Raw genomic sequence first — 108,754 nt, 5'->3', positions numbered from 1 at the left:
GTTCTGTCTGAGCTCCACTGACACCAGTGTCTGTCTGGCAGGGACCCGAAGGCCTGTGGCAGCTCGGAGCAGCGGTCCCAGCTGTGCCAGGACGGGACCAGGCCGTCCTCACAGGGGACCGGTTTCAAGTCGCTGTGCCCCGAGCAGCAGCACAGGCAGTCAACTTTCCTCTGGTTTCCCAGGATACACTCAACTTTCTAGGACAATACTGAATCCAATTTGAACATTTTGAGCCAACGCCACTATTTACTGTCAAGAGCACAGTGTATTAATATCTCGTGATCACAAAAGCTCAAGAAAAATAATCAAAGGCCATTTTCCTGAGGATTCTTTAAAAATAAGTTATGAGTGTTAATTGAGCTGCCAACCACAGGCTGAAAGTGCCAACTTGGGTGTGAAGTAATTTCCTGAACTGGACATGTCCATGAGGAAGAAACATTTAGAAAATGTTTTGGAATGAGTAGTAGTAAAGTCACTTATGTTTCTCTGAAACCAATTAGTCATCAAAGTCCCTGTGCTCAAATTATCTGCAGAAAAAGTCAGACCTCCTAAAACAAGCTGACATGTCTCTGAACAGTAAAAATTACATTAAAAATCATAAAAATATATAAAAGTATAAAATTATATACAATAAATTACTGAAGCAGAAATAAACGAAGTGAATGAAACTATCCCAAATGCTCTTCACAGAAGAATCCCAGAGTAGGCTGTGCATTGATTCAACCCTAATGCCAAGTATCCCACACACACCCCATTTAAATTAGTCTCTTTAAAATGTTTCTTTAAAAATTTAAAACTCAGGCCGGGCGCTGTGGCTCACGCCTGTAATCCTAGCTCTTAGGAGGCCGAGGCGGGCGGATTGCTCAAGGTCAGGAGTTCAAAACCAGCCTGAGCAAGAGCGAGACCCCGTCTCTACTATAAATAGAAAGAAATCAATTGGCCAACTGATATATATATATAAAAAAATTAGCCGGGCATGGTGGCGCATGCCTGTAGTCCCAGCTACTCGGGAGGCTGAGGCAGAAGGATCACTCGAGCCCAGGAGTTTGAGGTTGCTGTGAGCTAGGCTGATGCCACGGCACTTACTCTAGCCTGGACAACAAAGCGAGACTCTGTCTCAAAAAAAAAAAATAAAAAAAAAAAAATTTAAAACTCAATATTTTTACAGCTCCTCAGATCTACCAAATGCATAGCCTAATTTGAAAACTCAAAAATTCCTTCTATTTAAAGGAATACTAGCAATTCAATTTCAGGCAACTATTTAGGGTTTATATTTTAAAAATTAATAATGGACATATTTTGTTTGTGTTGAGGAGGAAGAAAACCCCCACACTGTGGCCATGGAGCCCTCTCCTACAACCTGAGCATCCCCCTCACTGGGCTCTGGGAGCCCCATTGTGGACTTAGTGGTTCTCGAAGTGTGGACCCTGGGACCCCGAAGCCCCACTCTAGCCCTCCTAAAGCAGACAGTCAGGGGTGGGCCCCAATGAAGGAGTTAAAAGTGTACTATGCTGACATATTGACTATTTAAGTTAAAGGCACTGGAAAAACAGCAGGCATCAGAATATCACTCTGACTTTCATTCTGTTTCTTAAAAAGCAGAAGATGAAATTCCCACATAAAAGATGTCTACCCTATACCAGAAAAAAAGAAAAGCAACATTCTTTACCATCAAGGATGGGAAGTTGAGGCCAGGAGAATTCTATACAAACCAACCTTGTTAAACTGATCCTTAGCTCCTAGTCACTTCTCCATCCTATTAACTGCCCTGTCCCAAGCCTCTGTCCCTTGTCACATTTTCACAGTTTGCTGTTCTTTGTCCGATCCAATGTCTAAGTAACAGACTCTAACTGCCTCCCCAGGCCTCCGTTTCCTCACCAGGGCTCCTGCGCCATGTAAAACATAGGTTAAACAAACGTGTATCCCTTTCCTCTGTTAATCTATCTATGTCATTTAATTTTCAGCCCTGCTGAACCCTAAGAGGGTGGAGGTGGAGTTTTGCTGCCCTGTGCCAGCAACCTGTGTTTGGTAAACCCTCCGGGTCAGAAGGAAGCCCAGGGGAAGAAGGGTTCAGAAGGGCTCCAAATCCCAAGTGCCACCTGCCAGGGGTGCTCTGTGCAAGCTGCTATTCCGTCATCTAGAAACCTGAGCGGTGACTGGCCTCCTTATCCATGTGGTGGGATGAGGGCCACCTGTGGGGTGCCCAGGAATGGGCTCTGGTGGCTGCACTCCCTTTCCCAGGCCTTACCGACCCCCGCTCCACCGCGGGGAGGGCTGTGGCTGCAGCAACACGGGTGGAGACCCCCACGCTCCTCAGCGCTCTCGGGCGCCTGGCCAGGCAAGCAGAGGGAGCAGGCGGCTGGGAGACTCCTAAGGGAGAGAGTAAACGGAGGAAGATTGAATGACGCACAGTCGTTTGATCACAGCCACCCTGTCACTGACTCTTCCGTCCGCATCCATGTTTCTGCCACGTTTGCTGAACACACCACTGGCTGCTTTATGAATGGACAGTTCCTTCTATGGCTTTTTCACCTTGTGTTTTCCAAATTCGGAGAGTGTTTGGGAAGGCTGCTGAAACATGGTTCCCACCCGACTGTTAGAAAGGCCTCCTCACAGCCATCCCTGCTGCCCCTCCAGGCCCCTCAGGGCTCAGGGCCCCCCAGGGCTCCTCCCCTTCCCCTCCCCCTGCCACCCCAGCCCTGTCCCTGCCCCCGGAGCAGCTCTCTGGCCCTGCGTGGATTGGGCACGACAACAGAAAGCAACAGCAGACCCCAGGGCTGACACCGCAGGCGCTGCTCACGCCCTTCCCATTAATCTCCACAACAAACCTGAGGGGTTAAGTGCGGCTACTGCTCTGAGATGGCATGGTGGAGGCCCAGGGACACGAGTTAGCTTGGCAAAACTCACGCTGTCAGGAAGCGGCAGAGCCAACATTTAAACCTGCTTCTCAGGCGCCCAAAGCCCATCTCCACGGCACCATCCCTCAAGGCCTCCCACAGGGGCGCCTGCGGAGCTCAAGCTGCAGCTAGAAGTCCGCCCAGCTCTGCCCGCACAGACGCTGCCCCTGGGCTCCCTAGGCCTGGACAGCCATCTGCTGCCCTCCTGCAGGGGTCATTGTGGGGGTCCTAGTCACTCCCCTCCAGGATGTGGCTCCTCCTTGGGGCACGGCACTGAGGGGAAACACAGGCCCTGCATGGCCTCTTCCTACACAGTCAGTCACTTTGCCCCTATAAGCACCATCTCTTCATTCTCCGTCTTAGGAATGACAGGGACTCACTTTGCAGGGCCGCTGCCAGGACTGTCACTCCAGAAAGGGTTGTCTCACTAGGCGCTCAGTACCCAAGGCTGGGTTCCACCTCTCCCATGAAAGTACATTCTGCTCAGTGGTATTTTTTTTTAACCTGTCTTGGGTGTCTATGAAATCTAGAGGATATACATTTTAACTTAAATAAGGCTTCTGCTAAGATAAAACTGTTGGGTAGTTCACTCAATTTTTACAAGCCTGCTTCCTGAAGCAATAACCAAGAAGCCACCACCAGAGGGCAGACGAGAACACTGTGTAAAGAGTTGGTGGGGAAAGTTAGGGGAGAGATTCAAGGCTGTATTTTGAAAATGAAAGGCATTCACTACATTGAACGGCTCTGTGAAACTATTGAATCATTTTCTTGTCTACCCTTAACTATGCTTGTCTGCCAAAGGCAAGGGAAATGAGAAAATGAAAACAGAAAAAGGGACAACTTTGGAATCATACAGGTCATACTACAAAATGTAGAGGATATCTGCAATGATCTGGAGGACAAATAAAATTGGGAACGGACCGACCTAACCTCTGTCCATTGCACGCACCCACAGCCCACAGCTGGAGAATGCCCGCCTCTCGGGGCCAGCACGAGGTGAGGTAACCCTGGCACCAACCAAGCCCCCACACCCTCCCGTACCTCCACAAAGGGATGACATCAAGTGCCACGGACAGAAAACACCTCCTGGTGGCTCCTGGCACAAAGTCAGCCCTTGAGGAATACTTCCAGCCCCTGAAGGAAAGAAGTGAGAATCGCACCCCCAATAAACACAGATGTGTACGCAGGTACTCACAGGGGTGCAAAAGTTAGCACGCAAAGCTAGTTTTCCCTGAGATTTCAAAAATCTTTTCAAATAACACAATGGGGGAGGGGTGGAAGGACGATCTAAACATAAGGCAGGTTCTTTCTCCATCTGCTGTGAGGAGGGTTTAGGCCCCAGGCTCTGGCGACAGAATCAGCACTGTCTCCACAGAGGCCGTCTTCCTCTGTCTTCCTCTACATAACCGTAAATGTTCAGGAGAGCTTACAATGCTGGGGGCGTTCAGACACTGGCTCGGAGGCATCTTGCACCTGAGCATTGAGCCAAGTGTTTGGATTGCATTACAGATCTTTGAGAATTCCGTGAGAGTGAGTGTTTTTGAGCAGTGGGAAGAAGAGGGCACTGAAGCTGAACCCTTATCTTGAACAAGTCCTGGTTCCCAGCAGCCGATCCCTGAGCCCCTGCCGGGTGCTCCCTCCAGTTGTAAAGGCAGGGGACAGGGGCCCAGGGAGCTCTGGGTGGCGGCCCTAGGGTTGGTCTGCCTCAGCACACATGCCACACACCCCACACACGTGCCACACACATGTGCCACACACCATACAAACACCACACACACCACACACTCCTCATATACCACAGATACTCGATACCCCACACACACCACACACACACACACCCACACACATGCCCCCCCACACCATACTCACCACACCCACCACACACACACTACCCACATACCACACATCCACACCACACACACGACATTGCCACACACATACACACACCATACCACATACTCACAGACTCACACCATATACACCACATCTCACACACACACACACACACACAAACACACACACACACACACACACACACACACACGGAGACAGTTTGGGCCCAACTCCAAGAGATGGTGGGCATGGTAGAGCCAGGGAACCACTTCTATTTCTGCAAAGGAGACAGCCACTGTCTGCGTTAGCTTACCCAGGAGATCCCAAACGGCCACAACTTTGGAAATGGAGACTTGATACCAGTTAAAATGGCTAATTCATGCACAAGCTGTTCGGTCTACAAATACAAAATGTAGAAATATATAGTGAAGAAAGATTAAACCAGCAACTGCCCCTGCTTAATTTTTTCTTTTCCCTTCTTTTCTAAGGACAAAAGGATAATTCCTTGCAATTCCCTAATAACAGTGAATTTCAAATAGCACCAACATCAAGGCTTTGGAAGTCTGCAGGAACAAGGGAATTTGAAATAAAAGAAAAATTAGCTAATTAAAGAGAAACAAGGGGAAAAAAATCTGTAGTCAAAATCAGTCAACCTTGTTAGCAATGACACAAGGCAAAGAAATTTCTAAGCATTAATTTGGCCTAACCTGTCAACAAGTGCAGCCTAACTTTCCTCACTATGGTTTGCTTTGGGTTTCTTTGGTAAAATGGCGGTGATGACACAGAAACAGTAAGCCACGCAGGCAGAAATGCTGATAGCAAGCACTTGTTAAGACTATTACAGATATGACAAGTGGGCTACTCAGATTTTCAGGATGAGAGACATGGGGGGTGAGGAGGTAAAGTGAGCTGCAAGGTCCCCGGCTAGGACGTGGGGGCACATTCGCACCTAGCAGTTTAACTCAAAGCATGTGGCAGCTGGGCACCCAACTAGGTGAGGTCTGCAGGCACGAGCACCCCTTGTGCCAGGCCAGGGGACAGCCAGGACCCCACCTAAGTTCTAACCACGTCCCAGAGGCAGGCCACCTCACTGGCCCTGTGCTCGGGGAAGGGGACATGGAGGAGGTTTGCATCATGTCATGCCACCAGCAGACAGCAGAGCTCACTGGTCACCTGGCCTCAACAGGTGGGTGCTGGTGTGCAGAGTGTGGGGAAGGAGGTGTAGAAATAAGACCCATGGGTCAAGCCCCTGTGAGTGCTCCCTTGTGTTAGGTTTGTCCTGAGCTCCACACAAGGGCCCGACAAAGAAGCAGACAGCTTAACTTTGTCCATGGCCAGGCAGCTGGTGGTCCTGGGAACTCAGAGGGAATCCTTGCTTTGCAGGAAGAGCAATGGACACTTCTCAGGGATGAAGGCAGCTGTTCAGAAGAATCCTCTTAAAGCCTTCAGGAATAGATCCATTCTCAGTACTATTCTAGTCTTCAGGCTGACCCTGCCAGGGCAACTGCATCCTGCCAGAGCCAGCCTGTGTCTTCTAAGAATGACCTAATATAGCTCACGCTGTCTTATGGCAGAGAGGAGGGAAAGATGGAAAAGATTCAGGATTTGCCTAAATTAACATAAAAGTATAAGTTTTTGGAGTTAGTTATGCACATCACTGTCCATGAGTATTCTAGCCACACTGAGGAGAGCAGATTAAAACTCAATTCTGGTTGGGCCAAGATGGCAGCTAGAAGCAGCCTGCACTATGCTGCTCATGGAGAGGATCGAAAAGGATGACTAGGTATCCACCTTTGGATCCACTGTCTGCGCACGAGCACATGGAGAGGAGGCAGGAGTGAAAGGAAGAAGACAGAAGTGGGACAATCTGCTCAGCAGGACTGGAGGTAATGAGGGAAGGTACCCCCATGTGGGAAAGAGACAAGAGGAGAGAATCCCGGGCTCCGTGGTTTCCCGAGGATACCACGACCAGGCGGCGGGAGGGTTCCTCCAGCACAGCCAGCCTCTGGACGGATACAGAGACATGGCTGGAGGCTGTGCAGCTGCACTGCTCTGGAGAGGAGGCATGGCTGGCTCAGGAGCCCTGAGTGCTGCAGGTGGTGCCACTGTAACACCCAACCCCAGAACACTGGGTCTGCCCAGGGGTCAGATCTGTGACTGCTGCCTCTCCCAGCCCCTCACTGGACAGGGACATAGTGAGGAATCCCAGTGCTCACATGAACCCTGTGGGCAAGTGATGGGCACCCGCAACTACCGCCACCACCACTGTTTGGGGCCCTGGGCAGAGCAGGAGACCACAAGCCAGGCACCCACTGTTGTTGTCTGGGCACTCCCACTCAACTGCAGTTCCCATGGGACCTGGGCATATCACATACCCTTAGCTCTTGGCACCCACTGCCCAGTGTTGGAGCAGCTGGACCACCACTGTCACAGCTGCCTGGGTGGCCCTGAGTGGTGCAAAAGCCAGCACAACCACCACCTTTGTATCTGGGTGGGTGGACTGCATACCATAGACCTACACCAGGCTGCACAGGCACCCTGGGTACCACACTAGTGCCCTGCCCCACAGCCACCCCAGCCCACACACGTGAGTATGGCACTCCATGGACCTGCTCCATCCTGCACGGGCACCCTGCCCCATGAGCCTGCTCTGTCCCAGGATCCCACTCTGCCCAGCTCATGAGCTGTTACCCACTGGCCTGCTCTGCCACGTAGACTTGCTCTCACCTGCAGGCCCACTGCACCCTGAGCACCCACTACATCCTGTGTGTGTGCTGCACCCTGCACACGCCTCGTCCTGGCCACATACCCAACACCTCAGCCACTCAGGCCTGTGTGTGTGTGTACCATGCTAAGCAGAACTCCTCCATTCCATGTGCATGCCTGTCCTGCCAGCCTGGGGCCAGCCCTGCCAAGGCAGCCCAGTGACAAACACAGAACAGGGGAGACACAGCAGAACAGCAGTGTTAAAGGCTCACTGTGCATCCACCCCTCTCCTACCTGGTCAAGCTTCTGGAGTAGGACTCAAGCATGCCATCCAGAGACCCAGCCCTATCTTCAATGATCAAAAGAGGGCCCAGCAAAGAACAACAGGTGTACTATATCTACTATTTTGTGCTGAGAGAAAAGGCTCCAGATAAGAAGGAACCAACATAAAAATGCTGACAACATAAAAAAACAAGCTGTTTCAACAACTCCAAATACTCTCAATGAACTCCAACTAAAAGGAAATTGTTGAAATGACAGAAATGGCATTCAGATTATGGATGACAAGTAAGATGAATGGAATTGAGGAGATGGTAAAGAAAACCATTTCAAAGAAACAAACAAAAAATCAGGACATTGCGAACAATTCACTAAAGAGATAGATAATATTAGAAAAGAGATAACAGAGGAGGATTGTTTGAGGTCAGGAGTTCAAGACCAGCCTGACCAAGCGCTAGATCTTGTCTCTACAAAAAATAGAAAAATTAGCTAGGCACAGTGGTGTGCGCTTGTAGTCCCAGCTACTCAGGAGGCTGAGGCAGGAGGATCACTTGAGCCCAGAAGCTGAAGCTTGCAGTAAGCTATAATGATGCCACAGCATTCTAGCCTGGGTGACAGAGTGAGACCCTATCTAGAAAAGAAAAGGAAAGAGAAGAGAAAAGAAAAGAAAAGAAATAATAGAACTTAAACAAATGAAAAAGTCACTTAGGGAATTTGAGAATATAGCAGAAAGCTTTAACAACAGACTAGACCAAGCAGAAGAAAAAATTTCAGAGCTTGAAGACAAGGAGTTGGAAGTAAGCTTGTCAGTAAAAATATATAGAAAAAAAGAATAAAGAAGAATGAACAATTACTACAAGAAAAATGGGATTGTGCAAAATAAACAAATATAATAATTATAGGTATCTCTGAAGGAGAAGAAGAAAATAAGCATGGAAAACCTATTTGAGAGAATAATAGAGGGAAAACTTGTAGTACCACTAGAAGTTTAGGTATCCAGATACAAGGTGGTCAGCAAACGCCTGGAAGATTCATAGGAAATAGGACATCACCAAGACACCTAGTCATCAGCATAACCAAAGTCAAAGTGAAGGAGAAAATCCTACAAGTTGCAAGACAAAAGCAACAAGTTACTTACAAAGGAAAACCCAGACTAACAGCAAACCTCTCAGCAGAGACCTTTCAAGCCGGAAAGGATTGGGACTCCCATTTTTATTTAGTCTTCTTAAACAGAATGACTGCCAGGCAAGAATTTTGCATTCTGCAAAACTAAGTTTCATAAATGAAGGAGAAATAAAGTTTTTCCCAGACAAGCAAACATTCAGAGAATTTGTCACCACTGGACCTGCCCTACAGGAAATGTTAAAAGTGCTCTACACATGGAAGAAACAATCAATACCTACCAATGTAAAAATACCCAAAAGTTAAAGCTCACAACCCTTACAAAACAGTAACACAAGAGAGAAAACAAAGCAACTAGGTATTTCAACATGAAGAACAAAACAATCTCTCACCTATAAATACTAACATTGAAAGAAATGGTCTTAATCCTCCTTTTAAAAGATTTAGACTGGCTGAATAGATGAAAAAACACATCGTAAGATTCTGCTTGGTTAGATGGGTTTCTTGAATTAGATGGGTTTCTTCAAGAAACCCATCTAACTCACAAGGATACTCACGGGCCCAAGGTAAAGGGATAGAAAAAAATATTTCATGCAAATGGAAACCAAAAGTGAGCAGGAATACCTATTCTCATATCAGATAAAATAGATGTTAAATTAACAATAGTTAAAAAAAAGATAAAGACAGTCATTATATAATGATAAAGAGAGCCAATTCAGCAAGAAGATATGACAATCCTAAATATACATCCACTGAATACAGGAGCTCCCAGATTCATAAATAAAATACTACTACATCTAAGCAAAGAAATAAACAGCAACAACATAATTGCTGGGACTTGAACATTCCATGACAGAACTGGACAGATCATAGAGGCAGAAGATCAACAAAGAAACACTGAAGTGTTTAAGTGTTAGGAGTCTAGAACAAATGGACCTAACAGACATCTACTGAACATTCTATTCCAAAACTGCAGAATATACATTCTTCTTACCAGCACATGGGACATTCTCCAAGATAGATCATTATGTAAGGCCATGAAATAAGTCTCAGCAAATTCAGGAAAAAACTGAAATCATTTCAAGTGTCTTCTCAGATCACAGTGGAACAAAACTAGAAATCAACTCCAAGAGGAACTCTCAAATCTACATAAAGTCACGGAAATTAAACAACCTGCTGCTGAACGATCCTTGGGTGAATGACAAAATTAAGATGGAAATCAAAAGACTTTTCAAACTGTTCAAACTAAATGACAAACATGACATAAGTATCCAAAAACCTATGGGATATAGCAAAAGCAGTGTTAAGAGGGAAGTTCATAGCCTTAAATGCTTATATCAAAAAGACAGAGAGATCACAAATTAACAACCTCACATCACACCTCAAGGAACTAGAGAAAGAAGAAGACATAAAACCCAAAGGTACTAGAAGAAATAACAAAGCTCAGAGCAGAACTAACAGAAATGGAAACCAAAACAATACAAAGTATCAACCAAACAAAAAGTTGATTCTTTGAAGAGATAAACAAAATCAATAGACCACTAGCTAGATTAACCAGAAATAGAGGAGAAAAGACTCAAATAATTTCAATCAGAAATGAAGGAAACATTAAAACTGATGCCACAGAAATACAAAATATCCATCCGTGACTACTATGAAAACCTCTGTGCACATAAACTAGAGAATCTAGAGGAAATAATTAAATTTTTAGAAACACACAAAATATCAAGCTTGAATCAGGAAGAAATAGCAATCCCGAGCAGACCAATAACAAGTAATGAGACTTAAACCGTAATAACAAATCTCCCTCCCCCAAAAGCCTCAGACCAGACAGACTCACAGCTGAATTATATAATATCAGACTACAAAGAATTGGTCCCCTATTCAATTGAAACTGTTCCATAATATTGAGAAGGAGGGAATCCTCCCTAACTCATTCTACAAAGCCAATATCACCCTGATACTCAAGCCAGGAAAGGATACAACATATAGAAAAAATTACAGACCAATATCCCTTATGAACATAGATGCAAAAATTCTCAACAAAATATTAGCAAACCGAATTCAATAGCACATCAAAAAAATAATCCACCATGATCAAATGGGATTCTTCCAAGGGATGCAAGGATAGTTTAACATACACAAATCAATAAATGTGATTCACCACATAAACAGAATTAAACAAAGACCACATGATCATCTCAATAGAGGTAGAAGAAGCATTTGATAAAACCTAGCACTCCTTCATGATAAAAACCCTCAACAAACTAGGCACAGAATGAACATACCTCAAAACAATAAAAGCCATATATGACAACCCCATGGCCAATATCATACTGAATGGGGAAAGTTGAAAGCATTCCCAAGAACCAGAATAAGAAAAGGATGCCCACTGTCACCACTTCTATTCAACATAGTACTGGAAGTCCTAGCCAGAGCAATTAGGCAAGAGAAAGAAACAAAAGGGTATTCAAAGTAGGAAAGAGGAGGTCAAACTATTTCTGTTTGCCTGTTTCTATATATAAGATATATGTGACCTTATTTTTAAAAAATCCTGAAGATCCTACCACAAGACTGCTAAAATTGATAAATAAATTCAGTAAAGTCTCAGGTTACAAAATCAATGTACAAAAATAAGTAGCATTTCTATACATTAGTAACAGCCAAGTTGAGAGTCAACTCAAAAGCTCAATGCCATCTATAATAGTTGCAAAGAAAATAAAATACCTACAAATACACTTAACCAAGGAGATAAAAGATCTTTACAAAAAGCACTACAAAATACTAATGAAAGAAATCATAGGTGACAAAAACAAATGGAAAAACATCACATGCTCATAGATTGGAAAAATCACCATTGATAAAACGTCCATACTGCCCAAAGTGATTTATAGATTCAACACAATCCCCATCAAAATTCCAACATCACTTATCAAGTATCTAGAAAAAATAATCCTAAAACATTTGTACCCCTGTAATATTCTGAAATAAAAACAAATAAATAAAATAAGATTCATCCACACACAAAAAGAAAATCCTAAACTTCATATGGAACCAAAAAAGACCACGAACAGCCAAAGCAATTCTATGCAATAAGAACAAATATGGAGGCCTCACCATTATCTGACTTCAAATTATACTACAAGGTATAGTAACCAAAACAGCATGGTACTGGTACAAAGGTAGACACATAGACCAATGCAACAGTTAGAGAACTCAGAAATAAAATGATATAGCTATGATCAACTGATTTTTGACACCGCAGACAAAAATATACACCGGGGAAAGGAAGATCTATTCAATAAATGGTGCTAGGAAAATGGGATAGCCACATGCAGAATAGAACTGGATCCCTGTCTCCACCATATACAAAATTTAACTCTAGGTGAATTAAAGACTTAAATGTAAGACCTGAAATCATAAAAGTTATAGAAAAAGATGTAGGAAAAACTCTTCTAGACATTGAATTTATGAGTAAAGCAAAGAATTTATGAGTAAGATCCCGAAAGCAAATGCAGCTACAAGAAAAGTAAATAAATAGGACTTAATTAAAAAATTTCTGCACAGCAAAGGAAATAATCAGCAGAGTAAAGAGACAACCTACAGAATGGGAGAAAATATTCAAATATTCACAAACTATACATCCGACAAAGGGCTAATATCCAGAGACTACAAAGAACTCAAATCAGCAAGAAAAAAAAAATGAATAACCTCATCAAAAAGTGGGCAAAACACATGAACAGATTCTTCTCAGAAGAAGACAAATAGCCAATAAACATATGAAGAAATGCTCAACATCACTAATTATCAGGGAAATATAAGTTAAAACTACAGTGAGATATCCCTTTACCCCATCAGAATCGCTTTTTTTTTTTTTTTTTGAGACAAGATCTCACTCTGTCACCTTGGTGGAGTGCAGTGGTGTCATCATAGCTCACTGCAGGCTCAAACTCCTGGGCTCAAGGGAGACTCAGTCTCCCAAGTAGCTGGAACTATAGGCGGATGCCACCACTCACCATGTCTGGATAATTTTTCTTTTTCTTTTTTTTGTAGAGAAGGGCTCTCACTCTTGCTCAGGCTGGTCTTGAACTCCTGGCATCAAGCAATCCTCCTGCCTCAGCCTTCCAAAGTGCTAGGATTATAGGTGTGAGCTACTGCGCCCAGCCCAGAATTGCCATTATTAAAAAATCAAGAAGCAATAGATGTTGGTGTGGTTGTGGTGAAAAGGGAATGCTTATACATTGCTGGTGTGAATGTAAACTTATACAACTGCTATGGGAAGCATTACAGAGACTCCTCAAAGAACTAAAAGTAGACCTACCATTACATCCAGCAATCCCACTACTGGGTATCTACTCAAAGGAAAATAAGTCATTTTATTAAAAAAACAAACAAAAACAACAAAAAAATGCCTGCACTGGAATGTTTATCACAGCAAACTGTGCTGGAATGCTTATCACAATAGCAAACATATGGGATCATCCCAAGTGCCCATCAACAGATGAGAGGATAAAGAAAATGTGGTATATATATATACCATGGAGTACTACTCAGCCATAAAATGAAATGAAATAATGTCTTTTGCAGCAACTTAGATGGAACCGGAGACCATTATCCTAAGTGAAGTATCTCAGGAATGAAAGTCAGACACCATATTCTCGCTTGTAAGTGGGAGCTAAGTGAAGGATATATACAGTCATAAAGAGCAGTCATGCACATTGGAAACAAATAAGTGGGGAGAGCAGAAGGGAGGTGAGTGATAAAAATCTACCTCTTGAGTACAATATACACTTTTCTGGTGATGTATACACTGAATCCCGACTTCAGCATGGCACAATTTATCTATGTAACAAAAAACATTTATATTCTCTAAATTCTTTGAAATTAAAAATAAATAAATAAAAAGCTAAAAAAAAAAACCCATAACATAAAACTTAATTTTGCATATTTGTAGTTCTTCAATCCACATTAACTCCTTGAAAATCACCCATTTTCTTCCCCACCAAAATAAAAGAATATTTCTTTTGAATGAAAAATTTCTGAATGCATACTTTAAAATCCAGCTTACCAAATCCCCTGAGAACAGCACTAACTCACCTTTCCTGGTCACTGGAAATGCCTTTGGCCCCCTCCTTGGCCATGCCCTGTGCCGGCCGGTCACAGCTACTGGGATCAACAGCCCAGCTTCCTCCTACACGCCCTGGAAGACAATGAAATGGAAGAGCTTGATGCTTCCAACTTCCATACTTGCTTCCCAGGTAACACATGGAGAAAAAAAACAAACTCCTAATATTTTATTTCCTAATCAGAAACAGCTTTTGTAACACTGTCAGACAAACTCCTTCTCAGGAAGTGTGCTTTAGGTATGGATCTTTGTGGCTGCCTGAAATAGATCATTACCCAAGGGAGAGACTGTAAATGGAAGCTGAGACCTCTGATAATCAAAAGCTGTAACTGTCCACACCTGCACCTGGGAATGGGATACCTTCCAGAAGAGTATTCAGAGAACACACTAGGTTCCCTGCCTTCTCTCTACACCCGCCTAACCTCTTCTGGGGGACCTTTGGAGGGAGCTGGTGGCTGCCCCTCTCCTTGTTTGCATTCTGGGCGACTGAGTCCTCTCCATTAAATATTTTCTCATTTCTTTTTAAAGCATTTGTTAGTTCTCTTAGTTCTTTACATCAACCAACATTTAACCTTCATAGAAATTTTACAAAATTTAGTTTTGTGTTCCACTTAGAAAAGTAGGTAATTTTTCTCTCTGCTCTAGAATGGTTTATGAATTCATATTTAACTGGAGAAGAGAGTGATACCGAGAAGAGTGGGAAAGTTTTAGGGGCACATTCTCCCTCTCAGATGGGAACAGGGAAGGCCCCCCAGAAGGAGGATGAAAGAGCCGCAGGGGTCTGACCTCGGTAAATTTGCCTGGATCCTGTGTTTTCTAGAACTTGACTGCAGCTCTACAGACAGATCAGAAGCCCTGTGGGGGTTTAAGGGTCTGCTGTGGATTTCACACGCCTGCTCCACTCTCCTCACACTGCCTTGTCAGTGCCTCTGGCTTTCTCCCCACTGTGTGTGTTGGTGACAGATTTGTGGAAAAATCTGTTCTTTCCAGTTTTATTAGTGACATGTTTTCAAATCCCTTTGTGCCCAAGGAAAGGATCAATTGCAAATTGCCATGTGTTTGTAAGTAATCAAACCCCACTCTCTCTAAAGCCCCTGTGGTTTGCTCTGACACCTTCCTGTCAAATCTAAAGCCTCAGCTCCAAAGCCGGGTAAAGACACCTGCCCACTGGGCTCACATCCACACCTGGACTCAACCTTGCTCCATTGCCTTTTCCTTCCCTGTGGGGCTAGACATACTGAGAACATCAGCATAAATTTAAAGTTTGTGAAGTCTGTGAAGCTAGTGGTGCTAACTGAAAACATCAGGGAATGACGAGGAGCAAAGGAAGTAGCACGACTGAAGTGCCTGCACTGTCCAACATGGGAGCCATAGCCACTCTCGGCTACTGGAGCTTAAGTGAATTAAGAATTGGCTTCTAGATCATTAGCCACATTTCAAGGGCTCAATAGCCAAGGTACAGAACCAAAAACGTTTGCACTGGTGCAGAATTCCCTGGTGGCCAGTGCTGGGCTGGGCAGCCTCACCTCTCTTTCCAGGCAGTGTTGCCAGCATCGAGTCCTCAGCACAGCTGTGACCAGCAGAGGGATGGCATTCCCGGTTCATCTGCACCCTCAGCCTGACTCCCCACTACCTGGTCTGCATGCACCGCACTAGTTACTACAGGGAGCACCACACAGGGCCAAGCTAACTGCTCCTCTCTGGAGAACAGGACGTGCCACTTAAGTGAGACTTGGACATGACTGAGCAAACTGGAAAATGTCATTTTGAGTTTTAAAAACTACTTTAAGTAAAAATATTCTGAATGAAATTAGCTAAATGTCTTCTAGAAATGTCCCCTTTTAAGAACACCATCTAAGCTCCTCATTTAGAAACCATCAAAGCCTCAGCCAGGATCCTAGCCCATCCTTCTGACCTTGATAAAAGGAGGAAAAGGGACAAAAAAAGAAATCATTTCTTTGCATGAAATCAATGTGCAAAGAGAGAATCTACAACCCTCCCCCGCACACACACACCTGGAGGAAGCCCCAAGAGGTCCTTCCAGAAGGCACCTTTTGTCTTCATTAAGTTTTAAACAAAAGCCACCTCCTTAAAAAATTTTTTTTAAGCCACAAATTCTGTATTTCAGATTTAATACTCAGTTTTTGATACTTCTCCTTAGGCAACAGTTTACTTAAGCCTGCCTCATTCCACAAAAGATTTAAGGTGCTTAAGATGTACTTAGTTCACAACAAAAAATAGATACCTGAAGGTAGGTAACATCTCCTGAAGAGTTTCAACAGTCAAAGCAAAAAGGCAAACACAGTTGTTTACACAATTCAGTGTGAAAAAAACTGCAGAAACAGTTGCTGTTTCCAACAGCACAGAGTTCTTCCTGGGATGGAAACCTGAGCAGTTGTTCTCCCACATGTCCTCATATTTTACAATATTATGGATGGCATTTATTGATATTAAGTTTTGGATTTGGGGTATTACTTTGCAACTCAGACAAATGTATATCAAAATATATGGGGAAAATAACTCTAAAATGATGTTCATCATGCATAATCAACTTTGTTTCTCAGGTCTCCATGCAAGCCCAGGTTCCAATCGTTATCTCACAATCAGCCTGTCTCAGTTTTTAACCTCCAAATGGAGCTTCCTAGGGAGGAATCTGGGCGGCCAACATCACCCGACTTTATTGTGTGCGCAGTTGCACATGCTGATATGTCCTTCCTTGGATAGCTCAATTGCCAGTCACTCTCAGTTCCAGTCCACTTGGTGAGGCCTCCTGTGGATGTCTACTCACTGTCTGCCTTCGGATACTCTATGTCTTTTATAGTACGCCACCCCCACCCCTAGCCCACACTCCAGGTCCCATCACACACATACATCAAGCACAGAATGCTTGGGCAAATGTTGGTAATTAATGGCAGCAAAAATAAAGGAAAATTGCTAAGATCTTGGCAGAACGTCAAACTTACCATCCTTTGAACTGATCCCCAGAGTGAGCAGCATCCAGAACAGGGGCAAGGCTCCGATTAGCCCCCTCCATCTCAGTCTCAAATAAACTGCTCCCATGGGGCCTCCTGCTCAGCATCCAAACCAGAGATGGCTTTGGGCAAATGGGTCCTGAAGTAACAGGGACTGGCCTTCCCCCTCCCATGGGCAGGAGCATGAGCATTCCCCACCCCCACCCCATTAGCCTCTGAGACAATCAGCCAATCTTCAGTGCCTCTGAGAAACAAACCTCCTCCCCAGGGATCTGGGGTCTTATCCCCACCCCACAACATGCTTATGGCCTGTTTCGCTAAAAGGAATATGTCCTAAGTGGTGTTAATTTACAGGGGCAAATGTGTAAATCATCTGTGAGGCTCAACAGTAGCTCCACTAAATTAAACAGTTATTCAAGTATTATGACTTTGTGAAAAATAGCCAGTGCCCTGGAATCTGTAACAGAGGGACATCAGGGGACACTTAAACCCTCTGTCAAGTTAAAGACACATTTGTTACACCTGGGACTAAAAGTAGGTACTTTGTTTTATACAAATCATAAGTAAGTGTAGAATTATAAATAATTCCTCTCTCTTCTATAATCTTCCATTGGCTTCAAAATAAAATTAAATATCCATTGCTTGATATTTAAACACTTTGATAGGCTGCCTTCCAATGCCTTTGGTCCTTTGGCCACTTGGAGTGTAGGGGAAGATATCCATTCCCTAACTATTCTCTCTCTCTCCTCTCTCTCTCTCTCTCTCTCTCTCTCTCTCTCTCTGCAAAATCACATCTCATGCAATTCCACTGAAGGGATATAATGATCACAGTAAAAATCGTCTTTCAGCCCTACAGGGTTTTGTGAACACTGATTTTTTTCCTTCTCAAAAACACATTATGAACAGGGAATTAACATAACCACCTTTGCATTTATCGTGTTTCAATGCACTTGTTAAGCTAACACACATATTCTATGGGGGGAATTTATTAGGTTCCAAAGCACACATTTCTTTTTCTTTGTTGTTTTTGTTTTTGAGACAGTCTTGCTCTTTTTGCCTGGGCTAGAGTGCCGTGGCATTAGCCTAGCTCACAGCACGCTCAAACTCCTGGGCTCAAGCAATCCTTCTGCCTCAGCCTCCCGAGTAGCTGGGACTATAGGCATGCGCCACCATGCCCAGCAAATTTTTTCTATATTTTTAGTTGGCCAATTAATTTCTTTCTATTTTTAGTAGAGACAGGGTCTTGCTCTTGCTCAGGCTGGTTTCAAACTCCTGACCTTGAGCAATCCTCCCACCTCAGCCTCCTAGAGGGCTAGGATTACAGGCGTGAGCCACCATGCCCAGCCCAAAAGCACACATTTTTAAGTTTTAGTAGTATACGATTATCTGTATCATCTCAGCTTCCCCAACCCCACTTGTCAGACTTGCTTTCATTCTTTGTCCTTTTATCTGGAACAAATGAAATTATAGACAACTGATATAAAGTATAAATAGAATCCTGTTAAGAAACTTTTGCTACTTATGTTAATCTAGATTATTCATATAAGTATATGCAAAAGCAGACTCAGGACAAGTCCCTATGGTCCCTGGACATGCTCCCTTTAAGCTCCCCCCCCCCACTGTTTATCCTGGTTATTTCAGACTTGCACAATGTGAAGAGAGGCTCATCAATGTCATTTAAGACAGACAAGCCTCTAAAACATTCAAGAATCACACTGGGCACTACATTCTTGATTTGATAAGACTGGATGCTCCAGGAATTGGTGAACCTCCAATTAAGGGCTGCTTTGGGAAGCCTGTATATGAACCAGGTGAAACATATTTAATAGGGAAGCACTGGAATCCATCTGGCATTTCTCTCCTATGAGGGCTCCTTATGTCCTCTGCCTCCTCTGCAGGGTTTGTTTGCAAACAGTGAAAGAAGTAAACAGAGAAAAGTAAAAAACACAAGTAGAAGCCCTAGACTCAGTTCTGGTTCTCACTTCTGTCTGTTCGTCTGCTTTTCTTCCCCTGTAATAGGAGGAACCTCACCCAAAAGACTAGGATTTCTCTCTGTAAGGATGTAAGGAAGACAATTATATAGACAGATTATTTTAAATTGGAATTAGTATGGAAAAAAGCGGTTATAATGTACATACATATAGATGCTTTTTAAGAACCTAAATTTTTAAGTAACTCTAGGCTAGGGATGCAGAGCTGTCTAGTCACAGGGTTTCAGCCCCAAGTCATTGGATGACATCAGTGTGCTAGGATGTGCTGACCAAACTTCCACGAGCCTTGGGAGAGCAATGGTAGCGCCCAGCCTAAGCTGTGTGCTGTGTGAACTGGCAGCCACTGGTTAGCAGCATAGATCCACTGGGAATACGGCCAATTTCTTCAGGTTTCTTTTTTTTTTGGGGGGGGGGGTAAAGTATATGTTATGGTTTGAATGTATCCCCCAAATTCATGTGTTAGAAGCTTGGTCCTCAGTGCAGCAGTGTTGGGAGGCAGGGATAGCGGGAGCTGATGAGTCATGAAGGCTCTACCCTTATGAATGGGTCAATGTCGCTATTTCAGGAGTGGATTACTTATCGTGTGTGTTGTTATAAAAGGGAGTGAGTCCACCCTGCCTGCCTCCTCTTTGTCTCGTGCACCAGCTCTGCCTTCTCTCCTTCCATCAGGTGACAACAACATCAAGAAGGCCTTCACCAACTCGGAACTTTCCAGCCTCCAGAACTATAAGAAATCTCTTTTCTTTATAAGTGACCCCATCTGTGGTAATCAGTTATAGTAACAAAAAACAGACCAAGACAGTTTACAAATGCTTACATTTTTGTATTATATTCTCAATTTAGAAACTTGCCGGTGAGTACCGTATCTCCTTTAATTCCAACCACCACAGGCAGGGAGCATTATCAGTCACTGTCACCTTCGAGAAGCTGTCTCCTTAAGAGGCTTGCCCAAGATTAGGATGCTAGAATGAGCCAGAATCTATCCCCAGGTTTTAAGGTATGGAATTCAGCATACTGCTGAGCTCCCTGCCCTACATATGGTTATGAGATTAGTTTAGTGACGAAGTGCTACAAGCAAAGAAGATCTAGATTCCAGGAAGGCAGCTTGGGCTCCTCATGCTACCCCTAGCATCATCGTCCTTCCCTCTGGTGATCTGTGAAGTCCTCTGGCTTGGCTGGTCTCTCTCAAGACCCTCTAGCTTAGTACTCAATAACTGGTCTCGCTGCCCTCACTACAAAGACTTGTTACAGACACTGATTGAGCCTCATTAACGTCAGGCCCATGAGAAGAAGAGATTATTCTGCAATGTGGTGCCACCTTGTTGATTGGAGGGAGCTCCAGTATTCTGAACCTGGTATAATTTCAACATGACAAATAAAAGTTTAACTTTCTATGCATAAAAATAAGGATGTGCTGTGAAAATTAAGAGTCTAAAATCCAATGTTCAGGAGACTGTAATTGCCAACTGAATATGTATAGCACTCAAATAACGAATATTTATTAGTCCCTTAAAAATAATCTTCTTCTGTTACAAAGCCGGTTATAAAATTTTGAGAAAATACATACTATGTTAATACAAAGATTGAAATAAAAACCACCCCAAAATAACCAGTTTAAATGTGGTATCTTCCCAATCATTTTCTATCATATACATACCAATGTTTATCAGTAGTTTTTTCTGTAACAATATTTCTAGAATATGAAGTATTGCATCAAACCATAAATTATTTACCAATTCCCTATTACTTAATATTTAGGATGTCTCATTTTTTTAGTATAAAAATACTAGGACATCTTTAATTATAACATTTGTGTAAATTCCTGTAAGCAGAAGTACTGAGTCAAAGGGGGCACACATTTTTAAGGCTTTCTATATATAACAAATACCAAACTGGACCCCAGCAAAGTCCCAGTCAATTCACATTCCCACCAGCAGTGTCTAAGTGGGGCTAACTTACTCCCCTGATAGTCTTATGGTATTACCAGTTATAACATACGATTTTTACCTCCCAACTCAATAACTATACTTAGAAGCTCTAAAAATCAAGAAACTCAAACTTCCTATTAGACTCTTCCCATTAGAATCCATATAAAAGTACAGAATTGCAGAGTGATGTCAGCAAAATGGTGAGTAGGAGTTTTCTAGCTTCTTTCTTCCCAACAGAATTTCAACTATCAACTACTATCCGGTGGCAAGATTATCACCCTGAATATCCCAGAAATTGGGAGTGAAGATGGACCACAGAGCCCAGAAAAACTGTGATCAGAGGGAAAGGGAAACATGGTTCTCTTTGATCGTGATGCTATTCCCCCAAACCCACACAGTGCCACACTTGAGAATTTCCCTGAATGTATAGTTTCTACAGTAGAAAAAGTGAGTGGAAGGAGCCCATTCGGTTTCCGCACCATTCTGAAACTCTTCAAAGGAGGTGTACTCTTTTCCACAGGAAGCACTGCCAGTGCTACAGAGTTAGCCCACCAAGAGTAAACTGGAAACAAAGATCAGCTAAGGCTCACGGAAACCAATGTGCAAACTTTAGAGCTGGAAGCAATGGACCTGAGCTTAGGGTGCCATATAACACTAGAAGGGCTGCAGCATTCATGGGCTTAGAGACCAAAACAGTCTGCTCAGAATTCCTCTACAGATCTACTGCACAAGGACAATAACAGACAAAGCCAGACTGCAAAGACAAGAATAAATGCCTATTCAATGCACAGACATCAACATAAGACAACAAGGATCAAGAACAATCAGGGAAACATGATATCACCAAATGGACAAAATAAGGTGACAGTGACTGACTCTAAAGAGATAGAGATGTATGATATTCCTGATGGAGAATTCAAAATAGCTGTCTGAAGGTATAAAACTCACTGGCAAAAATAACTTGAGAACTGTTAACCAAATGATCATGATGATGTACAACCCAGAGGACTGGCTGAATTTGTTGTTTAAACTACAGAAAAGGAATGTTCCCTAAACAACACCCATTTCCATTAATTGATTGGGCATTACTATCAAGCAAATGAACTACTTCCTCCAGATATATGGTCAAGATGAAAGTTTTGCTGAAATCCAAGAGAGATTTGCTAAATGAACAGCTATTCAAGATCCACATGGTGCACATGACTACATTTAAATGGCTAGAGCAAACTGCAAGAAATGTGCTTTTGTGCATGTATCCTTTACACAATTTGGATTGTTGTAAAGTAATTTCCAAAAAAGCAAACAACTTCTTCATAAAGCTGTAAAATGTAGAGCAGTACCACTAGAAATTGCCATGCAGAATTTAAACCTCAAGAAAAGCAGCTGTTTTTAGAGAAAGACAAGAACCTAGTTCATTAATATCTATAATATTAACTGCCCCCAAATCATTCTCCAATTCACTTGAACATTTATAGAATAGGAACATCAGTTGTGATTCTAGAAGACAGGCTACTAAAGCCAGGTTTTTGTATGGAGATAACTTGTCACCCTAAGATGTAGAAACAGAGCATCAAAATCCCTTAAAACAAACTAACAAAACTAAATGGTCATGCCCATTTGGAGGAGGAACACTTCCAAACTCACTTTATGAGTCCAGCATTATATTCATACAAAAGCCAAATAAGGACACAATGACAACAAAAAAAACCCTACAGGCCAGTATCACCAATGAATAGATGAAAAATATTCAACAAAATAGTAGGAAGCCAAATCAACACTACATTAAAAGGATCATTTGCCATAACCAAAGGGAGTCATACCAGGGATGCAAGCATAGTTCAACATACACAAATAAATAAACATGATATACTGTATTAACAGAATCAAGGACAAAAACGTATGATCATTTTAATAGACACAGAAAAAGCATTTGACAAAGTTCAACATTCCTTCATGATAAAAACTCTCAACCAATTAGGGATAGAAGAAATGTACCACAACACAATACAGGCCATTAAGAAACCTACAGCTAAGATCGCATTAAGTGTGAAAAGCTGAAAGCTTATCCCTTAAAATCTGCAATAAGACCAAGGTGCCCACTTTTACCACCTCTATTCAACATAGCAATGAAGTCCTAGCTAGAGCAATTAGGCAAATGAAACAAATGAACTGCATTCAACTTTGAAAAGAGGAAGTTAAATTATCCCTGCTTGCAGACAACACGATCTCAAATAGAGAAAATCCTAAAGACTCTACCAAAAGACTATGAAAACTGATAAACTAATTTTATAAAGTTGCAGGATGCAAAAATCAATATAGAAAAACTAGTAGCATTTCTAAATGTAAATAGTGAACTATCTGAAAAAGAAATTAAGAAAATCCCATTTACAACAGCTACAAAATTTTTTTTAAATACCTAGAAATAAATTTACTGAAGGAGGTAAAAGATCTCTACAATGAAAACTATAAAACCCTGGTGAAAGAAACTGAAGATGACATGAATAAATGGAAAGATATCCCATGTTCATGGGTTGAAAGAATTAATATTTTTTAAATGTCCATACTACCCAAAGTCATCTACAGATTCAATGCAATCCTTATCAAAATACCAATGGAATTCTTCATAGTAATAGAAGAACCAATTCTAATATTCATAAGAAACTACAAAAGACCCTGAATAGTCAAAGCAATCTTGAGCAAAAAGAACAAAGCTGTAGGCTGGGCGCCTGTAATCCTAGCTCTCTGGGAGGCCGAGGTGGGTGGATTGCTTGAGGTCAGGAGTTCGAAACCAGCCTGAGCAAGAGTGAGACCCCGTCTCTACTATAAATAGAAGAAATTAATTGGCCAACTAATATATATAGAAAATATTAGCCGGACATGGTGGTGCATGCCTGTAGTCCCAGTCACTCGGGAGGCTGAGGCAGTAGGATTGCTTGAGCCCAGGAGTTTGAGGTTGCTGTGAGCTAGGCTGACGTCACGGCACTCTAGCCTGAGCAACAAAGCGAGAGTCTGTCTCAAAAAAAAAAAAAAGAAAAGGAAAAAAAATCGAAACAAACCCCAGCTTCTTGAATCACAACTAAGGTTTCTTTAGCCACACTCCACATACAGAAAATCTTGAGCCATCCAAAAAAATCATCAAAATCAGGTATATTTGATAATAAACACAGAGTGAATGGTTAAGTCACTAAACATATTTTAACAGAAATACAAGTTTTATGAAACTCTTTTCAGGTATCATTTCATTTTGCATCATGATATTTAACTTTTATCACTGTAGCCAGAATTTTGTTACAAGTCAAAGAGGGAAGAGAGACTTTAAAAATTACAAAAGTATGTTTTACATTTAAAATTGGTTTAACAAAATATTCCATTCTACTTAAACTAACATTATTAAACATCATGAGAGTCATTCAAATACATTGGTTTTACCAAATAATGTGAAAAAGCTGAAAAGGAAATTTTCATTTTTTTCTGGTTTTCCATTTCTTCGTCTTATCCTAAACAACTTAGGTCTCGACTTTGTAATGTGACATAAGATAACGTTTATGATGTGCACCTCCACAGGGCAAAGGAGATGTGATTGTAATAGGAGATATGATGGAATAAACTTCATAGAGAATGAGAAAGCACATCCATCAGTACTAAACCACCTTTGATATATAAACAGAAATATGGTCTCATCACTTAACACAGATGCTACTTAGAAACTTCATTTGCTTCTATTCTAAATAGAAAGGTATTCTCTCCAGAATGACAGATTCAATGCACAGAGAAAGAAAGAAATATACAGAATTATAGCCTAAGACCAAAACTGGCCCCAGGGAGAAACTGAGTGGAGCAGGAGGGCTACCAGAGGGGAACTGTTGGCTGGTCCAGCTCTCCAGGCATCAAGTGGACTTGAGTCTTCAACAAGTCAGAAAAAGGCTCCAAATGCTACAGCTGTGACACCCCACAATGCTCTGAGTAACCAAGGTGGATGGTGAGGTGACAAGGGGCCATCTTTTCTGTCACTGGACTCCAAGGGACAGGAGCAAAGGGAGGCGAGGATGCTGAATGCAAGAGCCACCAACTGTGCACTACACACCGTCTGAGACTGCTGGGATGGGTGGGGGTGGGGCGGGAAGCACCGAGCTCCACAGGACACTTGTGAGTTCTGGCTACTATACCAACTCTAAATACATGAAGAATTTTTACAACTTAAATGAGAAACTGTTATTGAAAGTCTGAATAAATACATTCTAGCTTTTCTTTTCAATGTCTTAAAAACAGAACAATCATGAGTAACATGAAATAATATGTTTATCCAACTGCTGTTCATTAATTCAATTTTTAGTTAAAATATTTTAGAGGAAGAAATAAGTACAGTGCGTCGATTTGTGGTGCTCTGAAGACAGACAAATCAGTCAGACACATCACCTATGGCCTCTCCCCATTAGGACAGTCTCTGTGCACCCCAATCTTGCAAGGGGGTGCTAGGATAGTGCTGGGATGAAATACTGAAGGGAGACATCTTCATGAAGCAGATCAAAATGCACCATCTTGTTACTCACAATATCTGGGGAGAGAAAAAGCTCATTATTTTAAAGACCTGGTGCAGTATACACATTTTTACCCCCACTCTTCAGAACAGCTTTTCTACCTGTGCCTCCTGTTTTAGGTGTCTGTTTTCTCTGAGGCAGCTACAGAGGCTCTAGCGAAGGTGGCTTCCCAGTGCTGACGAGAGGAAGAGTAAAGGAGCCCAGGCCTTTGGTGAAACACTTGGCAGGCTAGCTTCCTGGCAAACCACATTTATCCAAATCAGTGTCCTTTGGGGAAAGGCAGCTTCCCACCACTAAGTGGTGGAACTGTGCTGAGAAGACCTAAACCCCATGATCCCCCAACACCTAGTACCGCCTGCATCACAATCTAGAGTGCAGAGGGGGAGCCTGCGTTCCAACAGTCCTGCAAACCCCATGAAGGCCACAGCCGGGCACTATACTGGGTGACGGGTAAAGTCCAAGGCATCAGGCACAAGACCAAGCAGGAAAGTACAGTGCATGTGAGAGTGGGGGAGCAGCACAGGGTGAGAGCACTGAGAGCACGGAGAGGAGCAGGAGCTGCCACGCCCAGCAGCCGAGGAGGACAGGTCTCCAGGAAATGTGACTGAGCAATGAGAAACCACAGGCCAACAGGCTGCAGAGAGACCAATCCCAGGAGAATTGGAGGTTGGGAAAGGGACCATAAAGGACAAGTAGGAAGACACGTGCTATTCAGGAGAGGTGGTGCAAAGGCACGGGGGGGGGGGGGGGGGGGAGGGGGCAGCAGTGGAAACTGTGGGTGTCAGAGACCTATCCTAGAGAGGACAGCTGAGCCAAGACTGGAAGAGGCTAACACAGACAGATGTTTGGGAGTGATAAGGAAAAGATATGAGAAGTTCAACATGCGATATTTTTTTTTTTCAGTTTTTGCTACATCACTATTTGCTGGTCCACCTTTCTTTGCTACACTCAAGTACAGCAAAATAACGTTCAGAGAGTACATGGCCCAGTCAGCTGCCTTTGTGGATAAGAACTCTTCCATATTCTTCATCAGCCTTGGGTGATTATTCAGATTACCTCAAAAATACCAAGTTCAAGGGCTGATGAGGGGCAGCTCAAGGCCCCCCACGCCCTGAGTTTCTACACTCTGCAGAGAGAAAGGGTGTTTCACACTCTCAGCACTCACCCCATGCTTGTCAGGACCAGGCATCATCCGGGAGCTTGTTAGAAATGCAGCTACAAGGCCTGACCCAGAACTATAAACAAGTCTCCTTTACAGGACACCCAGGTGATCTCCACACCTGCCAAGTTTTGAAAAGTGCCGTCTTCCACTTTTATGAACCGTGCACTGCAGTGTAGCTCTCACCATGCTCAGCCCTAGAAGCATGACACTGTTCATGGCAAAGTTTCTCAAAATGCAGCACAGGCAGACACCAGTACCTCACCCCAGGATTCTCCCAAGATCCACACTATTTTCTAGCCTTTCCTTCTCCACCCCCAGCTGCTGCTCCTCTGGCAAAATCTCCTTCTGTGCCCATCACTCCATCTTTTGCCTTCCCTAATTCCCTAATACCCAGCACTCCTGACATGGTCTCTCCTCTCTGGTCTCCTCTATTTCTCTTTGTGTCTCTCCTCTAAAATGGCAGGTCATTGACATAGCCACCTAGAATTTTCTGTTCCTTCTCTACAGCATGCTGAAGATTTCAAAAGTCACGAAGTATAGTCCTGGGCCATCATCCTTCTCATCTCTGATCACTTGTGCCTGAAAGCTCAGCCTGGGAGCTATTCCACAAAAGGTGGAACTTCAAATCCAGGCCACAGTTTCTTTTAGGTTGCTGTGAATTTAGTAGCAAGGACAGAAAAAAAGCCTTTAAAAGCTCTTGGCAAGTAATGCCTTTCTCATGTGTAGTCAGTGGATGAAGAGGGCCAGGGCAGGTGTGTAACCTTAAAAGACAGAGCCAAGACAGGAGCAAGAGGCAACTGTCAACAATCAGCAGCCCAAAGGGAGATACAGGGCAGTGAGAACAGGTTGGGGTAGACACAGAAAGGAAATAAGACAGCAAGAGCAAAACTTAAATTCAAGCAAAACTATGTCTGGGACTCTAAGGACATAAAATTAGATGAACATGGAGAACAAAGGATGATCCATACCCATTTTCCTGACGTCACCTCTCCAGGCATGATGGCCCAGGGAGGCAGCCCATAACCCACCTGCCAAGCCAGCGTGGCTACAGGTTTTCAGGAGCTAATGGAGTCCCAGGGGTTATCTGTCTGCTGCCACCGCTGGGCAAATTCAGAAAACCCAACTCTCCTAAAAAGCTAGAATCCATATAAAACTGAGGTTTTTGTGGCATTTATGCGAATACACGCAATCTGTTAGACTAGAATTGACTAAAGTTTTTTTTTTTTTTTTTTTTGAGACAGAGTCTCGCTTTGTTGCCAGGCTAGAGTGAGTGCCCTGGCGTCAGCCTAGCTCACAGCAACCTCAAACTCCTGGCTCAAGCAATCCTCCTGCCTCAGACTCCCAAGTAGCTGGGACTACAGGCATTCACCACCATGCCTGGCTAATTTTTTGTATATATATTAGTTGGCCAATTAATTTCTTTCTATTTATAGTAGAGACGGGGTCTCGCTCTTGCTCAGGCTGGTTTCGGACTCCTGACCTCAAGCAATCCACCCGCCTTGGCCTCCCAGAGAGCTAGGATTACAGGCGTGAGCCACCTCGCCCGGCTGACTAAAGTATTTAAAATAAGAAAAAACAGAGAAGGAAACTCACTGCATAAAGCCTTCGTAGGGTTTACTTGTTGTCCAACAAGAAACTGTAGGAGCTTCCTGATATCTAAGTGCACTTCAGCCATTTGTTCTGGGTTTCTGTCTTGAGAGGCGTTTTCAGAGGCTAAAATGACACGAATCTTTTTAAATACAATATCTTTGGATGGAACAGGAAACGCAGAGATGTGTAATGCATTTTACTTAAACAAATAATTCACCTTACCACTGATTTAGAATCAGGGAGAAATACTGCAACTTGTAAGTGTCATCATTCATAATGCATACATTTATTAGGTCCTAACTATTTAAAATACAATAATTTCCAGGGATCTTCATTTACAGGGATTGAAAGTATAACTCAATCTCCCCCTTTAGGTCAAAGAAAATCGTATTTATTGGTACTCACTATGTATTTAAGGGCAGAGATGTATATGTATATAAAACTAATAGAAGGCTTATTATTCTAAAGTGTAATAGAAAAAAAGAAAATATTCTTTCAACTTCTGAGGAAGTACCCAAGATAAGTCTCATCTTGTGTGTGGAAACAAAATGAGTGACACCAAAATAAGTCATTTCACACAATATTACCAAAGCCTTAACCATATGGATTTCACTCTGCTCGTATAGCATGCCCATCACTAGAAAGTGAAAATCCTTTGGAACACTATGCAAAAATCTATGTTTATATTCATGCAAGCTTGTAGTAATAAATCTTTTTTTTTTTTTTTGAGACAGAGTCTTGCTCTGCCATCACCTGGGACATCACCTGCCATGGTGTCATCATAGCTCACAGCAACCTCAAATTCCTGGGCCCAAGCATTCTCCTGCCTCAGCCTCCTGGGTATATGGGATTACAGGTGCATGCCATCACACCCAGCTAAATAAATCTTAATTCTAAAAGTGGCCAAGGCCCTATTTTATTTGTTTTGGAACATGTGCATCATAAAATGATTTTCACATTGTCAACAGGTACCTTTTCCCAGTCCCCTGCCTGCTCCCCTGCACACGCAGCAGTACCCCCACAACGGCACTGCCACCCACTGCAAGCTCCAGGTCACAATTCTAATTCCCTCCTCGCTTGATTCAGCAAACTGTCCAGTCGCCCCCCTTTCACTGCTTAATGAACTGACTCCATTGTCCCCTATTACATCGTATAATATGAAAAATGTGACAAAGTGAGAACAGTTTTTTATCTACTAGTCTAATTCTGTAAGTATTGAAGTGACTAGAGGAGGAGAAAATAAGAAGAAATATATCTACCTTTCTGACTCCATTCTAGGCGAGAAACTGCAATCTTTAGGAGTAGAATGGGAGTTGAAGAGCTGGAAGGGATCTTGGAGGTTATTTAGCATGACCTGAGTTCAGAGGGGAAGGTGACCCTGCACAAATCCCTGAGCTGCTTGGTGGCACAGCCCCTCACTCCCATGGTAACGGCCCCACTATGCTGCAGGGACAGGTAGTCCAATCTCAATTTCTTTGTTCTCTTTCCAAGAGTGAAACAACTCAACCAAAGTTCAACCTTTATACATTAAGAGACCTCAATAGGTATATTATATCAAACAATTTATCAAAACCAAAATATAACCTACCAAAAAACTTACCTAATGGAGGATTTCCAAGATCTTTAAAATGAGTTGTAACACACACTAATTCAGTTTCTATTTTCAAGTTCAAGTCTCCATTTAGGTTTGCTTCAATAACCTACAAATTGAGTATTTTATACAGTCTTAGAAAAGGGGACAGATCTCAGAAAGTCCTGGGAAGGTGGCTACATTTTACTATACATTTTAAGCTATACATTTTACTATTTTATGGTTACAAAGAATAGAGAACCCTAGAGTTATGAAGTTAGAAAATTATCCTGGTCCACTTCTACAATGGTGATGAAACATCCTCCTAAAAGAACCAGAACAACCATCTGTAACAACAACAACAACAGGATTGTGGTTGAAAGCCATACAAACATATTCTGAAAAAAGAAAAACAGAAGCAACAGTGCTCAACAGCATACTTAGAAGCCTACAGGAATTCCCCAAAGCAAATGCAGAGGGAGACCTATTATTTGAAAATGAACTCAAAGAAATTAGCAATAATATAAGCTACTAAATAACAGCATGAATCAGAATTAAGGGAGCTCAGAATTGAGACCAGACAGCATGCAAACACAAAAACAGAGATGGCAGAGCTCAGGAAATAATTAAAAACATAATGAAAAACTTCAGAAATGGAATCTAAACTAAAAGGAAGAAGACAAGAGCAAATAGATACCACAGAGAACACAGTAAGAGAAACTGAGAAGGAAATGTGAAAAATAAAAATTATCAAACAGAAACAAAGAGATAAGAAGGATCTGAAAGAAAATAATAGAGAAGATGGTGAAGAAGATCCAAGTTCAGTACAAGCCCCAGAAGAAGAAAACCAAAGCACTGAAAAAAAAGAAATGCAAACAGCCACAGCTCAAAACCTTCCTGAACAGAAGCAATACTTGGGCCCACATCCTGAAACAACACACCACACACCAGAGAAAACCCACCAGGGATGGTCAAGACAACTGGACTTCAAGAAAACGAAAATAAAATCCTCAGGGTATTCAGTTTTCCCCTCAAATTAATAAATCCAAACTATGAAACAAAATTAGAATGAAATCATTCTTTCTGACAGTAACATTATATACCAGAAGACAATGCGGTACAATGAGCCAAACTGACATTATGAACATGTGAAAACTAAGGAAACTCTATTCCTGTAAGTCCTTCCTGAGTGATATGCTAGAGAATAAGCTTCAGATAACAAAAAATAATTAGAGAAATTACAGCATAAAAGATGTGAGCAATATTTTTACCCATAGAGCCAAAACTAAACACTGGAAGTGAAGGGGACAGAATAATATGTAATAATTTTATGTCTGACAATGTAGACATGATGAAATTATTACAAAACAAGAGAGGGCAAAATGGGAAGAGAATGTGGAAATTAGTACCTTATTTGTATACACAGGCCAAATCATCTGTCACGACTGTACATTTAGTATGACCATAAAGCCTTTAGAATTTTATGAGAACATAACCAACATTTAAAAATAAACTCAGATGTTGAAAAATGAGATTTCTAAATTCAGAAAGGTCTGGGGCTGCTGTAGGTTACCAGGCCTGAGGCTGGCTATGCCCTACTCCACATGCCTGGGCTACCAGGCATCTGCCTCACCTCATTTCTTCTCCCCTCTCCTACTCCTGCTTTTCCCACCCTGGGAGCACAAGGGGCTCCTTTCCTTTCAAGCTCCTCCCTCCCCCAACAACAACCAATCAGTTCGTCTAACTGGACACAACTTAGAACATATGCCACAATGGTTTGAGATTTTACTAACCTGCCCACAGAACACAGTATTTCTCTTTTTGATGTTGGTACCTGCCCACTGTTAAAGCCCAACAGGTCTTTGAAAAGCCCATGAAGGTTTGCTAGTCAGCATTCTGCCCAACCAGCAATACAAGAGTGCCACCTGGCAACTGGAAAGGTAAGTGCAGTGGTCTTACTTTGCAGGGGCCATCCTCAAAGTGCTGCAGTGAGAGGAAAGGAGAGGGTGCCCAGTCTGCATACCTCTGCTTTACTGTCCATGTTAGTGAATACAACTTAGTGTGCTCCTACTCCTACTCCTTAAAATTGGAGAACTCTGAATATTTCTCATTCCAAAAACAAAACGAAAGTTTTTTTTTGTTTTTTTTTTTGTTTTTTTTTGAGACAGAGTCTCGCTTTGTTGTCCAGGCTAGAGTGAGTGCCGTGGTGTCAGCCTAGCTCACAGCAACCTCAAACTCCTGGGCTCGAGTGATCCTTCTGCCTCAGCCTCCCGAGTAGCTGGGACTACAGGCATGTGCCACCATGCCTGGCTAATTTTTTATATATATGTATCAGTTGGCCAATTAATTTCTTTCTATTTATAGTAGAGGTGGGGTCTCGCTCTTGCTCAGGCTGGTTTTAAACTCCTGACCTTGAGCAATCCGCCCGCCTCGGCCTCCCAGAGAGCTAGGATTACAGGCGTGAGCAACCGCACCCGGCCCGAAAGTTTTTTTAACTTGAGTGAGCTCTTATTCCTGAGCTTTTGACATTAAATAAAAAAATAGCCCCCTAAACTTACTTGTTACATAATCTAATAAACTTACTTTGAATGAAAAATACTCATTTTCAATCTTTTTGTTAACCCCAAAATATAGTGTTGTATTTCTTAACCCACTCTCTTATAATCTGGAAAAATACTTGACTAAAATAAAATATATATAACAATCCTTGTGAATATTATGCACTGCTTACTGGGGCTCTGCAAAGCTAATATATGATGTATGCTCGTTTGTTTCCAACAATCATACCTAAGATCCATAAATTCCCACTGTTTGTGAAAAACAATGACTTTAGACACAAATAAATACTTATTCAAGAAAGCAACTTGCAATAGTCTTAGTCACTTCAGGCTTAAATGCTCTCTTATGCTTTCTTTAAATTCCTAAAATCTGTGTCATAGAACATTTGATTCCAACTCTCTCCTGACCACACTCAGTGTCTGACACATAACAATGTTCAATCAATAATGATCGAAGGAATTAACACACAATCAATTCTCTGAACATTGGTCATCTGTGTTTATTTTATGATTCAGTTATCTGAAATATTAAGCACACCAACACAGTTGATTTCTTAAGTATCAGGATGAGATCTTACTTTTTTTGATGATTTCCTTAATAATAGTTACCTATGGTTTGTTGAATGCCAACGAATTATGCTGGGCACCTACTATAAATTATCATCTCTAGACTGGGTGCAGTGGCTCACACCACCAGTGATCCCAGCACTTTGGGAGGCCAAGGCAGGAGGATTGCTTGAAATAGCAGTTTAAGACCAGCCCCAGCAACATAGCAAGACCCGTCTCCACAAAAAAAATAAGAAAATTAGGCATGCCTGTAGTCCCACTACTCAGGAGGCTGAGGCAGAAGGATCATTTAAGCCCAGGAATTTGAGCTATGATGATGCCACTGCACTCTAATACAGGCTACAGAATGAGACCCTGTCTCAGAAAAAAAAAAAAAAAAAAGACTTTAAATTTACAAAAAGTGGCAAAAAGCCTGTGATAAGTGCACTATGATCCTTACTGGGGGTAATACCCAGCACTAGGGTGCACACTGAGTGGTACAGCTGGGAGCTGAACCCAGATATGTAGCTCTAATGCCCCTTTTACATCACGACACCCTACTTCACATGACCCAGCTACTAGGCCTCTGCCTCTCTCATCTCACTTCTCCTCCATCTGGCTCCTCTCTTCTACTCCTGCTCTCCTGCCCTGGGACTCCTTTCCTGGTTTAATAGTTAGGGCCGATCCCACAAAGCTCCATTACTCAGATAACATTTCAAGTACAATAGAGTAAGAGCTATATCACAAAGAGCTGCTACTCAATGTGGTCCGAATCGGCAGCATCAGTACCCACTGCGAGCTGGTCAGAAACACAAAGCCTTGGGCCCCAGCCCGGACCTCTCCTGTCAGATCCTAGGGGATTCATAAGCACAGCAGAGCTTAGAAGCAATGTCTCAGGACATGATATAGATTCTAGGTAGTTAGTCGTCCTTCTTCCTTTTTCCACTCTTCATGAATCACATAGACAACATACCCCATCCATCATATTTCCCATGAAATGAAGGAAGGGAGGAGTTGAGCATCTCTGATGATAAGGTGGACATTTGTAGTATGTTAAATCCCACTAATTTTCCTTAATTCTATTACCTATAATATTCCAACACAGAATTCTAGTTACCCAAGTAGACTTCACTATACACTTGGCTACTCTAACTTGATACTTTCCATTCAGTAATTTCAGATTGCAGCAGCCACTCCACAAAACTTCTATGTTTTTTAAACACTCCAGGAAAAACAAAACACCTCTTGATTTTATCAAAGCTACCCTTCCACCTCTCTACTCTGCTGACTCATTTCTATTGAACAGAAAGAACAAACAAATGGATTCTTCAATTAATTGCCCTGCCTTTTCCCTCCCGGGCCTCTCTGAATCTCCCTGGAAGTCCCCAGGGTATCCTAGAGGAAGCCAGCCTGACAACTGGATCAACATCACGGTAGTCACAGGGGACACCAATGTCAGCACAGTGACACTGCTTCATGGGAAGCAGGTTTTAAATTAAAATGAACTTCATAAAAGTTAGGTTATAAATGAAAAGCTTTAAGCAGGCAGGCCCAATGGTGTACTGTTTTTAAGTGAACAGGAGAAAAAACTGCTCATGAACATTTTCTAGGCTTCAAAAAACTTTTGTGATTTCAAAGATCCCTTGGAGCTAAAGTTCATTCCAGATCCATACAACACTACTTATTATTGCCTAGTGAATGACAATCCAATGCTGAGTGGCTGGGATGCAAAGATGATTGAGACAGGTTGCCCTTTTCAAGGAGCTGGCAGTTCAGGAGGCATTATGAGATGCTACCATGTACACTGCGGACAGAGCAGCTCAGAACAGGGGCTTCCAGCCAAGGCGGTGGGGGAAGGTCTACCATGAACCATGAGAATGGCTAGATGCCTTCTGGGGAGATGGAGAGAAGAAACCCCACGTGAAACAGAATGGGAGAAGCAGCAGCACTGCAAGGGAATGCCAGCGCCCCACCTGGTTGTGCAGGGTGGGTGTGGCAGTAAAACAGAGATGGGACTACAGAAGTGGCCTGGCAGATTGCAATATTCAAGAGTTTATGCTTCATCAGGCAGATGGCAGTTTTTAAAAGATTCAGGGACACAATCAAATGTATTTTTCTGGTGGTAGGTGAAGGAAGAACTCAGGATAAACCCAGGTGTGAATGAGGATAATCCACACAATTCCTCAACACTGTCACATGCTGCAGCATTTTGCGACAAGTGACAGTAGGAAACATTTACAAAATAAACAGAAAATAAACCGAAATATACAAAGGGCCCTCCAGCTTGGTGTGACAGCTGCTTGGAATAAAGGCGCCAATGGTGTGGTGGGTCTTTGGCCTTGGCTCACTGAAAGACACCTGGCAAGTGGATAGGACGCTCCCAACTCACTGCCGGTCATATCAGTGATTCCGTAAAAAATATACACACATTATCAAGTAAAAGATGTAATATTCCATCCAAAATATAAGGAAAAAAGGCAGAACTGTTGACCATATTCTTAATATACTATAAACATGAGGAATTAAGGGCAAATATAAAAGCTTTCCTCAGTGAATGAGAGTTGAAAAGCACCAGATATGTTTCTAAAGGCAACTGTCAATCTGCAGATTCCAACACCAGGCCGGGTCCTCATGAGTCGAAGCTCAGCGAGGAGGTGCCTGCCTGCCTGCCTGCTGGGACGCCATGGAGAGCACCAGAGCACCCATGCCTTGGGCCCTGGTGAAGCTGCCCCTAGGACGAGCAGCCCATGCAGGCTACTTCAGAGTTCTTTTCTAAAGAAGTTACAACTTACAAGGTGATTGCTGATGTTTCTCATTTTTTCCACAACACTCTTCATAGTCTTCAAGACTGGCAAATAAATACTAACCTACAAAAGCAATAAGAAAAATCACAAATATTAATAATATGAATATACTCTAGTAATGACAGGTGCTCCATAACTAATTTTGGAAGGCATGTATGCTCGAAAACTCTGGAATCCTGTTTTTAAATTTTCTGAATAAAGTTATTTAAAAATGTAAAAAGAAAACCAATTTTATAATTTCACTAACTTGTGGATGTTCAAGCAAATGAAAGAATAGAATGCCTGCCTCTGGTTACCTCAGCAACCACGTCCCTGAGGACATTCTTCTGGTTCAAGATGGATTATAGCACTTCAGCTGAGAAGCCTGTACATAAGTCCACAGGGAATAAAACTCAGGCACTCAGCAGGACACCTTCCTCTAAGGGATGTTTACACCAGGCTCTGTGCAAAAACACAGCAAGCAGTCAACTGCATCACAGATGAGACCCTGCCACACATACTGCTTTATAAAATGCTATCTGTTTCCAAATCAGTGTAGATATCTTCTGGTAAAAGTTAAATAAATATTTTACCCAGTATATTCTTGTAATTTCTTCTTAAATAAATTGTGAGCAGGAGGCAAAGGATCTTTTGGCATCACCTTTATTTTCAGTGACTCTAGGGTTCCTATCAGCAGGACTGTTAACCCAAATCTAAGTCATGAGAGTCCTCTCTTCTTGGGTTTCTTATACATACCCGGACAGCACTCCTGACAGGCCTAGGAAAAGACCAAGTCCTGTTAAATCCAAATTGGTGCCTAAGGCCAAACAATATTAATAAATACTAACTGTCTTCCAAATTATTATTTCAGTTTTGTTTAAGTGGTGTTATTGAGCAAGAAGACATTCTCCTATATGTAAAGAGTATGACATTTTTATCATATGCAACACATTTTAAGATCTTTTACATAAATAACAAAAGGCAAACATTCCAACTTTTTCTTTGAATATCCTTTAAAAATGAATATCAACTTTCTTTTCAAGCACTACACAACTTTCAAATCAAATATACCGTAAGACTACAACTAAAATTAGAGAATTCAAATCACAACATTTAATGTGTGACAAGCAACAGGGCATCACTTACATCAGGGTGAGGGACCACAGGTTCTTGCAAGTCCTTCCACAATTTTCTAGGAATAACTTTTATGGGGATGTCATGTGTCACAATGCGGCTACTGCTTGACACAGATAACTGCCAAGAAAAGAATTAAAACATATTTTTATGTCATCAATATTAAACAACAAAAAAATCCAAAGAGGACAAAAAAGTTGAAATACCAAATCTAAGTGGAATGTTCTCAATTCATTCACTCAAAATCCATTTAACCAACATTGATGACGTGCCTGTTCCACTCTGGGAAGAGCTCTGAGGAGAGCTGGGAAGAGGGAGAATAAGACAAAAAGGTACCCAATGTTTCAGTGGAATAAGTGGATCAATACAAAAACGAACAAATGAAATCCCATGAGATACTCATTAGAGCCTTTGGAAAGCACAACAGAGTTACCAGGGTGAGTGGGGGGAACATTCTTTAGACTGGAAAATCAAGGGGTGGCCTCTCTAAGGTGATATTTCAGATGCCACAAAAACAAGGAGAAACAGCAGCCATGGAAGACTGGGTCAAGGGGACAGTGTTTTAGGCAGGGGAAACAGCATACGTAAAGCAATGAGGCAGAAAGCAGCAAGCTTGCTTTGTTGAAGCAACCAAGAGAAGACCATTCTTTGCACACGGGACACTCAGCATGCAGCAGTTTCTACACAGCTAACAAGATAAACCATATTTATCTATTTCTAGGAGCTTCTATGAGACTCATAGACCAAAGTATGTTGTACCTTTAGGCAGAAAAGTATAATATGTTACTATCTTGCTTTTCTTTAAACAACTGAAGAAACATACCAAACTTATATCGTGACATAACTGCCTGACTGCAAAGAGTTGAGAAAAAGTTATGAAGAAAAGTTGAGGGGTCCTCTTCCATAAAGAGCTTGAAACTGAATATAATACTCACTCATTGATGGATACAGTACATATAACATATAAGGAAGGAGAGCTGTAAGGATAATGGAAGGCCAGGGTGGGGGCAGCATCAGTAGTGAGCACTAAAGGAAGATAAGGTTTCAGAGAGTGAGAAGGAGAGAGACTGCAAGTGGAAGCCCCAATGTCACGAAAGCCTGACAGTTGGGAAAGAATGGGACACATCCAGGGAACCACTCAGAGGGCAAAAGTTTGCAACTTGGGTTAGGCCATTTGTGAAGGACTTTGGTCATGTTAAGAAATGTCAACTTTATTCTATGAGTAGTGAAAGCCACTCTGAGGAGTGTGTGTGGCTGTGTATTTGGAGGACAGCTGTGCCCTAAATTCATCTGGCAGCAGCATGTATGACAGATGTGTTACTGAAGAATAAGTGGTCATTTAAAGGTATTATAGCAGATAGAGGGCATCAAAGGGGAAAATGGAAAGAAACCATGATTTCAAGACTAGATGACAATACCACTAAAAGAAAGAGATGCTGGAAGTTTTATTGATTGGAAAAGGCAACATTCTCTAATGGGGGGAGGGGGAAAAAGCCAGATCTTTAATTTCAAATAAAATCAAATGGTTTTTAACAGTATTGTTAAAAAGCCTAAACTAATAACTACTTCTAATCCTTCAAGGCCCAGACCCTTGTGGAAAATTTCAGAAACCCTGTCCCTCCTACTCACCAGCTCTACAGATACTGTGAGGCAGGGAAAGTGTTTATTAGTCAGCTTAATTTTCAAGGCTCTGGCATTCTGGGCAGTTTTCAAGGCTCTAGATAAGTTTTCCGATGTTAGCTCTAAATAAATCTCATTGTTTTCTGCGGAGACACCCTCCATTTGAAATTCGCTGAAGAAGTTCTCCTAAGGGAAGAAAATAAAGGGAAGGGGTGGAGGAGGGCATTTGTGGCCATTCCAGTGAATTCAGTGGAGTGTGCAGGCCTCTTAGGAGCTTCTGCTCACCTGTTCCAGCTCACACCACATGCTCACCCCTCCATTGGCCAGCTTGTCTGAAAGGATGAAGTTCAGCTTATCGGGGCTGATGCGGAGGGTGCAGGTTTTAGCAAGTTTTGCTATCATGTTACTGACTCCTAAAGCGGAGGTTAAAATAAGAAATTACTAAAATGCACATCATGTATCCTAGAGGCCAAATTATCTTGCAGAACTTCTAGTTCATCATGGTGCAACTTCTGGATGGAAAAATAGCTTATTATGTTGGTATCACACTGGAAAGTACTTTTAATACCACTGATGCCATGCCAATTTCCAACGACCCTGGGAGGTGTACAGCACACACCACCAGTGTTCAAATAAGGAAACAGACACCTACCAGCCATTTTATTCATTCTACACAAACGTATTAACTATTGGATAGTGCAGCACAGAGCTGAAGGTAGGGTTGGGCACAGTCAGGACGGGAAAACCAATGGGGCCTAACTGAAGGAATGTCAATGCCAGATAATGCAGTGGCCGGTTTAAAAAAAAAAAAAAGCCACGCGATCTGAATGAAGTTTCAGAAACATCCCACGGAAGCAGAACCCACGCTCATCCTCACAAGTACCCTCGGGCCCCAGCCCCACCCACCCTGCCCCGCGGCCCCCACTTGCACCCTGTACCCGTCCTCGTCCTCCCGCGGGGCCACAGCGGTGCGTGCTCTGCCTCCTTCCCCTCCTCCCTCGCTCCCCTCCCGCCTCCTCGCTCACGCGTAAAATGGTTCAGACAGGCCGCGTCCACGATCTTGGCCCTAAACTTCATGGCCGCCCTCTGGCCCCGCACGGCGGCTTCGGTCGGCGGCGCAGTGTCCCGCCCAGAGTGTCCCCGCCCGGAAACGCGGCAGCGCGCACAGTAGTTCCGCCCCGCTCCGAGTCAGCAGCTTTTACCAGGGGTCAACCAGGTCACGCCCTGGGGGAAGGAGGGTCCGTCGGGCCACCCCCCAGAGGATGATGGGTTTCCTGGTCACGCCCGGGGGAAGTGGCGTCCCTCTAGTTAGGGGCTTGGAGTCTTCAACGCCTGAGTGTGAGGACGTGGTTCTGAGAATTCTTATTTTGAAAGAACTTTGTGGCACCCATTTCAAGTTCTGTTTTAAAACATCCAGATGAAACCAATTGTTTATAAAGGATTAAACAAAATTATCTCTTAAATATACCTCTAAGAGCAGCTTTAAACCCCCTTCAATCTCAAAAGGGGGTACCGTTACCTCGACGGCGTAGCATCTTGTTTAACGTTTTAGATTGTTTTAGATGTTTTTTAAATTTGAACATTTGCTAGCTGGTAAAGACGGGATGCTTAAAGAACACTGACACTAAGTGGTAATTCTGCATCTCTATCTCAAAATGGACTTCACGTGATCTAATAAAATTCTTATTAGCATAAATAATATCTTTAGAATTTTAAAAAAGAAATTTTAAAGGGGGAAATAGAACAGCAATTGTATCTAATACAATTGTTTTTCAAAGGCTAAAATTATGTTAAAAATTGTTATTTTTAATGAGCCTGAAACCTATCTTTAACTTGATATATAGAATCAAGATATTAATGATAATGCAGATTATTTTCAAAGTGCAAAATACAAAAACTGCAAACAGTTTTTGCCTATTTTAAGACTATAACATGAAGCTAAATTCTAGTCTACACTGTTATATATTAGTGTTTGCCAAACCAAATGTGGTATATTACTTTCAAATTTATGTCAACAAAACATGCTTTTTCGCTACTTCATAAAGAAGTTTGAAGAATTGAGCACCAATTATTAAATAAGGTGGTTGCTATGTAGGTCATGAATATAATTAAAGAATGTATCTAAATATACTTTGTAAACAGTGTTTCATAACAAATTGATCTTTACTGTAAATTGCTTAATTTTATGTCATAAAATTTGATAACACAAATTTTATGTGCTCTTGCAATTCATAAATAAATTTATGCTAGGTTTAGCATATTAATTCAATAATTTCAGAATTTATAAATAATTGACACTACTTCCCTACTTTTTTTCCAAATGATTTTGAGGTAAGGAATGAGATCACTAGAGATCCCTCCAAGCTCCTTGTGCAAGTGATTTCTAATTCAATGCATATTGATGTAGTTCTCATCTAGCTACTTAATAGCCATCTGATTTAAAAACAGCCAAACCTCAGGGGTTAGTAATTCAGTCATGAAATGATCTGGGGAATAGTATTGATGCTGTTCTTTATGTTTGTTTATTGGGGAGGGAAATGCCTTAATCTTGTCTTAGAAACTGAAATACAATAACATCGGTGTATATAAAATGACAGGATGTATAGTTGGAAGTAAGGAAACTAAATTCTTTACAGCTGCAAAGACAGTAAACTCTACATAGGTCGTTATCACAGATTTACTAGCTGTTACCCAAACTGCATTTGGCCAGTGTCTTTCAGGTATTGCTCATGTTCTCCATTCCCTGGAGGAAGGAGTGACTATTTGCAGCCCTGCTGTTAGTAGTTAATGTCAGAAAAATTACCCAAGGGGAAAGAAACTGGCATAGTCCAGAGGTTCTGCATCAAATCTGAAAGACAACATTTGTCTTCTTTTTACCATCAAAAACTGTAAAATGAAGGAAAGCATACTCTGGAGGGAGTATGAGTGAATGTCTTTTGAGAATTTTACTCATTGGAATGGATGGGTTTTTGTTCAAGCAGCTCTTCAAAGACTCTTCTTATCCTTTAGATGTCGAAGAAAAATATACTTCAATAAATTCCATAGATTTTTTTTAAATTAACATGTGTGGAGCACATGAGAGTGTCAGGCATGGTGGCAAGGGATAGGGACCATCCCCCACCCAGAAGAAGGGAGACCAATATTTGTTGGGTGTTTACTATGTTTCACTTAAAAAGCACGATGTATATATTATCGATCAGCAAGGTGAGATAGCTCTCATTTTATAGCATTGTACAGTGATATAATCACTTTGGTAACATTAACATTCCTTAGATAAGTGCTATTAATCTCATGTTAAAGATGAGAAACAGAGAGAATTAGAAATGTCAGCCATGGCAAATTCCCATATTCTTTATGGGAATCCGTGTCACTGGGTTGCTAAGTGGACAGTGACCCACATGCTCCTGCTGACTGGACCGGCTCTATTTACACTTGACCTGCAGAAAAACAAGTGATAGTGTGGAGATCAATGAAGAACAGTCAAATGAGAACAGGCAAAGCCTATTTATTCAGAGTCAGCCACCATCACTGGCATTTTTGGCAGAGACTCACAGGCAGGCTGAGGAGCAAAAAGCTCATGGGGGGGGGGGAGGCTCCAGGAGTGCCCTGATGGAGCTGTCAGCCTGGGGAAGCTGCTGTGCTCACTAGAAAGGGGGCCTGCTACGTAATCGGTTAGCGGAGCTTATTTGGCCTTCTCTGATTGGTCCTAAATTGGAAGTGATGCCAAAAATTAGGGAAGCTGCCAGTTATTAATCAAGTCTTGGTCATTTGGGAACAATTATTACAGGAGTTGTTTGGCTTCCTGGATCAGTTGAGTGGTCTGATGTCCTACAAGTTTGATTTATGGACAGCAGGCTAGAGTCCCCAACCCCCTGGCCATGGACCAGTACCAATCCATGGCCTGTTAGGAACCAGGTCTCACATCAAGTGGTGAGCTGCAGGAGAGTGAGCAAAGCTTCATCTGTATTTATAGCCACTCATCATCATTCGCATCACTGCCTGAACTCTGCCTCCTGTCAGATCAGCAGTGGCATTAGATTCTCAGAGGAGCACAAGCCCTACTGTAAACTGCGCATGCGGGAGATCCAGGTTGCCTTTTCCTTAGGAGAATCTAATTTCCAGTATTCTATCTTTGTGAAGCAGGGTTTCTGCAGTGACAACCACCAAAATGAGATTACGGAGTAGACTGGACATAAGCAACACACTCTGTGTGTCACTGTCTCCCATCATCCCCAGATGGACTGTCTAGTTGCAGGTAAAGGAGCTCGGGGCTCTCACTGATTCTGCATTATGGAGAGTTGTATAATTATTTCATTATATACTATAATGTAATAATAGAAATTAAGTGCACAATAAACATAATTCAGCTGAATCATCACAAAACCCTCCCCCCCCCCCGCCACAGTCTGTGGAAAAATTATCTTTCATGAAACCAGTCCCTGGAGCCAAAAAGGCTGCTGCTATAGAAAATGGGTTGGCTTCCTGGGTAGGTTGCTGCAGATCATGGGTCTGCAGATCATTTTTATATATGGTCTGGCCATTGTCTGTTTATATATTTATTCTCCCAATAGGCTGCCAGCAACTTGTAGTCTGGGTATCAGTTACCCATTAATATGTAAGACACTACCCCAAGACATGTGGCTTCAACAAGGAATTATGATGTTGGCTGGGTGATCACTCTGGTGCTTTCACCTGAGCTTCCTCATGAGGCTGCACTTGGCCAAGGGTCCATTGGGCTTCCATGGTGCCACCTCTCTGGTGCTACAGGAAGCCCACTGATGTTCCCTGGTGTGACTGGGTGAATCTGATACAGAGTGTAGCCTGAGACCACTATCTCACAAAGATTCTTCCTGGCAGGGCGCTTCTCTACTGCCCTGGCTAAGGCCCTCTGGTTTCATGTGTCTATTTCTTATTTTTTTTTCTTTTCATTACATTTATCACTCTTTACTTACTTAATATTTACCTTTCCCCCTTGACCAAAACAAGAAACCATGTCTATTAAAAAAAATGTTCAAGGTCTGAATAGGTAATATATTCATGTGATCCAAAGCCAATATACAGTGAACACTTTACTTCTACATACGGAGGGGCCTCCTCCTACCTCATTCCCACCTCTCTTCCTCCCTTCCCTTCTGAGAAACTGTGCTGATGGATAGCTTTCTATATATTGTGTTTTGTACAAGACAACTTTTTCAGTCAAAAGATATCTACATGTCCAATTTTGATAGACATTACCAAGTTCCCTCCCTAAAGGTTGTACCTATTTGCATTTCTTCCAGCAATGTGTGGGAAACCTTGTTTACTCAAAGCCTTGAAATAAAACATTATCAAACTTTTGGATTTTTCCAATTGTATTAGTCAAAAATGGTACCACAATGTAATTGTTGCCTTTTTCTTAGGTAAATAAGCTGAAATATCTTTCATATGTTTCTGTTAATGATCTATTCATACTCTTTGGCCATTTTTCTATTGGGTTATTCATAACATTATTGCTTTATTGACACTTTTTATATAGTAGAAAGTGGTTCTTATATCAATTGCAAATATTTTTTCAATTTTGTTTAAGGTTTAGGTGGACCTACAGAGGTTCTTGATGTTTATATAGTAGAAATTATTTCTTTTCTCTTCTGTGGCTTCTGAACTTTGAGTCACATTTAGAAAGATCTTCCTCTACTCAATGCCATATAAGAATTATCCCAAGTTTTCTTGTTAATATTTTTATGAATTTATTACTGACTTGTAAATGTTTTACCGTATTGGGAATTTATCATATTGTAAAGTGAGAAACATGGATTCAATTTTATCTTCATAATAACTAGACAATTGTCCCAAGTTATTTGTTTTGTTTTTCTAATTACCCTTTGGAGATGCCACCTCTATCATGTACCAAATTTACATGTAGACATAAATCTATTTATGGACTTGTGTGTCTGCTCCATTGGTCTGTCACTATGCCAGGATCACACAGTTTTAATTATTATTTTATACCTATGTAATAGAGCTATTTCCTTTTGTTGATTTTTTCAGAGGCTTTCTGACTGGCTTCTTACTAAATTTATATTTCCATATCAACTTTAGAATCAATTTAGTTTAAAACATACCCCTTTTTAAAAAATGTATATATGTGTTTTAATCTTCTAAAAAACTTTCGAAATTAAAAATATTAAACACATATAAATCTAGACAGAATCATATAATGAACCCCATGGCCTGGCAGCATCCAACTTTAATAACCATTTCATGGCCAATCTTTTTTATTGATCTTCTTATTCATTTCCTCCTCTTATCTTATTTTGGAAAAGGTCACAGATACATCATTTCATCTGTAAATATTTAAATATAGAAATCAAAAGGTAAGAATTATTTTGAAAACAAAATTGTAATACCATTATCACACAGATACCTACACATTATTTTTTAACAATAATTCTTTAATATCTCATAACTGTTATATAATACTATAATATTTTCCAGGTTTTCAATTGAGCTCAAGTTACATTTATAAATTAACTTAGAGAAAATTGACATCTTGACAGTTGAGTTTTCCTATCCAAGGATATGGTATGTCTTTCCATTTCTTGAAGTCATTTTTTAATCATTCATTGCTGTTTTGGAGTTTTATTCACATAGGTATTTTACTTTCTTTCTTCTTTCATTTGATGTTTTTTATCTTTGTTGTGGCTTTTGTATATTATACCCTTGACTGGTTGTTGTTTGTATTTATGAATAATATTGATTTGCATGTGGTAATTTTGTATACACTTAACTATAATTTTCTTTATTTGTAATTTTTTTAAAAATAGATTTTATTGCATTCTAAGGAATTCATCAAATTATCGGCAAATAGTTATGGTCAGAACTCCATGATAATTTTTACCTTTAATTTAAAAATTATCTGTCTCTTATCTAATTGCCTCGACCAGTCCCTCCAGATCCCTGTTCAATAATAGTAGTAATACTGAACATCCAAGCCTGATATAGAGGAATGACTAAATGAAGGCAAAGATGCTATTATGAGAAAGGCTGTTGAATAATACCATCTTCTAAATACAAAATCACCTTTCAGTGCTCTAACAACATGATGTGTCCTTAAAAGCTAAACTACCACAAGAATATTGAATCTACTTCCATATTTTTTATTATTAAAATTCATCCACTTTTTATAGGCAAGTATGAATCACTTTGAGGTTTTTATCCAAATCCCTGGTTTTGATTCCTATGGGTGCAGTGTAATCCAAGGGAAAAGGGTCCTTGAATATTCTGGATGTGTGGTCAGGGCCTTCTGTAACAGCTGGTCTAGATATGAACACTTGGGGTGCCGTGGACCCTGAATCGATATAAACATGTGTACTCTGGGTGTCCCCAGTTGCTGAAGATTTTAAGTTTCACACATAATAAAGATTCAGAAACTGCATGCTGAAAATAAGAAAAAGATAAAATTAATGCCTTATGAAGAAATCCATCCCAAAGAATCCCAAGGAATGCTGATATAATAAAAAGTTAAAACTCCTTTTTTTCTTCCCAATGCAAGTATTTTCAAATGCCCATCTAATGGATGAGAAAATAAGCTACTGGGGTAAAGAGCTTATGGAAGGACAAGTAGAGGAGGAGGAAGAGAATGTGGTGGCCAAGTGACCTCTCCCTGCCATGGTGGTCCCTCCTTTGTGCTCCTTGCTGGCTGAGCTGGGGAGGGAGGCTTGTCTGAAAACCAATCTGTGAAGCCAACTATACAAACAGATACATGAGCCCAAATACATCTACATATGAATGTATAATCAAATATGATACTCTACAATTATATTCATTTCTAATACATATATTGTTTTTGACTTGTATTTTCTCACTATTTGGCCAAGAAGTGTCATAAACACTTGTTTTTACATTGTATGGCATACCTTCTACATCACTTCCTATGGCTAATAGACATAATGGGAATACATTTCATATATCCTAGTGAGTTTCAGATGGTTTATAAATTAAAACCCCTGGTTGGTATTTTTCCTCATTGGGTTAGGAAGAGAAGTTTTACTTACATTAACTGGTATTAAATATTCTCTGGTATTAAATAGTATCTCTTCCTCTGAGTTTTTCTCTGCCTCTATACACCTCATATTGCACCACCATCCCCACCTCCTTTACCCAAGAAAGATGAGGTAGTGATATAAAACTTAATAGTATCCAGGGAATGAGATAGTTAAAAGAACTGAGAAACTGAATGTACATTCTTCCTCATTGCAAATCAGGAAGAATTTGACTTAGAAACTCCTTTTGTATTTGCCTGTCTTTTGCATTAAAATCCATGTGAACACTTGGAGCTAGGACCTGAAATTCAGATAAGCTTGTCTAACTCACGCTTTTGCCATAATTACTCACACACCACTTTGCATGAAGCAATCCCAACAAATCTCTCCCAGTGATGGGGCCACTCATATTTACCATTTCCCAGGGCTGTCATTACCTGGAGTTTAAAAGTTTGAACAGTGGTTCCTGTTTTGTTATATATAAATTGACCTAGGAAAGTTTCTTCGCCTTCACACTTTTTCATGATGCCCTATAAAGAAAACAACAGATATAGAGATTGCAACAAATGGATACAGTTGTATGTTCAAATAGCAACAATTCACCATACATCTTTGTGTGTCCACCAAGGGCACCAAGCTGAGCTGCCGCCAGTACTGACCTACACCCAGAGGGCATCTGACTCAGGCGTCAATGAGGCCAGAGGGTGATCACAGAACTGACTAGAGAGATAGAGGATGGATGGATGGATGGATGGATGGATGGATGGATGGATGGATAGATAGATAGATAGATAGATAGAAGATAGGTGAAAGATAGGTGATAGATATAGATGATATATAGATGAAATATAGATATCAACATAAATAGATGATGTATAGATGAAAGATATTAATAGATAGGTAGAGATAGAGCAAATCACAGCATTGGCTTTGGCCTAACAACTATATTTGCAGTTGGCATACTTTGAATAAAATTAACAAAAATGAGTCCCCATGTTGAACAGCTGTTTTCCAAAATGAGATAAACTTAAGCCAATTGCCAGACTTTGATCACACAAATAATTTCCTCCAAAAAGTAAGCTTTGTCAACTGACAAAAGCCTTGGTATTTGTATGTGATTTCCCTTGAGCATTTCACGCTCCTTCTCTACCCTCAGATGGAAGGTTTGTGAGAGGAGAATGCACTCCTCTCACAAACTAGGTGCAAACTAATTTGTTTTGTGAATCTAAAGTCTATTGTTAAGGTCCTTAAATTATTGTAATACAGCAAAATAAAGAGTTCATTTTAGTACAATCATTTTGTAATGAAAATATTAAAATCAAACTATAATTTTTATTAAAAGAATTAGACACATCATGATTATATAATGCACTCACAATTACATATATGTATGACTCAAGCCTCATGTAGTTTCTGTGAGCACTAGTTTTATTTCCACCTTTATTATCACCTTGTTTTTTTTGTTTGTTTGTTTTTAACCACTTCGGTACCAGAGTGGACTGTAGTCGACAGCCACAGATGAACGCGCACAGCGACTTTAGCCGACAGCCATGATACGACTTTTCTAATTTTTCATTTATCAGAATAAAATTGTGAACATTTAAAAATAATGTAATGAAAACATATATGTATATGTTACCTGTTCTGATTTACATTACAAGTAAAGCTGCCTGTAAAGTAAAACAAGCTTTCAGTGCTTTCAAGCTTTCCTCATCACACCAGAGCAAAACTGGATTCGTCGTCAATGCACAGCACAAACTGTCGTGTGGACTACGAGTGCCAGCTGTGGGCAAGGTTTTGCAGCCGGTGAGCGCGGTACTGAAGAGGTTAAAGAAAACAAGTTTCTCTATGTTGCCTCAGCTGGCCTCAAACTCGTGGGCTCAAATGATCCTCCCACCTTGGCCTCCCAAGTAGCTGGGATTACAGGAGCAGCCAGTGGGCCTCGCTATTTATCATTTTAATTTCACTTGGTTCATAAATTCTCTAATATGGAAGAACATGATGAGAAGTAGTTTTTATTACTAAAAGATTCCTGCAGGACTTACCCATAATTCCTCTAAATAAGGAGCAAGTCTATGCACCTTTCTGAGATGGGGCTTATCTGTTCAAATTCAACCTAACTCAACTTTCTAGAGACACCTCTTGTGGGTGGTGCAGGCTCGCATCAAATCAGTGGCCCTCTGATTTGTAAGGCCAGAGTCACGGGCTGTAAAGGCATTTGGGTGATATATAAGGCAGGCTGCTTTGCACTGGGACCTCCTCCCGATGGTAACTTCAAAGGATTGAGCTAAGGCATAAACCTATGAGGGAAAAACGTGAATAGACACTAACACAAAAAAACCTGGAGATGTCCAAACTGGTGAAAACACAAAGGGTAGCATGGAACCAGTAGCAGGCTGAATTATGCTGTAGGGCTTGGGAAAGACCTGTGGATTGGGGCCATGGGGTGCGTTGGGAGAGGAGGGCCCAAATCTGAGGCTTGCCGACGGTCATTTCAAAAAGCAGCTAGCCCCCAGTCCATGGTAGGCTATTGCCTCTACCCTGGCACGCCCAGCAGAAGGCTCTCTTCTTCCTCCTAGCTCGGAGATGGCTGATGGCACAGCCTTAGTACAGAACACATACAAGGAGTGAGTCATATCCTGTGCACCAGGTGGAGTGACAGCCCGTAGCCCTCCCCCATGCACCTCCCAGTGTGCGGTCACGCCAAGATGGCAATCCTCTCAGGGTCCACTCGCCTGACACCACACTTTGGGGACCCTGGAAGAAATAGCCCAACCAGATCATCACCAGAGAAACTCTCGTGAACCAGCCCCACTGTGTGCGCAAAGCTTTCAGCCAGCTGTGTACGGCTGAGCTCTTCATGTGACAGAGGAGCCTCATAGACGCTGGCGACAAGCACCTCAAGAGAAAGACAGAGACGCCAGACACAAGCGGGGCAGTGGCACTTGGAAATATGGAAAAGAGCAGAAGAAAACTAAACCTATAATTGATGTCAATTAATACCTTCAGAGTCATAAGAGAAGATAAGGCATCCATGAAAGAAAAAAATTAGACTCTAGAAAAGAAAATATTTATAGAAACAAAAAGTCTTAGAAAGCATAATCATGACAACAAAAGTGAAAAATGCAATATAGGTGTTAAAATATAAATTGATAAAATATTCCAGAAGGTAGAACAAAATAACATGAAAGGAAAATAAGAGAGAAATTATTTTTTAAAATATATATTAGATGGTAAGGTGAATCCTCAGGATGAAGAAATGAAATCCCATGATGATAGTTATGCATCAGGCCTACCTAGCAACCAGCCAGGTTGGAGCAGAAGGGCAGACAACTCTAGAAGGGATATCTCAGGAAAAAAAGAAAAGAAGTGAAAAGAAAAGAAAGGAAGAAATTTATAAATTATCTGACATAAATTAACATAATGGGAGAATATTTACACCTCTGAGAAAGAGTTTGGGAATGTTTTAGTGATAGAAATATAGAAAACTAAGCAAATTAAATAAAGCAATTTCCTCAGAAAACATCAAAAAATTATCCAAAAGACTAATATTCAAGTACACTAAATGGCTCAACTGAGAACAGTATTGTTCACATAGTCACCATGAAAACAATATCTACTGAAATAAAAAGTAAGATAATGTAGTATAGCAGTGCCTCAAATGTTAAACCTAGATTTGCCATATGATCTAGCAATTCTAGTCTTAGGGACTAGAATTCTAGTCTTAGGGACTTCAAGAGAAACAAAAGCCAGTGTCCACACAGAATCTTGTACACAAATGTTCACAGCCGCACTATTCAAAATAGCCCAAAAAAGTGTAAATAACTCAAATTCCATCAACTTATGAATGGATAAATAAAACATGATCTATCCATGCAATGAAATATTATTCAGCAATCAAAAAGAAATGACATACTGACACATGCTACATCGTGGATGAACCTTGAAAACATTATGCTAAGTGAAAGAAGCCATTCACAAAAGACTCCATATTATATGATTCCACTTACATGAAATGTCGAGAGGAGGTAAACTTACAGAGGCAGAGTGGTTAGTGGCTGCCAGGGGCTGGGGGAGGGTGATGGGGAAATGGGAGGTGACAGCTAAGGGGGCTGGGGTTTCTAGGTGGGGTTATTAAAATCATCTAAAATTGACTGTGGTGATGGATACTAAAAGCCACTGAAGGGTGCACTTTAATTGGATGAATTATATTTCTATATATCTGTTGTTAAGAAAAGTAGGACATAAACATATTAGAAGGGTGCAGAGCCACGGAAGAGAACTAATCTTCATTTTCCATTGGAAGATGTCTGCAGATCAAACAACCAAAACTAAAAAATTAAGAACGAACAGTAAAAGCAAATATGGGGGCAAGTATACAAATAAGCAGCTAAAATTGTTGCAAGTGGAAGCTTTAGGATAATGAGAATTGGGGGTGGGGAGAAGTGGGACAAGGAACCACTGTTTCATTATAAACTCTGTGAAAATATTTGATTTTTTTAATTGTACATGTATGACTTTGATAAAAGTAAAAAATAAAATTAAGTAATAGAAATTATCTGGTCTCACCCTTTCTCTTTGTAGATGAGAAAGCAGAGGTCTAGGAAGTAAGTGACACAACTAGTTAGCTACATGGTTAAGGTGAAAGTTCAGCTCCTAATTCCTAGCCAACCACCTTCTGTCACAGGCCAACTTGAATAAAAGGTTTAGACAGCTTACATAGACAGAAAATTCCTTGGGTGCGCTGGAGATGTTTCCTGAGGGAGACACCTTTTCTGAGATATGCTCCATGGTAACCGCAGTTGGTATAATCTTCCTGGCAAGCTTGATTAGGGTATGGCCCTGAGAACCTGGGAAGGCCCAGCACTTTCCAGGGTAGACATCCGGCTGGAAAGAAAGCACTGAATTAATCTCATATATAATCACCATCTTTGTCTTTTTTTTTTTTTTTTTTTTTGGTTGATTTAAAGTTCATTTTATCTGAAATGAAAATGGCTATACCTGCTCAGCTTGGGTTTCCATTTGCATGGAATACTTTTTCCATCTCTTTACTTCAAGTCTGTGTGAATCCTTGTGAGTTAGATGCATTTCTTGGAGACAGCACATACTTGGGAAGTGTGTGTGGTTTTTTGGTTTTTGGTTTTTTTGAGACAGAGTCTCACTCTGTTGCCCGGGCTAGAGTGCCGTAGCATCAGCCTAGCTCACAGAAACCTCAAACTCCTGGGCTCAAGCAATCCTTCTGCCTCAGCCTCCTGAGTAGCTGCGACTACAGGCATGCACCACCATGCCCGGCTAATTTTTTCTATATATATTAGTTGGCCAATTAATTTCTTTCTATTTTTTAGTAGAGACAGCCTTGGCTATTTTTTTTCTATATATTTTTAGTTGGCCAATTAATTTCTTTCTATTTTTTAGTAGAGACAGCCTTGGCTAATTTTTTCTATATATTTTTAGTTGGCCAATTAATTTCTTTCTATTTTTTAGTAGAGACAGGCAACCACTCTTGCTCAGGCTGGTTTCGAACACCTGACTTGAGCGATCCACCCACCTCGGTCTCCCAGAGTGCTAGGATTACAGGCGTGAGCCACCACGCCCGGCCCTTGAGATGTGTTTTTTCATCCATTCAGCCAGTCCCTGTCTTTTAGGTGGGACATTCAGACCACTCGTGTTCGGTGTTAATAGTGATGTGTGGGATACTGTTCTATTCATCATGTTGGATGATGCCTTATTGTTTTGTTTTCCCTCTTGTGCTATTGTTTTATTACAGCTGCGAGCTTTAACTTTCAGGTATTTTTATACTGGTGGGTATCTATTGTGCTGTTCCATGGATAGTGTAATTTTGTGTATTTCATGTAGGACAGGTCTAGCAGTGACAAATTCCTTCAGTGTTTACCTGTTTATTTGTTCTATTTGAGAAGCAAATAATCTAGTATACTGACTTTAAAATAATAAAGAAATAAATAAACATAGTTTACTGACTGTAAATTAAGACATAATTCATGCAGTGTACTGACTATAAAAATTGTAAGGAGATGATTTCATGTTCTGTAACAAGTTTAGAGACTCTTACAATGCCTCCATTTTAAAGTTAATATTTTCATGATAAATAGTGAGAAGGAACAAAATCCTAAAATAGAAATGGGTTATTCTTAATTTAGCTTTACCTGAAGAATAATATCTGGAGGCATTTCATAATTTAGGAAACCTATCCCATGCCAGTACAGTTTTGCCTTATGATTTTTGTAACTTTCTGAAGTCCCAGCTTCAATGATGGAGGCTCCTAAAATTATAAAATAATTTTTAAATAAAAAATTACATATACAATTCAAAACATATTACTTGGATTTTAATAATATCTTTGGAAAACTATTATTTGGCAAATTATAAATGAGGTAAAATTCACACTCAGGAATTGGTAGAAAAAGTATGACAGTTTTGATCACCACTGAAATGTTGTCACTTTGAGAAAGCCACGTTTACTCTGTGTAGTTTTGCGACATTTCTGAAACTGATACTATGACAAAAAATTTAATTTGGGGGCAATTAAATTAGAGATGGAAATATTGCATGGATTCTGTTTATTGCCCCAAAAGATACATGGATCTTCATATTTTAATAGCTCATCTGATAAATGAGACTTTCTATCAGGCACATTCACTCAAAAACAAAAACAAAAAACCCAGATAACCAACGTCATAAATGTCCTTCAAGTTATATTCAGAATAGTAATTACGCAGATTCATTGAATTTTCATTTTAATCAAACAAATATAAAATATATCCATCAAATAAATACTATCTCTTCAGGTTACTTTATTTTAGAAGTAAAATATATTTTATACATAAGAAAGAAAATGCAAATCACTTTCTCAAATTTCATTTGGGTAACACAATATAACATTAAAAATACATATGCCTGACCAAATGTCTGATTGCCAGTGTTTTTTCTAAGATGGCACAACTTGAAATAGTAAATGTGTACTTAGAGATTCCAGATTTAGCAAGTAAAAATACAAGGCTGCCATTTAAATTTGAATTTCAATAAACAAAGAAGAATTTTTTTAGTAGTAGTCATACCCCATATACAGTATTTGGGACATATTTATAATAAAAAATTATTTGCTCTTTGTCTGAAATTCAAATTTGACAGGCATCCTTTATTTTATCTGCACCCTATGTGCACCTTGTTTTTGAAGGCTGACACTGACTGCCGGATGAATATTCTTACTCAACTGACTGACTGGACTGGAACTACACTTTCATGGGTTGATGTGAGCACTGAAACCCCTCCCTCACACACATAACCCTTTCAAGAAAAAATTTAAATTGTGGTATTGTGGGAAATTTTAGTAAATTCATATTTATTCACTTTTTTCATTCATTCATTTTTTAATCAGCTTTATTAAGATATAATTCACATAATACAGTTCACCATTTTGAATTCAGTGTTTTGTAGCATATTCTCAGAGTTGTGTAGCCACATTCAATTTTAGAAAATTTAAATGGCCCCAAAAGAAATCCAAAGCAATCAGCAGTCACTCCTCATTTTCCCCCAACCTCCTGCCCCATTGCTAGACAATCACTAATCTATTAAATCTATACTCTCTATAGATTTACCTATTATGGACATTCCTTTGGCTGTCCTTTTGTAGTCAATCACAGTATGTAGCCTTTTGAATATGGCTGCTTTCACTTAGCCAAATGCATGTGGGATTCATGGGTGGGTGTTGTAATGAGTATTTAGTAGTTTGTTCCTTTGTATTGCCCGCTGAGAAGTAGTCCACTGTATGGATACATCAGTCATTTGTCAATGAACATTTGGGTTATTCTCAATTTTGGTGATTATCAATACACTTGTGATAGACATTCTCATATGAGTTTTAATTTATCTTAGGTAAGTACCTACAGGTGGGATTGCCGGGTCATAAGGTATTACATTTAACTTCATAGGAAATTGTCAAACTATTTTCCAAAATAGCTGTACCATGTTACATTCTCACCAGAAGTGTTTGAAAGTGCCAGTTGTTTTGCATTTGCCAGCACTTGGTGTGATCAGTTCTGGTTTGTTTGTCATTCTAATAGGTGTTTAGTGGTATATCACTGTGGTTTTAATTTACATTTCACTAAGAAATAATAATTTAGAGTTTATTTTCATGTGGTTTTTTGATATTCATATATCTTCTTTAATGAAGTGTCTTCCAAATCTTTTGTCTATTTTTTATTTGGTTGTCTGTCTGCTTAGTATTGAGGCTTGAGAGTTTTTATAAATTCTGGATACAAGAATGTGTATAAATGGTTTGCAAATATTCTCTCCTAGCTTGTGACTTGTCCATTCTCTAAACTGTACTTTGCAGAACAGAAGTTAATTTTGGTGAAGTCCAAATTATCCATTCTTTCATGTTACAGATCACAGTTTTTGGTGGCATATTTAAGAAATCTTTTTCTAACTCAAGATCGAAAAGATTTTCTCTTATTTTTCTTCTAAAAGTTTTATAGTTCTAAACTTTATATTTAGGCCTGTGACCCATTTGGGGTTAATTTTTATAAAGTGTGAGTTCTAGGCCAAGGTTTATTTTTGCATGTGAATGTCCACTTTTTCCAGCACCATTGACATGACTTTCCTCCTTTGTCAAAAATCAATTCCCCACATACATGTGGACTATTTCTGGACTTTCTGTGTTGCTCCATTGGATTTCACTAATACCGTTCTCTCTTGATTTCTGTAACTTTAGAGTAAAGTTTAAATCAGAAGGTATGAGTTCTCCAACTTTGTTCTTTTTCTTTTTCCAAAACTGATTTGGCTATTCTAATTCCTTTGTCATTCCATTCTATTTTAGAAATAGCTTGTTGATTTCTACAAATAATCCTACTGGGATTTTGATTACAATTGTGTTGAATCCATAGACAAGTTGGGGAGTATTACAATCTTTACAGTATTGAGTCTTCTAATCCATAAACATGGTATATTTGTCCATTTATTTAGGTCTTATTTCTTTCATTATTGTTTTTTTAGTTTTTAGCACACAGATCCCACACATATTTTGCTAGACTTATACCTAAGTGTTTCATGTTTTTTTTACTGTGATTGTGAATAGTACTGTTTTTTTAATTATCTCTTTCTAATTTTTATTACTAGTATATAGAAATTATAAAATCCACTTGAACTTGTAAATTTTACTAATCTAGTAGAGTTTTTGGTGATTTTTCTATGTAAGCAATCATATTGTCTGTGAATATTTGAGGCATTTTTATTTCTTCTTTTCCAATTTTCATGCTTCTTTCCTCTCTCCTCCCCCCCCCCCTTCTTTCTATCTCTTCTTTTGTTTCTTGTCTTATTGGTTAGGACTTCTATTACAATGTTGAATAAGAATGGTGAGAGTAGATATCCTTATTTTGTTTCTTAGGAAGAAAACAATTAGTCTTTCACAAATAAGTCTAATGTAGCTGGAGGAATTTTGCAAGAGTCCTTTATCAGACTGAGGAAATAATTATTTTTTTAGTTTGCTGAGTTTTTATAATAAATATTGAATTTTGCTAAATAATTTTAGTGAATCTAATTTGATGACCTAATAATAATCAGATTTTTTAGTATGTTGACTTCATAAATTTCATTGACTTATTTTACAATAATAAACCAGCATTGAATTTCTAGGATAAACACCACTTAGTCATATTGTATTATCATTCTTCCATATTATTGGATGGTATTTGCTAATATTTCATTGAAGGATAATACATTAATGATAAAAAGGACAATTTCCCCAAAACACATAATAATCCTAAATGTGATTACATCTAAAAGAGCTTCAAAATAGATGAAGCTAAGCCCTTCTGTCCATGAGGTATATTGGTCTACATAGTTCTGGTTTTTTGGAATGTCTTTGTCTAATTTTGGTATCAGATAATGATAGCCTCATAAAATAAGCTGAAAAGTTCTCCCACCTCTTCTACTTTGTATTAATATTTGTGCAGTAGTATTTTTTCTTTCTTAAATTTTTGGTGGACATCACCAATAAAGTCATCTAAGCTTGGAGCTCTCTTTCGTAGAAGGGTTTTAACCATACATTTAATTTATTTAATAAATATAAGTTGTCTACTTTTCTTGAGTGACCTTTGATAGTTTGTATATTTCAAGAGATTTGTACAGGTTACCTAAATTGCCAAGTTTTGGGGCATGAAGTTGTCATATTCATTTATTATCTGTTTAATTCTGTAGGGTCTATATAAATGTTCTCTCTTTCATTCCTGATACAGGTAATTTGTGTCTTCTCTCCCCATCCCTATACCCCACTGCTTGGTTGGTCTGGCTAGAATTCTATCAATTTTTTTTCAAAGAACTAGATTTTAGTTTCATTGTTTTTCTCTATTTAAATTTTATTATGTTCTTTATTATATACTTCCTTTTCCTTGATTTAGTGTCTAGTGTATTAAAGTGGAAATTTAGAACACTGATTTGAATCCTTTCTTATTTTCTAATGTAAGCATCTGTTGCTATAAATTTTGCTCTAAACGTTGCTTTAGCTGTAACCCATAAATTTTGATACTTTGCCTTTTAATTCCCATTTAGTTCAAAATATCTTCTAATTTTTATTGTAACTTTCTCTTTGACTCAGGGTAATTTAGAAATGTATTGTTTAATTTCCATATATTTGGGGATCTTTTAGATATCTTTCTGTTACTGATTTCTAGTTTATATTTCCATTATATTCAGAGAACATACTCCATGTGATTTCAATTATTTTAAATGTATTAAGGTATGTTTCTTTGCCTAGAATATGATATGTCTTTGTGAAAGAACCATCTGCACTTACAAACAAGGTATATTTTGATGTTTGGTGGAATGTACCATAAATATCAATTAGATAAAACTTTCAGTAGTATTGTTTAGATTTTTTTTTTTTACATTCAGGTAAATTTTCTATCTTCTTTTTCAATTAATTACAGAGAAGAGTGTTGAAGTCTCTAATTAAAATTGTGAATTTGTGAAATTTTCCTTTTAGTTCTATCATATTTTGCTTCATCTATTTTGATGCAATCACATTTAGGATTACTATGTCTTCTTGGTGAAGTACCCTTTTTATCCTTATAGGATGATAGAATATTATATAGTAATATAAAAATATTCTGTATCTTGAAGTTTAATTTACTCAGTCTGATATTAATATAGGTAATTTACTATAGGTAATATAGGTAAAAAATCATTGTTTACATGGTACATCTTTTTCTATCTTTTTACTTTCAGTATGATTAAAGAGAATTTCTTGTAGACAGCGTATATTTGAGTCTTGCTTTTTATTCAGTCTGACAATCTGATGTCTATACCATGTACATTTAGTATGCCTATTGACATCATTGGATTTAAATCTACCATTTTATTATTATTTTTTCTCCTGGTTCTTCTTCATCTCCCTTTTCTGCCTCCTTTTACATTAGTTAAAATATTTTAGTCCATTTTAATTTATCCATTGGCTTTTGTTTATCTTCATATTTTTTAAAAGTAGTTGTTCTGGTGATAACAATGCACATACCTAACCTCTCATGGTGTATTTGGTGTTAGTATTTTACCACTGATATACAATCTTTATAATGATAGATGCCATTAAGCCTCACCCACTGACTTTTCCTTTAAGGTTGTCATAGTATTAGATCTGCATGTATCAATACCCCATAATGTTATAATGTTTTCTTTCAAGAGCCATATTTGTTTTAAAGAACTTAAGAGAATTACTCTATATGTATGCACATTTATCTTATCTGTTGCTCTTTCTTCATTCTTGAAGCCCCAAGTCTCTTTCCTGGCATCATTTCTCTTTAGTTGAAGAACCTTCCTTTAGCAGATCTGTTGGAAGAGAATTCTCTTAGTTTTCCACCAACAAAGGATGTCTTCATTTCACCTTCATTCCTGAAAGATATTTCTGGTGGATGTAGAATTCTGCATCACCATGTCCTCTCCTTTAATACTTTAAAGATGTAGCTTGCTTCACTTTGGTCTCCTTTTTTTCTGATAAGAAATCCATAGTCATTTGAATAATTGTTCTCCTATAGATAATGTGTGGGTTTTTTTTCTTTAGCTGCTTTCAAGATTTTTTCTTTATCTTTGATCTTAAGCAATTTAATTATGATGTGTCTGGATGTAGTTTTCCATGAATTTACCTTGTTTCTGATTTTCTGTTTCTTGAATCTGTAAATTTATGTTTTTTAAATCAAATGTGAGATGTTTTCAAGACATTACTTCCTCACATTATTTTTCTACATTGATCTCTTACTTATCTCCCTCTGAGACTATAAGAATAAGAATGTTACTTCTTTTTATATTGTCCCATAGGTTTCTGAAGCTCTGTTCATATTGTTTTTCAAAATTTTTTGCATTCTTTGAATTGGATAATTTCTATCAATCTATCTTCAATTTCACCACTTCTTTTCTCTGTCTTTGTTTATTGTTAAATAAAATTTATTTTATTTATATTATATTTATTTTCATTTATTTCATTTATGATATTATATTTTCAGTTCTAAAATTTCCGTCCAGTTCTTTTTTTATAGATTCTATTTCTTAGCTGAGAACTTGTATCTTTTCATTCATTTTAGTGTACTTACCTTCTCCTTACGAAGTGTGTCATACCAGCTGCTTCAAGTCTTTGTGTGATAACTCCAACATCTGTGTCATGATGGACTGGCATCTGTTGATTGTCTTTTCCCTTAGAAACTGGTCTCATTTCCCTAGGACTTTGCATGCTGAGTAATTGTGAATTGTACCCCAGACATATTGAATATTATATTGTGAGGCGCTGAGTCCTATAACAAACTATGAGGTAATGCTTTCGTGTGTTTCAGCAATCATCCCAGAGATGTTCAGGGCACAAGCCCTCCCTTCTTTTCTTTGGGTGGTGGTTCCCATCTCCGTTCAGTGTCCAAACCTTTGTTATAGGCCTGTCTTACACACGTGCCACTCAGGGCTTGGTACAAGACTTGAATCCTTGTCAAATTCTCAAAGCCTCCGCCATACTGTTTCAGTTCTGTGCCCTTGAATGAGCAGCTGAGAGGTGAGCCAAGAAGCTGGCTGCAGACAGACATGGGAGCAGGTGTCTTCTCTCTAGCTCGGTCTGCCCAGGCCTTCTCCCCATACTCTGTGGCCCACAGGACTGCTTTTTTCTGGTTCTTGGGCTAAAAAAATGGGGTTTCTCTCACAATTTTAGCTCCACTGCTTTTCAGCTCTGTAATTACAGCATGCCTCAGCCTAAGCTGTGAGAAAAAAGAAAAGAAAACTCTTCCCCACACAGCTCACTTCCATAATTTTGATTCCCTTATACCAGCTGGCTGCTTTTGTCTACTTTTCATCACACTAAGGTAATTGCTCTTGAATTTTGTCCATATTTTTCCACTGTAATTAGTTGGAGAGAGAGACTAAAATGGGCTTTCTCCATCTTGGCCAAACAAGAGCTGGTGCCGTGTTTTCACACTGAAAGTTATTGAGAAGCCATAACCTTTCCTGCTTTTCCTTATTCTACATGGGATACTCATGGACTTACATTAGTCATCAAGGGTTTTTCAAAATGGAAGTTGTCAATACAGTCAACAGAAAAGAAGGAGAAAAGCATTTTAAAAAGTGTATCAGAATGCCAAAACTGGTAGGAAAACCAATTCTATTTCCTCCTCCATCTTACCCTAATACTCATGTTCCCCGTGTTTCAGGGAACCAGGGTCAGGAAAGTTCTGTCCTAGCTCACTCTCTTGAAAAACACACATTCACATGACTTTGTCACCCTTCTCTTCCAAATGCTCTCCAGTTCATGCAAGACAGAAATTCATTTCCTCAGCATAAATCTGACTGTCAACTGGTTAAAATTAGTGTTACTGTGTGTTTTATATTTTCTTCCTCCTTCTCTCCCTGCCATCCCTCCCTTCTTTCCTTCCACATTGCTCACTAAGCGCGTCTTGTTCGTGAGTAGTACAGGCAGAGCGTGACAGGGAAGACCAAGGTTAATGATTCACTGCCTGAGCCCTTAAGAATTAATTTTAATTGGAAAATATTAAGAACTTTATATACAACCTTTAAACCCTGTCATTTAATCACTAGCAATGCATTTAAACTAGTCATTACAAGTCATTTAAGTATATAATAATAATATAAAATACTATAACATTTTCTGCATTCCTCAACTCCACTGTGGCATCCCAGCTTTGCTGGTGGTTCTCCGAGATGCACACTAATGAAGTGGCACAGGTTGTGTCCCTCTAAGATTTGCATTCAGAGAGCAATCAATGACAACCATTTCTAGTCTCTTCTTTATTATCTGAATTTATTAATTTTTATCCCCTCTCAAGTTACCAGATAGATAAATACGTTTTCCTTATAGAGAAATTTAGAGACTAGAGACACACTTAACACATTCTTTTTGTTTTTTTTTAATGCTTGTCTTTTCACTTTTTCTCTACTCACCAGCCGACTTCAAGGCATAATCAGCCATCTGGACTTGGTCCTCTCTCAACTTCTTAAGTACATAATTGACCAAGTTTGTCATTTCCTGTACAAATTTTTAAAACAGTTTTCTGTTAACAGTCTTTGCCAAATACTTGGGTTTTAACCATTCACTTTATTGATTTGGACCTAAGTTCCTTAATCTGCAAAATAATGATAACAGTGAACACCTAGCAGCTACATTCTGAACCAGGCACATGATATGGATTTGCAGCGTCATCTTAACAGCTCTGTGGGGGCAGTCCTTCTCAGGCATATGAGGTAACTAAAGCAAAGATGTACTCAGGGACTCCCACAAGATCACACAGCATGGTGACCCTGGGGACCCCTAACCACTGTACACAGTGCTCCCCTGCAAGGTGCAAGATGAAGTCTCACCATGTGAACAGTTGTGCTCCCCTTTTCATTAGTATCCTATGCTTAGCAACAAAGACTAGAGCTATGTGGGAATTAAGGCAGTTTACACAAAGTGCATGATCGCTTATATTAGAAATTTTTTCATCCACTTGAATCAATATTGGGCTCTGAAGGATACTCTCATTAAAAAAAAAAAAAGCCAGTATTCTGAGCAGAGATAACAGTTGGAGTTCTCACTGACTACTGCAACAGTGGTAACATTTACAAGGATGAAATGGGGCCGGGAAGGCAGCAGGGGGTCAGTGTCAGGTTTCTGTGCATTTTGAAAAGTAGACATTAAGGAAGTCATAGAAGGTAGTGCTGGTAGCAGCAGAAGAGAAAGAAGCAAAACCAAGCTTGTTGGTTTTCATCATAATTTTGCCAAAATCTAGTGTTGACCTTTCCAAGTATGTGAGCTATAAGGGTGGTAAATGAAAATCTGCTATTTAAGTATTTGTGTATGGACCTTCAGAGACTGCTATTTCTGAGTGATCTTGCGTTTTTTTGTCTTTTTACTAGAAAACAAAACAATCAGTTATTTATTTGGGGGCAAAGTAAGGCATATGCAGTAGAATGCCTTCTCTGTGACACAGCATTTTTGAAAAGCTAATGTCAGGGAAGAATCTTAAAGAAGAGGGAGGACACAAGCCAAGTGTCAGTTAGCACTCAATTCGCCACGCAGAGGAGTGGCGGGATGTGGCACGAGAGCAAATACTAACTCACCCTGCCCCACCACTCCACCCAGCAGCTTGCCTCATTGAGGGCCTCCGTGGAATCCTGATGCCTGGCGGGGTCTCCGTGGGCGCTCCAGCTCTGATTGTATGCGCCGTCCTTCACGTCTCTGAGCAGAGCCTTCAGAACATCTATTTGCTCAATTAAAAATAGAATGTCTCGAAAATTGTTTTCCAAAGTCTGGCTTTCTTTCCTGTAAATGGAGAACCACAGCTCGAGAGGAGGAAGGTGTAAAGTTCGTGTCATCACTGCTGCTGGGCTTTGGTGCCCGCCACATGAAGAGGTGTCTTATGGTGTTGAGGAAATAAATGTTCAAGTGCCAGGAGAGCAGAGGATGCCCATTTGTCTAAAGCCTTACTTTTCACAACATGAGAAAAGCAGAGGCATGACGCTTTGTGGAGGGTGTCCTAGTGCTTGGCTGGGCTCTGCACCTGGCAGGTGGAGCTCAGTCAACCTTGCCTGTCCCTGGCCGGGTGACTTCACACATGCGAATCCTGTATCCCAAGATGCCCTCCTTCAAATCAGGAGCACCTTACATTTCAAGTGTGGTACAGGGCAGTGGTTTTCAAACTGTGGCCTGGAGTTCTGTGAAAGCGACTTTGGCAAGTGAGGGGAGGAGGGATCCAGCCAGCAGGACATTCTACCTTTTGTAGCCTGAGAGGCAAGATTTTACTTTCCAAGAATAAATTCTGCTACTTTTACTGTTTAAAAATTACTGGTAGAGAGAATAAGAAAATGTCAAGTATCTAAGTATTTCTTTATGGAAAAATATAAGCACTATTTGTCTAGTATTTTTTCCCAAATTATAAAACAATACATGTTAAAATTGGAAAAATACAAACATTGTGAAGAAATAAACATTGTTAAATTTTGGTGTTTTTCTAACAGTTTTTATTCCATGCAAAAAATTAGTAACAAAATTGAGATCATATTTATATAAAAGGGTAAGTAATTACCTATAATAATAAAAATGCTATTGTTTTTGTTTTAAAAAAACATGCTTATTATAAAGAAAAAAAAGAAAAGCATAAGAAACAAAAGTTACTCCAAGAAATAAAACAATATTTTACACCCAGAAATAATCATTATTACCATTTGTGTCATCATTCCTAGCATTTCTCTATTCATATATGCAGATAGAGTGAAAGGAGGAAGAAAAAGAAAAAGAGAAAGGATTAAAAGATCAGAAGTAAATTAATCTATACATGCCATATTTAATATTTAAAATAGTATGTTTATTTTTATTTGAATTTATCAGAAGAAGGAAACAACCCAAGAAAAATTGCTTTCCTTCACTTATGCATGTACATTATCTAAAAACAGATATGTTGTCTTTTCATAATAGACAAGAAGAAAAGGCCATAAAAATGCTCCTAACTGGCACGAAGAGGAAAGGCATATTATTATTATGGAGAAATTATTTTAGTTGTATAATTTTACAAAAACATTTCAGTATTTGGAGCCACACTAGAAAGTGGTGCATATCAGAACATCTCACTCACTTCAATAGTTCCAGCTGTTCCTTAGGCATACGAAGTTTGGCCTGGAAAAAAAAAAAAAAAAAAGATAAATCATTCTGAATTCTGTGTATTCACATAGAGCTATTTTTTTCTTTGCTCAGAAAGGGGGAAGAAATCACACTTCAACTCTTGATAAACACTAAGTGCCGCTGGAACACAGGAGCACCCTCTAAGTTACCTGCTTCTTTCTCAGCCTCACTTGTACATAGTTACCACATTTGGAGAACAAGGAACACACAAATCTATTTAATAATGAGTTACATCCAACAGGAGCTCTAAGATGGGCACATCAGTTGCTATTTCTCAGGACTGTGAAAATATTAAACAGAATCTGGCAGAGAGGAAGGAAGGAGAAGGAGAGGAGAGTAGGATAGAGGGAGGGAATGGGAGAGGAGTAGGGGGGAACCTTGGCTGATTTGGAAAAGTCCAGGGAGCAGATGGTGACATCAGAGGGCCATGCTGAGTTCTTTGGTCTTGTCCCTGAACAAAGAGGGGGCCTCTCAATTGTAAATAAAAAAGGGATGTGAGTATTACTGCTTTGGGGTTAGACTAGCAATAACAATCAGAAAATCACAGACATTTATCTAACACCGATGAGGTGTCTGGTACAGATGTCCTCACCTACGACAGGGTGCTCAAACCAAAACACGACCATCAGGGGAAGACAACGTTGCCCTCTGGACACGATGTGTGGCTGGGGGGCTGCTGCGGAGGCCGTCAGTTAAAACGTAAACCCTAGAGAGACAGTAGGCGCCAGAATGCAGGCAGCACTGCAGGTCTACACTGTCCAGCTACTGCACATCCTGTTCCTCTGCCTGGAAGGGGGAAGGGCCTCGCCACCTCTTCCTCCCAGCGAGAAGACCTCGGGCCTTGGCCAGGCCGTACCTCTGTGCCTCTAAGCTCTTCCCACCATGTCTCTTCCAGGCGCTCCCACAGATGATGGTGGTTGGGTGCTCACATTTCAGAAGCCCCGGTGGTCTCTAGCCTGGGAGCATCCTGAAGCCCTGCACACCCACTCTACCTGTCTGTGCCCAGCATGAGACACGAACATACACACACACATACACGCACACACATGCATACTCACACGTGGACACAGCACCTATTCCAACATAGAATGGTTGGAGAAGGTTCACAGTGATATAAGGAGGGCAAAACATAGAGCCCTGGGGCACCAATAAAGGGTGCTGAAGCCAACACCAGGGTGGACAGGCTGGTGGGAGAGGGAGGAGAAGTGTGAAGGGCAGTCCCTTCCCAGGAGGAGTCTGGTGAAAATGATCCACAGCACCCATTGAGAAATGGCCTCTGTCATCCTTTGTGGAACTCTCCTGCCCTGACATATTTTACTGAGGTGGTTTATTATTGGTTAGGAGGGCAGTACCTTTAACTAGGTGCCAAGAAAATAATAATACAGATCAGAATGAAGAAATGATAAAGTCTGAAACACTGAGTTAGACTCATGGTATCTATTCCCTTGGGCTTAAACTTAAATCTTGGAGGATTCCAGTGGCAGTTTCCAGAATTCTGTCCCATCCGCATATTCCCCCTGCCAGGCTGGGAAGCCCACATGCAGATATTTAGGGATTCTGTCATTTTAGCAACAAAAGCTCACACAGCCCAACAAAAGCAACAAAAGCCCAACCCAGAACTCAAAGGGACCCCTGGGGCTGCCAGAATAAATGACTAAAAACTGGGTATCTTGATACAACAGAAATTCATTCTCTCACAATTCTGCAGGCCGGAAGTCAGAAATCAAAGTGTCCATAGGGCTGTGCTTTCTTCTGGTGGCCCTAGGGGAGATTCTGCTCCTTGTGTCTTCCAGCTTCTGGGGGCAGGAGGAGTTACTTGGCACAAGGCCACATTACTCCAGTCTCTGCCTCTGTCTTTATGTGGGCCCTGCCCTTCTCTGTGTCTCTCTGGGTGTCTTTTAAAGGGACCCTTGGATGTAGGGCTTATCAGGGTAATCCAGGGTGATTCCAGTTCAAGATCCTTAATTACATCTTCAAATATCCTTTTCCCAAATGAAAGTCATATTCAGAGGTTCTGGGGGTCAGGAAGTGGACATATCTCTTGAAGGGTCACCTTTCAACCTTCTATGGTGATCGTCAATATGTCCCATTGGTTCGCTGCGCCGAGAGTAGTCCACTGCACAAAGGAACGGATCATGAACGCTGTCATGTGATGTGTGATAGTGGAATGGAACACAGTATGGCACACAAAAGAACGTTACCTTGCTTTTTTTTTTTTTTTTCTGAACAATTTTATTTCTTATATGCTCTCCTCAACATTTTTCTTTTGACAGGGACATAATTTGGGAGCTTATTATGGGCAAGTAGAGATTTTCTTTCTAGTTTTTAAAATTCTGCTTGGGTGAGTTCTCTGTCAGTAGGGGCAACATTTTCAATTTGTTGCTTTTCTCTATTCTAGCTTTAAAAGAACATATAGGAAATACTCCTTAATTAATTTGCTGATAAATGATTTTGAGTTCCTTGAAAAATAAAATTTTCCACAATTCTTGAAACATTTTTATTTTGTTTCATTCCCAAAAGCATTTAGGAGGGTTCCACTAGCAGAATATATGTAGTATAAAAACACATACAAAAAAAAAGTAAGGTAATGAAAATGAAGGGAAAATAAGGATTGGAAAAGTGAGATAACAGAAGGATGGGGTTAGAACATACTCATGCCTTAAAAGCCTTGATGTTATTAGCTGTGGGCCATAAATTTGTTTCTGAACATCATAGCAGCCAAATGGAGGAGGGGAGAGATATAACCAAAATTTACAGCACACACACAATATAAACAAACAAACAAACAAACAAAAAGTATTGCAAGGGCTGCTTTGTGTACAGTTCATAATCACTCTGTAACACTCCTGATGATAAGATTGGGGAGTGCCTTAGGAACTTACCTAGAACATTCCTCCCTGTAGGCTGTCAGCCTTAAAACAAAGTCAAGCAAAGTCTCATAGAATGTTAGGATGTTCCGAGTATTTGTGAAGATGACATAGCCATCTTCAAGGGATATTGAAGGGATATTGAAGCATATCAAGGGATATTGCTTTCTGCAACAAAACTCCTAATAAAACCTGTGTGCCCAATCTTAATCCTAATGGATTAAGGGAGGATCTGGCTGCATGTGCTATCAACTGAGCAGATGCAGGATTTACAGCCTCCTGAGAAATTAGGGAGTCAGGTAAAGGTGGGAAAAGAAATAGCTGTGGGCAGAGCCATAGTTTCATCTGTGGTTTTTTTTTTTTTCTTCAGATAATGTTGACTGAGACCCAAAGTTTTATACCTTAGAACACAACACTAGTAATTTGAACTGGGAAAAATTCAATAAAGTGTTAACAAATGTTTCACGTGGCCATTAAAAGTTTTTTTTTTTTCTTCAACAAAATCCCATAAAACACTCAATTTTGAATCATATAACTTTCAGGTGAATTATAGGATATAATAGTTGCAGGCTGTTCCCCTGGGTAAATAATTAAACTGCTAAATATAGGTTTTTGGATATAAACCAATTAAATGTTGGAGTAAGTAATTTGAAATCATTGGTCTTGAACTCTTTGCTGTGATTGCCATGGTTTGAATGGTTATGTCCCTTCCCAAATTCCTGTTGAAACTTAATCCCCTCTTGCTATTATCAAGAGGGATTAGTGCCCTTATTAAAGGAATCAAGCAATCTAGTTTAGGGCCCTTTGGCCCTTTCACCTTCTGCTATGTAAGAACACAGCAAGAAGATCCTCAGTAAGCACAGAAAGCTTGTGCCTTGACCTTGGACTTCCCAGCTCTGGAACTGTGAGAAATAAATTTTTGTTCTTTATAAATTACTCAGTCCGTGGCATTTACTATAGCAGCACAAATGGAGTAAGACAGCACAGATGATTCTGCAGTCACTGAGGCCACACGGCATGTGACAACACAATTTCGTCCTCAGTGCAGCAGCAAGTAAAGTCTGTGTCTGGACGGCAGGCCCAGCAGGCAAAGTCTAGGTTGGAATTTCAGCTCTGAATTTGCAGCCGTGTGACCTCGGGCTGCTTTTCTTCACTGTTCTATCCAGCTTCCTAATCCTTAAATGGATTTAGTACTGCTCTTTTTAGGATCATTTTAAGGGTCATTTTAAAGATAAAGTGAAATATGTACTTAGTGTGCTTCGGGTCACTTTTGATGCTTAACTATTACTATTTTCCTGTTCTCCATGGTAGGAGGTGGGGAGGCATAGCCATCATTTTGCAAAGCAGTATCAAGTCATCAAGATTCAATATAAAAAATTGAATATTTTCTGTCTAGGAATATTTTTCTTCTAGGAATTTATCCTAAGTAAATAATCAAGGATAGGTGAAATGATTTAAGCACAGGATATTTATGTTTACAATATTAAAAAATTAGAAACAATCCAATTGTTCAGAAATAAGTATTGATTGAATATATTATTCATTAGATATTAGTCAGCCATAAAATGGTGTTGTAAAATAATATCTAAAAACAAGAAAACATGTTTAAAATATGTTGTTATTAAGTGAATAAAAGCAAGCCACCAAATACCATCTATTGCATGTAGCTTGAGATTTATAAAGAGCTCATATAAAAATAATTCACTATCAGTCTCAAGTGGTTTCTCATAGAGCTTTTGCTCGTGTGAAAACCAGGGCAACTATGGTCAAAGATAAATGAACATAGTTAAACCTCAAGCTCATGAAAACTATTGTCCTTAGAAACACAACCTTAAAAAATTTTTAAGGAACTCTTGAGTATGCTGGTCAGCCTAAAATTGGGAGGTAGAAAGAAAGGATGCTTTTTGAAAATGTGATAGACAATACTGTCAAATCATTCATTCATTTATGCAGATATTTATTAAGCCTCCATGCACCTGGGTACTGTTCTATCTTCTAGACAAGCTTCCTGCTCACTAAATTTTAGCAAAAAGTGGAGAAGGTAGGAAAATAGCTGGCAAAGAAGTCAGTGCATGTCTAAAGTAAAGTAGAGATAACATTACAATTCACCTCTACCTGGGTGTTGTCACAGAAACCTGTCTCAGGGGGTAACATTTAAGCTGGCTGGAATTTCATAAAGGAATTGCCTCTGCAGTGATCTGTAGCAAAATATTGTGGGCAGAGGGGTCACCCAATGTTAAGGCTGTAACAGAACCTGCCAGAGAAACCTATGAACTTATTAGCCAGCATTCTCCAGATAGACAAAACCAAGCTGATGTATAATACATATATAGAGAGATTTATTTTAAGGAATTGGTTTATATGATTGTAGGGGCTGGCAAGTCTGAAATCTGCACGGAAGGCTGGAAGGCTGGCCAGAAAGGGAAGAATTGATGTTGCAGCTCGAGTCTGAAGGCTATCTGGAGGCAGAATTTCTTCTTCCTTGGGGGATCTCAGTCTTTACTCTTAAGACTTTATCTGATTGAATGAAGCCTACCCATACTATACTGTGGAGGGTAATTGCCTTTCCTTAAAGTGTATGGATTTATGCCTTTGGACTCTAGGACAAGGTATAAAAAAGGCCAATGATTTACACATTAATCATTCCTACTATATATCTTCACAGCAACATCTAGCCTGGTGTTTGGCCAAACATCTGGGCACCATGGCAGTGTTAGAGCAACACTGTCCATCCTCCATGCTCATCTATGTTTTTCTGGTGATGAGCTAACTATCCAGGCCCAGCTCCCATAGACCTGGTCCTAGTCTTTGATGTGAGGACCCCGTAGTGTAGGAGCTATCTCAGGCTGAGGAGCTATCCCAGGTGGGGTTTCTATAGGACTCTCAGGTCTGAGGGCTCACAGGCTTTCAATATATGCATCGTGAGCAGCATCTTTGAGCTTGACAGCAATTCCAGGTGTCAATCTATGAACCTCAAGGGGAAGTTTCCTTGTGGACTACTGCAAGGGCAATACAAGTACAATCTCCTCCCTGTTAGGGACTCCATGTGGCAAGACACATTGGAATGAGGCAGTTTCTGCAGGAAGTGAGCAGAGGATTTCAGAGCCACTGAGGGAGCAGACCATGAAGTATGAATCAGATCAGATAGATCCAAGGCCACTGGCTGGGGTCACTAGAGTTACTATGGGTTAAGAAGGTCAACACATAGGTGGAGACAGGTCTGTCCATATTCCCACAGAGCAGTGGTGACCTGGCCATGGCTACAGCCATCTTCCTCCCTCTGTCTTCTGAGGTCCAAACATAGAATTGACAAGGGTCAGTCTGGAATGCTAGAGAGGCAGACACGGTGGTGGACCAGAGTTTCTCCTGGGGAGCCTGCAGGGATCAGAGGCTGTGGAGAATTTTTAGGGCTTCTTAGCCATAAACCACTGTCTTAGTCCATTCTCTGCTGCTATAACAGAATACACAGACTGAGCAACTTATAAAGAGCAGGAGTTTATTTGGCTCACAGTTCTGAAGGCTGGGAAGTCTATGAGCATGGTGCCAGCATATGGCGAGGGTCATACCATGGTGGCAGGGCAAACAAGCATGAGAGACAGAGAAAGAAACGGGGCCTAACTTGCCCTTTTATCAGGAGCCCACTCTTTAGATAACTAACCCACCACCATGTTAACTGCATTAATCCATTCTCCCTTAAATGTCCCACTTCTTAAAGGTTCTACCTCTCAACATTGTTACAATGGCAATTAAATTTCAACCTGAGTTTTGGTAGGGACATTCAAACCATATCAACCACTTAATAGAATTTCATTTCCTATAATATTTTCATTAGATATTCTCCTACAAAACAAAGATAACATATTGTAAGTTGAACTAGCCTGTTAAATTTTAAATGAGTGACACACAAAATGACTTAACAAACATCACCTGATAATTATAAATCCTTGAACCATATTCTGCAAGTATAGCATATACTTGTCTGGATTTTTGAGGAAACTCTATTTCTTTAAGCCACTGATGACTTCGAAGTCCTGTTAAAGATAAGACCAACTCTGATTAAAAAGTTTATCTGGAAACATTTATAAAATACATGTATTAATAGGAATTTTTCTAAGCATAGAGAATATATGAGCTCTTAAAAAGAATATCAGATCCTTGGCTGACATCATAGAAAATGGTGGAATAGGGCACTCAAAGAATCAGTCCTACAGAGAAATCACCTAAGCTGGCAAAGACTGACAGAATCAACTTATTTGGAACTCTAGAATCTAATGCAAAACCTACAGCAGAGAACTGAAGGGTTGCTAGTTTTTGGTAAGAGAGCACTGTGGCATTTTTATTTACCTTCCTACTGTCTTCCCTTTCCCAACACAGTGGGGACAACTTTAGGGGCAGCAGTTCACATTCCTGTCAGCTAATACAAACCTTGTTCTTAAAATACTGTGGTCATGAGTTTTGACCCAACCCATGGTTCCCTGAGTGGCTGGCACAGAAGCTGACTTTTGTTTTATTTCACCCTTTGGACTGGCATGGCTTTCTGGCAATAATTGTTGAAAGAGTTAAAAAAAAACATAGATTGCCCATGCCCACCTGGGACAAGGAACAGTGGATTAGGGAAGCAGCAGACAAATGCAAAAGCCCAGGAAGGAGGCACTTTCTTATAGGAAAAAGAGTTCAGAAAGACTGCTGCATATACCAGAGAAGAGAGACTGCAATGTGCATGTCCAGGACATATAAAAAAAAATTCAGTTTGCAAAAATAGTTTGAAAAAGTTACGAAACAAATAACAAAGCAGCAAGTCCTAGGGAAGGGGAAATCTGATTTCCAGGTTTACCACATTATAATATGTAAATGTCCAATTTACAACACAAATTACAAGACACACAATGAAATAGCAAAGTATGGCCCATTCAAAAGGAAAAAAGAAAAGAAAACAGCCTTGAGGAAGTTCAGACATTGGACTTACTAAACAAAATATTTAAATTAACATATGATCAAAAACAAAAGGAAACCATGGACAAAGAGCTAAAGGAACCCAGGAAAATGATGTATGAATAAAATGAGAATATTAATTAAGATAAATTATGAAAGAAACTAAATGTAAATTCTGAAGCTGAAAAAGAAATAACTAAAATAAAAAATTCACTAGAGGGGCTCAAAAGTAGGTTTGAGCAGGCAGAAGAAAAAAATCAGTGAACTTGGCCGGGCGCTGTGGCTCACGCCTGTAATCCTAGCTCTTGGGAGGCCGAGGCGGGCGTATTGCTCAAGGTCAGGAGTTCAAAACCAGCCTGAGCAAGAGCGAGACCCCGTCTCTACTATAAATAGAAAGAAATTAATTGGCCAACTGATATATATATAAAAAATTAGCCGGGCATGGTGGCACATGCCTGTAGTCCCAGCTACCCGGGAGGCTGAGACAGAAGGATCACTCGAGCCCAGGAGTTTGAGGTTGCTGTGAGCTAGGACGCCACGGCACTCACTCTAGCCTGGGCAACAAAGCGAGACTCTGTCTCAAAAAAAAAAAAAAAAAAAATCAGTGAACTTGCACAGGACTGCAGCAATAGAGACTGAGGAACAGAAAACAAGAAAGAAAGAAAAGTGAACATAGCCTAAGAGACCTGTGGGACACCATCAAGTGGATCTACATATGCATGTGGCAGTCCCAGAAAGAAGAGATAGAGAGAAAAGGGCAGAGAGAATATTTGAAGAAATAACGTCTGAAAATTCCCCAAATTTGATAAAAAGCATGAATATACATATCCAAGAAGCTCAACAAACTTCAAGTAGGACAAACTTAAAATGATCCACACTGAAATCCATTATAATCAAACTGTCAAAAGACAAAGACACAGAAAGAATCTTGAAAGCATCAAGAAAGAAATGCCTTGTCATGTACAAGGAATCCTCCATACGATTATCACTTGATTTCTCATCAGAAAAGACGGAAGCCAGAAGACAGTGGGATGACATATTTTAAGTGCTGGGGGAAAAATTCTATATCCAACAAAACTATTCTTCCAAATAAAGGAAAAATTAAGACAAGCCAAGATAAACAAAAGCTGAGGGATTCTGTAGACCAGCCCTACAGGAAACGCTAAAGAGAGTTCTTCAGGCTGAAGTGAAAGGATATTAGAAAGTAACTCAATGCCATATGAAGAATCATGATCCCCCCAAAAGTATCTATATAGGTAAATATATAACAAAAGCCAGTAGTATTGTGGTTTTGGTGTGTAATGCTTTTTTTATTTCCTATATAATTTAAAAGACAAACGTATAAAGTATAATTATAGATCTATGTTAATGAGTACACAGTGTGTAAAGATGTCATTTTTGACAACATAATGAAGGACAGAGCTGTATAGGAGCAGAGTATTTGTATGCTATTGAAGCTAATTTGGTATCAATTCAAACTATATAAATTTAGGGTGTTAGTTGTAATCCCTATGCTACCTGCTAGGAAAATACCTTAAAAATACACAAAATGAAATAAAGGAGAATTAAAAACAGTACACCACAACAAATTAACTAAACATAAAAGAAAGCAGTAATGGAAGAAATGAGGAACAAAAAAATGTATAAGACAGATTAAAAAAAATAGAAAATAAGCAGAAGTAAACCCTTCCTAACAGTAATTTATTTAAATGTGAATGGATTAAACTTTCCAATCAAAAGGCAGATACTAGGATAATGATTTAAAAACATGATCCAACTATACGCTACTTACAGATTCACTTTAGAGCCAAAAGTGCAAACGTTGCTGAAAGGAATTAAGAAGACCTAATTAAATGGAAAGAGAACCCATTCTCATGGATTGGAAGAGTTACTATTGTCAAGATGGCAATACTACCCAAAGCAATCTATAGATTCAAAGAAATACCTATTTTAAAAATCCCTATCTCAATAGTGTGATACTGGCATAATGACAGACATATAGACCAATGGGATAGAAGATTCAGAAATAAATTCATACACCTATGCTCACTTAAGTTTTGGCAAGAGTGCCAAAAGAGTATTCGAAGATTCCTATGGGGGAAAGAATAATCTTTTCAACAAATGGGACAACTAGATATCCACATACAGAAAAAAAAAAAAAAGAAGAAAGAAAAAAAGGAAAGAAAGGAAGGGAAGGGAAGGGAAGAGGGAGGAGGGAGGAAGGAAGGAAAGAAGGAAGAAATTGAATGCTTACCTTTCATCATACCCAAAAATGAACTAAAAATTGTTCAATGACCTAAATATAAGAGCTAAAACCACAAAACTCTTAGAATAAAACAGTATACATTTTCATGACTTAGGATTTGGCCATGGATTCTTTGATATGGCACCATCAAAATTAAATTATACTTTTATATATTAAAGGACATTATAAAGAAGGTACAAAGACAATCTACAGATTAAAAGAAAATATTTTCAAGTCTTATATATGAGAAGGGTCTAGTATCTAGAGTTTATAAGGAACTCTTACAACTCAACAACAAAAAGACAAATAGCCTAGTGAAGAAATGAGCAAAAGACTTGAATAGATATTTCTCTAAGGAACATATACAAGTGGTCAATAAACACATAAAAAATGCTTGATATAATTAGTCATTAGAGAAAGAAAAACTACAATGAAGTACAACGTTAAATTCACCAGGATGGCTGTAATGGAGGAAAAGAAAAGAAAAAACAACAAATGTTAGCAGGGGTATGGAGAAATTGGACTCCTCATATGCTGCTCATGGGAATGTAAAATGGTGCAGCCACTGTGGAAAACAGTTTCGTGGCTTCTCTTCAGAGATTTGACTACTAGGTATATACTCAAAAGAATTGAAAACAGATGTTCAAACAAACATATGTACACATGTTCATAGTATCACTATTCACAATAGCCAAAAGGTGGAAACACTTCAAATGTCCATCAGTGACTTAGGACTTGGCCTAAGTCCTAAGTCCTTTATCAGTGGATAAAGAGATAAACAAAATGTGGTATATACATACAATGCAATATTATCTAGCTTCAAAAAGGAATAAAGGACTGATACATGCTACAACATGAATGAACTTTGAAAACATGCTAAGTAAAAGAAGCCAGAAGAGAAAAGTCACACATTGCATGATTCCATTTATATGACATATTCAGTATAAGTAAACCCACAGAGATAGAATGCAGATTATTTGTTGCCATGGTCTTGGGAGGAGGCAAATGGAGAGCCACCGCTTGATGGGTATGAGGTTTCCTTTGGAGGTGATAAAAATATTTAGGAACTATACAAAGGCAGTGATTGCACAACATTGTGAATGCACTAAATGCCACTAAAAGGTCCACTTGAAATGGTTAGTTTTACATTATGTGAATTTCACTTCAATAGAGAAAAAAAATCAGAATCATTTAATACCACTGAAATAATTCACATATCAGTGGTGTCTAAAATGGATCTGGCACATTTGTTGTAAGCTTAAACTTGGGAAATACAAAGAAGCAGTTGCATCCACTGTAAAGATGTGTGTGTGTGTGTGTGTGTGTGTGTGTGTGTGTGTGTGTCTTAAAAGATTTCAAGGGAATATGGGGTATAATTTACAGAATGAGACAGATCCTGAACACAAATATTAACAGTTCCACTGCCCACGCTGTGCACTCCTGATGAAAGCACTGGAGTGGAGACTAAGAAGAACAGGTATGAGTCATTGCACACAGGCCTGGGGTAGGTGCCAGGAGGAAATTTCATCCACAGGGGGCAGCAAGAGGGGCCAGCAGCAGCGAGGTGGGCAAGGCCAGCAGAGGGTAATTCCAAGGTCAACAGAAGATGAAGACAGCTGGGAAACAGAGCAAGCCAAATAATGTGTAGTTCTCATTAGAAACCGGAGTATTCAGAGTCTAGTCTGGAGGTTCACTGAGCTGGAATGGGCACTCCCTGCCCACCAGCTGCAGCTAACGGATGGAGCAGGCCTGAGCTTGGGCTGGTGCAGGGTCAGGGTAAATCAGCAGTTCAGGAAAACTTGTGCAGTCATAAAGAAGTAGTGCTTAGAATACTGCCATGTTATAGAATATGATTTCATGCCAATAACTGGGTGATTTCCCTGATTTCAACGGGAACTCCATGCCTCAAGTTGTCAATATATTAAAGAGCAATTTTTCAGTGTGACAGGGTTGTGGCACTGCTTAGTCAGACAGTATGACACTGCTTAGTCAGAAATTTCTCCTGCACGTTTAGCAATAATTTACTTGAGAACAGTGTGATGAGCAAGAGTCTTTGGTTGTCAAAATTTCCCAAGCTGAGTCACTCAAATTTAGAAAAGGTGAAGTGTATAATGTGTTTGCAATAAATATATTAAGGGTTCTTAACTTTTAAGCAACTTCTGTTTTAAACCAAAATTCTAAGAGAGAAAAGCACTTTCTAAATTTTCCATAAAACAGCTTATATTATTTTTATAATCAGAAGTAAAAGATGCTTTGGGAATGTGCAGGTTACCTCTAACACTTTCTGTGGCATTTATTTATAAATATGAGTCATTCCACTGAGATCTCTCTCACCAGGCAAACATATCTTGTGGAATGCCTTTCAGGATCATTATTTAGTAAGAAAGACTTACCTACGACAAGAAAAGTCAATGAAAGTATTATACTTAGGACAATCTTCCGTGATTGAATTCCCCTAAAAAGAATAAAAAAAGAATGGATTAATAAAATGTGGTATATGTATACCATGGAGTACTATTCAGCTCTAAGAAACAATGGTGATATAGCACATCTTATATTTTCCTGGTTAGAGCTGGAACCCATACTACTAAGTGAAGTATCCCAAGAATGGAAAAACAAGCACCACATATATTCACCAGCAAACTGGTATTAACTGAGTAGCACCTAAGTGGACACATAGGTGCTACAGTAATAGGGTATTGGGCAGGGGGGAGGGGGGAGGGGGCGGGTATATACATACATAATGAGTGAGATGTGCACCATCTGGGGGATGGTCATGCTGGAAACTCAGACTTGTGGGGGGAGGGGGGAAAGGGCATTTATCGAAACCTTAAAATCTGTACCCCCATAATATGCCAAATTAAAAAAACAAAAAGAAAAAAAAGAATTTAATAATGTCATACATAACTATTACCCTTCAATTTGGGCTTTATACTGGCCCCCTACATTCAAGTCAACAAACTTGCTTGTGTTCATTCTTGCATATTCTAGGTTGAATCTGTGAAGTAATTTAATTCCTAATCCATTGTTTTTGAAATTGAGAGAAGATAGTTTTCACCATGGTGTGTACATACATACATTCATATCCCTCACTCACATACACATAACTGTATGCTACTATATATCCACTTATATTCTTTAAATGCTTACAAGAAGAAAACAAAGGCAATTTCCTAGAGGTCTCAAATGTAAAATGAGCTAAAAAGAAAGAAAGAAGGAAAGAAAGAAAAGAAAGGGAAGGGAAGGGGAGGGGAGGGAAGGGAAGGGAGGGGAGGGGAGGGGAGGGGAGGGGAGGGAAGGGAAGGGAAGGGAAGGGAAGACAGGCAAGAAGGAAGGAAGGAAGGAAGGAAGGAAGGAAGGAAGGAAGGAAGGAAGGAAGGAAGGAAGGAAGGAAGGAAGGAAGGAAGGAAGGGTGGGTCAGGCTCTGATTTTATAGAAATTAGATATTAAGCTAAAAATAATTAACAATTATCTGATTAAATTATTTAAAGTCATCATAACCCTTTTCTCACTTCGTGTTGAAGTATAGCATGCACGCAGAAAGGGCACAAATCATTACTGTACAGCCCAAAGACCCTTCACAGAATGAGCATATCCATGCAGCCACACCCAGACTAGAAACAGACTATCCTCATTGCTGTGGAAAAAAATTGTTATTCCCTCAATTTCATATGCTAAAGCCCTGCCCTCAATGTGATTGTATTTGGGCATGGGGTCTTTAGGAGCTAGTAAGGTTAAATGAGGTCATAAAAGTGGGGCCCTAAACTAATAGGATTTGTGTCCTTATAAAAACAGGAAGAGGCCGGGCGCTGTGGCTCACGCCTGTAATCCTAGCTCTTGGGAGGCCGAGGCGGGCGGATTGCTCAAGGTCAGGAGTTCAAAACCAGCCTGAGCAAGAGCGAGACCCCGTCTCTACTATAAATAGAAAGAAATTAATTGGCCAACTGATATATATATAAAAAATTAGCCGGGCATGGTGGCGCATGCCTGTAGTCCCAGCTACCTGGGAGGCTGAGGCAGAAGGATCACTCGAGCCCAGGAGTTTGAGGTTGCTGTGAGCTAGGCTGACGCCACGGCACTCACTCTAGCCTGGGCAACAAAGTGAGACTCTGTCTCAAAAAAAAAAAAAAAAAAAAAACAGGAAGAGAGCACAGAGTTCTTTTCTCTGTCTGTGTTTGCACTCAGAAGAAAGGTCACATGAGGACACAGCGAGAAGGTGTCTGTCTGCAAGCCAGGAAGAGAGCCCTCGCCTGTTTGAATCAGCAGGAACCTTGATCTTGGACTTCCCACCCTCCAAACCTGTGAGAACGAGTTTCTATTACTGAAGCCTGTGGTATTTTTTTACTGCAGTCCTAGCAAATGAATATACTCAGTCCATCAGAAGCACCTCTTTTGCCCCCATTTGATCTTATATCCACCACTAAAGGTAACTGCTCTCCTGAGTTCTATTCCCATCAACTTGGCTTGCCTGGTTTTGTGTAAATGGAACGATGTGTATATGTGCTCTATCTGTCTGCCTTCTGTTCTCGGCATTGCATTCGTGAAAGTTATCTGTGCTACTGCGTGTGGTTGAGGTTCATTTATTCTCATGACTGTATAGTATTCCATTGTGTGAATATACCACATGGGTATCTATCCTAATATTGGTGGGTCTTTGGGGCCATGCTAAACAATGCTGTGAGAAAGAAATATTCTTTTAAGCAATGCCACTAGGAACATTCTTGTACATGGTTTTTGATGAAAAAATGTATGTATTTTATTTAGCTATAGTGCCAAGAGAAGTGCTAGGTCATAGGGTATGTGCATATTCATTTTTCAGTACCTTCTGTTAAACCATTTTATAATACAAAGTGGTTGTATTTATAACCTTTTTCACTCCCAACATTTTAGAAAGCTTTAAAAGGAAAAAAAGGCTAAAATAGTTTAATTGAGCTAAGGCAGAAGGCTGTAAGCCTCTGGACTTCTCGACAAAGTATTACAAGTTGAAAAACTGAAAGTTTCTACTTGGTAAGACGTAAGAGAAACTGCATGAAGATGGATCACTCATTAGTTGCAGATAGCAACTTGCTGCAGCCCTGGGTGTATAGTTTAGGAAAGGGGAGCAGAGCTGGGCTCAGAATTTCAAGTCACTTTAGCAATTTGGCCTTTGATTTTCCACCTGTTGTTTCTGACCTAGTTTCCATCAACTGAAAGGCACAATTTCCTGCTCTGGGTCTATAAAGAATTGCTAAGAAGGTAACCTTAAGCCTGAAAGTAATTTACTTTATATTTAGACATGTGTATTTATTTAAATTTTGCTCCTTCTTTAAAATTATGTTCAACTGTCAATAAATAGATTTTTTTGTATTAATTTTTTCAAGTTAGTTGACCATGTGATGTACAAATTCACTCTCTCACTGTTCTGCTCTTGAGTTGCAATGTCAGTTGGGCCTTATAAAACTGTAGCCTGAACACTGTAGGGAGTCTGAGGGTGAGCCACCCAATTTCCCCAAAACAGAATCTTTGAGTAGCTTATCTCCCCTGCATAAGGCAATCATGCTTATTGGCTATTCAGGGTCATGAGACCATGCAAAATGCAATTAAGGAGTTGTTTAACTCTCTTCTTAACTCTCTTCCCTTCAGGGAAGTGTACTCAGAAGTGTATTCCCCCCACCTTAAATATTATGGTAGGGGGTCCACTTTTGAAAGACAGTGATTCAAATGTCAATTATGGCCCAGAAGAGCCCTCCTAGTGGGCTGAATTAAATGAAAATCACCACATCACATATTTACCAAAGATTAATTCACTTTTTACTAAAAAGCCCGGCTGCCAGGCTTTGCTTTGCAAAACTCTTTTATGCCTTCACCCAGCTGGTGGGATTCTGCCATTTGGGGTGAGTACGATTTGTTATCTATTGTGATTTTCCAATTCTGCTCTTCTTGTACTAATACCTTTGTAGCATTTCTTTTATTTTTATTGACAATTTTGTTCCTGTGCAAGTGCTTCATTGATACTGATAGGCTGGTTATTTCATTACTTTCAGTTTTCCTTTTCCCAGCAGGCAGCAAATAGGAGAGGTAAATAGGTCTTGGGTCTTTGGCCAACCCAAGGAGCAGGGGCTCCCCTCTCCCATCTCCTTACAGGTCATTTCCACATTTGTTCTCACTAGAGGAAACACGGTTATTAGCTCAAAGTTTTTATCTACTAACAGACTCTAGTCAATTCTCACCCAAGGATGTGATAAATGCCATTCTGCGTCCAGAGTCCTAAGCCAGAGATAACCTCTGCATACCACCAAGACTGCACAAGCCAGCCCATGGACAAAAAAGTGAATTAGCTATAAGGTTTCAAGTTTCTGATGCTGAGATTTATTCTTTTTTTTAAAAAATGGCTTCTATTTCTTTGTCCTTGTCCCTAGTCCTCTGACATTAATCTAAATACCATTAACATGGAAGGGAAACAGTGGCTGTGATCAAGAGAAAACTTCTGAGGAAACCATTTGGAAGTGATTTTCTCTAAAAAGGAGGAAAGCATTTGGCATTTGTTGGGTTATTTCCCAGGCAAACAAGGCACGAGTGACAGATACATCACATATAACCTAAGATCTTAGGCACCTCATTCTGCAAGATTACCTACCTGTTTGCATCAGGGTTTTCGTGCTCTGATAGCAAAACATTACCGATAGCGCTACTGCTAGCTTCTTCAGAGCGACCTCTGAAAAACCTGTCAGCCCTTCTCGCCTTTGTTCTTCCACTCATGTTCCCCCACCAGGTCACAAACCGCTGGTAGAATGAAGAACACCATTCGCTTTCTCCTTCCTATGTTATGAAAAGCATGAAGCTATACACATCGTGGTTTTTAAATCGGCTTCCTTTTATGTCTTCTGACTTCACAGATGCTTCTCCTTCCAGGGGGAAACTGGGAGTGAGCAAATTTTGAAAGGCTTCTGAGTCTTCTGTTGCATCACGCTCTGTGACACCTCACAATACAGACGGCAGCGATGCCCCAGCCGGGTGGTGGACACGCATCTGCCTTTTGCTTCAAATGCCCTATTTTTCCATATTTCAAACCAGCTCAATAGCACAACCCCATGTACCTCTTTCTTTACTATAGCAAATTTGGATGTTTTGCTGTGTTTGCTTCAGTACTTTAAAATATATATATCAGAAATACAATGGCAGACCCCAAAATATTTACCAGTCCCACTTTTCTCCTTTATTTTCCACAGATAACTAGAACCTAAAAGTTCTTCAGAGCGACCTCTAAAAACCTGGCAGCCCTTCTTGGCTCCATTCCTATGTATGTTTTGAGTTTTTACTATATAAATAGGCATCCATAAATAATATATTGTTTTCATGGTTAAAACATAAAATCAATGATATGCCACTCTCAGTTTTCTTACATTATCTACCTTGAAAGATTCACTCTAGCTCACTCATTTTAACTGCTCTATGGTATTTTGTTATATTACACCACAATCCATTTGTCCTTTCTTCTGTAGATATATACTTAGGTTGTTTTCAGTTTTGCAGCAACACATATTATCAATGCATATTATTGTACACATGTTGCAAGGTTTTTCTAAGCATATACTGAGAAATGGTATTGCTAGATGGAATGATGAGCTAGTCTATTTGGTTATAAAAGTCTAGGGTGACGGTTATTTTAATCTTGGCACTTTGGAAATAACAATTCTACGATATTGTGGAGTTGATTGTTGTTGAAAATTCTATAATTCTAAAATTTTTTTTGGCAATTTCTCTAGTAGTTGTTAAGATTGTCTGTTTATTCACAATGTTTTCCAGTTTTATTTTGATATACATAGTTTTGGTATTAGTTTTTATTTTTCCTCATTTATACTCAGAGGGCCTTTTCTATTTGAGTACTGACATGTTTTTTCAATTCTGAGCTATATTTTCAGGCATCAGGTCTTCAAAGATTGCTTCTCCGCCATTGCCTCTATTTTCTTATAAGGATCTACTTACTGATGGTTGTCTATTCCTGTTAATTTATTCCCCATATGGTTCAACTGCTCATTTGTATTTATTTTTGCTCTTTTCTCTTTTACTTGTGCTGCTTTTAGGGTCTATTTGTAAGTGCTTTCTCCAGTTTACTAATTTCCTCTTTGCTGCTAAAAGTCTAGATCTATCCCAAGAAATCCCAAGATTTCTGCTTTTTAACCTAGTGATCCAAAATTCAATAGAGACAAAATGGTTTGGAGAAAATATTTCCTTTCTACTCCACTTCTGCCTTCTAGCTATTGGTTCCCCTTTCTCCTAGCATCCATGCTACCATTTTCTATTATTAATATTTCCTTTCAAAGATCTGATATGCATGTGTAATATATGACATTGTATTATATATAATATTATATATATTCATCTCTTCACATTGTTTAAATGGTAACTTCTGCATCTTGCTTTTTTCACTAAAAATGTATCTTGGAAGTTTTTCTGATTTAGTTAGAGGTGATTTTTCTTATACATCCATGCTTAAATAATGTTTCACTGGATGAATGTGCCATACCTGTTTATCCTGTCTCATATTGAGAGGCATTTTGATATTAAAAACAATGTACAATAAATAACCTTGTACTTAAGTTGCTCTGTATATGTGTGAGTATGTTTGTAAGGCTATATACTCACAGGCGGAACTACTGGCTCAAAGTCTACATGTATTTGCCTAGAAATAAACCCACTCATACACAGTCAATTAATCTTTGACAAGTTTGCCAGGAATACAGAAAGGGAAAAGGATACTGTAGTCTCTTCAATAAATGGTTCTGAGGAAACTAGATATCCACATGCAAATTTGATTCATCTTACACCATACACAAACATTAATTTGAAATGGATAAAAGACTTAACCATAAGATCTAAAACCATAAAATTTCTAGAAGAAAACAGGAAAAAAAGCTCCCTGACATTGGTCTTCGCAATGATATTTTTGATATGACATCAAAATCACAGGCAACAAAAGCAAAAATAAATCAGCAGAACCATATCAAAGTAAAAGGCTTCTGCATCACAAAGGAGACAATCGACAAAATGAAAATATAACCCACAAAATGGGAGAAAATATTTACAAACCATATATCTGATAAGGGGTTAATATCCATAATATGTAAGGAACTCAGAACCGAACAGCAAAAAAACAACTCAATCAAAACATAAGCAAAGGTCCTAAATAGACATTTTTCTAAAGAAGGCATACAAATAGCCAACAGGTATATGAAACAGATGCTCAACATCACTACTTATCAGGGAAATGCAAATCAAAACTACAATGAGATATCACCTCTTATCTGTTAGGCTGGCTATTATCAAAAAGATAAGACATAAACCTTGGTAAGGATGTGGAGAAAAGGTAACTCTTGTTGATGGGATGTATATTGGTACAGTCATTGTAAAAAACAGTATAAAAATTTCTCAAAACACTAAAAATGGAACTACTATATGATTCAGCAATCCCACTTCTGGGCATGTTAGGGCCCAGGGCCCATAGATAGCCAATAACCAGCTGTTAGCTTCTGTATTATGCTTGCTTGCTTGCTTAGTAGAGTGGGAAATTTTCAGTTGACCCTTATCTGACTCTGCACCTCCCATCTCACCTCTGCTAGGGTAATAAGTTTAGAAACTAAGGAGAAGGGCGGTGGTGCATGGCACAACTGCCCACAAGATATAACCACTAGTCCAGGGTCGAAATGTCCTGGACCCCTGAGGCGCCTGACATGCTTTATGTACCTAGTGAAATGCGCTCGGGCTTAGATCACAGGATGCAGGATGTACCTCCACTAAGATTAATGTTGTTGTCTGTAATTAGGACACTTCAGAGGATTCCCCTCGGCTGAATCTTAGCTGCAGCCGGTGACTCCTACAAAACCCATTTCAAGGCTCCAACCTCCCCTCCATTGTGCTAAAACAAGATAAAAATGTTAAGATTAATGCTTTCTCTCGCTTCTGTAAGAGTGCTTGCTAATTAGATTTTTAGAGTGTGTTTTTTTGCCTTTAAAAGGGGGCTGTTTTTCCATTCTCATCACTACTTTCTGTGCCTGCCCCTCTGCAGGACAGGAGTAGTCCTGGCCAGTAAATAAAGACTCACAATTTGGCCCAATTCAGTTTCTAAGGTGGTCTTTTCTCGCACTTTGGACTATAACAGGTATATATCCAGAGGAAATTAAATCAATATATTGAAGAGATACCTGCACTCCCATGTTCACTGCAGCATTATTCACAATAGCCAAGCTATGAAAAAAACCTAAATGTTCATTGATGGATGAATGGATAAAGAAAATGTGATTTATACACACACAGAGGAATATACTTCAGTCATAAAAAGTAGAAAATCGCAACATTTGTGACAACATGAATGAAACCAGAGATATTTTGCTAAGTGAAATAAGCCAGGCACAGACAAATACTGTATGCTTTCACTTATACGTGGGATCTAAAAAGTCAAATTTATAGAAGCAGAGAGTAGAATGGTAGTTGCCAGTCACTGAGTGTTGAGTAGAGGTGGGAGTGGGGAGATGTTGGTCTAAAGGTACAAAGTTTCAGTTACAAAAGCAATAAATTCTGGGGATCTAATGTACAGCATGACTATAGTTAACAATACTGTATTGTATACTTGACATTTGCTGAGAGAGATCTCAGGTGTTCTCATCACACTCACACACACACACACACAAAGGATAACTGTGAGGTGACAAACATTAATTAGCTTGATTGTGGCAATCATTTTGCAATGTATACATAAATCAACATGTAAAAGTTAAATATATACAATTTTTACTTGTCAATTATACCTCAATAAAGTTGGAAAAAATTAAAATGTGCCATTTTTTTGTGATAAATTTTGACCAAAGAAAAAGGCCATTATTGTTTTAACACAGTGCACTCTAGACTTAAAGAAATCTAATCTCTCTCCTGGCTATAGGGATGATGACCTTGTTTTTCCAAGTAGGCTGAAATCCTAAATTGCTACATAATATTGAAATACATAAATATATGTCAAAAAGGAAGAGTTTATCTTTAAATTATTTAGATTGTAATCAAAAAGAAAACACAAAATTTAAAAATTCCTCTGGTTTGTGAAACCCTGGTATAATCATACGCTGCATCATCTAGAGGCAAAGACTGAGTCCCCTGGGAGGAGTGGTAGGGAGGGGAACTGGACCAATGCCTTCATTACCTGCAACAGGTCACAGGACAGACAAAAGTGGAGACATGGAAAAGCATTAAAGGAACAAGTGTCTTGGAAGTTTAAACCAGCTTCAGTCAACAACAATGGTAAACCAACAGAGAGCAGGCAGGAATAAAAGGTAAGAGGGCTTTGCAAAACTGGAATTTGTGCTCAAACACAGTTTTTCCTCTTCTCCAAATGCTCATAAACATAAGTTATCTATCTATATATATCTACAAGTAAAGCTGAGTAAAATTGGACATGGAGTGAGACTATACATGAGAGAATGTTAGATCCTTCTAAATACTGAGGGCCATCATGTGATAGAAAGACCATTATGTGATAAACCATAGGAAATAAAGACATTGAGATATTCTCATTATAAATAGAATGCTCTTGTGTCATGTTTTCATTTGTATGGCACCATTACCTAGATGCTTATTTGATCTGACATCTGTAAATACTTGTAATTTCCATCATACTTAAAAAGTCAAAACTTTCTTCTGAGGAGTGATTACTCTTCGTTATCATTTAACTTATGATTTCAGCTAGTAAGGGGGGTTGTCAGCTTGGGTGAATGCTGTAGTCTTCTATTAACCCAACTGAGAAATAGAAAGATACTCTTTAGTCATGACAGTTCCAGTTATTATGCTCAACTATTAAAAAATCTTGACTATACAATCTCCTAGCTACATCAGTGATTCCCAACCTCTCTGGCACCAGGGACTGATTTCATGGAAGACAATTTTTGCATGGACTGAGGGTAGGGGATGATTCAAGCACATTACATTTATTGTGCACTTTATTTCTATTATTACGTTATCACTTGCCACTCACTGACAGGGTTTTGATATCAGTGTGCGATCAATTGGTTTATTGTGGTCTCTGTGCAGTCAAACCTCTCTGCTAATGATAATCTGTATTTGCAGCCACTTCCCAGTGCTAGGATCACCACCTCAGCTCCACCTTAGATCATAAGGTAGTAGATTCTCATAAGGAGCATGCAACCTAGATCCCTCACATGCGCAGTTTACAGTACTGTTTGAGCTCCTATGAGTTTCTAATGCTGCTGCTAATCTGACAGGAGGCGGAGCTTATGCAGTGATGTGAGCAATGGGAGTGGTGGAGCGGCTATAAATACAGATGAAGCTTCACCAGCTCACCTGCTGCTCACCTCCTGCTGTGCAGCCTGGTTCCTAACAGGCCACCAACTGGTACTGGTCCACAGCCTGGGGGGTGGGGACCACAGAGCTAGATGATGCTGTGACTTAACACAAATGGAAGCACTTGTGTTTGGTGATAACCTAAGTGCCTCTGTATACAGTGCAACAAACATTTGGCGTTGCAGCCTGAAGTCTTGATATATGATTGGGCTAGCTAAAGATCCTTAGAATTCATCATAATAGCATATTAGAGCTGGATAGATCACTGAGTTAGGGTTAATTCCTGTCACGAAACTTATTTTCTCTTTACCCAATTCCTATATTACCTATCTTCTGCTAGATTTCTAAGGCTATGCTTGTGTAACAGAAACAACTTCTTGTTTAGCTCAAGTTGTCAAATATCCACCATTATCAAAAAGTCTTTATTTTTAAAAATTTTTCTGCAACAGAAAACCAAGGCTACTTACTGTTGTTTTAGTGATTGGAATAATAGGATTTCTTTGAATGTTCTCTGTAATAGTCTATCCCTGCTCTAACTCTCACAAGGGGTTAACACTGGCTAATTATCTCCATTGTTTGGCCAGGGTGGTATGGATCTTTCTGAATAACAAGAGTGTCTGTCTCCTACTGAACTGTGCCATACCTGTTGTTGCCTATTGGCTTCACCAAGCATATGCCAGATGGATAATCTCTATTCTCGTGAATCACAATTAATAATATAATCATTGTCTTTTCCATAGATTCTAAATCCAGGCAAGCCAAAAGTCCGCATTTAAGCCAGGTGTTTGGAAATCTAAACACTATTCCACAGAAATATGGTTAAGAGCTTTTTGAAAACATCTATGAACTTGCAAGACAGAAATATTCCTGAAAAATAAGATATGAGGAAGAATGTTTACATGATAATGTCACTATTGATACACAATTGGCAGAAATGTCTATTTGATGAATTTCCCCAAGTACCTATTAGTCTCTTATTAATGCACTAACACATTGCCACAGTAGAAAAAAAATTTTTCCCCTAGGGCCAGTGTTTTATTACGAAAATAGAATAAAAACTTCAAAAACAAAACAATCCTTTCTAATTTAATGAAAAATGTGTTATTTTTTATTGTTTTCTGTGCGTTAGTTATATGTAATTCACATGGCGCTAGTGTAAAAAAAATCCATTTTTACACTGTACGCCAAATGAGTTGTAGGTGACTCACGACATACTTACTGAATTTGGGAGAACTGAGTCGTCATATACTTCAGGAGGCCCCGGGCTCAAAACTAGCGTGAGTTAAATACAACTCACATGGCAGTGAATGTGTAAAACAGATGAGAGACTTACGAGCAAATTTGTCTAAAATTAAGCATTCCTTTACTAAGTGAATCCTTTCACTCCTGCATCTGCTTAGTAAAATCATATTTTCAGATATTTCGTGCTTTTTTCGTTTAAGGTGGGACTATACCGGCTTGGAAACGTGGCGAAGCGTGTCCCTAGCTTTGCGGACCGCTCTGCAGGAACCACGTTCCCGGAGGCGGCGGCACGAGGAGGCCCAGGCCCGGCCCGGCCCCGCCCCGCGCGCCCCGCCGCGGCGAGGCCGCCCGCCCGGCTCAGGGCGGTTGACCGGCAGCGCCCGCGCTCTGCTCCGGCCTGATTGGCCGACTGCAGTTCCCCTGGCGGCCTCTACTGGCTGCTGGCGCTCCCGCCGCGCACGCCGGTTGGCCGCCCCGCCGTTGCCCTGGCAACGCCGGTTGTTGTGGTTCGGCTCCGCGCTGGGAGTTTGGGGTTGGCCCTAGGCCGCCTGCGGCGAACAAACTCCGACCTCCGACGCTGCAGGCTGCACCCACCGACACCCTCGGCGAGCTGGTGAGTGGGGCAGGCGAGGGGGGCGTGGGGGCGCCCCTGGGCCCCGGCCGCGGCCACCCGTGCAGAACTCACCGTGCGGGCAGGAGCGCCGAGGCTGGCGGGAGGGCCCCACCGCGTCGCCGCCGGCATGGGGCGAGCTCCGGTGGACCCCAGGGCGGGACCTCCCAGCCGGGCCAAGCGCCGCGACCCCTTGATTACCTGCTGAATGCTCTGTATACACCTGCTGTGTTCCTGGCGTGGACGTGCCCGTGCTGTGTATCCATCCCGCGTGAATGTGCCCCTGCCGTGTACCCTGTGTGTGCGCGCCTCTGCTGCGGACCCGGTGCCCATGTGTTCTTGCTGTATACCGGCGTCATGTGCTCCCTTCTGTTGCGTGGACGTGTCCCTGCAGTGTACCCTCCGTGGACGTGCAAGCTCTTGGCAGTCGTGAGGTGCCTGCAGACGTGTCAGGTGGAGGCGGACAGACAGAGCCGGGTCGCGGACTTTGCTTCTGCAGCTGCAGCCCCGGCCCCGGGTCGGGCCTGCAGCGCCCAACTCACCTGGGAACGCTAGGACGGGCAGCGTCGGTCTCTTCCCCAGCGCTCCCAGCGCGGGCCATGAGGAACACGAGCAAGGAACTGCAGGGCGCCGCCTTGCACCGCTACGCTCCCTGCGGTGAGTACGCCCAGCGCGTTAAGGCCTGAAAGGGGCTGCGCGTTCACTTAGCTTGCTCGGTGGGCCGTGCACCCACCATCCCGTGTGTGTGTGTGGGGGGGGGGGTGCGGTATGAGTCGGGGATAGTGTGGATGGGGGCATGGGGGTGCAAATGGGTAAAACTGACAAGTCTAGGCTTAAAGGGAAATAGATGGGGGGTCGGGGGAGGGAGTCTTTTTTTCTTTATTTTTAACAAGAGAACCAAGGCTACCTACTGTTGCTTCAGTCGTTTGGAGCAATAGGATACCTTTGAAATTTCTTTGTCATAGTTTAACCCTCTACATCACGGTTGCCCTGAATGTTGACTTAGGAACTTTCTTTTTCAGCAGCATCTCAGGTATGTCACTGACACTCTGGCTTTTGCTCCTAATTTAGACCCCAAGCCAGTTAAATATATTTCCTGCTTTAATTGGCTGTAAAAAGGAAAGGGAATTCAGTGGAGGTTTATGTCTTCTTATGTACCAAGGTATGAAGTGGAGGAGAAGGGAAGGAGGAAATCTTGAGTTGCTGTCTTCTGGTTTTGCTATTGTTTTTGCTCCTCTCCACCGTGTGAAGAGCTGGAGAAAGAGGGTATAGAAGGGAGTCCAGGGCCCAGGTGGGAGAGCTAAACTGGGACTGGGAGGCATGCATGAGCTGCTCACCTATGCTCAGAAGTGAAACAAAATGTGGCCCTTCCACATACTCTAAATGTGTCTCTAGCCCAGAGCTCTGACTCTGGCCACTACTGGTGACACTGTGGCCACAGTGGGGACTTGGGGGAAGGTAGAACAGAGGGACTGGTAGGTTCCCCTTCTCTCACCATGATCTGTGGTGTGATCTCTTTATGTGACTTCTTAGTACCTTGGTTAGTAGCCTCATCTGTATGAAAACTAGTAAATACTAACAAGTACTAGGCACTGTTCTAAGTGTTTTAAATATACTAACTCATGTGACCTCATAACAATCCTATGAGGTATCATTATCCCATTTTATAGATGAGGAAACCGAGGCACACAGAATTTGGAATAAGTTGCCCAAGTTGCACACCTAACAAGTGGCTCCATAGCCCATGCTTTTAATCCCTGTTCTCTGAGGCTGGGGCAGAAGACAAGAGCCTACACCCTGTGGTGTGGGTGTATAAAACACTGCGTGTGGCTTAAAGAGCAGGAGAGCTGAGGGATCTTGGGTTCAGCTCACAGTTTCCTCACTGATAGAATAAGGGTACTAATATCCCTCATATGATAAGGCAGGGAAGGCTATATGAGGAAAATCTATAGCAGGGGTCCTCAAACTTTTTAAACGGGGAGCCAGTTCACTGTTCCTCAGACCGTTGGAGGGCTGGACTACAGTTTATAAAAAACTATGAACAAATTCCTATGCACGCTGCACATATCTTATTTTGAAGTAAAAAAACAAATGGGCAAAAACACCGGCATGTGGCCCGCGGGCTGTAGTTTGAGGATGCTTGATCTATAGGATAGTAACTGATTTGGTGTCATACAAATACTAACAGTTTTTCAGTAATAAAAGCTAAAACATAACTCTTTGTCCCTTCAGCCCTCTGTGTGTGTGTGTGTGTGTGTGTGTGTGTGTGTGTGTGTGTGTTAGAGGGTTCTTACTGATCCAAGCCCTTGCTGTCTGAGTTCCTCCTTTGTACACATTTATAAATGGCCAGCCAGATTAGAGTTCAGTGCCTGTCCAAAGTTTCCAGTAATGAGAAGGCTGAAGACTCACTGTTCTCTGTGGATTAATTAGTAATCAAAACACCGAAAGGAAAAATAAAGCAAGAATTAAATGCCTTCCCTCTAAAATAGAAAATATTTTAGCTGAATATAATCAGATTATGAAGCTTCTAAACTCTTACTCTTAATTCTTAAATTGGTTCTGTGTGATCATTTGTGCAATTCTTTAAGTCTTTCCCAATGTTTTTCTTTCTTTTTCAAAACTGTATAGTATTGATTCTGCTATTTAATATTCTTTAGATATTTAAAAGATTTTCTATATTAAATACCATCCATTTTTATGTGGCGAACCCAGCTTTAATTCTTACTAAAAATTAAATATCTATGTTTGTAGCTTTAGGGGATGTTTATTATTGTTTCTGTGTGCTTATGTGAATTGATTTATTTGGTACTGTTTTCCTGTGCAATTACTGTATTAGTCAGGATTCTCCAGAGAATTGTAACCAACAGGATATCTATCTACCTATGTATAGGTAGATTTATTATAAGGAATTGGCTCCCATGATTGCGAAGGCTGGCAAGTTCCAAATTTTCAGGGAAGGCCAGCAGGCTAGAGACCCAGGGAAGAGTTGATGTTGCAGTTCACGTCTGAAGGCAGTCTGGAAGCAGAATTCCCTCTTCTTGCAGGGACCTCAGTCTTTCTCTTAAGACTTTCAACTGATTGGATGAAGCCCACTCACATTTTGGAGGGCAATCCACTTAAAGTCCACTGATTTAAATGTTATTCTCATCTAAAAAATACCTTCACAGAAACAGCTAGAATGATGCTTGACTGACGTCTGGATATCATGGCTTATCCAGGCTGACACATAAAATTAGCAATCATAACTACGTAGAATAGGGTATTCTTAGACTCCGAACAGCATGAATATTTGATAGTACATTCTGATAAGTGTTATTATGTATACCTAGTTACTTGTATGTTTCATTAATTGAATCTTTTGTATTTTAAATTTTTCCTGGATTTTGTTTATAAATTTTTCAATAAGCTGTGACATTTTTACTTATATTTGGGCACCCGATTAATCAATTTCTGATTCAGAGAGTTACCTAGAATACTCATAGTCTGAATGCCCCCAGATCTCTTCTCTATGTGGGGTGATAAATAAACACTAATAGCGCCAGGTCACTGGGATTTTGCCAACACCTCTAACTCTTGCCAGAAGCTCCTCGGTGTGACTGGATGTCTCCGGGGAGCCTCCAGGGTCTGCACTGGATGTCCTCAGGTCAAGGCCTCAGGGAGCCTCATTGCTTGGCCAGGCCCCTTTCTACCTTGGCCTCAAATCACGGTGGGGAAGAAGGACAGAGAGCAAGCTCTCCTTCATTCTCCTCTGTCGTCCTTCCTCCATGCTATTGCTTCCAGCTTCCCCTTCACGGGAACTCCAAGTTACACAGTCTGCATTCACCATATCTCAATTTGATATTTCCCACAGAAGCAGAACCCAGTCACCTTGAGAATCTCTGCTCTGAGAAGGTTTTCCACGGTTCATGGTCACTCTGGCAAAGCTGATTTCTCTTCCCTCCTCCCACCCTGTTTTCAGTAACCATCTAGACCTTTGACCACTTTGACTTCCACTGCCCACTTTGGCCTCAGGCCCCAGCGAAGCCACTAGAGGGCCTGTGTGGAGAGTGGCGGGGCGGTGGGCAGGGAGCGCTGGGTGGGCTGCTAACCCAGTAGTCCCGCAGGGACAGGCGCCTGTGACAGCGCCCGCCCTGCTTGTTCCGGTCTTGTACAGGTGCAAAACGTGTTCACACAGGCTGTTGTTTCTGTGACAGAATTTATATTTCCGCTGTTTGTTTTTTTTTTAAACATATTGAGTTTATCAAATCTTGGTCAACGTTTGGCCACATATTCCACAGACTCACTCATAATGTGTTAAGTGACTTGGGATTTTTCAGGAATGTACGTTCCCCAACATAACCAGAAATGCAGGTAAGTCTTAACTTTATGGAGGGTTAGGAGAGAGACAGAGACACAGCCCGGATACCGCTCTGGGAAGCCGAAAAGCGGTGAGGGAGGCTCAGCCCTCACAGCTCTGGCAGGAGGGTCAGGCTGGCGGGCAGGACCCGCAGGGCGGGTGGAAGGTGCTTTCCCGTCTGTGGGCGTCGCCGGTTGTGGCTTACCGGGCACGACAGATGTCAGGCTCCATCGCGGCCAGCGTCTTCCTTGCGGGCGGGCGCGCTCCGAGCCCCGTGGCCCCGAGGTGTCTGTGGAGCGCACCGAGGCGTCCCCCAGACTCCGGAGGACGGAGCCCCGGCCGCGGCGTCCCCAGCCCGCTGACCGCGCCCGCCCGCCCTCTAGATTGGTACTACCACCACCCAGTGAAGCGCTCCGAGAAGGCCGTGGATGCCCCGCCAGCCTCCCAGATCCCCGGGCTCAGCCACTGGGGAGAATCGCACGACGGCAGCGCGCTTGGGACTCGCAGATACTGGATAAAAGAAACAGACTCCGAGTACGTGAAGCTCGCGAAACAAGGCGGCAGGCCCGGTAAGCCCGCGCGGCTGCGGGAGCAGGGAGCGGGCGTTTGTGCCTAATTTCTTCCATAGAAAAATAGTACGAGAAAGTCTACAAGTTTTGCTTAAGTCCTTTAGAACTTAACTTCATCTTTAGGGATGAACTCATTTTTTATGATGTTAGACTAAATAGGCTAAATTCACAGAATTGGATATTTTTTCCCAGTGTAGGATATTTTTCCCAGTGATACCTTTGCAACGATTCAACCCTCTTCCCCCACCCCCATTTTATTTTCTTACTGCAAAGAGAACCTCAGGAAGTTGCTTGCCTCAGCAAGAACTGGCCTTGCATTCTCATGTCTTTGCTTGCTGTACCCAATCCCTGATTAATTCGTGAAAAGTTTTTGTTTCCTGTTGTTAATTCTCATTACCCTTTGTCCTTTGTATGAATTTTTTTTTTTTTTTTGAGACAGAGTCTCACTCTGTTGCCCGGTCTAGAGTACTGTGGCATCAGCCTAGCTCACAACAACCTCAAACTCCTGGGCTGAAGCGATCCTTCTGCCTCAGCCTCCCGAATAGCTGGGACTATAGGCATGTGCCACCATGCCCAGCTAATTTTTTCTATATATTTTTAGTTGGCCAATTAATTTCTTTCTATTTTTTAGTAGAGATGGGGTCTCCCTCTCACTCAGGCTGGTTTGGAACTCTTGACCTTGAGTGATCCTCCTGCCTCAGCCTTCCAGAGTGCTAGGATTACAGGCGTGAGCCACTGTGCCCGGCTGAAAATGTTTTAAAAAATGAAGACCACAGATAAGTTTTGGTGGTGATGTAGATGAAGATCAAACTTTTATATGTGATTTAATTGAGAAAGCACTGCTTGACTATGCTAAAAACTAAGGCATTTGATTTCAATAGAAATCACTAATCAGAGGGTTAAGACATCTACAATGTCTGAGAGCCAGCCCCTGGGGTCGCTGACATGGAGGACACTCACTTTCCTCCAGTGGCTACCATTACCCCTGTGAGGATTGTCACAGGGAAAATGGGAAATGAAATGGCAACACCTTCCCTTTCACATTAGAAAGCCTATGCCAGACTATTTGATTGACTAGGTGTGAAGCACAGAGAACAGGACCTAGACATTTTTTCTTAGATTCACCTCCCCCTGCCGTTGGTTAAAAGAATATTAGTGGGACGGTTAGGGACAACATCTGAATAGGATCTATAAATTAGATGAAAGTATTGCATCAGTACCAGTTTCCTGGTTTTGGTCATCATGCTGTGATTATGTAAGGACTATCTTTTGGAAACATCTTGAGTTATGGAGGGATAAAAGGGCGTTGTGACTGCCTCATGATGCCTAATGATTCTGAAAACAAATGACATGATAATGATAATGAGAGAGAGACAGGGACCGAGAATGATAAAGCAAATGTGATGAAGTGCAGCTACATTTGGGTAGTCGAGATGAAAGGTATAGGGAAATTCATACTATTCATGCAACTTTTCTGTAAGTCTGAAATGTTTAACAATAAAAAGTTTTTTAAAAGTCAAAAAATAGATAATAAAACATTTCTTACTGATAGTGAAAAATCAGTAAAAGTTGTCTGCTATTGTCACAGGCATTCTTATCATGATTTTGCTGTCCTTATTAGCAGGAAAACCAGTTCTTCCCACTCCCTGCCTTCAGGTCATCAGGGAGGGCAGGGACATGAGCTAGAAACCAGTGGGAAAGTCAGGAGCTGGCGTGAGTCTCTGAGAAGGGGCCTGTGCTCAGTGATTCTCAGGGTTGGCTCCAAGGTGACTAATAAATCCACAAGGAGACTTGCAGGGGCCTCTGTCCCCCTTCCCATCTTGGAAACTTGGAGGGGGCAGCTTCTCTTAGAAATGGCTGGGTAGGGGGAGGAGGGTCAGGGGCAGCCCCATAGTGGCAGAGAAGGACATTCACACATCCTAGCCTATGAGAATGGCATTGGAGGGTGGTAGCTGAGGATGGGGGACCCAGTAAATACAGTCCTTGGAGACGTGAGGAATGGAGGGATAAGCCCCTCCAGGAGCTGGGGGAGGCTGGCCTGCATAGCCACAGCTCAGCATCAGGGACTTGTCCAGATCCACAGAGAAAGAGCAAGGTGGGGGGGGGGGGTGCATGAGGGATATCCCTGCCTGAGCACCAAGCACGACTCTTCCCGGTCAGCCTAGGCAGGTGAGGACCAGAGATGCTCTGTTAGCACCCAGAGCCCAGAGGCAACCCCAGGGAGATAGTGCGGCTCCCCTTGTAATGCCGTGTGCCTGCATAGGGACAGTGGGACCACTCACAGCGTGTCATTTCTCTTTGAGATTTGTTGATGCACTTTGGTGCTGCGACCAGGAAAGGCTCCCCGGTTGCCTACTCCCTGCCGGATTGGTATATCCACCACAGCAAGCCACCGACGGCCGACCAGCGGGAGTGAGTATCTTGACACACCCACATTTTTGTTTATCTTTATAGCCCAAAATAGCTCAATTTGAACTTTAAAAATATAGATATCTAATACTGATACTAAGCATGTGATATTATAATTCCAGGTACTATTTTACAACAGCCAGCTCTTCGGGTTATGTAGCTAGTATAAGTTGTCAGAAAACCCAGAGTTCAGGAAACCTACAGCATTGTGCCATCGTAGAGTCATGTGTCCTTGGGCTCTGTCTTGGTAAATTGCCTCCAGTTTGTGTTCTCTGTACAGCAGGACCTGACCATGTCCACCTGCCCTAAAACAACAGCCTGTCCTGAGGCGTTCTCTTTAAAGATGAAAGGCACTGATATAGCTAGAAATGTAGGAAATCCTAAATTTCTATGATTACAGAGTTAGGGAGCCACCATCCCCTATAATATTTGAAATGTATAAGAAATTCCTGTTTGTGGGCATGCAAAATTTATCATCAAAACCACCTCTCTTGGATTTGAAAAGTCATTTTGGACCACTTCCCCATTTTTTGGCTTGGAAAACAGGCCCACTATAGATGTGTTTTCAAGCTGTTATCCAGTGTTATTTGAACATGCTGTCAGTGGTCGCAATGCAGTTTTTGTCTTCAGGATTCTGGTTCTCCCTGCTCTTTAAAATGAGTGCTCTGTGCTGACATGCTCACCCCTGATGTTAGCATCATCTGGTAAAGAAAGGGGACAAGCTGGGCAAGAGGGAGCCTTAGAAGAGAGGCAGGGGCCTTGGGGACACTCGTGTGCTGCCTGGCTGTGGCTGCAGGAGGAGCGCAGGGCTGGCAGCCTGAGGTGGGGGTGGAACTCCAGTTATGCAGGCAGATGCACAGGTTGGGTTTCCGGAGCACCTCTTGACCCCGTGGACTCGCCCACATTACCTGAACTCGCCGACCAAGGAGTGCCCAGTGGCCCTGCGGCTGCTGGACTGTGAGCGGCCCCATGCCTTTCTGCAGCGAGAGGGGCTGCTGCTCTAGCTGGGCACCCTGAGCTGATGGTTAATTCTGGGGTTGGGGATGGACTTCCATAGCTGAGCCCTGCCCTGGGCGTGCCCTGCCTCCTGTACTCACCTGCCATGTGGACTTTTCCCTCCCTCCCTTCTGCCTTCCCTGCCTGTGTGACAGGGCTCCCGTGCCTTTGCTGTCTTCTCCCACCCTTAATATCATTACGAATCCTCCAAGCCCTCTAGTGATGATCTGTTTCTGGGATCTTTAGTTTCTTCCTTTCTCCTGGAACCAGTCCTCCTCTAGCTTGCAAACCAGCTGCTTCAGGTCCTGGGACAGTCAGAGGACGTGGAGGGGGAGAAGTACAGGAGAGATCTTTCCTTCACTGACAATCTGGGAACCTGGGAGCTACAGCATAGCACTGCTTAACATTTTCTAGAATTGTCCCTCCCTTTGTTCAATGCTCACTTACCTCTGTGGCTTTTTCCTGCCCACAGACAATCTTAGAAATGGGAGGGCTGGAGGAGATGCCTCTTGCTCCTCCCAGTCCCTTCTCACACCTGTGCTCCCCGCACTTGTGCACTTGTGGCTTCTCCTCTTACTGGGTATCTGTGGCCACCTCCCAAGCCTGTGTTCCCAGCCTCCGGCTGCTGGCCCCGGCCACTTGCTATCTCCAAGGCCTGAGAGCTGCCTCCTTTGGGTGCTTTCCTGCCACAGTGCCCAGGATCCCGTTCCTTGGCCCTTGCCCCACGTGCCTCTTCTCTGCCCTGGTCTGGTGCCCCATGCCCCAGTGCTCCTTGATGAGCAAGTGCAGATAGGGGCAGGATGTGGGGTCGTCCCTGCAGCCCCTCAGACACTGCATGTGGTAGGTGTGTGCTGCCGTTTCCAGCTTGAGTCCAGCATGTGCTTCCCCGTTAAATCCTTATTGGGACACAAATGGCACCTTCAGGAATCTAAAGGCTAAGTCATTCTAGCGCTTGTGGGCGACCCGCCTGTATGCATTGCTTGGGAAGGAAGACTGGTTGGAAGTTTAAATACCAACCAAGTAAAAATGACCACCCAACAGAAGGAGGTTATTATTTTAAATGATCATATTAAATGGTAAATGCTTAAGGGTGTTTAGCTATTTCAAAGTAATGGAAATAATTATTTTATAATATATCTGATGTATAAATCCATATTTTAGTATATCTCATTTTGCTACTGTTGGATGTTGGAGTGGACCTCATGATCCTGGGAAGCAGGCCCGCCCTGGACAAGGGCTGGTGTATTTATTCAGCAGGGGCAGGAGGGAAGGGCCCACCTGTGGTTACAAGGAAGAGAAATGGTGCTTATTATATAAAGACAGAGACACAGAGAGAGATGGAGGGAGATAGAAAGAGAAAGAGACAATAAAGGAAAGAGACGGGAAAGAGAGAGAGAGAAGGAGAGAGGAAAGAAGAGATGGAGAGAGAGCAAGGGAGAGAGGGCAGGAGGGAGGGAGAGGGAAGGGTGCTAAGCTCCAGGGTGTAACTGTCTGTCTGTCCCTACAGAGTGCCTGCCATCTCCATGCCAGATTACATGGTCTATGAAGAATTTAACCCTGATCACGGCAATGGTAGCTATGAATCCAGAAGAGGGCCCTTCGACTTTGATGTGAAAACGGTTTGGCAAAGAGAGGCTGACGAACTTGAAAAGGAGAAAAAAAAGGTGACAGGAGCCCATAAATAGATGACATCTGCATCTACTGTGCTTCTGTGGCCCCCAAATAATTAAGTGGCATGATGTTAGCTGCTGGGGTATCTTATGTTGCCCATGACATTGGCCATGTGTTCTGTATTTTAGGTTTGGATTTGCTAAAAGGCAAGCAGCCACCATACTATTATCTTTCTTTTTCTTTTTATGAATATTGGCTTAAAAAGAGATAAGATTACATTTTACTAAATGATTTTTAACTGATTAATAGTTATCTAGAGGAAAATTGGCATAGCACTTCTTATCTGGCACAAGTACAAAGGAGATTTTATCTTATTATCTTGTTTCTGAATATTTCCATTTATTTAAGTATTTAAGTTAACAGTTTACTGGAATACTCTTTATTTATTTAAGAGACAGAGTCTCACTCTGTTGCCCAGGCTGGAGTGCAGTACATAGCTCACTGCAGCCTTGAACTGCTGGGCTCAAGTGATCCTCTTGAGTAGGATCCACCCGAGTAGGTGGGACGACAGACGTGCACCACCACTACCAACTAATTTTTTTTTAAATTTTTTGTAGACATGGAGTCTTGCTATGTTGCCCCACGTGGTCTTGAACTCTTGGGTTCAAGCGATCCTCCTGCCTCAGCCTTATAGCCATGAACCACCACTCCCAGCCTCTTTATTGATAACAAAGGAAGAGGCGATGAATTCTCTTCTTCTGTACGAACTCCCAGTGATGTATTTGACCACAAAGGCGTGACTGGCCTGTAAAGTGAAGCCTTCTTAGGGGATTTATTTTTTAAAAGAGCAACTGAGAAACTCCCAAGCTATCTCTATCTAAGTGGTAGAAATGCTGTCGTGCTGTCTTGGTTGGAAGCCCTGCCCATCCTCTTTCTTGGTGCTGGGAGGAGCAGCAGTGAGGCCACCAGCACCACGGAGGACTCGGCTTTGCCCAGTGGGCACCAGCGCTAGGTCCAAAATTAGTCTCAGCTCCTGGGGAATTGGGGTTTGTGAGTGAAATGATGACATTCTTGTTAAAAAGAGCAGTCGTGTTTGTTGCTGAGAACCAAGAGTGAGCACAGGTGATCATTTTGACTAGTGATAAGACTGGCTGTGTCTCAGTGTGGGCAGAAGTTGGTGTCGTGAACCATTATGACAGACTCCCAGGCCTTGCTGCAGCGTCCTGAAGAGAAACCCCTCAGTTTATTTGGGGGACTTGAGTTGCATACCAAGTGGAACATCAGTTGACTGCAATAGGCCACTTGTTTCTTCTTCAAGACATCCTCAGTGCCCAGCTGTGTGTCTGGCGTTGGGTGGTTTGCATGGTCAGTGCAAATGGACTGGTTTAAGGTCTGGTCTGTTTCTTAGCACCCTGTACATGGCTTCAGCTCCAGGGCCAGGGCCTCTCATATTTCCCATTGTTAATTGCCCATTATTTTTCCTCCTGGGTGGGTGACATCTTTACTTGAATGTAGCAGCTGATTTTGACTTACTGACATAACCATTTTGTTGAATGGGATTATTGTTGAATTATATTTTATTGTGACTGTTGACCAGTAAAATAATTACCACACCAAAAGTTCAGTCCCACAAGTTTTGTATCTTTGCTACTCTTGGTGAATTTTCTTCTCCTATAGTGTCTGAGCTTTTGACTGCTTTTTACTAACTCAGGGTTTTGTGTCTCCTCACATAGGTGAGGCTACCAGCCATCAACTCAAAGTATCCGAGCAAAGTGGGGACCCCACTTGCCCCTAAAGACCCTACAGGAAGTAGGCTCTCCTTCCCTCCAATGTAAGTTCTTGAGCTACTTGAGCTCTGTCTGGAATAGGTTTGGGTTTGGTCTTCTGTCTTTCATCTGAGGGATGACTGTGCCAATGACAGCACCTGCAAGCCCAGCCTCACCCATGCGCCTCCTCACTGCGGTTTTTGTTCCTTCCTATTGCTCCATTTTGTCCCCATTGAGCTCGTCTCCCCTTCCCGGTCATGTTTGCTGTAGGTTGCTAGCATGGATGGTTACTTCTCCATCAGGCTGTGCTTACCTGGGACCCCCTCCACAATGTCACCTCTTGCCACAATTCTCAGGGGCCGATGTCCTTGCACATACATGCTGCTCAGTCTTCATGTTTTTTATGTCACCAAGGCCTGAACCCAGATGTCCATGCCTTGCAAGCACTCCAGCTTTGTATTCAGCCAGAAGATACATTAGGCATTTGTTGATCTTCCAGCTGGAAAGTGAAATCCCTGAGGCCTTGGATGTCTCATTACTTTCCTGAAATCCTAAGTATGAGGATAAATGTCATTAATTCATTAATTACCTGACTGATGCTTCAAACGGCTCATCCAATGGGGAAAGAACAATTAGTTACATTGCATTGTGATAAATGCCACGAGAACACCAAACTTAGACCGGGGGGGGGGGGAGGGGGGAATCCATATATATATATGAGAGAGAAAGTGAGATAGCACGTGAGTGCATGCCATTGGAAATAGCATTGACAAAAAGTGATTTTCAAGTAAGAAGGAAGAGGTAATGTGTTACTTGCTTGACTGAAAAGCTCATGCTGCCTCCATGTGTCAAACTACCCTGTCACTCTTCAATGTGATTGTGATAAGATCTGTGAAGGTGCACAGGTGGGAAAGGCTAAGCTAACAATAACAAAAGACAGATGACAAAGCTGTGTATAGGACCAAAATAGAAGCAGGTAAACTTTGATAAGGACAAAGAGGAACCAATTAAGAAAGTAATCATTTATTTTATAAAAAGGTAGTTCTGAAGAAGGCTTCCCTGTGAAATGCTAGAATTATGACTAATTTTTAATTGGCTATCACAGAGAAAGATTTTGGAAGCCGAACTAAACATGCTCCCTCTCATGTACAAGGGATGCTTTGAAATGCACTTCTTTATGCTTAAAAATGGAAAGAGAAACAGATAGAGGGAGAAAGAGAGACAGAGAGAGAGCAAGTGCTCAGTCCTTGTTATGTTGTAAGGAATGGTAGCACCTAAATTACCAATCTGTCTGCCGAATACTGTTTCTGATTTACCATTAATCTTTGTACCTAAGTTTAGCATTTCTTTTTCTCTTTTTGAGGCCTGGCCAGAAAACCAATTCACCAACGAACTTCTCCAAACTGATTAGCAATGGTTATAAGGATGAGTGGTTACAGCAGCAGCGAGCTGACTCAGACAAGAGAACCCCAAAGACATCCAGGACATCTACGTCATCTCAGTCCACACAAGACCCTGAAGGGCTCCAGGATGCAGAGAAAATCCAAGAGGCAGCAGCTCCCGAAGGCTCTGAGAGCACTCAAGGTGAGATCCCGCAGCCATCTGTGTTTCTTGAGGGTTTGGGTAACAGTGATGGCAACAGCTCACATTCTTATCTCATGAGGTATCTCATAATGAGACATGAGTACTGTAAGAACCATGTTAAAAAACTCACAGAAGTATTAAGGTTATAGATAAACATGTAATAATATATGTTTTGCTTTTTTCCTCTTTATTCAGATGAATAGCAAAAATCATGGCTTCTGGGGCATTACATATTCCTTTATTTGTCAAAAATGTTGATAGTCAATTTGATATACCAATAAATAATGCACCAAATAATATCAGTTTTAGTTCCCTGGATTCAAAAGATTCTGACCCTACAATGCTTGGACTTTTGCATAAGCCTCTGGTCCTCCTTGAGAACACGTCATAAAAAGCTTTCTATTCTTTAAAAGGAAGTCAAAATTCAAACTTGAAATTACTCCATTAGCAGCATTTCTCAAGCTGTGAATAATTTAGAACTTTCTCTGTAATTAGATGTTCAAAATACTTTATTAGTTTTATAACAGTCACACAGAGAATTTGTCTCATTTTGTGGACACACAAAAAAAAGCCTATTGAGTATTATGTGTAGTTTCCATAGTGCTACTAATTATTGACCGTTTGCCTCTGGGCAGCTTATTTTTACTGTTGGGGCTTCATTTCTTCGATAAGGGGAAAGAAGGCGTGTTATGTCTCTTCAGGCATTTGAAGTATTTGCTGTGACTTTTTGTAAGTGGGATCTCCGCTTGCACTTCTACCCCAGCTCCTGGCTGCATTTGTTGAGTGAGATCTGCCACTTACAGGCCAGCTCTCTCCTTTATCCTGGTGGATGAGATGGGGACAAGTTCACATCCAATTTTGTTAAAAAGTGCCCTTTGAACTTTACAGTGTCAGCAGTGTTTTATGACTTTTGTTGTTTTAAGTAATATAGACTTTTTAAATAAATAAGTGATTATGACTTATTTTAATTCTCGGTCTGTTTCATTAATTTAGTAATTAATGTACTTTATTACAGAGCCTTCTCCAAGTGAGTACTTATAGAGAAACTGACCTGCATTGAAATACAAAAAGAGTCTTACACACACAAAAAAATGGATGTAGTCCTGCGATCTGAGACCGTGTCCTCTCCACAGCCTGCAATGTCCTTCTCCAAACTGCACGTATTCTGACTACAAAAGCCTGTTCCATGGAATCTTTTATAAAATCAGAGTTCCAGAAACATAATTTAGGGACAGCAAAAAAGGAATGACTTACATTATAACAAGATTGTTTTATTCTTTTATGCTCATTATACAACAAAAACATAGCTTAGTTCATAGATATATAGTTTACTACTTACCATGTGAGTTCTAACAGAAAAGAGAAGTATTATAAAAAAGCCATGGGGATGCTTGAGTCTCTCAGTTTACTTTTTATTTTTCATTGAAAAATAATAATTATATAAAATTACGGGGTACAATGTGCTATATGTGTGCATTGTAGAATGATTGACTCAAGCTAATTAGAATATCCATCAGCTCATATACTTATCCTTTTTTTGTGGTGAGAACATTTGAAATCTACTCTTTTAGCAATTTTGAAATACATAATATATTATTATTAACTGTAGTCACCCTGCTGTGCAATAGATCCTTAAAACGTACTCCTTGTATCTCAGTGAAACTTTGTACCCTTGACCAACATCTCCCCTTTCCATGTCAACCACTACTCCCCCACCTCCAGCCCCTGGTAACTGTCATTCTATGAGTTCAACTTTTTAGATTCCACATATAAGTGAGATAAGACAGTTATTTATCTTTCTGTTCCTGGCTTATTTTACTTAGAACAATGTTCTTCAGGTTCATCTATGTTGTCATAAAAAATAATCCTTCTAGGCCGGGCACGGTGGCTCACGCCTGTAATCCTAGCTCTCTGGGAGGCCGAGGCAGGCGGATTGCTCAAGGTCAGGAGTTCAAAACCAGCCTGAGCAAGAGCGAGACCCCGTCTCTACTATAAATAGAAGGAAATTAATTGGCCAACTAATATATATAGAAAAAACAGCCGGGCATGGTGGCACATGCCTGTAGTCCCAGCCACTTGGGAGGCTGAGGCAGAAGGATTGCTTGAGCCCAGGAGTTTGAGGTTGCTGTGAGCTAGGCTAACGCCATGGCACTCACTCTAACCTAGGCAACAAAGCGAGACTCTGTCTCAAAAAAAAAAAAAAAAAAAAGATAATCCTTCTTTAACCACTTTGGTACAAGCGTCGACTATAGTTGACAGCCACAGATGAACGCGCACAGCGACTTTAGCCGACAGCCGTGATATGACTTTTCTAATTTTTCATTTATCAAAATAAAATTGTGAACATTTAAAAATAACGTAATAAAAACATATATGTATATGTTACCTATTTTGATTTACATTATAAGTAAAGCTGCCTGTAAAGTAAAACAAGCTTTCAGTGCTTTAAAGCTTTCCTCATCACACAAGAGCAAAACAGATTCATCATCAATGCACAGCACAAACTATTGTGCAGACTATGAGTGCCGGCTGTGGCCAAGGTTTCGCCGCCAGTGAGCAACGTACCAAAGTGGTTAAGGTTGAATAATATTCCATTGTGTGTAAAGTATTCATTCATCTGTTGATGGACACAGGTTGATTACATATCTTGACTGTTGTGAATAATGCTACAGTGAACATGGAAGTGCAGATATCTCTTCAATGTACTGATTTCATTTCCTTTGATTATATACCAAGTAGTAGCATTGCTGGATCATAGGGTAATTTTGTTTTTTAGTTTTTTAAAGAAACTTTACCTATGGTGTACAAAGTTCCCCTTTTCTCCACATCCTCAGCAGCATTTATCATTTATCTTTTTGATAATAGCCATTCTCTCAGGTGTAAGGTGATGTCTCATTGTGTTTTTCATTTGCATTTCCCTGATGATTAGTGATGTGGAACATGTTTTCATATACCTGTTGGCCACTTGTATGTCTTCTTTGAGAAATGTCTATTCAAGTCTTTTGCACATTTTTTAAGTTATTTGTTTCCTTGATACTGAGTTGTTTGAATTTTCCGCGTATTTTGAATATTAACCCCTATCAGATATATGGCTTCCAAATATTTTCTCCTATTCTGCGGATTGTATTTTCATTTTATTGGTTATTTCTTTTTCTATGGAGAAGCTTTTTAGTTTGATGTGGTTCCACTTCTTTATTTTTGCTTTTGTTGCCTGTACTTTTGGTGTTCTATCCTGAAAAACACAATTGCCCAGACCAAAGTTGCAGAGCTTTTCCCCTATAATTTTTCTACAGGTTGAGCATCCCAAATCCAAAAATGTGAAATCCCAAATGCTCAAAATTCCAGAATCTTCTGAATGCCAACATTACACTCCAAAGAAATGCTCACTGGAGCATTTTGGATTTCAGATTGTCATATTGGGATGCTCAGCTGGTAAGTATGGAAATATTCTGATATACAAAAAATATGAAATTCAAAATAATTTTGGTCCCAAGTATTTCAGATAAGAGATACTCAACCCCATGATAGTTTTATATTTTCAGGTATTTTAAGTCTTTAATGCATTTTGAGTTGATTTTTATATATGGTATGAGATGAAGATCTGATTTCATTCCTCTGCATGTGGATATCCAGTTTTCCTAACACCATTTATTAAAAAGACTGCCCTTTCCCCTATTGTGTGTTCTTGCTACCTTTGTTGAAAATTAATTGATCAGTAATGCATTTCTAAGCTATATGTATTGATCTGTTTTTGTTTTTATGGTAGTAGCCTGCTGTTTTGATTACTTTAGCTTTGTAATATATTTTCAAATTGGGTAGTGTGATGCTTCCAGCTTTGTTCTGTTTGCTTAAAATTGCTTTGGCTATTCAGGATCTTTTGTAGTTCCATACAAATTTTAGGATTTCTTTTCTATTTCTATGAAAATGTCATTGGAATTTTAATAGGGATTATATTAAATCTGTAGATTTCTTTGGGTAGCATGGACATTTTAACAATATTAATTCTTCTGATCCATGTGTGGGGGTTATCCTCCCATTTGTGTCTTCTTCAATTTCTTTAATCAATGTCTTAGAGTTTTCAGTGTACAGGTCTTTCACTTCATTGACTAAATTTACTCTTATTTTTAAATGCTATTTAGAATGGATTGTTTTCTTAATTTATTTTGGATAATTTGTTGTTAGTGTATAACATGTTAGTGTATAACATGATTTTTATATGTCAATTTTATATCCTACAACTTTACTTTATTTGCTTATCAGTTCTAACAGTTTTTTGGTGGAGTCTTTAGGGTTTTCTATATATAAGATCATGTCATCACCAAACAGAGATTTCACTTCTTCCTTTTCTTTCTTTTCTTTCTTTTTTTTTTTTTTGAGACCAGGTCTTGCTCTGTTGCCAGGCTAGAGTAGAGTGGCATCATCATAGCTCACTGTAACCTCAAACTTCTGGGCTCAAACGATCCTCCTGCCTCAGTCTCCTGAATAGATTGGACTATAGGCATGCACCATGATGCCCAGATAATTTTTCTATCTTTTGTAGATACAGGATCTCGTTTTTGCTCAGGCTGGTCTCAAACTCCTGCCTCAAGTGATCCTCCTGCCTCAGCTTCCCAAAAATTTCTGCCTTTTTAATTAGAATGATTTTTTTTATTTCTTTTTCTTGCCTAATTGCTCTGGCTAGGACTTCCAGTATTATATCAAATAGAAGTGATGATAGTGGGCACCCTTGTCTTTTTCCTGATCTTAGAAGAAAAGCTTTCTGCCTTTCACTGACTATGATGTTAGCTGTGAGCTTGTCATATATGGCCTTTATTGTGTTGAGGTACATTCATTCTATACCTAATTTGCTGAGTGTTTTTTTTTAATCACAAAAGGATGTTGAATTTTGTCAAGTGCTTTCTCTACATCTACTGAGATGATCATGTTTTTGTCTTTTGTGTGTTAATATGGTGTATCGTATTTATTGATTTACATATGTTGAACCATCCTTGCATCCTAGGGATAAATTCCACATGATCATGGTCTCTGATTCTTTTAGTGTGCTGCTGAATTCAGTTTGCTAGAATTTAATGCAGATTTTGCATTATGTTTACCAGGGAAATTGGCCTGTACTTTTCTTTTCTTGTAGCACCCTTGTCTGGCCTTGGTATGGGGTAATATAAAATGTCTGGCGTCATGAAATGAGTTTGGAAGTGTTCTCTACTTTTCATTTTTTTAGAGCAGTTTGAGAAGGATTGGTATTAGTTCTTTTTTAAATGTTTGATAGAATTCACCAGGGAAGCCATCATCTCCTGGGCTTTTCTGTGAAGGGAGAGTTTTTTATACTGATTCAATCTCCTTACTCATTTTTGGACTGTTCACATTTTCTAGTTTTTCATGAGTCAGGCTTGGTAAGTTGTATTTTCTAGGAATTTATTCATTTCTTCTAGGTTATCCAATTTGTTGGTGTATAATTGTTCATAGTAGTTTCTTACTGTTCTTTATATTTCTGTAGTATCAATTGTAATGCCTCCTCTTTCATTTCTCATTTTATTTGAGTCTTCTTTTTTCTTTGTCTAACTAAAGATTTGTAGTAACATTCATCAGGTGTTGGTCAGGTGGGAGGGGAGGAGGGGATGGGATATTCATTCACACCTAACGGGTGCCGTGCGCACCATCTGGGGGATGGACACGCTTGAAACTCTGATTTGGGCAGGGCAAAGACTGTATGTAACCTAAACATTTGTACCCCTGTAATATGCTGAAATTAAAAAAATAAAAATTTAAAATTTAAAAATATTTAAAAAACCTTTTGAACCTGATGAACATGAAAAAGAAAAAGAAAAAGAAAAACTAAAGATTTGTCAATTTTATTTTTTTAAAATAATTTGCAGATTTGTTGATCTTTTCTGTTTTTGTTATTCTTTATTTCATTTACTCCTGTCTGATCTTATTTATTTCTTTCCTTCTGCTCACTTTGGGCTTAGATTGTTCTTTAGGACCTCAGTTTAAAAATACAAATGCAGTGGGTACAGAGGGTCACCTCCATAAGATATGTTCGGGATTTTCGTATTATTTTCTACATGATCTTTAGTAGAATTTACCTCATTGCTGATAAAATGTATGATCTATGTAATCAAGGAACTATCATTTGGCATTAGTACAAGTTTATGAACTTTCCATCAGAAACTAAGTCATTGCAAGTGTTATGAAATCTATGCCTCTGTATTAGCAGAAAGACCTGCTTAGTTTCAGACAAACATTTTAGCCATTCAAAATTAATGAAAATCATAAAAAGCAGCAAAGCTCCTGTAACCTGGAAGCCTAGCCATGTGGACCGAAGCATCTGCTCTGCGTGTTTCTGGATAGCTGAGGAGGGTGTCACTGCCGAAATCCCCACTCCCATCCTCAGTGTCTCTGATCCCCCGAGGCTGGGGCTCGTGCTGGTGACAGCGTGCTCTCTCCCCTCTCAAGCTGATCGCCCTGTTCTTTCCTTACCTCTTCTGTTTCCTGTTTCTGCTGCCATCCATTGTGGTTTTAACTTTTTCAGATTGTGCTTTTTTCCTTCTGGCTGGAATCCTTTCCGCTTAGAGCCTGGTGCTATAACTTTCTGAAAACTAATCTAGTCAAGTCTTGTTTCTTTCCCTCCACAAGACACATGATTATTATTTTTTTTATTGCAATTTTTTGCAGCTATCCTAGATGTTTTGGCATGCCAGAGAGCGGCCTTTAGGTAACTGGCACAGTGTTGTACTTTGAAAGGGGCCACCATTAAGGAAATGCGTAAAACAGGTGCAGGGACAGATGCCACTCAGAGGCAGACTGACTTCACCTGAGTTTCTTCCCTCCCGTCTACTTCCCCCTGAGGCCATACACACACTGTTTAGTTCTGTTCAGCGCATCTATGTCAGCAGAACTTTTTCAACATGCACAGGCAGGACTCATGAATTTGAAAGTCTGTTATGGGGCACTCTTTTCTTGTCTACCAGTGCAGAAGTTGGAGTCTTGTGTTTCCAATGTATGATTTGTGCTAGAAGGTAGGATCATACCTCAATTTTCATGTAGGCTTCAGGAGTAATCTTTATGAAAAGGCAGAAAAATATGTTTTATTTAAAATTAATATGTTAAATTTTTGAATTTATGGGAAAATGTTGTCATTGTCACTCATTTATTTACTTTGCATTTGCAGGCCCAGAAGCATCTCCACCCGCATCAACGCCGGCAGAGCTCGAATAAACCCTGATGCAATATGTATTTAGGATAACTTTTTAGTGGATAAATATGATACGACTATGTTACAACTATATTTGTAAGGCTCCTGTTATGTTTTATTAATATATATTCTTATGGAATAATTTATCTTGCAACAGATTCAACATTGCAGTATAGACAGTGCAAGTGTTAAGTTTTATTTCTTGCATTTCTGTGAGATGTTAAACATGTGGTCAATAAATATAAGCAAGGCCTCTGATGCCTTTTGTCTCGCTGGCCTGGTGATGTTCCAGTGTCTCAGAACCAATCACTTCCTCTTTGTCATCAGCTAACATCACCTCCTCCTGTGTGAACCACTTTTGGGTGGCATTTCTATTGGATTCTTAACTAGAAGAAACTCACAGAATAAGCTTTAAGCCTCTTCCATTATTTGGCCCTGTAATCTTTGTAGAAATAACTTTCCATTTACAAAAAAAATTAATTCTAGAATATGGTGAAATAGTTTAAATTAAGAAAATGATTTTAATTTATCATGCCTTGAA

General features: G+C 40.5%; 3 protein-coding genes across 5 annotated transcripts; 1 reads left to right on the top strand and 2 right to left on the bottom strand.

Annotated features, from left to right (window-relative positions):
- Positions 1 to 23,983: 23,983 nt before the first annotated feature.
- Positions 23,984 to 39,505, bottom strand: HUS1 (HUS1 checkpoint clamp component). Its single transcript, XM_012735972.3, has 8 exons — positions 39,380 to 39,505; positions 38,640 to 38,767; positions 38,364 to 38,540; positions 36,747 to 36,854; positions 35,610 to 35,684; positions 29,744 to 29,843; positions 28,147 to 28,266; positions 23,984 to 25,408 (listed from the first exon to the last, which is right to left on the bottom strand). Exons 1-8 carry the CDS (start codon positions 39,429 to 39,431, stop codon positions 25,326 to 25,328), a joined length of 843 nt encoding a protein of 280 aa, XP_012591426.1. The 5' UTR covers positions 39,432 to 39,505; the 3' UTR covers positions 23,984 to 25,325.
- A 5,971-nt stretch (positions 39,506 to 45,476) lies between these two features.
- SUN3 (Sad1 and UNC84 domain containing 3) lies at positions 45,477 to 88,135 on the bottom strand. 3 transcript variants are annotated; one of them, XM_012735974.3, is made up of 10 exons: positions 87,952 to 88,135; positions 75,968 to 76,029; positions 70,325 to 70,428; positions 63,484 to 63,524; positions 62,003 to 62,174; positions 60,815 to 60,899; positions 52,540 to 52,655; positions 51,095 to 51,262; positions 46,813 to 46,905; positions 45,477 to 45,770 (listed from the first exon to the last, which is right to left on the bottom strand). In XM_012735974.3, the coding sequence occupies exons 1-10, from the start codon at positions 88,107 to 88,109 to the stop codon at positions 45,651 to 45,653; spliced, it is 1,119 nt and encodes a 372-aa protein (XP_012591428.2). In that variant the 5' UTR covers positions 88,110 to 88,135; the 3' UTR covers positions 45,477 to 45,650. The 3 variants fall into 3 exon arrangements, with proteins under 3 accessions (XP_012591428.2, XP_012591430.2, XP_012591429.2); XM_012735976.3 differs by lacking the exon at positions 87,952 to 88,135 and adding an exon at positions 87,353 to 87,533; XM_012735975.3 differs by lacking the exon at positions 87,952 to 88,135 and adding an exon at positions 80,191 to 80,505.
- On the top strand, positions 87,617 to 108,471 carry C9H7orf57 (chromosome 9 C7orf57 homolog). Its single transcript, XM_012735977.3, has 9 exons — positions 87,617 to 87,753; positions 88,145 to 88,407; positions 92,470 to 92,655; positions 94,959 to 95,067; positions 97,568 to 97,724; positions 99,405 to 99,502; positions 100,801 to 101,021; positions 102,037 to 102,048; positions 108,190 to 108,471. Exons 2-9 carry the CDS (start codon positions 88,350 to 88,352, stop codon positions 108,234 to 108,236), a joined length of 888 nt encoding a protein of 295 aa, XP_012591431.2. The 5' UTR covers positions 87,617 to 87,753; positions 88,145 to 88,349; the 3' UTR covers positions 108,237 to 108,471.
- Positions 108,472 to 108,754: the final 283 nt, after the last annotated feature.

This window comes from Microcebus murinus, chromosome 9, assembly GCF_040939455.1.
Source record: "Microcebus murinus isolate Inina chromosome 9, M.murinus_Inina_mat1.0, whole genome shotgun sequence".
Taxonomy (NCBI): Eukaryota; Metazoa; Chordata; class Mammalia; order Primates; family Cheirogaleidae; genus Microcebus; species Microcebus murinus.
The sequence above is the reverse complement of the archived record's forward strand: the minus strand, read 5'-3'. Positions and strand labels throughout refer to the sequence as shown.

Excerpts from the sequence above, each read along its gene's own strand:
- HUS1 (XM_012735972.3), bottom strand. The coding sequence starts at position 39,431 with ATGAAGTTTAGGGCCAAGATCGTGGACGCGGCCTGTCTGAACCATTTT. Across the intron at positions 38,768-39,379 it reads CTGTCTGAACCATTTTACGC|GAGTCAGTAACATGATAGCA; the intron begins GTGAGCGAGGAG and ends CCTCCGCTTTAG. Across the intron at positions 38,541-38,639 it reads TGTGGTGTGAGCTGGAACAG|GAGAACTTCTTCAGCGAATT; the intron begins GTGAGCAGAAGC and ends TTCTTCCCTTAG.
- SUN3 (XM_012735974.3), bottom strand. The coding sequence starts at position 88,109 with ATGACGCCGGTATACAGCAAGAACACATGGGCACCGGGTCCGCAGCAG. Across the intron at positions 51,263-52,539 it reads CTCCAGATATTATTCTTCAG|CCGGATGTCTACCCTGGAAA; the intron begins GTAAAGCTAAAT and ends CTTTCTTTCCAG. Across the intron at positions 45,771-46,812 it reads TTCAAACTTTTAAACTCCAG|CATGCAGTTTCTGAATCTTT; the intron begins GTAATGACAGCC and ends TCTTATTTTCAG.
- C9H7orf57 (XM_012735977.3), top strand. The coding sequence starts at position 88,350 with ATGAGGAACACGAGCAAGGAACTGCAGGGCGCCGCCTTGCACCGCTAC. Across the intron at positions 95,068-97,567 it reads CCGACGGCCGACCAGCGGGA|AGTGCCTGCCATCTCCATGC; the intron begins GTGAGTATCTTG and ends CTGTCCCTACAG. Across the intron at positions 97,725-99,404 it reads TTGAAAAGGAGAAAAAAAAG|GTGAGGCTACCAGCCATCAA; the intron begins GTGACAGGAGCC and ends CTCCTCACATAG.